The following is a 144,179-nucleotide window of genomic DNA, read 5'->3' as shown; positions in this document are numbered from 1 at the left end:
CGCTCTCTCTCTCTCTCTCTCTCTCTCTCTCTCAACGAACCCGTTACACCATTGGCTCAGTAGGTCAGACAAAACGCGCGCGTTTATTATTCTACTGCATGAGAAAGCACGTCTGCCCCCCCCCCCCCCATGGATAGAAATAGAAAATAAAAACAAGAACAAAAGGTGAACGCACAAGAAGTGAAGCCCCTAAAAGCTTGTTCAGAAATGTCTTTCAGCGACGTTAGTTGTTCTTTCACGGCAACGATGGTGCAAAAAGCAACAGCATAAACTAATATTACAAGCAAATATAATGAAGCTCTTTTGTTACATTGCATGTGGGGCTCATGTCGAAATTGCTCGCAAGGTATATATCAAATTATCGCGCAATATACCTATGCATCCCGGTCTCCAAAATGTGCCCACCACTTTTCCCATACTCGCGCAGCGATGCTATGTTTCTTGAACACAGCTGGGCGAAAAGTCAACTCCAAACGAGAGAAGACGAAGTGCTCAGGCAGGCTCACGGACGAGGAAGACAATCCCGGAGTGAGGTTTGGCACTTTTGAAAATGACATTTACCGCGATCGTAGTGCGCATGAGCTTCTGCGACTGCGCAGGCTACAACGTTGCGTTTTAACCTACCTTGACCGTGTGTGTTGTCATTCGTGACACTTTACTCGGATAGGAAAATGCGCAGGGCCCGTGTGGTGCATACAAATATTGAGGCGCCATTTTTTTAACCATTGTGCCTTCCTCGTCTCGCTTATCATGTATGGACAAGTTGCCTTTCTTGTCTAGAGTGTTGCCCCTCTGGCACCCTTTCCGAACCTCCTCAACAAAGTACTAATGGCATGAAGCTGCATCACATTTAGCGTGAACACTATAAAATGGCTCGAAACATTGAAAAAACAAGAGCGCGGCTGTACTGTCGATTGAGCTTGCATATATTTGGGTTTGGTCAATGTAAATTACGTGCGGAATAGCGTCAATCGTTCCACTATAGAGATGAACAAATTGTAGAAGTGTTTCCGTGGTTTCTGTTTGCTGTAGTTAATCACGTTGCCGCACAAGAAATGTTTCATGCACTTCGCTGGTAAACTACATTGAGGCACACAAGCTTTTACGTGCTTTCAATAGGTTGCCACCTAGTTAGGAATGGGGTGTTCCAGATAGATATTCGGCTTACGTGTGGGAGTGCGAAAACATTATAGTCCCTTCCCTAGTCTCTGTGTACCGCGTACGTAGCAGTACCCCGGAATCTCTCTGTTGCACCTTCACGTTACCAATGACGGACACACTGGGCCACACCTTTAGTCAGCCAGAACCGTGCAGCAACCATTGTTGGGGAAGCGTGACACCGGAGGCCAGGGTTCGATTCTCACCCAGGTCGAAATTTGTCAAATTTTATTTTCAAAGCCATTAATTCAATTTGTTTACAGGAATCTCCCTGAGAAATCTGACGCCAATGCGAGCGTTTTTGAGGTGATTTTACTGTTTGCGTCGTCGCCATTTTTTGGTACCATTGCTTGGTCACGCCACCGATGACGACGCTGGATTTTCGCGTAATGGGGCATATAATGATTTCACATTAATAAACGTACAATCTGGTGCGATAACGTGGAATCGGACAGCGCAGATGGCAGCACCATTATTGTCACAGAAAGTGAGGCTGTAATGGCGTTCCGTTATGACTTTCTGCGCTGACTTCCGTGCCTGTGCCTGAGCCACCCAACACCTAAGTCGGTCATCACTGGGTCGCAGAACATCACAGGATATGGGTGGGCTGTGAGCTAATTGGTTCCTCACGACATATACATGCGGAAAAAAAGAGCGAAAATGTTTAATGGTTTGTGGAGATGGAGCTTAACGGTTTCCGTCTTAGTGACAGGCTTGATATGCTGCTCAACGTGAGACGCTGAGACGGTAAGGGATCAATGAAAGGGATCTTGATAAAAAAACAAAAACAAAGCACACCCCAACTAACACATACAAGGGTGCAAAATACGCACAAATGTTATTTAAAGGCTCTCATTGGGAGTTGTATTTCTTAGGAATGCTATATAAGCGCTTTAGCGGGGTGCATCCTGGGCATTGAAACGATCCAGAATCGTACCCCTGAAATCGCGTATTATCTCGCATGCTTAAAGCGTTCCTCGAGACAGCCATTGAGTGAGGTTGTAAAGTATCCGGAAATGCAAATTAAGTTGTCCAAGTCCTCGTCAACGCCGCAGGTCGGACACAGTTGCGTTCTGGGAAACTTAAGTTTAGATAAATACGTACCGTCTCGTGTAGGCGACACACAAGCGAATGCGATATAGGCATGCTCGATCGCACCTATCGAAAACACGTGACATGTGAACGTCACAGCTGGGGCCGAAGCGATTATGCGACCTATACTGCTGCTCCGTGCACGTACGCCACAGGCCACTCCGCAAGAGCCACGCAACGGCTGACGCAAGTGCCACTAGGTCACTTCCTGAAAATGGTATCCGGGTTGGCTTGGATGAGTCACTGCGCAGTTCCAGCTGCAAGGCCGGCTGCGCGGACGTTGCCGGCTATGCAGCAAGGAGCACACCGTGGCACAGCACGGGGTTGGTTAAACTGCGTGCCATTGTGTGTGAGCGTACCCGTAGTGATGGCTTAGTGGCTCTGCTAAGCACGAGATCGCGGGATCGAATACTCGCTACGACGGCCGCATTTGGACAAGGGCGAAATGGAAAAACGCCCGTGTAATGGGTGCGAGTTATATAACCCCAGCTGGTCCAAATTAATCCGGAGTCCCTCACTACGGCGTGCCTCATAATCAGATCGTGGTTTCGGAACGTAAAAACCTCAGAATTTTATTTAATTTTGCGTCAGCAGTTCATTAAGTGATGTTGTTACAGGCGTGGCGTCCTTATGTATTGCAGTGGCACCCATGAATTGCTGGAACTCGCCCATCCTATAGGTGGCTGCTGCTAACTTCAAGTGAACGCTGCTCGTAATACAGGCAATTCACTAGCTGCGGTAGATGTGTCTGATGGCTGAGCTCTTCTGAGATTGCAGTCTTCGCTACCGGGACCTCGATTCTATATGACTGATGATGCAGCCGTAACCTATCTGCCAGTGTAAATGTGGCAGCGAGCAATGTATGAGTTGTATATGTGCTGTTGTGCAAAATATACTCGATCTCGCTAATGTGTCTATGCTTTTCTCTTAATTCTAGGTATAGAGGGCGAAATGTGCCATGGAAAGTACTTCCATGCTACAACTTAAGAGATGGAAATTCGCTGATATTGTAGAGGAAGCAAGCGTTGCACTTCATAATCACAAATGGTACCAAGTGGATGGTCCCCCGTTCTCTTACCCACTACTGCATTTCAGGGGTGAAAGAGCTCCTGAGTGCGAAAAATTGGTAGTTACCGACACTTGAATTCCGTCACGGTGCCCAAGGTCGATGTATTTATTCTTGGGGACGCCAATACATACTCTAACTGTTTTGGCTTGGCTGCCTTCAAGAAGTTTGAAGTTTTCTTGAGAGAGGCTTTGGAGGCCAGGGAGAGTATATTGACGCACGTCTTCAAAGAGCGCAATGTACAGCTGAACGATAGAGTGATCACAGCATCCGCTTGAACTGCTGGAAAGGTTCCGGAAGGCATCGGCAAACGAAGCGAACTTCTCCTTCAAACTCCGTACATGTGCCTACCAGGTGGCGCATTTGTCAAACGTTACTCCCGAGAGCCTGTGTTTTGCAGCATAAGGTATATGGCTCCTTGCAATATGTAGAAAGTAGCGACACATAGCGTTTTCTGAACGCAATGGCACAACGCTTCTCGAGCGACATTTTCTTGTCCTCGGGATAGCAGATACGGCAAGCATAGGACAACGCGTTGCGCGCACCATTCTCGAGTCACACGTTCTGTGGTTCTGATTATTCTGGAAGTACTCAGACCCTGACTCACGCAAAATCGAAGATCGCATCCCGCACTCAATACCAATAATCAATACACAAATCACAGATTGTTCTTCACGTAATGCCTTCTTTTGGTCGGGCGGCCATCATAAAATATCCTGGAGCGTAAAAAAGTATGGAATCATTTTCTCCTCGTTTGCTTGATCGCATGACCTATCGGTTGCCAGCCAGGTGTTCAAGCCATCACAGAAGGTCCTGTGAATTGATATAATGGTATATGAGCACATTATGCAGTTGGACGCATGTAGAACACTATACTATATCAGTATGAAAACATCGGAGCGCCATGCGCAACATTGAAAAAGGCACTTTTATTGTGCGTGTGTGCAAACGTACTCGTCGTCTGACGAATAATAAACAGGAAGCAGTTACCACAGGAAATGGCTTGAATGAACACTCTTTACACATTGTAATATGGCGTCAACTCCTTGTAAATGGCATAAACAAATTGTGAAGTGTATGTGTAAAAGCATCTATCAGAGGAAAACAGTGGCTCTCCTGAGCGATTGCCATGAAGTCTCCCTCACTCTCATAAACGAAGCAACTCGTGATTTAGCATTTGCCTTCAGTTCACCCCCACAGCGAGGCCGTCGCTTCAGCTTTGTGTCCAAGTGCCCGTGAAAAGGTGACGGCAGCGTTATCGGCCCCGTGCACGTAAGACGTGCCGTAACTCGTGCCTTCTGTGGTCCGCACGCGCGTGTCCGTTCTCCGTGTTTCTTTCCTGGCACCAATGCCAATGGGAGCGTGAGTGTTTTTTCGAGTAGGCCGTTCGGCCGCAAGTGCTTCCTCCGGCTTGAATGCTGCTTAGTTGCGTCTTCCTGCCCCTGTTGTTTCCCGGATGCCGACGTGCAGGAAATTCTCATACTCACGGTAGAGTATGGAAAACAATCAACTTTCCTGACAGCGGAACACTGGTGCACGCGAGAATAATGGGGTTGTTTTGGCTTCAACGCCGGATAGGTAGCATTTGTTTAGGCTAATGTACACATCGGAGAATGAGAGGGCAGCACGGTTTTCACGCTAGCCTTTTTCCTGGAAGTTAGACGACGATGCTTGTTGATTGCATGGCGCGCTTGTTTACCCGTGATTGCACAGAGCCTCTACCATAAGTAAAATATGCTACGCGCTGCATATTCGCGAAATTATTACCTCTTGTTTAGCAGCTGCGACGGAATGCGTTGTTTGTGCTCAAAACTAGCCTCGTATCCAAAGAGTATTATGGACAGCTAAAAAGCAAGGCACTAAACAACATAGGAATACACTCCTGAGTGGTTAAAGAATGAATTATCGCCAACAGAACTATGTATATAAAAAAAACAACGAAACAGAAAAGCCACAAGCACATGCATATTGGAAGCAATGTAAAACGAGCGCGTGGCTTCTGAATCTGCTTACCATGCCTAAATAATTCATATGGCGCCAAAGTACATCAAATTTATTTGATGCGAGAAAGTCATCGTAGGTTTATATTGGGACAAACGGGAACGTACACCGTGCCAATTGTTTAGCACCATTCTCAAGGAACAAAATAGGTCACACTGTACGAGAAAACAACGCAGGGCTTTCTTTTGGGGGGAGAGGGGGGAACCCAACAAATTCGTTAAAGGGTTGACTTCGCTCTTTGCATAAACAACGCCAAATGTTTGTCAAATCAGATGGCAAGAAAAGTAATATAATATACTTGAGAGCGAGCGTTATATACCGCCACGATGCTACGAAGCAGAAGATAATATTTAACTTCATTCACTTTCTGCCCGTTCAATGTTACCAAATTTGTGCCTGTAACAAATGAGGTTAGATTTATGTTTTGGTGGTTGGTGCGTACTTTCGTACGCTAAATTTTCATTTCTGGCACAATTCGCATAATTCGTGGGCCTAATTTCTGTATGCCCTTCTTCCAGCATCGTATCCTCATTATAGATGAGGACAACCCTACACTGACTTGCGCGTTCACCCTCATTTGTGGTTCACAGGCAAAAAAAAAACATTCGCTTGCTTTTTCGTTCATCATTGTTGACACGCACGCTGTTCAGGCGTAATCAGCTCTGTGCGCATGCTTTGTTTACTGTAGGACACCATGACTTCTCCGCAGAATCTTTTCGACTTCAAGAAATAGTCCTCGGTGTTTTGGGTACCGGAAGCTTAAAGTTTAACTTTCCTTGCAGTTGAACTATTTTATAGGCAACTTTGACTAGTACTTTGAGTAGCACAATAATGTATAACATAGCAATTGGTACTCGCACGCACTTGATGGCGGGGTACTTGTCTATTTTTTATTACGATTAGGATTCTTAGGATGCGTCATGACTTTACGGTGGCTATTTGTCTACCTGTGGGACTATCAGGGAGTTCACGTGAACCCGACCGAAGCAGGTCGAGTCGGCTTGTCGGCATGGAATTGGACTGTCGAGTCCATGTACACGCTAGCAAGCTGGGCTGAATGAGCGTCGAGTCGGGCTGAGTCAGCCAGACTGAATGGGATAAGTTGACCAGGCCAACCCGCTAGCAGCGTAACGGCTCAGTCCGGCCAGCGCTGAGGCTTGCGCGGAAGCACTGCGACATCGCGATTTATGCACCGGCAGCGGTAATGGTATCAGCACCAGGCAAACACAAGCACTGCGTAGTGCTACCTAATCGTAGCGATAACGCCTATGAAATAGATTTGTTGCACACGGGTGTGGGAACCGGAAGCCCACTTTGAACACATCGATGTCTCGGCTCGCGACGCTGCGTACCGTCGTTATCCGGACTCGCCAGAAGTGAGTTCTGTAAACGCGGTCAGGTCGGGCTCCGTCAGCCATATTTATAACTCGACCCGCTCGCGTGGGGTTCATGTTAGCGTAGTCTGTGTCTCTAGTCATTACCCCACAAACTACCGCCACTGGGTAGTAAATGGTCTATTGGGCTGCTGTGCTCAGAAAACAGGGTTCGAAACCAACCGCCGGACCAACTTGGGTCACTGGGTATGCGACACTGGGCATGCGCCGCTCTTCAATGAACATCTTTGACTCCAACTTATGTCCTTGGTTATGTGCCACTAGGTATATGTGCTGTTTTTCAATGAACGACGTTGTCGCCAACTGGGGCTCCTGTGTATCTGCCACAGAGTATGTACCGCTCTTCAGTGAAATTCTTTGACCCCAACTTGGATTCCCGGATATGTGCCGCTCTTCAATTAACCTCTCTGAGGGCTCTTGGGTCACTGGATATGTTCTGCTCTTCAGTACACCTCTTTGACGTCAACTGTGGTGGCAGGGCGTGCGCCACTAAGTACCACGTCGCTCTTCAATGACAAAAAAAAACGTCAATTAAAATTTATTCTGTGCTAGGCCTTCGCTGCTTCCTTGGCCCTGGCAACGAGGCGTCGTTGATGTTCCAGATCCTCGGAGAGGAGCTTGGCCTCCCACGTTTCGATGAGGTCTTCGCTTTCTTGTCTGGCACTACACCAATCTTTCGATGAAGGCCATGCGTCTGTGTCTAGATGCCATGGGCAGAGAAGTTCCTGGAATGAGGCCTCCTAGCTAGAGTAGGACCGGGGCTTGCCCCGGGATGCTGTTTCGAAAATAAACGTTTATTCCTCCTCCTCCTCGGTGTTAGACGGTATCGAACCCTCGTCATGCATATTCGAACAATCGTGTCTCAATATATATTCACACATGCGCCCCGCGCGGAATTCGTGACGGCGGTGCTAGATGACACAGCGTATCTAGCGGTAATGCTAATAGCATTAACGTCGAATTCATCGTAAGAGGGATATTGCCAGATTTATTGTTTGTTTTTACGTATTCCTTATATAGCTGTTCTGGCTTCAAAAATTCATAACCGGCAACAGAAATTCGCAGTTATGCTTGTGAATTTTTTTGTTACAGTAGCAACGATGCACTAATTCCCGCGTAGACACTTTGGCTGCTAAATGTTACACTCATGAGTATTCAAGACTCTGCGTAGCCAAGTGATTGTTCATCTTAGCGCACGCAAGTTCCCGATGATCTGATAGTGCGATTGGTGGAGTCTTGATCGAAGATTCGGTTGGAATGCTGCGCCTTTATTTCTATTATATGTTATTTCCTTACATTTACATAGCGGCGATTTAGAAGAACTGTAGTTTCCTTACATTTACATAGCCTGCAATTTAGAAGAACTTGTTGCTGGGCGAGTTGGTAGATATTAGCGAACATTGTTTAACTGCGCGAACAAACGAACCACAAAGACAGCGAGGGACAAGGACGGGCGCAAGGACGAGGACGAGGGACAAGGACTGCGCCCGTCCTTGTCCCTCGCTGTCTTTGTGGTTCGTTTGTTCGCGCAGTTAAACAATGTTCGCTAATAGCCTGTAAAATGGAGGGAGTGAGCGTGGTGGTATGCTCCCTTCAAATCCTCGCATCACGGAGAAGCCAAGTTTGACGAACCCTTATTAACCAACTGCATGGATATGCCCGCAGGTATGCTTACACACGCACTCTGTGTAACTTATAGATTGGGCAACTTCGTCCAGGCGGCACTTGCGCCTTAAAAGCGCTTCGTTGTCGGAAACATTTTACCTCAGAGATCGCACACGACGCTCCGTCGGAGGCTTGTTTACGTGGCACCTGCGCGCTCTCTATCCCGTTTATGGTGGCGCTCGCGCAATATGTTAGATGGCAACTTGTGGACTGATTGGGAAACGGCAAGGTGTAGACTACCGTGTCGTTTCCTAAAAACTGTCCAATGGAGAATACCTTTTTCGCGACAGTAACACCATCAACGGTGAGCGTCTGCTGTACCTGTCATTTACGGCATCATAAAAAATGCGGCCGTTAGATGCTGTTACAAACGCCAAGTAAGTTTCACACTTGAGCTACAAGACCATCGGCAATATTGATCTTGAGGTATAAGCCAATTTAATGCCACAAAAGCCACCCTGCTTACATATGTGTGAAACAAAGACGAGTAATGTTCCCCTATTTCGTATGGTAACTTAAAGCAGCGGAAGCCAACGTGCTTAAATATGTGTGAAACCAGAACCCCAGTACAGTTTATTTATTTCCGATGTGAATCACGCTGATAAAAATCATGGTGTGCTGAGCGCCCTTCATGTTTTGGTAGATCCGTCTATTTGTAAACTGTCGCTTTTGTGCTCATTTGACTCAGAAACATGGTCGCGGTGTTTTGTGCAACCGATTTCAGTGGCTTTGCACACACTAGTCCCACGTCTCACCACGCCCAAGTACTTTAAGACGGAAACTGCATCCCAGAAATTTCTGTTATCTGACAAAAAGTCGTTGCAGGCTTTAACAAAAAAAAAAAGAGTGTGAAGCATCTCGTACTCGTGATCTTGACTCGTTCAAAAACACTTAGCATCACTTAGTAAGTGAATGACATATTTAAAATAAAGGTAAATTATCTTTGTTTTGCCGATGGTTACGTGCAACTATTAGTGCAAAGACTGAAAAGCTCATGGCAACAGAATAAAGTAAGCGGTAAGTGATAAACTCTGTGTCATTGCAAATAGTGTAAACTATTACAGCTGTCGTTCTTGAGACACGCGGCCGCTACACTGATTCCCAGACCGCCAGTAGAAGTCACTAAAAGTTCCCGTGATATTTGCTATTTTCATTGCTGTCAAAGCACGCTCTAGCAATTACATTTCGAAAAGCTTGCATTGTGCACTTAACCACGACATTGCTTCTCATCAGCTGGTCCTGCAGCGGGCTTCTGACTGAAAGGGGCGAACGCACTGACTAAACACGCTGGTCTGTACGAAGTTTACAAAACTTTATCGCTGTATACGCAACGGCCACTCAATTTGCCACTCGACAGGGACGGAAGAAGGCCATGCGACAAGAAAAATGTGCAGTTAGACTGTGCACAGAGCTCGACGCTTGTCGCCCCCTGAAATTTGCAGAGTTTCGCGGGCTAGTCTCCGTGTTTCACGTTTTCGAGGCTGTTCTGGGCACTGAACGACACAAACAAGTTGCAGTGACGTTTCACTTCTTTAACGCGGCTTATGCGCAAGCGTATAGACGCCGCGAACATGCAGAGCACAAACATAAACGGGGCGAACGCGGCAATTCTCTTCTCCACGTCCAGGCGCCTTCTTCCTCCGGCGCTCGCTTCCGTCGTAACTTGAAACATAATCTCGCCGATTTCACAGACGGGCCATCTGCACTTACGGGTAAAAGACTTTGTATACCAAGCTTGCAAGCCATGCTTGGCCTCATGAAAGCGCAACCACCGACAGCACGCGCTCCCACGCGAACGGGCACGCGTTCGCTCCGACGGGACAGAAGGCGACCCTCGACGTTCGAATCTACCCGCTAGGAGAGCAATCGGTGCTGCTGTCGAGGGCGGAAACTTGAGGTTGCTTCGCCTTCAGAGTCTGTCGCCTACCGAATACTAAGGGTATATTGTTCAATGACTAAAAAGATGCCGCTACTGCTTCGCAGTTGTAACAGTACTACAACTGCATGCATTTTGTATGTCCGAAAGCATTACCTGACTTATAAGATGAGCTGGCCTTACGGTACAACTTTCCTTTTGGCAGAAAGTAAGCCAGTTTAATGTTATCTCCCGCATTATATATTGTCGTATATCATACAAGAACAACGTACCGCATATCCGTACGCCTCCCAATAGAGGGCAATGTTGAGACTCTTAACGCGCAGGATGTGTTTACATGCCAGTCTTTCTATTTGTATCCTGATAAGCTTCCTAATAAACATTCTCGCTATATTTGTAACCCAATAGCGTTTATATCATTTAGTATCAATTTATTAGAACGCGGTGTGGATTATGTTGTAAGCGGGGGTAGCCGATATTCTAGTTGAGATGAAGTGGAACAAATGGAGTTGAGCATGCCATGTAATGCGTAGGGCAGATAACCTGTCATCTATTGGAGTCCCGTAAGAGATGCCAACGTAAGGTAAGCACAGTAGAGGGCAGCAGAGAATTAGGTGTGGTGAAGAAATTGGAAAATATACAAGTTGGGGTCAGCTCACGCAGGAACGAGATAATTGAAGATCACTGGAAGTGGCCTTGGCCCTGCAGTGGGCATAAGATAGGCCGATGATCATGTTAAAGTTATGAAACAGAAAGACCCTTTAATTTATAGCAGCGTAAATGACATCTACAAAGATTTGACAATGCAAGGTGAGGATAGCAATCCTTTGCACATTCAGAGCTGCTTTCGTGGGGATGACAATATTCCGCTTTTCGCAATCGCGAGCTCAGTATTATCCAGAGAGAAAAAAAACTCCGGTCTGCAGCAGCTGTTGGATGACGGCGAAGGATACCTGCGTGCCTCTTCGTCGTCCACAGAAGCTTGCAGCCGTTGCAGCGCTCCTTCTGCGTGTACCCCGGGATTCCGAAACATTTCACGCCTCCCCCCCCCCCTCCTCGCGCCCTTCTCCACCACTACTTCCGCATTATTATCATTAGGCGAGCGCTCACGTGGCAGTGCGCGGTCAAGCGCATGCGTGCTGGCGCCGCAGTCGCTGCCACGCGGGACGCACATGACTTCCCGGTCGTCGCCGTCGTCTCCATCGCCGCGCGCCGCCCTTTTCGGCGTCTCCGGCCGACAGACCGGCTTGCCGGCTTTCCTTCCTTCCTTCCTGCCCCATCGCTTCCTTCCGAAGGAGCGTGCCAGCGCCCCACGAAGCACGCAGGCCGTGCGGCGCTGCGGCGGCGGCTGTGGCTGTGGCCCTCTTCTTCTTCTTTTTTTTTTTTTTTGTGCCCCTTCAGAGATACAGCCGGGCAGGCGGCCCTCGAATGCGGGGAAAACAAAAGGAGCGGACAAAAAAAAAAAAAATACGAGCAGATAGGCCGGTCGCCTTCAACCCCCTCCTCGGTGCGTTGCGAAAGCGCGTAGTATGCGGAATCGTCTATTGTGTAGTGGTGCTAGTACGAGCGCGCGCTGGGTCTCACGTGGGGGCGAGCAATGGCACCGCGTGAGCCAGAAATGGATGAAAATAGCCGGGCCCACCAGCGAGAGCCCTTTTTCTCCGGTTTGTTTCTTATTCCTTATTTGTTCCTTCGCACCCTCTAGACTGCAGGTCCTGGTAAGAAGGAGAAAAAAACGTAAAAGAAAGGGAACGTGAACAGGCCTCCACGTCTATAACGTGCCGCGGTGCGTGAAAACGCGTCCATTCGGACGAATACGAGAGTCGGCATAAATGCCGCCGCGACTCGGTGCTGGTCAGAGGTATATAGATATATATAGGTATTGTGGTCGGGGGGGCATCCCATTGGAGAAAATGAATGGGTTGCTCGTTCTCGCTCCAAGGACTCCAGCTGTCGAGGGATCAGTCGCTTCAGCCGCCGCGGCGATGCGTGCGTACGAGAGACGTGCACACGTCACAGGGCCACATGAACTGCAGTATCGGAAACGGATTATGATAATCGCAGCTTCCACTTCTGCACTTACGAGATGCACCGGGACGAGATATAAAAATGGACGAAACTGCGGCGTGTTGCCAGCTACGTCAAGGCCCGTTCATCGCAGAGGATGCCGGGCATAATCGTTCATGATTGCGCTAACATCACTCATATATAGTCTCCCAACCGGTTCATTCCTGAAGTTGAGCGCACGCTTTTGCAAGTGTGTGTGGCGAATCCGGCGTGATATTAACAGTAAACGTTTTTCTACTGGAAATAAGAAAAATTTAAGAACATATGGTAGACCTTTATTGTATGCGCGCACCAATGCACAGTCAAAACTCTATGAACATGCAATCAATATGGAAGCACTGAGTACCGTAATAGGTAGCCATCAAATGGAGTGAGAATCAACGCATCGAGTTGCGCGAACTTGCAAAGAAACGAAATATATATGAACTGAACAAAAACTATGAGGGAGTACGAAGCGCGCCATTTTGGATTCCACGAACGTGCCACGTACGTTCGCTCATCGTTCAGTTGGAGGAGACCACACGATTGAAATTATTTGTCGCAACATCTGTCTCCGTATTGACATTACATACGTAACGAATGTGCCGCTTTCATCACTGCATGTTACGCTCCCATGCAGTCACCACGGAAACTTGTCACTTTACGGTGTCTCCTCTCACCCTTCCTTTCTTCGTCGCATCGGAGTATTGCAAACGGATTACGGGTTGCCCCACGTGACACGCGCACTTATGCGCGTAGCGGCATTTCCTCAAAAACGGAGCCGTACGCATCACCTGTACCAAGTGGCAGGCACTCACGCAAGCACGATGCAATCGCTAACCCCAAGAAAAATAAGAAGAAAAAGAAAGGGGGCGGGTGTACGGAAAGGAGGAAGGAAGGAAGGATATAGAGAGCCCACCATGCGTTTCCTGGAAGAGGATGCACGCATAGCCGATTTCCTAATGAGCATCTGCGAATAGCCGCGTCGGAGTTTGAGCAAACACGAGGGAGCGCCGGTTACACGTGGCCAAGCGACCGTGTCGACTCAAAACAGTAAACGACAAAAATCGTCATATCCGCGACACGGATACAGAGAGACGCGCGCATGCATTTCCCCGATCCGTTCCGCCGTCCCTGCTTCCTTGCTGTAACTCAGTCCTCAACCTCAGCAAGAGTGTATCCGCCGTTCAGGTACTTGGCAGACCTCTCGCTCATGTGCGAGCGTATCTCCATGAACCTCTATGTCTCCTCTCCGTGTTCATTGCATTCGCGCTCCGAAAGCACGCTGGGCTGCGATGCGTTTGTCACGGTCGACGGTAGCGGCGTTCGTGTACAGTTAGCACGCGGAGAGTACGGTGCGTGCAATGAGCAGCACACGGAAACGCCGGTGTCGCCGCGGCGGCCGCTGCGCGAGTTCCACGGGGAAGAGACAAAAGCTGCCAGTGGTCTCCGTAAAGCCATACGATTGTGCACGGCCGCTTTCGCGTGCTTCACGCCCCGGGAAAGCGTGGCATCTGTGTACGCGCCAGGTGTTCGCGAGTGCAGGTCAATGCTTCGCCGCACCGAAGAGATATGCAGTGGAAGCGGGAAAATACTGCGTCACTTGGTCACGATCAGGAAGGAGAGGCGGTCTGACTGGAGAGGTGTGGCCATAGTGTTCACCGAGGTCTTTCCCTTACAGCCGAGAAGGAGGCGCTCGCTTTAAACGAGTGCAGAGAGAAAGATAAGCAGGAGGAAATGCCTATTCACATCGGTGAATGAAGAGATTAGCTCGATTAACAGCTGCAAATAAGTAGACACATTTGGGATATACTTAACGCCGTGACTCAGGAAATTGTGAGAAAGGCGTGATCAACACTTGGGGGCTTAACATTGATATGCTGTCGTATTCAATACGTATGTACTCGTTCTTAAACAGAAGAATCGTTGTAGTCCTTACTATATTCTAGCCGAGTTGTCTTCATAAGCTCTGTAACGTTTTATTCCGCTTCTTGTTCTTGCTTCTCCGCTCTTCGTTTGAACGTCAAGACTTTCGTGGGATGATGGGCAGCGATGATCAAACGCATACAGGAAGGAAGCGATGTAGCCAAATGGACACCGAATTTTTATATCTAAGCGTTTACATGTAAATAGATGACGCATAAAGCAAATGAATTACAACTAGAACAATAGAGCAAGCATTGTCTCACTCTTCGGCTGTCTCAGTGACTGTTAGAGCTGAGACTACTGTACGGTGCCTCGCTGATCGATCAGCAAATCTGAATACAGCCCTGAAACCTTTTAACGCAGACTGTACGGAGTTGCGCGATCTATCAAAATCCTGATTTCAGCCACTCTGAAATAGAAGATGTCGTCCGGGTTTAAATAGGTCAAACAGACAAAGGAAGCGGGTGGTAGGGCCGTTGGCCCGTCCCACAGATGCAATTACCAATGAGAGTCAAAAGTTTGTTAATCCACAAACCGCAGGGATGGACATACTCTTAATGTAAAGGCACCGGAACATAAAACTCTCTTCTTTCTTTCTATGACTACTTTTCCTTTCCCCTTTCCACGTAATCAGACACCGCTTCAGCGAGAAACGCTAGGCAAGAACAATTTATTGCCAGGTTATTCCAAAGCTCGACGGCGTCTCTAGCCAGCAAAGGATTCGGGAGATGGCGTCGCAACATCGGGTGCACCAGTCTCACTCGACGTTTGCTCACCGAGACAAGTAAGGACCATCGGTGGAATTCGAACTCTGTGTTTACAATACCACGTTCTCCGAATCCATTCTTCGTAAACGTACCACACCTCCCCAGCGCGCACTGTGACTCGTACCCCGACACCGCGCGGCCTTTTCCGAGCACTGAAAAATAAAAATAAAAATTCACGCAGACACTCCTTTGGGAGTTGTCTAAGTATGCGCAAGCATTGTGTCACTTGCTCATCTCCGCGTAGCTTGGTGTCATTATCAATGCTATGAAACTTGATCCGACCAGTACGAACGACAGCGCTGCCGCGACGCGAACTGCTGCGGACGGCGGCGCAAGGTGAATTGGTGACGCAAGCAAAGTACTGCAGGTGGCGGCGCAAGGTGCGCTGATGACGTTCCGATCATTACAAGCCGTTATCGCTCTTTACCACCTTATAAATCTGCGTCGAAGCATCATGAACCGTGCTTAGCCATACACTGGCGGCGGCTGCGTATGGCACGGTCGCGGGGTCCGTATCTTGAAAGCAGTCTACGACGGGCACAGTGAGCACTGACTGCTGATAGCTTCGCGCGCTGTGTTCTCGCCGTTTAGTTCGCGTTGAAGAGATACGCGCGGGCCGCTGTCTTCGATCTGCGATGTGGGCAGAGTGCGGCGAGTGCTGATAGCTTCGTGAGCGCTATGTTCCGGCTGCTTAAGCGAGAGGCAGCCCGAAGGTGAATTCGCTCGCTGCTGCAGGCGCTATCTTGAAAATGATTGTCCTACGGGACGGGCGGAAGGACGGACGGGCGGTTTTTCACGTTGGGTAGGTGTACAAATGCTTACGCCTTTAAAATCCAAGCGGTTGCCGCCGGGACACGTAGTGGAGTAGACCTGTGCCCCGTACACATAACACGTGTCCGACTCGGGACGCTTTCAAAGTATGCTAAACAAGCATGCAACCTTACAAGTTAATTAACATTTCTAAGGTAAATTCTTTTTTAAAGTGAAAAGCCTGTAATCATAGAGCACCTGTAGGTGCGTTAATAGGAAGGCCTCGCACGGGGATAACACACAACAGCGACATGTTAAAAATTGTAAATTGTGGCAAATTTTGGTAAGCCGTACCAAAAGCCACCGGCAAGGATTTTGGCACCCGGCTGGAGATCACCCGTATAGGACATGTCTGCCTTAAGTCTGCTTTCCTTGTCCTTTTCTATGTGTATATCCCGTATATATATATATCTCTCATGATAGACCCAAGTTCCGTTAAAAGAGTTCTACAGGAGCTGGGTCGGAGACGTACCGAATCGTTCTGCTTTTAAACAAGATCGAGAAGCGGTGCATATTGTCAGTTTACGTCTTGGTACATTCAAGCCTTAAAGCAGAGGGAACGTCCTGCATGTCACACGGCTGGGAAGGCCTATTGTGCCCCATGATAGAGAAAGATGAAACACTATAGAAGCTGAAATACAAATATACACCATGAAAACGAAAGAACGCGTTTCTTTTCTTTTCTGAGCCGGAATAGCCTCCTCACCATCAATTCACCCCGAAGTCGCTTTCAAATAAGTGAAAGGGACGCACTTGCACAAAGCGGCGTGAGCCAATGGCTCCGTCCTCTGTCCAGCCTCCATACGCACATGCGGGAACGGACTGTGACCAACTGTGAAAAAACAAAAGAAAATACAGAAAAGAACCCTTACGACAGCGCTCTACGGTAACGGGTTCTCAGTGTCCGTTGTGAAAAGCGAGAGGAGTGCACGCTCACACGTGAAAGAATGCCAGATACGCACAAGCAAAGACACGCAGTGGCAGTAGAATAAACGAGCACACGTACACGTAGAAAGCGGGTCACAGCGCACGCGCGACGCACTCGCGGCAGTAGAAGCCGCGGATCCGCGGGATGGCGGGACGAAAGGGGAGAGCCCGTTCTCTTGCGCCAGCGGCGGCGCCGGATCCTTCGTTTCGTTTCCTGGAGTCTCTCACGCGTGAGCTTGACTGTACCGCGGCCGGCCACTACGTCAGGGTCGCACAAAAAGCGAATCTCGACCAGGAGGGCACGAAGACCCCCACGACCGCTTGACCGGCGGAGCACTGCCCCAGCCGCTACAGATACGCGCCTGCGTGCGCTCCTTCGCGCTAACTGCGCCGTATACTCGGGTTAAGCGAGCGGGCTGTGCCGGCGTAATGGCTTCTTATGATATGCAGCCGCGGACCCCATTGCTTTATCCACCGTATAAAGACTCATCCAAATACAGTTTTGTGCAGTGTGAAGGATCACTCGAACAGACTCGGTGGAGTAGCAGAATAATGCCAATGCTCTCGTTCAATGAAACATGACTGTACCTGCTCCGGTGCGACGTTTTGGCTCAGATAAGAGCTTTCGCTTCAGCCCGGCGCACCAGAGGGCAACGAAGGAACACGGCGGTGACAAGATGTGAAACAATGAAGCGCTCGAACTAATGCCGTTAACAGTTCAATTATTCTCACTTAATTTGCGATGAGAAAAAGCACGCTTCAAAAAAGTAATAAGAAATAAGAAAAAGAAATTCAGAGCTTCTAACGCTCTCCCAATTGTTCTGCAATTTAAGCTTAATCTTTTTGTCGCTAGAATAAACACGCTGAGCGATACCAGCGGGTGCTTCTAAAACGTAGCGCACGGAACCTGCAAGTTCGTAGACCTCACCTAGACTGTGCCAGAACTTCGATAGTCTGCGTAACCTCTGATAAAAAGCCTTTTTAACATTCCCTCTAAACATTTGACCCCCCTCCCTTGGCGAGGAGCATAAACGACTATTCAGCCGGTCGTTCAGTAGTCACCAGCTCTACAATTGTATAGCCGTGGCCCTGTAGCATCCGTAGCCCTACTAGGTCTGCGTGAGTAATCAGGCTGATGCCCTTGCAGCTTTCACTGTGCTGTATGCTATTGCTGCGATGGCGAATAGTAGGCGCCTCACATGAACATGCACGTACGCGCAGGTGAAACAAAGTTGACCATGTTTGGAAAACATTTGCGATCACCCCCACCGCTTCACCGGGCAGGGATTCAGGTGGGAAAGGTCTCGGGGGCGGTGCGTGGTCATCTTGCGGTCCTGGTCAGCGTGTTTCCGCATGGGCCCTCCTCGTGCCGGCAACTATTTCGGTCGGTCGCAGCACGCCGGGGGTTGTTTGCTGGGAGCCTTCTTTCTTCCAGCGCTCACAGAAAGAGGAGGAAAAATGGCCCAGCCGGTAGGCACCTTTCTTTTCGGCACCATCAAGAGAGGGTGATAACGGCCGACAATACAATAATGGCGGCTACTACGCAGAGAATGTTCCTCATTAGAATAAGCTTCTCACCATTGTTCTTTCCGTTCGTGGACGCACCTTCCTTTATACAATGTTGTTACCCTCCACAAAGTATCGTAAAATGACATAGGAAGCGGAACTACATGTGGCAAGCGAACAGTGTACTTTTTGTGGGGATTCGCCGGTGGGTGAAGACGGAGTGCACTGTTACAGAGCCATATATATTTCGCTGTGCTGAGCTGCAGAGGCAATGTCCTATAGTTCTGCTGCTGCACACAGTTTCAGAGGTTGGATACCCATGGCGAGGAGGTAGAATCTGAAATTAGAGTGACCTGATATTTGGAGAAGGCCCTAAAAAAGCTAAAATTAATCCAGGAAGCTCCACGACAGCGTCCCTCTTAGCCACGGTGTAATTCTTGGACGCACAAGGTTTTCATGTATTGTACTGTCACTAACTAACAAAGTGATTCGGCCTTGGGAACAGGAGTGGCACTAAATAAAGCGGTTTGAATAGAGGTGTATAATTTTTCTAGGTGTATAATGTATAATTTTTCTCACTCGAACACAGGCAATTCTACTTTTGCCAACCTAACTCTCTGCTAGATGTGACACATTTTATGCTAGATTCATGGTAAAAATTTGGCTTTAGATACGTTCACGAACAGCGGCCATGCTTCCCGAAGTGCAAGTTGCTTACCAACTATAACGTCATTTGGTAAGAAATCCGAACATTCGTGCAATTGCAGTAACTCTGAATGCTGCTTCCATTATGTCCAAGTAAAACTCTTGCTTGGGCTTTGTAGAGTAGCCAATCGGACGTGATGCTGGTTAACCTCCCTGCCTTCTTCTTATCTCTTTCCCTCCCTCCTTGCTTGGGCTAGTTGGTTCATGCTTGAATGAGTGAAGACAAGGCGCAAAAGACTAGGACTGAAGAAGGACACAAACGACAGGATGCTCCTGTCGTTTGTGTCCTTCAGACCTGGTCTTTCGCGCCTTGCTTTTACTCATTCCGTTATGCCGTTGTTCCCCCGTCAAAGGTGCATATCCGAAAAACTGTGCGTAGAGTTCACCCAAATTAATATCATTCTCAAAGTTTGTCCTATCTTCAGCTGCAGCTCGTTACCTTTTCTTTTGAAAATTACAGATACGATTATTTAAGAACAGCGTGCTTGGAAAAGCCTCCTTATCTCTATCGTTATATATTTTGGGTTATGTTTGGTCAATAAACAGCAATATTTAGACCTTAGCAAGACCCTGCTAAGGTCTTGTAATAGATCGCACTATCAACAAATAAAAACATTAATTAATAAATATACAATGTTTACTTTTTGAGAGAAATCACAATCATGCCCATGACGTTCCCTGACTTAAGAAAGATGATATGCCAGTGCGACTTCGCACGCTTTGTTCTGACGCCTGAAGAGCATGAAGACATCAGTGACCAAACTTAATAGCGTTGCCGTAGGCTTAGCAAGCAGTTTCGTAGCCGTCCTTCTGACTCCTGCCTTTGCGTTATGTCTTTGAAAAGGCGACGTTGAGAGATAATCACTTAGCGTCAAAGTCAAGACAAGCTCTACTAAAAGGTTGGCAACTGCATCCCCTGGCATTTATAGTACCTCATAATATGTCAAAAACCATCGAAGCAGATATTATTTCACTGTGTTCGATTGCTGAAACGTGTTGGGTGTTGAATACTTAGGATAACTCGTATATTTGAGCTGCATTAATTCATTCAGTCTGCACGAGCAATTATTTTTATCTGACCACATGTTCTTATTTACGAAGTGAGAAAGCTGGATAGACTGCTGCTGAGGATTCAGAGGTTCAAGTCGACTCACTGAGAAGCAATGTTTTGGAGAAATATCTGTATTCAACGTCAAAACTTGCTCAATAGGGATTCAGTAGCTGCGCCATTTTAGGGTACGAGCATAAATTTTGTCATCAATTGTAAGGCATCTTAATAGACGTTGTGGTTACCCTTAATACAGCATCAATTCAATATTTCTTAGCCAACCTGGCTGCGCCTTGCTAATATCCTGGTCTTTCCCATGTCACTTTTCTATCTCTCTATCAGTATCTCTCCAGGACAATACCTGAAAAGCTGTAACTCGTTTCATATTTTCTTATGCCTAAAAAGCTTGTATGATTCAGTTTTGCTTCGAAATAGAGAAGGAAAGTCAAGTTACTCGGTGCTTCTATAAGCACGTAGCCAGCACTCTTCTGCGGGGCACGAACACGCCACACTTCCCACAGTGGACCAAATATGTTATGGAAATCGGGCTTTTTCTCGCGCGTTATACGACTGATAACGTATTTCTTATGTTCCAGTTCCTTTAGTCTGAAGTCCTCAGTAGTTTTCATATGCATTAGCCAATTATTCTAAACTTCCGTAACGTAAAATTCAATCACCCTCTCACCATACGAATGGCAACATTCTACGCATGAGTCTGTCCGTCTGCCAGTCTGCCTGTGTTTGCGGGGTTGGGGTGGGCATCGGTTGTTATTGCGACAGCAATTATATGGACACCGCAGGGGCATTTGCGCAGTCATCATGAGGTTACGTATAAAGTCCAAGCGCGATAACATCGTGGCCGGACGCCCTACGCTGTATGCATGAGTGGAAGCGTGCGAAGGTGAGCCGACGATAGTGACTCGATCCCTCGCGCGTTGAAGAGGAAGGCGGAAAGGAAGCGCGCCGTCTTCCATGGCGCGCAATGGACCGAGGGGGGGGGGGGGGGAGTTGGCGTCCTACTCCGTTGGCGGCTGCACACGGCGCGGCCGGGCGGGCTCCACCTTGAACGCGATATGCGATGGGGACAGAGTGCACCGAGTGCTGATAGCTTCGTGTGCGCTGTGTTCGTACCGCTTAGTTCGCGTTGAAGCGAGAGCCAGCACGAAGGTCTATTCGCGCGCTGCTGCTGCAGCGCTTCCTAACGCCAGTGTTTTGACAGCGAGTGTTTGCGGTAATGGAGTGATGTGTGTTCATGTTTGGTTGTGCGCGAGTGACACCACGCTTTTAATTTAATTAGTAAGCGAATGTTTACAAGTTTAGACGGCCGATAAATCTATGATCCTTGCTTTGTATAGCTGTCTAATAACTTGCTGTCGCAATCGACGCTTCGCCTTTCGCTCGAAACTGTGACTGTTTCTTTACCATGGTTGTGTAATGTCTTTTCTCGTGGGTGCGTTCATTTAATGCAGAAGCAACACAGCGGGCCCCCAAGGCGGAGCAGGTGCCACAAGCGGGATGTCTACAAATAACACGGCCGCCGATCCGGGGGACGAAGCCCGCCGGCGGGCCAAGAAGGACCGCAAACTGATCAAGAAGTTCGAGAAGGAGAAGGAGCGCATGCGCAGGGAGCTGGCCATGGAGGACGATTACGCGGATCCCATCAAGGAGTTCATGCCGCCTGAAGAAGAGGAGGACGACGACCTGCGCATGAAGGCCATCCAGGCTTTGCGGGAGTGGGTGCAGCAGCAGCCTCACTTCGTCAACTGCAGGACAGGTACGTTGCCAAGTGCCGCGACCATCGAGCGCGAGCTTTTCGGCACCGCCAGTCAATTGACCGTTGTTTCAGAACATCGGTCTTTTAGTACTTGAATTAAAATCTCAAACAGCATGGGTATTTATATGCGGCTGATAACACCACTGCGGCTACTCGCATGGCTACTGTTAGTGCGGTATCAAGATGACTGAACAATAGCACTCTAGACAGTCCCAGTTGCCATAAGTCTCTGTAGAGTGACGTCCGACACTCCCTCATTGTTGTCGTAGGACATATGGGGCCTCCTCAAAAGCAAACAGGTGTCCGCCTTAAAAGGACTTCCAACCTTGGCTTGTCCACTTTCTGAATCTAAAAAGCTGGCACGCAAGATAACAGGAAAGTAGAGGAACGCTCGTTATTACTTCATCGTTGGGAAGGCAGACTCACTGAGCGGCTACGTTAATTACTACGAATGCTTATACCGACGTGGGATGATAAAAGGAAAGCAGACAAGACAGATCCTTCATTCATTCATTCACAAAACTTTATTAGTGTCCTGAAGCCCGGTCTTTTCAGACCGAGGCGGGCCGCGTCCACGTCGGCACCGCCAGGCCGAGCCCTATGGCGTCATCGTGGACCCTCTGGACAGCCCGTAGCTGATCTTTATATGAAGAGCTTGTTATCAACTTGTGCCAGTGAAGCCATCTTTCTTCGGGGTCGGCGAGAGTCGCGGGACAGCCCGCCAGCATGTGTCTGATGTCAATGATGCCATCGCACACGTTACATCCTTGCCTTCTCTTATTTTCTCGCCTAGCGTCGTGCTCAGTGACGACTTCACCTTGTGACCATGCGCAAGGTTTCGTTTCTGCTAAACAGCTGTTCAGACAAAAAAAATTCAAAGTACATTGAATGGAAAATGCGACAGAAATGCGTCAGAACTACGTCGCACCTCCTTTGAGGTCCCGGATCCATGATTTAAACTGCGTTCACCACACTGCAAAGTGTTGCATATCTTACTATAAAGTGCTGACCGGCTTCCCGCACTTCACACACATACACATCTTTCCACTTTGACACGTACTTCTAATTCTAATGCACTAAAAAGAAAAAGGTATATGGGTTGGCTGCACCAATGTGATACTTGAACGCCATGATTTTACTATGTTTGACATAGTTCTATTGTGAAATTTCGATTTCCTGTCACACTTCAAAACCGCAGTTTCACACTAGCAAACGCTGGAATGATTTCACTAGCATTACTATAATGCTACTTAAACCAACCTAATATTATTTACAACTCTAGATCTACTCTGACAGCAACCTCGACCATTCCCTTCCGTACCAAAAGCCACAACTTACAGCGTCAAATAGCCTTGTTGATACGCACTATCATTGTTCCCACGACCATTTCAACCGCTTTGTAGGCCACTTTCTCTCTTCATTTTCCCTAGCGATTGTTGCTGATGAGAGCAATCTACCCCTGAAGCACTCTCCTATAGCTTAAGAACTGCTTTTTTGGTGAGAAACGGCATCAAAGCGACAACACCAAACTGACACACAGAGGGACAGAGAACAAACGCAGTAATCCTCCAGATTTACAATCCTTTGAATATCTGATGGCGAAATAATGCAAGGCGGAAACTATTTGTCTTGCGATAGCGCTGGTGGAGCTCGAATTGATGGCTGTGATTTTGTTCTGGGGTTACAAGTTTTTTACTTTCTCCACGTGCAGGGAGTTAATGTTTTACGATGCACACAACGTGCGCAGTAAGAAGTCCACGCTTCAGATTCACCCGCAAGGTACCGCCCATAATCTCTGAAATAAATTTTAGTTTGCCTAGGCGTAAAGCTTGACGCAACACGAATGCAATGTCAAGTGAAGTCGTTGCCCCGGCTACTCCAACCGTTGTGCAGGCCAGTCTAAAGTTAGACTTCCGCCTTGAAACGCCATTGATCTAGAGCTGTTGCCACGGGACGGTCAATGCCCTTTCATGCATGTAAGTGGGCCCTGGAACACTATTGTTCATTTTTGCCTGCTTTCCTGCCCCTCGTAATCTATCGACCACGCATTTACGTCAGCACGCTACGAATTGCGCCATTGAATGTGAAAGTCACCATTGGTGGATTTTATGGGATGTCAGAGTAAGATACGTTCGGGGCAGGCAAAATAAGAAGAAAGATTGTTCAGAATATGCACGACTGGCCAAGTGTAGAAAGGGCAGCACGAGCTTAACCAAATCTCATTGATTTCTCTCTCAATGACTGAAGGCGAACAGAAGCAGGCAGACAAAAATTTAATTCCCAAAGCGCTTCGTTGTTAAAGAATGCTTCTAATTGGTCGGTAGCTTTCCCTTACATGTTCGCTATCGCAGTTCACTCATGCTTCCTCTCACGAACCATTCTTTCGCAAGCTAAATTATTTGGCACAATGAGTCCTGGCATCGGGAAGCTGTCTATAAATGAACAACATGGGGTCGGGTGTTATAATGACAAAGCAGCTGGTGTTCTAGAATCATTCGGAATGAATGACTGTAGCCGATCACTGTGTCAAACATACGATATGTGAAGGTGGCCAATCAAGAGAAAACAGTCCTCACAAACAGGAACATTAGGGAATTCCATCCCATCCACGTCGGGTGGGCACAGAGTGTTGAAAATTCGTGCCGTGTACATAAGAGAGCTAATATCAGAAGTTGCTCCAACGTGCATCTTTGAAAACATGATGCTCCGTGCATTCTGCTCCTAATTTCTTCTTCCGTAGACGAGACAGGTTGTCATCGCGACGAGCCCCCACTCTACAGTATTTGCTACTACTTCAGCCAGTTCTTCTTCGCCGAGTGATCATCGCTCTGCTTGAACTTTAAAAGCAAAGCGCTCTAATATGGCGCAGCGTTAATCCGTTTGTTCTTGCTGTCTGAAACTTCAAAGTCTTTTTTTTACTTGCTTTTTTCTGCATGGCTACGGAGTTGTAATTCAGGCCGTATACAAGCGGCTTCCATACAAGCACGAAGGGCTGCCCAGCTGTCAAATCCAGTAATCTTGGTCAGGGTGCGGCAAAGTGGCGGCGTAGAAAGAAAAATATGAGCGCTCCTCAATGTGCGGAAGTCGCACCGTACTTCCGGCAGCCGCCTTCCAGCAAGAATAGTTTTATTCTTCTGCCTTTGTTGCAGCGTGATGTTTTAAGATCAGACTTTCGCGGCTGTCCGGGCCGTGCTTGTTTTCGAAGTAAGGCCGACACACTTAACGACACTGTAGGGCCTGATAAAAGCGAAAGAACAAGCGGTAACGCGGATATATAGTATTTGAAATTTCCACCAGGCCATTTGCCGTACTCGTTGCAGAAATCCTAGTACCTCCAGTACACTAAACAGCAGGAGGGAAAGCAGCCAGTTTGGTGGTCAGATTTTTAAATCTTTTCCTTCGCAAGCACTCCTTACCGTTGGCCGGTAGCCTCCGCTAACAATGTGTCCAGCGTAGTGATTGGGTAGTTTCCGATCATAGGAACAGTTCTAGCGTAAGGCCTTCATTCTGATAATAATTATTTAATATGGGCACAACTCTATAGGAATGCCAAGGAGTCCTCTTCCCGAATATGGACGGGGCTATACTGTAATTCATGTAATGCGTTCGAAACAATTTTGGTGAAGTATACGGTGAATAACAGCAATCGATGCATGGAATTATTCCTAATGAGGGGAAATTTACGTTCGCTGTATGTATATTTTTCCAATGAACAGACGGCTTTAGGCTCAATGCACTTCTATACTGTACACGCGCTCTCTCTAGCCTGTTGTCTTACTATTCCCTTATGTTTTATCTCCCAACCCTTTTCGCCCTTCAGAGTGGCCAACTGAATGACTGCCTGGTTAATACTACTGCCTTTTCTTATTTTAGTTCGCTTTCTTCCTCTGTCTTTGCAACTACGAATAACGCAAAGTATCAATGACTGTGCAAATTGACTTCGCGACGTTCTGTAAACACGTTCAGCTATGCTAGCGCCTAAGATTCCACCACTTTAGCCTCTCAGTTCTCAGGTTTTCTTGTCTTAAGAAATCTCTTTTCACTCCTTTCGTGTTCTTCTAAGTTCTCGTCATCGCGCTCATTATTACACCGTGCGCCTGGAGCCGGCGAATGAATATGTTTTGATGAGGAGGGCAAAAAGAGTATCCTAAAAATAAAGCATGAAATGACTCAGCCACAGCATCCAGTTCATCGCTTCTTGTAGTTATTGTAAGGTAAAGTTATAAGCGAAAGCAGTTGGCGGTTGCGTTGTATCCAAATAACCACAGCGTATACAAGCCATCACTTGCGATGCATGAAGGCGAAACGTAACGTTGTTCGAACGTATTTATCTCTCTTTTTTCCTAAGTCTGTGTGAAACACACACACTTTAGGGGCAGCGTCTGACCTTCCTTTTATGGGTAGCAAAGTTACGGCCAGGTAAACTTTTCTCCGAACACGGACACGCGTGAAAAGAAGCCAGCAGACAAAGGCAGCATGTTTCTAAGTTTGGTAGCAATACGTGTACTCAGCGGAAACAAGAAGGGGCGGCATGACTCATGCATGCTACTAAATGAAAATCACGTTTATTTCTATTCTTGTAACGCGTGCTGTCGGCCACGCGGAAAGCAGGATGCTGTCGCCGCGTACCTTTTGCTGCCATTTTCCGTTCCACCCTCTGTTTTCGTGCCGTTCCCTGGCTTAGCGGCGCAAGCTCAAAGACAGAGCACAGGAATAATTGCGGCCTCCGAAGCGCCGCCTGCTCAGCGCACTTCTTGCATAGCTCCCGCGCCCTTTCCTAACCGTAGTTTTGCTTGCTGCTATCGAAGCTCGCCATATGCTTTGCTCGGGCGTGTTTCTAGGACGGGCGGCCGTGTGACCGGTCAGGGTCAAGTGCGCACTCGACATGAAAACTGAGGGTCATCGTGGATGAAGCCTCTGCTCGTATACCCCTGCTCGTATAGCGCTCGAGTCGGCCACATGATTGCCCGTCGCCTCGTGCCTCGAATGCACGAAGCACGCGCCGTATTTGTCGTTCGGATCTACGACGAGGGCGTCGCTTGCGATCACCGAGGCAGCAAGTTTTCCCGGTCGTGAGTGGCGCGATTAATTCTTCCTCTCGGCACTAATCACATTCATCCCAACTGCCGGCATGCAGTTTTTACCACGCACAGGGGCACAGACGAGCATCTGATTGCACCTAATGCTATGTGATCAGACCGCTTTCAGTGTACTGCACCCTATAGTTGCACAGCAATTTCACACGCTAGGACGCATGTAAACTGCATGAACTTCTGTTTCATCCATTCGCCACAATAAAGCAGCGAGTTAAGAACAGACTGTAATGTCAATCTCTCAAGGCACACGCGCGAACCTACTCCCAGGCGTGCTGCAGACAACGGAAATAGGGAAAGAACGCGGGCAAGAGCAAAAGGGTCTACCAGCGATAATAAAGATGGTTGTTTTATATCCCAAACTTTCTCGAACAGCTATAATAAGCGTCGATTAATGCCCCAAGATACTTTTATGCAGCATGATTTCCTCAAGCTGTACCTGCATATCAGTACGAGTCTTTTTCGAATTCCGTCAGCACATAGGTGCTGACAGCTCATGCTTGACTTGATCTAAATGACGCCTATCGTGAACGCGTCGCAGGAAACGCAGTAAGCGTCTTTAGGCACGTTAACGCCAGGCGTCATTTAAATCAAGTCAAGCATGGGCTTCAACTTAAGTTGCATTTCTGAATACGGAGGTTAGTTGGATGTGTAGATGTCCTTCTTGGCGCTTTGATTATCGTATCGTACATTCTGAATGTTTCGAGAACGTGCAAAGAAAGTTTCGTTACTTTACGAGGGAAGCAGAGCTTTTTCTTTCTTCTTCAGGGAACGTTACCGAAAGACCTCCTTGACAATTCTAAGATTAAAGAAAAAGAGATGACATTCCTATCAAAAAGAAATGCGTAGACTTCAAGTTCTAAATCTGAATTCACAAGGCAGTTTTTTTTTTTTCTAATGTGATCAGTAATTATATGAAAACGGCCGATGGAGATAGCTTCCATACGACAATAAAAAATTGCGAAGTGGATCATTAACTCGCCAATTCGCTCCTGCTTCCTGAACAAGACATCACTGTGTAAGTCTTATTATGTTATAGAAGCATTGACTGTGCTCGCACGATTTCTCACACTTATGCTTCCTTTCTACTGTGCTTAAGCACCCGTCGTGGTTGCTTAGTGATAAAGAAACAAAAAAAAAAAAAAGCCGCGGTTGCTTAGTGGCTGTGGTGTTGGGCTGCTAAGCACGAGGTCGCAGGATCGAATACCGGCCACGGCGGCCGTATTCCGACGGGGGCGAAATGCGAAAACATCCGTGTACTTAGATTTAGGTGCACGTTAAAGAACCCCAGGTGGTCGAAATTTTCGGAGTCCCCCACTAGGGCGTGCCTCATAATCATATCGTGGTTTTGGCACCTAAATCTCTATAATATAATTATTTTTTTTAATTTAGTGCGCTTAAGTGCGGTAGCACAGAGATAATCGCCTTCATTTACTCGTATACATAGAGGCATACGTACCTGATGTAGAGCAACTGCTTCTGGCACGCGACAGCCAGTCGCGGGAAAGCACGAAGAGCTCTATGCAAGATTCCGTAATAACTGCTGTGTGTACTGGATCTTTCTATAATATTAGTACAACGTAACACAACATAACACCGAGGTTTCGAACAGTATACTGCAGCCGAAGCCATCTTCCTCTATGGTTACGTGTCAAATGCTCACGTTGGCCACAGATGCCGTGTGTAAAGCAACAATAACCTAACGTGTAGATAAAGGTAGTTTGGCGACCAGTTTCCCGCTTCTGTCTCTCCACCCTCTAGCTTGCTTTATTCCTGTCTTTGTCGGCCTTTGGGCTTACCCATCCTTTTTTCTCTGTTGTAGATGACAAATTCCTGCTCAGATTCTTGCGGGCACGCAAGTACTGCATGAGCTCTGCGCAAGAGACTTTGGACAAGTACCTTACGGTCAGAACGACGTATCCGATCTTCTTCAAATGCCCGGACATCTACGAAGAGTCCTTGCGTGATCTCTTATCGAAGGGGTAAGCTCTGTGGCGGCGAACAGCGGACTTCACATGCGCGGTGACACAAAATGCTGTTTTTCTGTTGTCGCACATTTGAAGGCAGAAATATTTCTTCATACAACGGGCAATAGCGTAGATGTCAGAAGTGTCGCGCGTAAAGGTAACTGCTTTGAAATGCGAACCACGAGCGGCTGCAGCAGGGAGCAGAAACCACAAAGGAAGAACGTCTTGTCTTTTTATAATATAAACGTTGAGTGTAAGGCCTGTACTCCGCAAAAGAGCAGCAATAGGTGTATTCGCATGCACATGTGCGCGCTTATATATTTATTCCTTCACTCATTTATTTCAACACATTCAATGCCCGCAGATGTTACAGAAGGCGGTGACGAAAGAAGAAAAAAAATACATGTCGTAAGTGGTTAGCTCGTACAATAACCTTCAACAGGAGATTTAAATGCGGAGACGTTGAGAAAGGGGAAGACGGAGGTGGGCATTTGATGCCATTCTTTCGCTGTGTTCGGGATGAATGAATCAGAAAACAAATTAGTGCGACAAAAAGGGACGTCAATTCTATAATATTACTGCGACATGGCACAGAAGTTGGCTCGCCAAGAAGTTCATCTTTCAGGTGTGGATTATGAAATACATAGTGGAACATTAATAAACTTGACATTTGCCTGCGCAAAGAGAGGCTGGGGAGCTGCAAAGGGAGTTTCATCGATGATATAGTGGAAAAAGTTTGACGAAATGAAACGCGCAGTACGGTATTGTGGCGATTCTAGTTGATTAATAAAAAATTCTTGATTTGGATTTCACAAACTCCAGGAATATTCAAGCTCAGCTATAATGTTAATTTAGGACACGATGGTGCCCTTAAAATGTTGCGTCGTAAATAACCTACATTTCGATTAGCGTTATTAACAACATAGTTAACATGAGATCGCCAAGATAGGTTAGCATTTATGTGAACTCCTAGATAATTATAATAGGTTTCTTCGTCTAGCAGCAAACCGTCACTCTTACAACAGGAGAGCTGCAGGTGGCCGATTTTCCGGATATTCTCATTACTTTACACTCTTTAGAATTAAAACTTATTTGCCATGCGTTCATCAGTTATTTGGTGGAGTTAAGGTCAGACAGAAGTGCTATAAGGTCAGTGTCAGAAGAAATTACGTAATAAACCTCGCGGTCGTCAGCATATAGCCTAATAGATGATTGAATTACGTGAGTCAGTTCGTTGATATACAATGAAAATAGAAGGACACCGAGCACAGAAAACTGTGACACACCCGAAATAACCGGACATGAAGGGGAATCAAAATCGCTAGCTCTCACAAATTGCGCTCAATTAGAAAGACGGTTTTCAATCCAGACAATACTGTTAGGATCGATGTTTAATTTGCTTAATTTGAAACTTAGCAGTGGGTGAGAGACAAGATAAAATGCTTTCTTGAAATCTAGAAATATTCGATCGATGAAACACCCAATGCCAGGAGCAGTGAATTCTTAATTATAAAAATAAATTGCTTGCGTCTCACATGAGAATTATTTATGAAATCCATGTTGTTTAGACTTAAAAGAATTCATAATACTCGAAGAAGTTACATAAACTTGAGCAGGGGGCATGTTCAGAGACTTTTTAGGGGATGCTGTTAGTGACATGGGTCTCTAGTTAAGAGAACAATGAGCAGCACCAGGTTTGAAAAGTGGAACCATGTTGCCCACATTTAAGTCACCGGGTAAATGACCAGAAACGATAGACTGTGAAAAAAGTTATGTTAATGTATTGTAACTATAGATTTCAGTCTCCTTCAGAAATTGTGAGCTAATATCGTCAGTTGCGCATGAGGAAAAGAATTTCAACTTTTTTTATTAAGTGCTAAACACAAGAATAATCTATGGGAACTGGATCTATCGGTAGGTAATTCATTACACAATACCAAGGAAGATTAGTTGTTAGGGTATGGGAAAAACATGGCGGCCATTTCATTTAATGCAGAACAACATCGCGAATGCAGGACAGGGACGCCGTTACTATTGTTCAAAGTTATTGTATTATCTCTAGAACCACTTGTAATGTCGCAACACCTTTTGGGATTTACTTTAGGCAGTGATGGAACAGTTTCCTAGAAGAAAGCAGCTTTCGCTCCAAATATAACATTTATGTTCTAGAGCAGCGATGCGGTACTTTGCCACTGCTCAGAATTTTCGATCGCTTAGCTTTCTTTTCTTTTTCGTTACTACGATCGCTACTTTTTTTTATTTACAGAAGTACTGACTCAGGCCAAACAATGTTTGCAGGGAATTATGTTTGCAAGAACGGTGATTTATTTCACTAAGTACTTAGCACACTGTGGTCAGAACCTTAGAGTTTAAAATGTATTTGCAACGATAATATACAGATAGGATTAACTCGTGTGTATTTGCCTTCTTACAGGTAAAAAAAAAATATTCCCAATAACAATGTGCATGTGGGTTCAACTCACGAGGGTCTGCCTTCTTCTTGCTCCCTTCTTCGTTTAGCTACTTCTTCCCACTCTACGAAAAGGACAGTCAGGGCCGCACAATCGTGTTTGGATTAGCAGGTAAGTGTGTCTGAGTCATATTATTCAAAGAACATTGCCTGTGTTAGCTTAAAGCTTCCCTATTCGGGCATGTACTTCGAACCATGTAACCGTTTTCTGTGATTGGTTGGAACAGTTCTACCGTGCACGGGACGTAACGAGCAGCACACAGAGACAGCGCCGTGCCGGTTGGCTCCTTGTTTCGTCCCATCGGGTAGCGCTGTTTTGTTCTGATCACGAACCAACCAGCAGGATGGTCAACCGTCGGGAAGCTTTCTTTTAAGGCTATACGTGGCGAGCATAAGCTGATTGATAGGACAGAGTGTTGCGACTCCTGCGTATAGCCTATCGTGTTTCAGATAATTGGCAACTTGTGCACCATGTAAGTGAAGCTGTAAGCTTTGCACTGCTGCATCACCTTAAGAGATGACAAATTGTTTTAACTGATGCGGTGGAACGTCCCAAAGCGACACCTTTGATAACCCAGACGGCGTAGTGCAGGATTGCCATTTTGATCGCATGAGTATGGGTGCAATAGCGTTTCTGCACTTTGCATTTTACAGAATACACGCGCAACGCGCAGACAGTCGCAACCGTGTCCTCAAGTGGAACAGCGGAACTGCTAAGCTCCGTTTTTTTTTTTTTTTCTCGTTCCTTTTCTTTTTTTGTCTTGCTTGGGTGCAGAGAATGGCTACAGATTCCCGATGTCAACGTGAAGGCTGGTTCAACGCCTGTTCCTTCATCTGTTCTGCACATAATGAGAGTACATTTGTAAGACAGTCAAAATCTACCCTCAATCAACATTGCATTTGCAAGGAACTCACCCCACGCGAAACGTTTTTTTTTTTTTTCAAATTTTCTAGGATCACAGTAAGCTTATGCTTAACGTATGCTCGTATTTCCCCTGCTCCGTGAGCACTGGACATCTTCCTACAACTTCTGAAACGTTTTCCATTTCCCATTCTATCTGAGAAACCTTTTATCGCGCTAAATGTCCAGCTCACACACAAAACAGGTACGAGGAGGTATTTCTCTGGTCTCTAACTTTGTGTTTCTACGCCTCGAAAGACGAGATCGTGTTCTGATTCGTGGCTGCTAATCCTCAAAGGATTTCAAGGAATCTCTCGTGATAGATTAGGAACCTTAGCTCTGTTGTCGTAGGATCGGCGTTCGTTTGAGGACAACCTACCGTGGTAGCTTAGTGACTATGACGTTTCGCTGGTGAGTTCGAGGTCATAGGTTCAACCTAAGCCGCGGTGGCCGCTTTTAAGACTGTTTACATGCAGAAATGCTCATGTACTTCGATTGAAGTGTACATTAAAGACCCCCAGATGATCAAAATTAATCCAGATTCCCCCAATACGGCGTGCCTGATAACAATATCATGGTTTTGGCGCGTGAAACCCCACAATTTATTATTTAATATACTAAAAAGATTTCGCGCCAAAACAACGCACTCAAGAAAGACGACGACGCCACGGGCGCTTTCTTGTGTGTGTTGTTTTGGCGCAAAATCTTTTTAGTATGCAAGATCACCAACTAGCCCAGCAGTTAACTCTTCCATATTATTTCATAAGTTTGAGGAGAATACAGGAAGCCTAACTTCCCAGTTTAAGCCGATCTGCAATACAAAAACGTGTGATGTGATGAAACGTCTGCGCTTAGTTACAGCAAGGGCGATCCGTCCACTGTGCAAGAAATCCCTTGGCTTCCAACCAGTCTTACAGGAAATGTCTCCGTGCGAAATGGATGAAATAATTTCTTTATGCTGACAACCAAACGCACTTTTTCGAACAAAAATTCTCTTTAAAAAGGAAAGAAAGTCATCACTTTAAAAATTCCACAGATCGCGCGATTTTGTGACAGTACCTAAACTGGTCGTTTCTCCTTGCGACATTGGAGGCGGTCACCGCCCAATGCAATATAGAAGTTGTTCCACACTGCTATATTTCACCGCCAATCGCACATTCTCTAAAACAAAGAGGCGTAGCAGCCTTTATTCTCGGCGCCAAATTAACTAGCGCAAAGCCACTAGTTTCGATACTTGCAAATAATTTCTACGCACGTTTTCCGCAATCGATGCCTACATTTATTTAAGGGATCACGTTCTTTCAAATTTGTTGAGCGTCATTTTATGAATTGTCGTAAGAACACGCGCTTGATATATCAAACTAAAGCCATTGAGCCATAACGATGAGTAAGAAATCATTTTGGCAAGTCAATCAAAACCTAACATAACATAACCTGACCCTGAAAGATTAAATGTGAACATTAAACCTGAACCTAAACGTTCCTTCCCTTGCAAGCTTCATCTGGCGACACTTGCTGACTTTTTGACTTCGCGCTTATGTTGTGCAGCCTGAAATCAGCAGCAGAACCCGCAATGCCGGTGGAAACTTCGTATAAATATACACAATTCAATTTGCGAATAAGCAGTACACTAATCACTGCCTCTCAAAATGCACATTTACGTCCGTTATATAGCCAAATCTTCTTCAGCAATGAATTGGGCTACCCATATCGAAGACTTGCTTGTGACAGGCACTTCCTTAGAAAAGACTGTCAAAAGCACAGTAGGTGTGGTCCGGTGTCCGGAAAGCACCTCAGGTACAACAGAAGGTACTTTCTCACTAAGTGAACAAATGCAAGAAATCCCTCTTTTAAAAACAGTGAGGCGGACTATAGTTGGTTGCTGGATCTCGCATTCAATGTTTGCCGCGCGGATTTTAAAGACATCTACACGGAGGGAAACGAGTAGACTGGACGATCTCGGGACATGGTATCAATCGTCACTTACAGCGCATACATAGACTAGGGACAAAAAAGGACGATGAAGACAGGCACTGTTTTGCGCTTGTCTTCGTCGTCGTCCTTTTTTGTCCCTCGTCTATGTATGTGCTGTAAGTGACGATTGATACCATGGAATACCAACTAGCCCGTACCTAAACTTTGCTCTGGACATGGGCTGAGTTTATCTACAGCACTGAATTATCAAACATCTACAACAAGCTTTGTCAGTGTCACGGCCACCCGATCAACAAACACGTGGCCATGCTACAGATTACGCACTGAAATTTATTTAGACGTGCATAAAATCGCCCTACGGCCCGGTGCCAGACAAAGAAACAGAAGACGAGATTCTCTACAGTTGACGAATCGTCGTTGATTGACGCAGGCGCCCTGGAGCCTCGCATCCACAAAACGATCGACATCTACCGGGCGTTCTCTATGAGCTTCGAGGCGCTGCTGGAGGACGAGGACAACCAGAAGAACGGCCTCACCTACATCCTCGACGAGAGCGGATTCAGGCTAAGTCACTTGGCGCACGTCAACCTTAGGGATGTCCAGCGAGTCATGATCAACGGCGAGGCAAGTGGTCCTCTCACTGATAGCCTTGCACAACGTTTTAAAAAACTTGGCGTGCACATATATGTGTGACACCTTGCACTCCCTTCAATAAGGGGTCCGGCGCTGGCCCTCACTTTGGGAGTGCCAAAAACAAAAGGGGGGGGGCGGGAGACGGAGGGGCGGGGGTGCGGCCCGGTCTTTACACGAGAGCGCATCCACCTCGTGGTGCCGAACTGAGTTGCATGACGGCATGTGAACGCGGAACACGGCAATGCATCTATGCCACCACCCAAACTCTATTTTTTTTTTTTTTTGATGGGTTCAAGAGGAAGCAACGAGTAGCGCGCTCTTCAGTACCGGTCGAGGCGGAGGCGGGCTGAGCGACGATGGCGAATGGCAAATAGGCGGAAAGAAATAGGTCGCCCACTTGAGCTCCTCTACATATCACTGCAACTGCCAGTTCTCGCACGAGACTGTGGGCCGCGGCACACGCCTCGGATGCAGCGACGACAGCGAAGGACATGTCAAATGACCTTTTGATCCCTTTGCGAAGGCGTCGCGCCTTTCAACATAACTGATGGACGAATAACAGGAAGTATCTGTAAGCAGTACCACATCATGTAAATGCCATGTAACGGCATAAGTATATGATGGGTCAAACGTTTATATTCGAACCCAGTGCGAGCATTCTGAAACATGGCTTTTAAGTACCCAATAGTTGCAGCGCTTCAACAGTGCGAAGAGAAATATGGAGAGAGGCTGGGGGAAAAGACTAATTTAATTGTTTTAGGCGATACAATCAATGCGGTTACCTCCAAGTCCATATATTTCGTACAAATCAGAGCGACCTTTCACTTTTCCAAATTTAGATGAGTATGAATAAAACGATAGTGGAAAAGACATCATCACGGGACCAGAATCCCACCATGCCTTTAGATATGGCGATTGTTCCCGTTAATGTCGGACAGAAACTGGTTGTACGAATCTTTCTGTTAAGTACAACTAGAATGTCACGCAATTTCGCTTTCTCTTTATTGTTCAATTGGAGTTCCGTCTTGCTTGTTCTCCTTTTCTTTATTTAAATGAATATTAGGAGATGTTGGCACCTTTATGGCGGCACCGGCTTGTCACTTAGCAAAGGAAACAAATTTGCGTAAAAAGGGAGAAAATTGATACAAAATATGGCACCAAGTAGTACACCAGATGAATAGACACTATACAGTCTCCTTTATTTTATTTTCTCACGTTGGAGCCGAGTAGTAACCGGAGCTCCTAAATGCTGCCGACATCTCCTCACATGCATTTAATTAGGAAAAAAGGAAAATCACGCATTCAGATTAGTTATGCAGGTGAACGAGCGCTATCAAGAAAACGCAGCTTCTCATCATTCAAGCATAAACTTATTTACAGCCCCAAAACACCACACGCTGTTTATGCGATTGCACGCCACCTTGGATAAAATGAAATTATTGTCCTACAAGTTTCTTGGGTAAGTACCCAATCGTTGCAGAAACAATGCCTTCTGAAGGAAATCGTTCTTGTTGCAAGAGGTGGCGATTGTCCTAATAGCAAATCATTTCCAACCACGTTGGTTCAAAAGCCACCAAACACAGAAGCGAATAGACGGCCGCTATTATGCCTATTGCTCCGCGGAGACGCACTGAAAAAATCCAGTAGTCTATTATATTTCTTTATGACACAAATATTAGAAAAAAGAGTATATTCGTTTCACACGCCACGGGTGCCTCTATTCAAAATTGAAGTGCACATTCACATCTGAAATCTTGAATATCTGCGCATCCTTCGCATATGTGCATTTCAGTTCTTTTCTACATCAGGAACCGCAACTCACTTCGTGTGTAAGTTAAACAATTAAAGATATCTTCAAAAAAGCAGTAGTGTGAGAGCACAAAGTGAAATATAAAACGAATACGTTGCCTTATAAATCTAGATGAGGACGAGTCAGTTCTATTACGAACACTAAAAATGTGTCCGCATCTTTACTTCCATCATAGATTTGCTGAACCAGAATAAGCTGGCTCATCAAGTGGCAATTGATTCCACGCAACACGTTATGGTTTCACCAAAAACATATACCATTCCGACTATCAAGCTGCGAACAGTGTTTGTGAAAAGCGGGACACGCTTGAGATATTTTGCAGAAAGGACATCTCTTTGATACCGAGCTGAAGAAACATGGATGAAAAAGAAGAAATGTTATTGTAAGTATGTGCGACTGCTGAGAAATCTCGGATCCACCATCGACAACTGGCAAAAGCACTGATCTTGTTGAAGCAATATATATTACAATGTTCCTGTGATACAAAGGTTACACGGTCAAAACACACTAATTCAAGTTTACGAACATAACCTCTAACGCTCGCGTAGCTTTTTAATTGCTACTGCATGAAAGCAAACCATCAGAATTCCTCCATTTGAGTACATCTATGTAATATCAGAATTTTTTATTTAGAACATAAGCGTGGTAATACTGATAACAAGAAAGTAGCATTCCTTTCACATGTTCATATCTGGGTAAATATGGAGCAAATTAAACACGTCAGCTTGCGATTTCATTGGTCCCCACTAACATTCTTGTCTCTGACCATAGAAAACAGGAAGCTGATGTTATTAACATAAGGAGCACCACAAAACATGCACTCGATATGGTATTGATTGTTTTAATACTCATGTGAACGTAAGGCAGCATAGCATGAAACCAGGTCTAGTACATAAACTGCATGGAAATCCACAGATACAAAGAATCTGGAGCACTAATCTTGTAGCATGAGTAAATATAAAGGCTGGCTGCAGTGTATGACGATTTCCAGTCAGACAGCGTGGACAACTACTTCACTGCTGTTTGCTTTCACTGAAGTCACCAGCAAAGAAAACAGAAAGAGTTCAAGCCGAAGTCACGACTGCTGTAGCTGATCTACTGGTAGAGCTGAACACAATCCAAATTAACAAGCTAAAATAAATCGTCACAGAAAACGTGTTAGTTGAAGCCATGTAAGCAGTAATGACTGGTACTAGCAAATGTGTTACTAGAGACAAGCATTGGTGACCTGGCGGAATTACTTATGCAACGTATAAAAGTAGAACGAGACCAACCAATGTCGTATACGTACTAACAGTACACGGCCACTGACAACAGCTGCTGTGCCACCTGCCTACGTTTGTTCCCCGCAGAAAGGCTGGCCCATGCGCCACAAAAACATCCACTGGGTGAACGTGCCGAGGTACATATCGGCCATCTACGAGCTGGCGCTGAGCATGTTCAGCAGGAAGCTGCAGAGCAGGGTAACAAGTTCACACTGCAACTCGTTGATGGCGCCAATTTCACGTGACCGAATTTCGTCGTACAGATGTTCGTCCACTTCGAGGTGTCCAGTCTGCACGACCACATAGACCCCGAGATCCTGCCCCTGGAGTTCGGAGGGACCATACCGATCAAGGAGATGGCAGGTACGAAACTCACTGTCTCTGCAGGTGGCACGAAGCCTAACATCTTTTGACAGGAGAAATGGTGAACCCGTAGGATACAGCAAAGTCCAATACTGAGTCTTTAAAGGTCAACTGCAACTAAGTTTCACTTTGACTAAATGGATAATAAATGGGTGATATAGCGCTGGCAAAATTGCTTCAGTAGCATATACAGGCTGCCCCAGCTAAATTTAGCCAAAGTTTAAATATATGCGAATGCCACGTAGCTGGGCAGAACCAAGGTAATGTTGTTTGCCGTCGCTTGGAGAAGCTCAAGCTATACATTTTTTTCATTCCGCCTAATTAGATAGTTATTCTTAGTTAATTAGTCAACTTCTCAAATATTATAGTTAGATGAAAAGCGACAATGAGAAAAACTTCCGATACAGCACCCTGTTCCTCAATACGTGCCATATAAAAGTGTTTTTCCGAGCATGAAAGAAGCCCGCAAATGCACGCAAAATTGCCACGCGACTGGCCACTCGAGGAACTCTTGGTGTATTCGCGGGCTTCTTTCACGCTCGGAAAAACAGTTCTATGTTTTTCGGGAGTTTTTCGAGTCACTCTACAACTTTCTCATTCAGGCTTTTCATCTAATTATAATGTTTGAGAGGTTTATTAAATAATTAAGGCTAACTATCTAATTAGACGGAACGGAAAAAGTAATTTGAGCATCTCCATGCGACGGCAAACAACATTACCTTGGTTCTGTCCAGCTACGTGGTATTCGCATATTTTTTAACTCTGGCTAAAGTTAACTGGGACACCCTGTATACACTACCGAAGCAATCTTGCCAGCACTTTAGGGCTGCTGGTCGTGTAGTTTATTATTATAAGCCTTCCAATAGCGCCTAAACAGACGACGTCTGTCCCTGATTACTATCGGGCATGACGCAAGTTCCAACACGTCGCCTCAGTGAATTTTCAGCGCGCTGCAGCCAACGCAGGCAAGCCTAGTCTCGGAGGTCGTGCATAAACGCCGACAAGCCGTAAAGGCAGTTTTTTTTTTATTTTTGTACTAAAGATATTCATTTCGCGAGCCTTTCATGATGCATCTACTCATATTTCTAACTCAATATTATACGCGGGCGCGGCCCTTTATTCACACTATCTGAAATTAAGCTTTATACGAAGTCCAAAATTTTGTTGTAGTTGGCCTTTAAAGTGAGAAGCACAGGTTAAGAGCTAGCAAGAGGAATTATCTTCATCAGGAAGACAAGTCCCCTTGTGACCACAAGCTCCCTAGCTAAACGTTGCGAAGCGTTGCCTCCAGCCTGAGTCAATCCTTGTTCGATCATTGTTCCTTATTCCAAGTGTCCATTTTCCTGTGAACCTCTGCCCTGTTTAGCACTCAGTCTGCGTCATGGAGCTTTATATACCAGTCGCGAGAAACCCGTTAGGAAGTAGGCCAAATTCAAGCAACTTTGTTCTTCCGTCGAACGGACGAACAAGGAAGACTGAAACGGTTTTACGCAGTAGTAAAAGCTGCAATAACTGCGATTGTGATTTTATGGCTATGCGCTTTCTCTATTGCAATAATTTTTCTTATAAAGCTACTTTTTTGCAAAACGGAGGATAATCGGCACACAGGTATAACTGAAATGCAAAAAAAATCTTGAAAAAGCGCATCTCCGATGTTTTTATTTGAAAAGATACGTTACAAAATTCACCTGGTACGATAGCCCAGATTATAATAAAAGATTATCGTAGTTCTCGGAGACTACGTCTTCTAGACCGTATATTCAAGGCGATGTAAAATCAGCCGGTATCAATGGTTACAACTGTGGGGCTGTGTTTTGAAACTATGGTTTTGCTTATATTCTGGATTACTCTGTAGGATGCTTTGCGGTGGCGCCATCGCACGCCACTTCATGACTTCTGAAGTCAGTAGGCTTGGCAAAGATGTCCCGCTCAGCATGAAATTTTTTAGGTGCAATGCATCTTAAACATGTTTACCCCCGATTTGTTTCACATCACTCGGTCGCCATACGCTGCACTGTGATATCTGTATATCTGGCACATCACTATACACGAGATAGGAATGTTTTATGTAAAAAAAAATGTCTACCATCACTGAGGATTTTTATTGTTATTGCATCGCCCTGCTAAAAACGGGTTCCGCAGTTTCATTTTTTTTCTTCTTGTCTTTAGCGAAGCGACTGTAGTAAAGTACAAATAAGCGCAGCAAACGTGTGTTTTCTGGAAAGCTGATCGCCGGAAGAGAGCCCAGTGAATGTGGGAGCTCTTTCTCGCACGTTCTATTTTCTTTTAATTGCTCGTCAAACTGGAAGTCTTACAGGGTGAATGGTCTCCTTCGATGTTTATTCATAATAACTTAATTAAATTAGTTACCTTCTTTGGCCAGAAACGCAGGAATGCGTCATTACCTATTCACTTAAACCACTCAGAGAACGAAAGGAAAAGATATATTTTTTGAAAGATCAATACCACTCAGTTCACTTAAGCTATCAGAATTATCCTTGTACAGAATAAACAGTTATGCAATATTGAAGTATTACCAAAGCATTCTTCTTTAGCCGTTTCTAGTGTTTAGTGAAAGTACGCGATTCTTATGAGAAGTATTTTAACCCTTGCATGTTTCAAAGCTTTCGATTGTAAACAACTTGGCAGCGAGCATGGTTATCCAAGTATTTGCGCACATTCTCAGCACTCGTTAAATAATGGAACGCGGGTGCTTCTCTCAGCATCCAGCCCAGCGTCTGTGCATGTTTCTGTCAAAGGTCCAAAGAATTTTGATACAGCTGCAGATTTAATAGAATGAATGGTGCACCTTAATTGCAGACATTTTCAATAGCGTCATATGAGCAGAATGGTGGTGCATATGCGATGTGTTCAAATGTGGTTTGTTGGTAAAGTTCTTATAGCTCTAGCCATCTCAGCACAGTAAAGAAACTATCATTGTAAGATTTAGGTTGCGCGGTGTGTGCATCAATATCTGTCAAATATCGCCGATGTTATACTGGGCGTTTAAGAGAACCAGCATAGTGCGCAATGTTCATTTGTTACAGCGTAAAAAGCCCATGGGACATACGTATGCAACAACCTGTCACTAGAACTCCCCGGCTATTTACGCTTTCTTTTATTTTTTTTTGTTAAGTTCACATAAATTAAGTTCAGCTCTGTGTTAAGTTCGAACCAAATTAAACAATCAGCTTAATAAGCAAAAGTTAATGTTCAATAGCCTTGCAAAGAAACAAGACTTCATGATCGCCACTCAGTCTCTAGAGTTTATGCAGGAATACGTTTATATAGCTCAATTACATACAGGGGACCTTGGCCATGAGAAGGAAACTTGGAGAATAATAAACATGAATTAGAGTGAATACAGCAGTCATTATGAAATTCTGACTGGGAGCTTACCAATGACATTGAAGAGAGAAGTGCCCAGTCATTGCATTCTACCGGTGCTAACATATGGGGCTGTAGCTTGGAGGTTAACGAAGAAGCTCGAGAACAAGTTAATGACAGCGCAAACAGCGATTGAATGAGAAATAAGCGTAACGTTGAAAGACAGGAAGACAATGGTGTGGATCAGAAAGCAAACGGGGATAGCCAATATTCTAGTTGACATTAGGAGAAAATGAACGCAGCTGGGCAGGCCGTGTAAGGCGTAGGGTCGATAACCGCTGGACCATTATAGTTACAGATATATGCCAAGGGAATGGAAGCATACTCGAGGACGCCAGAAAATTAGCTAAGGTGATGAAATTATGAAATTTGCGGGTGAAAGTTGCAATCCGCCAACGCAAAAGATCGGTAATTGGGGGTCGCCAGAAGAGGCCTTCGTCCTGCCCAGTGCACATAAAATTAGGTTCATGGGGATAATGATGATGACGATGAATCGATAAGCATACCACTGCAACATAAATAGCTCTATTAGGTCCTCAAATGACTCTGGCCATGAAAAACTGTAAGGGTAGAATCAAACAGAGCGGGTACTGTAGTGCATCCTGTACACAGTGCTTCCTTTGTATAATCTATATTAGTCTTCCTAGTCTTGGGCAAAGTCCTTAAGGCTCTTCAGCGGAGCATCAAGGTCTCGGCTCAAGTTTTCAAAGGCTTGTGAATTGTGCGACCGTCTTTAAATGTTGGAGCGCGTAGCATCGCGTTATAGCCTGAATTTCTCTCAATTTTTTCCCTCTTTAGTCACCTTCTATTCTCTTTGCCCCTTTCCCCAGCACACTGCAGCCAGCCGGTACTTACACTGGCTAACCTCCCTGTCTCTCCTCCCTTTTGTCTCTCTCTATCTGTAGTCCACATTAAACACATGTTCAGTGATACCCCTGCATCTCTTAATGCTGACCCTCTGAGTACTCACTCATCCCTTCACTTCACTTCACCCTTGGTTGCACTATTATACTCCCCTTCTCCCTCGCAAGATAAATTTTAAAAAAGCGCAGCCCATGGCTTATGCGTTATGCGTATGCCACCTTGTTCCTGATGTGACTTAGAGACCTTTTCTCTATGTCGATGCACTAATGGCGCACTGCTCTATACCCAAGCCGCCTGGATCAAGAATCTCGAGGAGAAACGGGAGCTGCTGATGTCTCTTGACCTCATGGGCGTCGACGAGAGCAAGCGGCCCAAGAAGGAGAAACGCCAGGGCTACAGCCTCATGAGGCTATGGAACAGCATCACGCGGTTAGAGGTCTACTGATCACCCACCCCGGACGGACTTGACACTGACGACACCTTCGCAGCGCCACAATTGTGCTATAGAAATGTGGACATGCGCGCCCACACTTTCTCGCTCATGTGCACACCTTCTCTTTTTTTCATGTAATTGCGATACTCTCGCCTCACTGCGGGACAGCCACTCAGCCAATGCAAGGAAACGATGCTTTTGTTGATTTAGAATAATAAACACACACAACTTTTTTTTCACTCTTCAATAGGACGGCTGTACTTTTTGAAAGCTCGACGGGGGAGCATCGGCCAGTGAACTGGTAAGTACAACGTAAAGATAATAAAACGAGAAAAAAATGGGGCGGGGTGGAGGGTGGGGGAGAGGGACCAGTGCAAGCACCATCAAGAATCCGCACACGTCTCATATCCGAGATATACATAGTTCAGTTTGCTACTACCATTTGGAGCTGCTTTCGTGAAAATGCTGTCTAGAAGAAAATCATTTGGACAACTTTGTTGAAGTGCTCTTTTACGTTAACAGCTGTCTGAGCATGCGTGGTGTTTCTGTAATGTTATTCAGTAACACTGGGGATGGTCATAGTCAGCATGCTTTCTTTACTGCTGGACCTAAAATGTTAGTGAAGAAAATTTCTACAGAAAACTATGAAGGGCAGTAGAATTAAACAAGAAAATACAACATCACGAGAGCCCGTTTGAAAAAGAAGATACGCCCCTTGAAGAATGGGACGAATTAATGCCAGCCTACGAAGTTTGGAGCTTTTTACTGAAACACTCATTGTGGCTGTTCATCTTGACGGTCACGAAAGAATCAGATTTAACGCAAATACCGACTCTACCGACTGGGCCATGAGTTCAAAGTCACGACGTCCTGATAAGGCCCATCTATTGCTCATTACTAAACATACAGCAATACTGCATGTGTCGGTTGGTCAGGTGTCCCGACAAGAAAAGGTACGTACGAAGTGTCTAATTCAAGTAGTTTAAGTTTCAAGTTAGAAATAATGAGGGCAAAGCGATCCAAAGAAATTAAAGACGAGACATCTCTTAGCTTAATTGAAGACCAGGCGAAGGAAGGGGGCAGGGAGAAGTTTCTGTTGGCGAAATTGTATGTATAGATCGACCGGAATCACCACCTAATCAGGACTGCCGTAAAGAACGAGGAACGGAAAGGAGGAGTAAATAGAATGCGAACGACGACAAGATGGCGACATTGAAGTGAGCCCATCGAGTTGGCGCTGTCGGAACGACTTCACAGTCGTTCTTGTGGAACTACAGCACAGATAACTTTTCATAATATTCTAAGACGTTTCTGTGTCAGCCAAAGAATCAGATATGGACTGTCATTCTCGAGAATATCCGAAGCGTACACGTAACTAGCAGCACACAATGTGTTGACCTTAACATGGTCCATTTTTCAACTCGGACAGTTTTTATGTCCAAAAATATGTAGAGACAGTCGATTGATTTTCAGAGTCTGATTTTCAGAAATTATTGAAAGGCATATGTGATTTCTCCTTTTGCTAGATAGTAGTCGGAAGCTAAGTTTTCTGCGAAGTAGCTCGGCAATATATGGGGAAGAAGACTTCCAGTCAACTTATAATACAAAAGATAGGCGGAAGTGTCTTATGAAGAAACTGTCGAAACAAGTGTGCATGCCAAAGCACAACATCGTCTGCTCTTTTTACTAGTAGAACTCTGCGCTGAAACATTTCTGTGGACAACCAGAACGCAGGAGATAATAATGATGTGCATATTTATGTTGTAGTCACCGCTTATTTTTGTGAGTACATGTACCTTCCCTGTATTTCATAAACGGCACTTTTGTCCACGTCTAAAAGCGTCATGATGCAACAATAAGTAAACTATATTAGCTGTGCAAACATAGCATTAAACAAATCGGGAAGATGGCAGCATTCAATGAAAAAAATGCTAGCTCTCCCGTAATCGAGAGTAGATCTGTAAGCATGAAATGGCAACCGGCAAATCAGATTGGTTGGAGATGATACTCGCCACAATCTTAAAATGGGTGTAGTGCATCTTCACAACGGCACACTCCACAACACCACGCCACACCCCACCGCATCACGCCATACTGTGCACTGGCACATACGGGCGCTGCCCAGCTAGATGAAAACCGACTGAAGGCGGCAGGACAGGCAGCGAGACACGCCAGGAAGACAGAGCGCACTGGCGAGCTAAAGAAGAAAATCACCTGAAAGAGGCGCCGCGCTGCGTGGCACCATCTCTCGAGGGGACCCAAAACCCGTGCCGCGGAACTCACGGACCGCTGGCGTTCAAACGAGCAAAGGCAACCCCGTCTCAGCGCCAAAAGATGACACTGAATTGTATGGTGCCCTGCACTTGCCTTTAGAACATCGCTCTCGGAAATCACTAACAAAACTTCAGCGTACTAGGAGTTACAGCTTGAGTGATATTGTTAACAAACATTAGGAAGAACTCGGAAGCAATATTTTCGTAACTTGTTTAGGCAACAACTGGCGTATCTAATGCGGTCCTGTACAAAGGGCGGGGGCCGGAGACTGCATTTTCTTAAGGTTTGACTGGTCGCCCGAATGATGTCGTATTGTTCTCGCAACTTGCCCGGATTAGGTTTCTGGCTTTTGGCTCAAGGTCCATTGAAGGTAGCGGGCAACGGGAGCTAAGAGCATTTCCTGTTTAAAACCCGAAGATGCAGGCATCAATACAATGACTGACGGAATATAAACCCTGCACAAAAAAATTCCAGAGATAGTATTGGAATTGGATTAGAACTACGGCGACTCTGATACCACCTGCATTCAATCTTCTGGTTCTATCCGTTCCAAGCAGCAACAGCGGTGACGCTTTCCTTTCTCAACTCTTTTGTTACCATGCTTATTCAAGTCAATGAGGGCAGCATTTCGGGCAAGTTGATAATCCCTTACTCAAATGATACTGCGCAACAAAAAACGACACGGGCATAAGAGAGGACGACACACCAAGTGCAATGCGTCACACCAAGCGCTTGGTGTGTCGTCCTCTCTTACGTCCGTGTCGTTTTTTCGTTGCGCAATATCATTTGAATTATTCAAGTCAGTCACGGGAGATCGATGATTTCGAGTGCCAATTACTGTACATTCAAACAGTTTGGCAGACATGCATCCCAAATCTAGTAGTTATCTCAAGACATGAGCTTTCGTATTTTTGTTTTATTAATTTCCTAACATATAGCCTGCCCCCCCCCCCCCCGTCCCCCGCACACCCAAAAAAAGAAAGAAACCTGCGATTGTTGTCACGACGAATCATCATCGGGTTTCGGTGACCAAAGCAACAGCGGTACAACTGGACGCCATTATATAGTCCAATTTATCAGCTATTATAGCGCCAGTGGCATTATAGCTCCACTGGCATTATTGGTACTAATGTATTATCACTGCTGTCGATATTATTAATTAGAGGTGTGTGAATACTTTACATTTCGAATACGAATCAAACAAACTATTCGATCCATATTCTATTCAAGAATTTACTATTCGAGATGATCGAATATTCGATTCTTTCCAAAATATAAGGCACAACAGCACGATCGGAGTGAAAGCTTTTCCAAATTATTCTGATGCAGTAAAGCTGCGGCGGCTACCCAGAGACAAAATGTTTATGCGCGATACGCACAATACGCACGGTATTTTTTTTTTTCATTCACTGATGATGCATGTCTCACTATTAGGCAGCCTGTATACGAATTTGTTCTCTCCATTTAGGCAAAAGATTTTATTATTTCTCTATTCGCACCATGTTTCAAGCCCTTCAAAACACTGTGTGCTGCTGTAGCAACACACTTCTCTCTTTGAGCGAACACAAATATGCGTATAACACGTGGCGTTCCGTTCCACATTTATTTTCATCGCTGTTGTAGCGAAGAACAGGAACGCTATAGTGGGCCATCCTATCCAGCACTTTCTAGTCGATCAATCTCTCCAGCGCTCCTGCTCGGGGAACGCCGCTCGTGCTGGAGTTCGTGTCCTGCTCTGACGGTGGGCCCAAATGCTGGTGACTGATAAACACCTTAACACTTTCATTGTCATGGTGCACCAGATAACTTGCAAGCTTCCCGGTTGACCGGATGTGCATTTGCGAGTGGCATTACATGAATTTAAAAATGCATCTAAATAAACCATGTTAAATATGTCGGCAAGCCTCCTTTTTATATCAAATGGACTCCCCGCAGCCTTTTTATTTCACAGTGTTTAAAAATAAAATATTCGATATTCGATTGGATATTTGCGGGTAGCCTTTCTTTGTATTTGTACATTCGTATTGAATTGGAGTCGGACATTTCTATATTACAACACCATTACAATCATTGCATTATAACGTTACAATACCATTAGCAATACTTATGTCACTGGCCTTCCACTGTAATCGTACTGACAGGGGAAAGAAAGGTGCGTAGTACACATGATAATCACTGTTCACATTGCCGAGCCACACATGGTTGGCATGGTCGACGTTGACAAATCAGATGAGCTGATTGCTTGCTACAACGTCTTGGTGAATTGTGTGAGCTGTTGGAAAGCTAGGTTATTTTCAAGTACCGTGTTGACATCGCTGTCATAAAAGAGATATTTTTCGAGAGTACCGTCAATAGAACCATGAAATACCGCTTCAGAGAAATCCATGTTTTGACCCGTTGTCATTCAGAATCATACTCATCCAGCACTTGTGGTTTGTCATCGACAATCAAGACTAGCGGAGACACGCGCCCCACCTGTTCAGATGCGAAAGAGTCGAGGCTGCAAGAAGCACTAACGCAGCGCTAGGTTAACCAAAAAAAACGAACGTTTCTATTTCTTTTTCTTGTCTATTTCTTTTGCAGCTAAAGCAGTTTATTTTTGCCTCACGACTTTGGGGAACTGTTTAACGACATTACTCCAGCACTGGAAAAGCTAGCAGTTTACCCGATGGACTTTTTTTTGATGAAGTGTTATTCTTTAATTTTTCTGCCATGCACGTATAGTATTCAGGTTTCCGTTGACATCAGTTGTTCTGCAAGTATATCTTTCTTATATGCTTTTTGTATCAACAGCTAATATGCCGGCTCTTCAATTTTTTCATAGTATTTAATAAATATTTACATTTGAATCTTCCGCGGCTGGAACAATAATTTTGGCTTGTCTAAATTTTAGTGCTGTTACATTACATGAAACTTTACCTGTGGCGACATAAAAAAAAAAATATATTTTTACGCTATTTTTTTCTGCGCATTAGGCTCTACCTATAAGCGAACAAGCAATGGGAGCGAGCCAACCTTCAACTTCATCTCAATTTTTGTTGGGCGAGTTTTTCACACAGCTTAGCGGCTGAAAGGCGCAGCCCGACGCAGCGACGGCCTATGGGCTGTGTAGGTGACTCTTTAAAGAATGGTCATTTTCGCGCAGTTAACGAATGAGCTAATCGCTGGGAAGCTTAATATTACAGTCGATATAGTAATTCCCCAAAGTCGTGAGGCAAAAATAAACTGCTTTAGCGGCAAAAGAAAGAGACAAGAAAAAGGAATAGAAACGTTCGTTTTTTTTTTTTTTGGTTAACCTATTCGTCGGTAATTTTCAAGGGTGATTGAATGGGCATCTTAGTAATATTACATCTTTGGTTAGCAGCACGACGATCTACATAGGAAGTAAGAGAAACGACAGCGAAGGGCTTTTTCAGCGCTCTTCCCGCTCAGTTTTCTTACTTCCCCCGTAAATCGTCGCGTGGCTAACCAAAGATCCATTCACAGAGGGTGAATATTTTTGACGCATTCGACTAAAACAATTTTTAACAAAAATCAATTATCCTCGCCTCCTTTATGTTCCAACAATCCATTCAACGTTATATCTCAATTCAAAAAATGTATAACATGCGCCATTTCACTCCTACAACTAGGTGAAATCCTATTAAAAGCCCGTTGTTCTAAATATAAAAAGAAAATAAAGAGAAACCGACATACAGCGCATGCAATTCGCCATTAAACGCTATTTCTTTCCTGCGCATTAAGCTCTACATGGGTAGAGCTTGATGCAAACAAGCAATGGGAGCAAGCCAACCTTCAACTTCATTTGAATTTTTGTTGGGCGACTTTCTCACAGAGCTTGGCGGCTGAAAGGCGCAGCCGGACGCAGCGGCGGCTTGTTGGCTGTGTACACGACGGCGCGTAATCGCTAGTGGTGGGAAGTAATTCAGCAGAAACCACGAATACAATTAATTACTAGCTTAGATACATTTATTCTACAGGTAGGCTATTACGTAATTTGAATAAGCAACCTGCTTTATCTAAGGGTGAAATTATTCAAAAACAAACAAAAAATTCATGAAGTTTTTGAACTAGAAAATAGAGTGGTCAGTAAAGCCGCAGGCTTGACATGCCACATCAGATGAAAATTATTTTTTAATGACATGGTACATGTTCCATGAACAAGCTTTTTAACAATAAAATATTTTTGGGGCATAAAGTGACACATCAGCCCAACGAACTGTTCTAAAAGCATTAGCATCGTTCCTGTGAAGACAGTGGCCTAGCTTGGAATATTTATAAAGAGTGATCTTGCTTGCTTGATTATTTCCTTATATTTTAGTTAGCCTAGTTCCTGTTATTTATTCAAACTAACTTTTTAAAGCGATAGCTCCTATGGGCCCAGGAAAAACATATTAAAGATCACATAATATTCAACGAGCTCAATTAAATATCGAATGACATCGGCAGAGTGGCTATGGAAAGTCAAGATGACGGAGCGGTTCAAGGCAACTTCGCCGGTGCTACAACAGTGAAGAGTACTGATCCTAGAGAGTGTGACTGCGCCAGCAGCTGCCAGGATTGGCTAACGCCCGCTTAACATTTCTTTGCGTACTGGACATAACCGGCATCCGCGCCATCTTCGCCATCACGTCGCCTTCCCAGTTAAGGTGGTAGTCCTCAATTTAATTTTCCGCTTCTACATGTATTGGTTGAGCATGTGTGTCTTTGATTAGCAGCGTACTTTGATCTTTTTTGCCGGTCATGAAAGTTCTCTGTCCCGCTGTGGGAGAGCTTCATACGCGGCCAACAGTGACATAGGCTGTTAACACTGAAGTATTAAAGGAATCTGGTATTAGTTTTCTATTTCACGCGCTCGGCTTCTTCTCAGTCTATTGGAAGGCGCTGCCGTCGTCTTGCCTTCTTCAAGAACAACCTGAGGCCTGTTAGCTAGGTAGTCTATGTATAAATCTGAGAAAAGCCGAAATAATCCAGCGGTGAGACGCCAAGGGGTTGTTTTAGTGGAGACCAGTGGGTAAGTCCGGCTAGGTTAGAGGAAGAACAGCGGAGTCTTTCCGCATCACCACATGGAGGCGCAACTTCCAAAAACGAATATGATTCACACTGCGTTTGCTTCGCGAAAGAAGACCGCTCATCGCACCTGCGAATTTTCACTCCAAGAAAGACCGCACAAAACAATCTAAGACTTACCGTGCATATTATTTCGCCAGCTATCGCATCGCTGCTTCGCGTTACGGGCGAAACAAATTGTATGTTTGTTCCTTCCTTGTTACATTTTGAATACATTCGATGTTTCTCGCGTGGTGTGGTAAAATTGCACGGAACCTCTGTCCCTTTTTTTTTTTCTTCAAAGTAACTCTCCATGTATAGCATCTGCGAACGTGTCCTTGAACTTTGTGGCAAGGCTTTTATATGCATTCCATAAGGACGAATTTGTTTTGGTAGGCTTCAACGCAGTATGTATATGTATTGCGGTAACAATATCGATCATGTGAAAAGAAAAATACTGTAAAGCGGAGGCCTCAGAAAAGCACCCGAGATTATATACAAGCGCGCTGCCCAAGCCATCCTAGGAGCTACGGGGATATCAATGCTGGAACTAGGCCGGTTCGTGAGCTGGAGTCGCCGACGCCGAAGCATGAAGGGGGTTGTGCGCATACAAGATCGCTTTTCTGCAATAGCGTACAGCCGACGCTGTACACTTCCAGCATGCGCCGGCCTCGGTGTGTCCGTAACCCATGGACCAGTCCATATTCAAGCTTTGGTGTCCCCGTAGCCTCTTTGTATCTCGGAGACGCCGCCGAACTGTACTAAGTAATAACAGGTTGTTTACACTTAGGACGTGCGTGAATTATCGCTTCTCTTCACCGCAATACAACGCGTATGCTTCACCGCATGAGATTTCTGTACTGCGGTAAAGCTATTACAAATCATGGGTAAGGTTTCGGTTGTTCCTTTTTCTTCGGCCTCATTGCAACAGCTATTTCATTCTTACAGTGAAGCTGTTCGCCTCTAGGTGGTCGGCATTATTCGTTTCCTTGTGGGCCGATGTGGGCCGATCCCGCCGGCAGCGCAGGGCAGGAGCAGTGGCTCGTATCCAAGTAAGGCAGAGGCTTCAAGCATTCAGCAAAGTTAAGCGAACAGTCCATACGTTCTTTGAATCACGTGTGAAATATACAGAACAGCATACGTTTCAATAAATAACAAGCACAAAACGAGCATCCGAACCACATAATTGGTGATACGGCGCTCCTGATAACAAAGGCGAAGCACGTAGCGCTCCCCGCATACGTTTGCAGGTAAGGATTACTGTTTCGCAAAATGCCGCGGCGACGGCAGGTCGCACTGCGCTGCTGAGCACGAGGTCGCAAGATCGAATCCCGGCGGCTGCGGCCGCATTTCGATGGGGGCGAAATGCAGAAACGCCCGTGTCCCGTGCATAACGTTAAAGATCCCCTGGTGGTCAAAATTAATCCGGAGTCCCCCACTACGGTGTGCCTCATAATCAAATTGCGGTTTTGGCACGCACAACCCCACAATTCATTCAAGAAGATTTCAATGGTTATAACAGACGACCTTAATGTTGATATGTACAGACGCAAAAGTTGTCTGGTTGGCCTAGTTTATGAGAGAGCCTTTCGGGTGTCGAAAAGGTTTTCAGGGATCTTGTACACGCAGGGCAAACAGGAGTGGTCACCGACGATGTGTTCGTTAAGGGACTTGCTGATCTTAAGACACTTAAATACGTACCATACTTCGCCAGCCACAGAGCCCTCCTGTGTGCACTTGGCAATGAACTCGAAGCAACGCAAATCTCGAAATGAAGGCTACCGATTGTAAATAAAGGTGTATTCAGCAATACGGTCTCTCGCTAAATTACTCGAATACTAATAGCACTAACGCCGACAGTCAACGTGAGAAGCGTTGAGCCGGAAACTTTTTAATGCGAAAGTACTGACCCACGTTCAATAGCGAACTGCTACATAGCGCTAAGGGTTCGCTTCCCTTATCACTATCCTTCATCTATGCACCAATTTAATACTCTCGGGAAATCGGCGACATGTTCTGCTTGTTTACAACATTTTCAACAGCATAATAAATAAAGAAAAATCAATCCATGAAAACGACAAAAAAACGTTAAAGGAGCACACGCCCACGTAATCAAGCTAATTAGATTACATCAGCACATGGCCGTGCTGTCATCTCATTATATTGACAACACCGACATGCATGGAAAAATTGCTGAAGTCCATCTTCATGCGTCAAGAAACTACCAGCGAAAGCTTAGCCACAGTAAAGAAAAAAAAAGGTATTAAAAGTCATTTTCGCGAACTATTCATGGAATGACAATCCGGAGACAGAAACCGAACAATAATAGTTTGGGCAACGATATCAAGAAATCTGGTATTTAACTGTGCACGCGCATCGAACCTTGCTTATAGCAATGTTTAGCGTGTGCTTGAACTCTTCGGACGGTGTTCTAACCATGGAGGAAGGGAAAAAGTTTCCGAGGATTACGATAATCCCTAATGCGAAATTCGAGCGCACCTCGATAGGCTTTTTCGTTTCGCGATATATTGAAGCAAAGAATTTGAGACGGAAATCACCGTACCGACTGGCATTGGGTGAGTGACGTCAGCGCCTTCACAGAGGGAGGGGCAGTATGGGAAAGCAGGCATGATGAGTGGCACCTAAGCCAACTGTAGAAGAAGACGGCGACGAACGCGCAAGCGAACAGCGAACGATTTTTCTGTTTCGCTGCAGATGTCTTTAATAGAAAACGAGGAAATATTGCCGAAAAAAATGTTCAAAAGCCATTCTTAGTCAACATAACGTGTAATGACGTACTGAAAGAGCCAGTGCCACTCATTCTATTTACTATATTTGGACAATGGTAATAAAGGTATCTAGGGTGGAAAGTAACGCTAAAGTAATCAATTAGTTTTTAGTAATCGTTCACTTACTTTCGTGGTGTTGCGATTGGTAACTGTAATCAATTACATTTTTGGCACAAGGCTGGTTTCAGGCCCTCGCCTGAAACCAGCCTTGTTCCGAAAGTTGGCGCTGTTTCTCCCGAAAGTTGGCGCGAAAAGTGGCGCGAAAGGTGGCGCGAAACCGGGCGCCCCCTCACCTGCGCCCAGTTCGGCGAGAGGCGAGGCGGCGTCAAGCAAAACGTAGTAGAGATCAGTGATTATAACCGAACAACCAGACAGTCTGACCGGTCACTCCGGTTATCGAATTCGAATAAAAGGCGAATCGAATAAAAAAATAACCGCTTTCGCCGCAAACTCTGCTTGATGTTGGTGCACTAGTAGCTATGGGCTTCTGCTACCGAACATGAGGTCCCAGGTTCGATCCCCGGCCACGGCGGCTGCATTTCTACGGGGACGAGTTGCAAGAACGCTGGTGCGCTTTGGTAAGTGTCCATTGTGAACCCCACGGGATTAAAATTAACCCGGAACCCGTTCACTCACGGCGTCTCTCATAGCCCGAGATTTGTTCTAGGTCGTTAAACCCTGCTTAATCAATTCAAAAATGCGCGGGCGGGCGTACGGTGCCGGCGCGGCTCGGCACATCGTGAAACCAAGCCCCGCCACCCGTTGTCAAACTACTCGAGAGATGGCAGCACGGCAGCCGCGTTGTTCGCATTTCGTAATATTCCTGAAGCAATGGATGGCCGAAATCTTGCAAGAAAGGAAAAATAATTGTTTTACAAAGAACGCTACTGACCATTCGGTGTTCCAATAACTCTGATCGGTTAACGCACAATCTACTGCCTCCAAGATTTTAAAACTTCGCTTCGATACTCTTTGAAGCCGTGCTAAAGCGTGGCCCTGTTTTGAAATGGACTGGCGCGAAGTAGTTCGTAGTCTCGGACGACACAAAAAGCTGCGTGGTAGCACCTGCCAACTAAAACAAGCTAAATATTTCCTAGATCTATATACATTGTTTTCGCTAACACATTTGGTAACGCAAGCCACTAGGACTGTAACAAGTACTGCAAATACTCTAGGTTTAATCCCTGCCACAAATCCAGAGCTAGCTACAGATCTGACATATCTGCCATGTATCAGTGATCATCTTCTGCTCAATTTCGTCCTTAATACGCCACGTCCGAAAACGAATACAAAAAAAACCATCTTAGATTACAAAGGGGCTAACTTTGCCGCTAATAATGATGAACTTTCTGCAGTTATTGATAATTTTATTCTTAATTTCGATACTCGCTCTGTTGGAGAAAATTGGCTACTGTTCAAAACGAAGGTACGCCAACTACCAGACAAATATATTCGTCACCTCTAACCCTCAAACATCCTGGTACAACTCATACATCAGGCGACTATCTAACAAAAAGAAACGTTTGTTCCCCGTCTTGCCAAACTTTCATTTCTATTGATAGATGGTCGACATACAAGACTGCTTCTGACACATACGGGAAAACCCTGAAACTTGCAAACAACAACTTTTAGTCTGCTACTTTACCATCTATCTTGAATACAAATGTTAAAAAGTTCTGGTGCATTATACACCCTGCACACGCCCCTTTAATTGCATTGCAAGATACCTCCGGCAACATAATCCCAAATAATCTTTGTGCTACCACACTGAATAGAACATTCATTGAAAGCTTTTCCTCGAGCACGACAGTTGATCTTCCAGATATGCCGCACCACAGATTTTCCATTATATGCCACCAATAACTATTGATGCTCCTGGAGTTGCTAAATTAATCTAGTCTTTAAAACACAATTCATTTCCGGTGTGTGATGAAATTAGTTCGAAATTCCTAAAAACTACTTGCGCTTATAGTTCAATTATACTAACAAAACTGTTCCAGCAGTCTCGATTCATCAAGCTTCCCTAATGACTGGAAAATCGGGACGGCGGTCCGACTTCACAAATCCGGTAATAAGCACTTGCCTCAAAATTATCGTCCCACTTCACTCACTAGCACATGCTACAAATTACTAGAACATATAATTTTTAAAAACATCGCCTCCTTTCTTGATGGTAACTCTATCTTTTTCTTCTGCGCAACATGGTTTCCATCACACATATTCCTGCGAAACGCAGTTACTTTTATTCACTGATAAATTACATTGCATTATTGACCAGTCATCTTGCACCAATTGCATCTTTTTAGACTTCTCGAAAGCTTTTCATATAATGTGCCATCAGTTGTTGCTTTATAAATTAAGTTATCGTAATCTTGATCCACATGTCTTTAGATGGATTCAATCTTTCCTTCTCAACCGCTTGGAACCGACCTCGGACCATATATTTAATTTATATTAATGACCTTCCGTCCACGCTATCTTCTGCCAGCCACCTCTGTGCTGACGACTGTGTAATTTTTAGAGAAATACGTAACCTCAACGACATTAACACTCTACAGACCGATCTTAATTTGGTCTCTGACTGGTGCAAAACTTGGAAAATGGAACTAAGTATTAACAAATGTAAGTTCATGCGCGTTTCTCGCTGCTGTAACACTTCCCCTTTTTATTGTCTTAATCGCATTCCTCTTGATTCCATCGCACCACATAAATATCTAGGGGCACATGTATCACGAAACATAACATGGAATGCTCGTACTGAATACGTTACCAATAACGCTAATTGCATGTTAGGGTATTTACGTCGCAACTTCTCTGCTGCTCCATCGTCCTTAAAACTCCTACTTTATAAATCACTAATACGACCTAAACTTGAATACGCGTCATCTATATGGACCCTGGGCATGAAAATCTTGTTTTTTCTCTCTAACTTATACAAAATAACGCCGTTCGCTTCATCTTTTGAAAATGCAACCGTACCGCAAGTATCACAGCCATGAAAACTAACTTTTCTGTCCCACCTTTAAAATCTCGCCGGAAAATCAGTCACCTCACTCTATTCCACAAGGTATATCATCACGTCAGGCTACACGACGATTTTATTTCACCACCGGAATACATCTCCCATCGCATTGATAATTGGCACAATGTTCGCACCAAAAAATGCAATACTAAAGCTGTTTTTCAGTCCTACCTTCCCCAGACATCTGTCGAATGGAACCGCCTCCCTCCTGATATTGCAGCCATTGAGGATAATCAACGATTTGGCGATGCACTGTGGGCCGATTCAGGGGATAATGCAGCTTGAAATGTCACCGGAGATAGTTCAAGCAAACGCCGAATATTGTGCGAATTAGGATGGTTCGATTTACCACTAACGAAAAGAGTACAAACAAACGTCGAATATAGTGCTACTTAAAGCGGCTAGATTGGTCGGTACCGGACATAGTTGGAACAAACGCCGGATATAGTGTGAATTAAGGTGGCCCGCCGCGGCAGGCGATGCACTTGAGCACGGACGAAAGCTTCAACAGAAACATGCCGTCGATGTCTTGTTGTCGTCGTCATTCCGTCGTCGTCATTTTACAGTCTCCATGACATGTGGTCATTCTTTCGTTGTCATGGTATCATCATCTTTCTGCCATATTTTCTCGGTTGCTGTCACAGCGATGTCATATCGTCGTCATCACATCGTCTTCGAGCCGTAGTCATCATACCGCCGTTATCAATTCAATGTCGTCATGCCGTTGCCGTCATTTTGTCATAGCGATATCCCATTGTCGTCATACCTTTGTCGACACGCCGTCGTAATGCCATCGTCGACGACCGTCGTCGTCATACATTTGCCGTCACGTCATAGTCGTCGTGCCTTCGTCGTCATACCACTGTAATCATTTTAACGTCGTCATCCCATGGCATCACTCCAGCATCGGTATCACGTTATCGTCACGCTGTCGTCGTCTCATCATCGTCGCCCTACCATCGTCGCCACTCCAGCGTATATTATCCTATGGTCCACCTGTAGCAGTTGTCACACCATCGTATAGCCGTTCTTTGCACACAGTTGTGTCATCTATACCTTTCTGAAATGCTTCGCATGACATAGCGTATATCAAGGGTGGTTTCTGCCTTTAATGTTCTTTATGACTGTGCATCTTCGGGATCGGCTTGCATTTTTGGTGGTGTAGCTAGGTAGCTGGTGTTACACCTCAAAATAGCATTGGGCATCAATTGCTTGGATGCTTCCCAAGAAGCAACTACCTGGCCAGCGCCCGCCCAGACTGCGACACAGCCCTGGTACAGACTGTTGACAAACTCTCCTCGAGGTGACAACGACCACCGGATTCTGCAGATGCGGTAACAGCCTTGAAGTCCAGGCTTCCCGGGTTGCTGCAAGCCGACCGTCCCGAACAGCCCACTTATTGAGAGTGGCGGTGTTGATGCAAGGGGTCAACATCAGGACTGGCTTTAAATCACGCACACAACCAATTAAAACCGGGGTGCCACAAGGCAGCATTCTACGGCCTGTATTACTTTTATATTACATCAATGACATACTCAACATCGACGAAGATTACAAATTTATAATTTATGCTAATGGTTGCACACTAGTTCTTACTGGAAGAAAGTTAGGTACTCTCGAGGCACTAGCAGCAAACACCTGTTATAAGCTTCGCGATTGGTGTAGTAAAAACAATTTAACGCTAAATGAAACAAAAACAAAATGTGTACTTTTTCGAGCCCTTGGCACATCCGTATACAGTTACCTCACCATATTACCCTAGGCCCATACAAAACTTCAGTAACCAAATCAATAAAGACGCTTGGAGTCATTTTTAATGAACATGTATCCTGGAATGAGCAAATAGATCAAATTAGCTTAAAGCTGAGACGCGTGGTTGGTGCTTTAAATCGTTGTCGATATCTTTTGCCTCTTACCATAAAGCGACTTATTTATCAAGCTCCCTTCCATGCTCACTTGAACTACTGTGCTTTAATTGGGGAAACACTACATTAACCAATTTGAATAAGCTAAATATACTTCAGAAAAGAGCTATTAGGGCAATAGAGAACACACCATACCTTGAACACACCAGCCATCTTTCTGTGAAGCATAAAATTGTTGCGGCGAACAATATATACAAATGCAGTCTGCTACAATCCTACATTAGTGCAAATAGCGGGAGGCTTGACGCATTTCTCACACTTGCAAATCTTGAACTTACTCAAAGTATTTACTTCCATCGGTATAAACCCCCACCGGAAAACTCCACTCCCACGCACTATTTACGGAACGCAAAGGCTTAGCTACACATTTCCAAGCACCCTTAACGCATATGAGCAGCAAGACATTGAAATCGAAACCCTAAACCCCACCAATGTAGTTAGCTTGTTTTTGTAACTGCGCATTCCTTAATTTGTATTGCTTTATATCATTATGTTTTCACTAAGCATGGAAGTACGATGCCAATTTGTCTTCTCTTGCTTTATTATGTGTAAAATTTATGCTATATGTACTATTTTTCGTACTGGTCTATAATAATTATTTGCTTTCACTTGTGTGTTTACCCTGTCACTTTAATTATTCACTTTTTGATTGCATAATTCTCTTTTTGCTTGTATATTTACCCTGTCATTCCTCCTACAGGGTGGACGGTGCTTAGTCAAGCTGCAGTATCCGCAGCTTTTTCGCCGTCTCCCCTTTTTCACAGATGTTTTTGTTTGGTGAAAATAAAACACTGACTGACTGACTGACTGACTGACTGACTGACTGACTGACTGACTGACTGACTGACTGACTGACTGACTGACTGACTGACTGACTGACTGACTGGACTGGACTGGACTGGACGGACGGACGGACGGACGGACGGACCGACCGACCGACCGACCGGACTGGACTGGACTGGACGGACGGCCGGCCCGACCGACCGACCGACTGACTGACTGAGTGACTGGACTGGACTGGACGGACGGACGGACGGACGGACGGACGGACGGACGGACGGACGGACGGACGGACGGACGGACGGACGGACGGACGGACCGACGGACCGACCGACCGACCGACCGACCGGCCGACCGACCGATTGACTGACTGACTGACTAATTTTGCGATGTGTTGCACATTGTCTTCACTTGCAGTCAAATTCTTTTGGTGCTTATTTTGGAAATGTATTCTTTTGTTTGCATTCGTTCAACTGAACTGGAACTTTCTTCTTGGGTGGGCTTGTTAAATTTACGAGGTATTTTAGCAATTTATCTTGTTACATTGCGTTATTTGTTCATGTGCTTTGTAACCCTGTTCCTTACGAGTTCGCTTGTGTTTTGATTAAATAAACCCCCCTTGCTTAATGTCCTTTGGGTCTCTAATATATTTTTAGATGAATAAATAAATAAACAAACAAGTCAGTACTCTTCACCCTCCCCCGATAACCTAATCTGAAAACTTTCACACTTCAAGTATCTTTCAAAGATGTATCCGAAGTTGGTAAAATTTTTTTTTCTCTCTCAACGGCTGCCGGATGTAACTTCAACACTTTTACGCGTTTCGGGAGAAAGTTTCACGGGTAGTGCCTCTGACATTTCACTACAAAATGTTGCATTTTCATTATTTTTTGTTTCGCCATGCCGTTCCTTCTTACGCACTTGTTTGTCATGGTAACTATTACTACCGATTAATAACCTGACTTGATATTGCATTGTGGTATTAGGTGTAGCACTTTCTCATAGATATATATTTTCTGCCCAAGCTTCGTTTTTGACATGCCGTCCCATTGTATGGGCTTGCTTGTCACTCTTGCTCTAAATGGGAGAGAGAGAGAGAGAGAGAGAAAGAACAAAAGGCTAACAAGACACATACCCGCTTTGCTACCCTGCTCAGTGCTTTTGGAAGTACTTTGTACTTTATACTTTATATTTATTGGAAGTATTTTATATTGTGATGTGACATTACATGACGAACGTGGCGGGCGTCTAGCTTCGTGTTTTCTTCATAATATAATAAAGCAACTTCAAAAATTGCTTATCACGGCTCCGAGCACATTTCTCGAGAAGTATTTAATTAAGTAATGTCATTTACAAACAGTGTTGGAGCGGCATAGTTACATTCTTTCGCAGCCGTCGCTGTCGTGTGGCAAGTTCATTAGGGAAGTGTGTTTGCCTGTCTGAAACTGAGTGACAGCAGTCTTGTCAACGAAAACGTTCGTGTAGAACCGAGGTCAAGCCTCATAACTCTTCATTTTGGGACCGACGCTCAACCGACAGAGTCACAAGGGCAGTGACAGAACGGACGCCCCACTTGGCATTCGAGCAACGGTATCGTGCCTCAATATACAATGAACATACGGCATTCTTGATTCTTTATTGCATGCGCTACTTCACTTCCTTGTCTGGAGCCGTGACATTCTATCTATAATATAAAAATAACTTGTTCATTTCCATGGCCGAAGGTGAAGACTGCGGGTAAAAGTCGTTTGAGAAACAAGCGACTTGACTGAAGCCCGCAGACACCTCTACAAAGCAGGCAGTGATAGCACACACATTAAGAATAAAAAGATTAAAATTAAGGCATTTTCACATGAAACAGTCACAGAACCTGAAAATTAAAAAAAAAAACCGAGATAATACTCTTTATTTATCATGCGAGCAAAGGTTGGTGAAATGTTCGCATAGTGTTCGTACAGAACTTATTTGTAACTCAATATCTGATTTATTAAATAAATTTAAAAGGGTTGGCATTGTGTATGATGTTTCTTGCATAAAATAATTTGCCCGCGCAGTAACCACCTCAAACTGTTCTGTATAAAGAGGGGCGTATGAATGTGTGTTTTTTATCGAAATTAGATATCTCGTGAAAAAACGTTAAATTTTCTTTTACCTCGCGTTTGAACGCCATACCTAACTTATATTTATAAAGATTAAACACGCGGATTAAATTTGCTTTCAAAAATAAATCTGATGCGTGGGAATTATATGGTACATTAAAAAGTGATCGAACAAACTTTTTTCGTAGTATATGTATTCTTTCAAGGTTTCTACATGTCGTGGTACCCCACACCTAAAAGTAATAGTATAATGAAGAAAAAATGAGTGTATTGTAAAAAAAGTAGCTTTATTTAGAAAGGTAATATAGCTCTGTGTCGCGCCATCTTACCAACATCGCGGTATAACTTGCCTAAAACCGATTCAATGTGCACGTCCCAAAGCATGGGATCTGCACTGCAGTACTCGCGCTCATGTATCTTTGTCACTCTATCCTTGTACCGTGATTTGCCCGTCGGTTAGTGCGTTGCGCACGGCACATCGCGCATCTCTTTCCCGGGTGGCAGCCCAAGAGGGAGAGATACATCTTATTGAGCGCAAGGCGCAACAAGGTAGCTGGAGAGACCTTCGCTTGGAAGTCTCGCTGGCATGATTCCTTAGCGCTGCGCTCGGATGTACCACTGCTGCGCTAATGAGCTCCACGAGTCGTATCGCTGCGCTGTAGAGAAATGGCTGACAGCTGGTAGCATTGTGGTTAGCAGTCTCTATTCTTGCCTTGAAACTTGAGGAGAAGCAATGTAGATCACTGACCACGTCGTCGCTAGAGAGAGGAAAAGACATACAGATTTGTTATTGCTCAGAGGTTGATGATCACGTAGCCTGAGTCCATGGCCTCCTCTCACAGCGTACTTCAGAGCGAATCTAATGCAAGCTGTTGAATATTCTTTGTACGGAAGCATGGTGACCTCAGTAGACCACATAGGGGTTGCGTGGGTGGGATATGGGATGGAAAGAAGGGAAGGATGGTATCCTAACGTGCCTTGTGAACTAAGAGTGAAAGGAAAGACGGGTGGATAGCATCTGAAACCCTTAAATATGTTTTCGCGTCCTGAACACGAGTTCGACATTCGAAAGCGTTCGGTTTTTGCATTATTGTGCATAGTATGCTCCAGGCCACGTCGTCATCGGTTGAGAAAAAAGATTCACACCTGATAAAAATGGTCGCCAGCTTAAAAGAAGTTCTGTGAAGGTATAAAATTAGGCATTTTTTCTAATGAGCAACGTTTATCACGATCAATTATTTAGATTACCACTTCAATACAAAGTAAATACATATAGTTCCCTGAAATATACTGATCTTACGTTAGGGAAATGCATTCGAGAAGTAGCGTTCTTAACGCTGAAGAAGCTCTCAGCTTGTTTATTGAAGGTTGGTCACGCAATACGTTTATGCCGTAGACTACGTGGGTACCGAAGAACCGCGCTCGCATTAAAGTATTGTTAAATTGTTCGCAAACGGCGTGTTGTTTGTGCGCAGATCTTGTGACTGTTGTGCACAGATGTGTTTGTCCTTGTTACCTTAGCTGTGTGCCGAGGACAAAAATGTTTGTAGAATTTCAGAAAGATTACAAGCAAGAAATTAGGAAAAAAAAATTGGATGATAACACAAAGGGAAGTACGCACATTGCTCGTTCAGACCCGAGCTAGCTGCCTGAAGCCAAAGACGTACAGGAGCAACAGGGTGTGTAACGTGTCTGCTGTTTAAAAATCCGGAGACGACATAGCACGTAATGGAACACCAAGATATTCACCCAGCCAGACGCGTAGGAAACGTACACTTTCGAGAAGCGTTGGCGTTCCAAGCTGACAGGAGCGTTAACCTGTCAGTGGTCGACACAAAGCAAGAGAAGTGTGCAGTATTGATGGAGAGAAAGCAGGGAAGATATGGGATGGGTTCGTCACAGGCATATAGTTAACTTTGCGAAATAGATCAGAGAAAAGGAGAGAGTCAACTTATAATATGGACACAGGTAAGAAGCTCACATAGGCTACGTGACTACACTAATCGCCATCCTATCCCGAATCAAAGGGAACGCAATTGTATATCATCATCATCCTTATCACCATCATCAGTGGGTTCGAAGAAGATCTTCGAGTTAACGCCCGGTTCTTAATAAAGAAGTTTAAGCCTCTTAAACTTCTTTTTTCGTTGATAAGCATGTACACGTATACACTGACTCCGCGCTTCAGAAAAACGAAGAAAAGAAAATCTGCCCACTTTCATGTTGAGTGATGCGCACGTGCTCATGTTGCCGCAAGTGCATCGACACCGCATTGAAAAGCACTGAATGGAAAGAAAGAACTAAAGACGAATGATGCCGTGCAACGAGTGTTTCGTTGGGAGCCTGTTTAGCCGAAACACGTCCAAAATTGGTTCGCTGCTCTGTAAACGACCGCGTTGAGTACAGTGACTGCCTTACGGCATCAGCGTTGGTGCTATGCTTTCGCGGCAACAATGCTGGAATGACTGTTAAGATGAACGATGGTAAAACCGGGTTTTAAGTTAGTATGCACCTAAATTGTTCACCGAACGTGCTCCGTACGTTGCCGAGCTCGAATTGGGCCTCCTAATTCTCCAGCACAAATTGGCGTAACTGCTCAGCAGCATAAAGAGAGTCCGCCGTTGCACACATGCGCACTATACATATCGCAGAGGTGCCTCTCTCTGCGCCCTATAAGACTTGACCTGAAAAGAGCTCACCTTCGCTTTTACTCCGATCCCTGGTGCGAAGAACATTGCTTCTCGCGAAATATATGATAAACGCGGAGCCGCCGTGCTGGCTGCGCCTTCGTTCGAGCGCGCGGAAATGCATTCTCATTTTTCTTCACGCAGCGCGGCTGCAGGGGCGCGGAAAAGAAGGCTGAACGGCCGGTGTGGAACCAACTTCGCGCGAGCATGCTATGCTCTGCAATCGATCACCCCCGTGAGCAAAGGGCGGGCGTTCCGGTGCAAGAAACACAGCGTTACTGGGTCGGTGCAAGCAGGCCACGCGCACACCTGCGCTTTGCAAGGTTTTCAGGTAGCCAGCAAAATGGGAGGCAGGTGTGCCAGGTGCCACAACTACCCGTCGGGGTGACTCACTGGCAGCGGCGTTCTGCCACTCGACCCGCCGCGGTACAGCCCAGTGGCTAAGGCGTTGCGCATCTGAGCTCGACGTCGCGGGTTCGATCCCCTGTATGCGGCGGCCGCATGTTGGTCGGGTCGAAATTCGAAAATTCTGGTCTCCCTACTATAGACGCATAGCTTCAATGTAGAGCCTGCACTTGTTTGAAGTTGGTTAACGTCTTTGACTGACTGTTCTCATTAAATCGTGCCTTCATTATTACGTATGACTCAGTATATACCAATTTTCTTTTGTCTTTATTTCTTATTTTCAATCGCAAATTTGTCATTGATAACGCCTTAGTACTTGCGATGAAATGGGATAGACGCCAACCAAAGTTTAAAACTTCAAGAGTACTTTTTAATTGGCCCCCGACAAAATAGCCAAAAAGCACCTCTTCGTCCACTTTTCCGCAACCGCAAGATTTCTTTTCCCCCGAATAAAGGTAAACGAGTAATCAATACTAAAACAAAACAGCATCTATGACCATAGCAAAGCCGCTTAGCAATATGACATGATTCGACCAGCTCTTCGCAGCTCATGACAGTCAGGTATGTATATACCCGCGGTGTTCGCAAATGCCGAATCATCGTACTCAATACTAAAAAAATTAAATTAGGGGGTTTTACGTGCCAAAACCACTTTCTGATTATGAGGCACGCCGTAGTGGAGGACTCCAAAAATTTCGAACACCTGGGGTTCTTTAACGTGCACCTAAATCTAAGTACACGGGTGTTTTCGCATTTCGCCCCCATCGAAATGCGGCCGCCGTGGCCGGGATTCGATCCGCGACCTAACACCAACAACACCATAGCCTAACACCATAGCCTAACACCATAGCCACTGAGAAACTACAGCGGGTATCGCTCTCAATACTGAAAACAGGTGAAGTTCCTTTTCGTTTTACTATTTGAAATTCCCTCGTTGATGGCAAGTGTGTACCCAGCTGAAAGCACCTCAACGTGCAAGGTCGAGCTAAGGCATCGTTGGTCTCGCTGCATACAAACTGGCGTACACTGCAGCGTTTTCTTGAACATCCACACTCTGTAGAAAAGCCTTTCTGTTTTTCTTCCTGCCATTCCTTCCCAACAGAGCAGCATTGTATTGCGGCGTTTGTAATCTTTCCTGCTCTTCTTACTTGCCTTGGCTTACTTTCCGTGGCCAGGGTGTGGCTCCGCAGCCAACAGTCATTGAAGGCGAGCCGACTTTGCGTGCATACATACCTGGCAGTTCCAATATGACAACAAAAAACACGATAGCAAGCGAGAAGGTGGGAACAATGAGCTTCGCCAAGACAATGCTCGTGCGCTGCTGATGTAGCCTGAGTGTTGCTTTTTCTTTTTCACAAGCTTTGACATCGCCAATCTCTTCCAAAGTAAACTGTAACTCTATGCGGTCTGTGTATTCAACCGCTGCGGCGCCCGCCGCGGTAGCTCTGCTGCTGTGGCGTTCAGCCGATAAGAACGAGGTCACGAGTTCGATACCTTGTCTCGGCGGCCGCAATTCGGCCGGAGCGGAATGCAAGAACGCCTGGCCTCTTAGGCCTAGGTGCATGTTAAATAGCCGCAGGCGGTCCAAATCAATCCGCAGCCCTCCACTACACAGCGCCCCCCGTGCCGCACTATTGCATTGGGAAGCTAAATCCCATAAACGTATATACCTATCGTGAGCCTCTGTGGTTTCAAAAGCCAGCAAGAACGCAACACCTTGCTTGCGAAAGAACAACAATGGATAAGGCAGCTCGTTTTTACGATTCGGTTCTTGGTCATGGGCGTTCAGTATCATTATTTCTCGCAGTTTAGAGCATCGCGCAAAGGTACCCGCTCAAGTACATCGTTTCCAAGCGTAATGCACGGTCAGCGCCACTAATGTAACGAAGTAATCAGCTACAACTTTCGTGTCGTGTCATTTGTTGTTGGCAGAAGACATCACAGCCGATTATCTTAAGTAAGTGTTCTATTCTAATAAAGTTGGCCTCGGTATGCTTGATGTGATACGTAATTTTTGTCTAATATCTTTATTGTGTCGCTGGTTTTCAGAAGTGCGGTAGTTGAATATAAGTTATATGGCTTTAATGTCCCAAAGCTGCAGTATGGCCAGAGCATCATAGTGTGCGCGATAGAGGTTCCATCAATCATGCAAGCTTTCCGCACCTCTGATCCATGAAAGCTCGGAGTCGTGGCGTTACTATGGCGCTCCCAACACCATCCTACATTTTTACTTTGTTTCTTTCTTATTTTTTCCCTTTTACATATTTTCAAGTGACGGAGTCTTTAGTGCAAAACGGCAGTGAGAGAAAGAGAGAGATACGTTTAGGTCAAACAGACATCCTTCGGTTGCTACTGTGCGAGCTTGGCATTACACATACGAACTGTCGGGTTTCGCGATATCTGACTGGCGTTAATAATATTTAGCGCTTCTCCCGTGACCTCTGATCCCTAATCCCGAAAAGTGCCCATACGTTTTTACTGACTGAAGCGGATACCCAGTATGGTCTTGTCAAGGCTTCTGGGCGGAATGCTCCCGTCTGCTATAGTGCAAACTGGATTATGCGCTATACGGTGCCACAACCAGCTATGATAGCAGGGTGCACAACAAATATCACAGAACGCTCCTTGATTTCACACACAACACTGATTTTACAGCATACATACAATGCACACCATACGTTACGCCTTCAGCGAAGTCTTGGTCGCAATAGAAAGGAGAGAGAGTAAGAGAGAGAGACCTCGCCTCCTGCCTCCTACGAAAACATTTTTGGCAAGACCATCCGACTGCCTGCTGGTTAATGAAATGACTGGGAGTTGGAATCAATCACGCTGTGCTAGTGGTTCGACAGATCAATGCATACACCACTGTCTTTTAATATACGGGCTCTCAGCCTGCCTGCCACCATGTCACAGCCCCAAGCTGTCTGACCTTATGCTATCAAGCGCAACCGAAGTGGAGCACCGAATAAGTTTATATGATATTCCTGTCACATCCTATCTTATTATTAGCTCAACGCATTTAACGATCGAACCACTCCACCGAGGACAAGCAGAGAAAACGGCGTGTTTTGCACTCATTTTGTAAATTTGCCACACGTCAATCCAAATGAACATGTAATTCTACTTACCCTGAAGGGCTTTCGACGAAAAGAAAGGAAAGAAAAGAATGCGACAAGAAACACGTTCTCACAGCATATACAAAACAAGCGCTTTATTATAAACGTTGGAATGAGCTCCAGCAGCGGCATCTCGCGTGCAAATTAAAAAACAAAAATATAACTCCTATTGAATTACGCATCAAGTGAGGCAGTGCAACTTGAAAAACAGCGAGTAACTGTAAGTCGTCACAAAACAGAAGAGTAGCGCGACAGATAAAGTTTCCGTAGGAATAAAACAAGAGTGTCGCTCAACAATATGTCTGCCACGTGTGACCGACTCACAGGAGTGGAAATATCACGCTATCCGTGAAGTGAGAAGTTAAGCGACATTAGACTTAAAAAGTATTTTTCGGTTATTCGCTCACTCAATTCTCTGGCGCTCTCTCGCGTCAAGGCCGCGAAGAAGGCGAGTGCCACAGTCTGCTATTTTGGTCTCAATAATCGCAAATTCCAGCTTCCTCAACGTCTCACGGGCGTCGAAGCTGGGATTATCGCTCTTTCCTGCCAAAATGAATCAGGCTAACCACAAACCTGCTGTTGTGGAGTGTCGTATAAACATAATGACGTCATTCTACGCGCAGCCAACGCACACCAGGGAGCTAAGCGAGCGAATGAATCTCGGTACTTACGCAAGTCTGGAAACGTAATCGTCTGTTGCAATTCGTTGTACATTGAAGTAGAACTGAGAAAAGCAGATTTCAGGTTCATAGTAAAAAAAAAACAATAAATAGGCGTAGTTAGTACAGGGATACGGTATTCATTGTACTCTTAAAATCTGGCCGTGTGCCTGCGGTGTTAAAAACATTCAGACATACAAATACCATCAATGAACACCATGAGAGCAGTTCGCGGTTCACTTATGGGTACAAAGAAGTGTTGAGTAAATCCGTGCGACCCATTTGGGCGACTTGCGATGATAAACAGAAACTGGATGCGGTTTTGCTACATCACACAATGAGCACCGCGCTCTTACAGGGCCGTGAAGCCCGACACAACACAACGAAAACAAAGAGAACTTACAAACGAGATATAGGTCACACAGCAGCGCCCGGCATGGCAGGACACTGCCCACAGACAAACTCAATGAATAATGTAGATACGCATCCACGCTGTTTATAAATATGAAACAACTTCTACAAAACAGAGGAAAGACAGGTTGTACGGTAATAAATCACGGACGAAGCTGAATACTGCGAAGAAAGCCCATGCCAATGATAATAAGCAATGCGAAATTAAAGATCAGCAGAAAAAAAAAAGGAACGCGTATTCTGAAATAAGTAGAATACAACAGCAATAGGCACACATTCTGTGGTTAGTAGAGAAGCATTCATGCACAAAATTTATCTGTAGATAATGTTTGAAATCGTTGCCCAATAGTCAGAAATCAACAGTATTGATGTATCGAAATTCTTTTCTGACGCGTCAATGTTTCTGCAGACCGGACTGCTTGCGCATATGCACCATCAGCACAAATTGAAATGCGAACATGAAAGAAGTAATCAGAAAAAACTATTACGCGTGATTACATGGAAGGGGAATCCATAGTGGCTCCATAGCAGGGTTCTAAACTTTCTTTATTCTAAAATTTACGCTTTGAAGCCCAAATTAGGTCTATCTTAAAGAGATAGATGGACACGGGCACAACAAAGCTGCGAGTGGCTTTCAAATCGTTGGCGTTCGAATTTATGTTGATGGCACATAATTTTCTAACAGACTATTTGTGTCCCCAAAGCCACTTTTCCTGTCAACTTCGTCCCGTCCTAAAATGATTGTGGACAGGGTCAGACGCTTTTTTTTAACACTGTGTAATCCTGCAGCCATCATGGTTACGGCAACACAAGTTAACTAGGCTTTGCCTTGAAAGAAAGAAACAAGAAACATGCATACAAAATTGTGACGTAGAGGTTTCATATGAAACAATGCACACACAACGTGGTCGTTTCGACATACATAATCAGCCTTCGAGTGGCATTCTTTGTACATGCGTGCGCCAAAGAAGCTTGTCAAAGCGTGGCAGTCAAGGCTCAGGCAGTTCAGTAGGAAAGCGAACACGTTCTCACAGGTAATTTTTGTGGAATAGCGAAGAGCGACACGATTGCACATACTGACGAAAACACTCCAGAACTACCTCTGTACAACCAACAGGCTGCGACATAACGTGAAATATAACGCATATCTTACCGACGAACAACCCAAAAAACAAGAACTTCTCCTATTACCGAAGTCACAACTATAGCGTTTAGTAAATAGCCTATTTTTGTAAACTCGTTATAAAACAAATACCGATAAAGTGTCTGCACAACAAGTGAACTAGATTTTCTTCCACAATTGAACTTCAAAACCATGGTATACAGCCGTGAACTAGATTTTATTCCAGAATTGAACTTCTAAACCATGGTATACCGCCATGGTTCAGTGTGGAAATGTCTGGACTACGGTAGTACTTTGCTTCCGTCATACCCGTGTCTCCCTCGTACCCGTTTTGTCCCAGTTTTCAGGGTAATGTAGGCTCTCCAAGAAAAGGAAAAATCTCATGTGCACACACCAAGGTGCGATAACATTTCGGGAAATTTATCATAACAATATGGGTTTTCAAGCCCCCCAAATTCCTTAAGGCGCTGGTGTTCTTTAAGTTACCTCGCTATTGCTGTGACTTCAGCTGTCATTGCTCAAGAACTGTCGTGAACTTCCTACTGCACTTTTGTTGCACTCCAGAAATTCATGGCAGTGCTTCTGGATGTTCGGTCTGGTTGCTTGGGCAGCATTTTTATGAGCATGTCACTGAATAAGCATTCGTCACCACTCTTCGTTCAATTGGCGTCATGTAAACTTTGCGCGAAAATGCGCCTCTACAACCAAAACTTACTCAATTCACTGTACTACCTTCCCTACCGAACACGGCACGCGGCGCCTACGGGGCGGTTATGAACGCCTGGAGTGAGGGCTGCTAGCTCGAAAAAATTGCTGAAGGCAGCAGTTAACGCTTGCCCAGGCACAAAAACGACAATCTTCCTTCAGGCAGTCAGCGAAGGCCCAAAGGCACAGTCGCCACTCCGAAGAAAGCGCTTCTAAAATCCAAACGAAGCACAATAAACATCCTGATTTGGCATACGCTGCTCAGTACCATCACCGATTTTACGTATTTCATTGCTCTGCGCAGACGTAACAGCTGGCCCAGCGTGCGTGGACGGCTGCCGTAACGTTGTTTTCGGCAAGAGCCTTGCGTGACGCAGAGCATGATACCAGGAACGCGTGCGGGAGCTTTCGAACTGTACACGTGCTGATTAAACCTACGTTGGAACGAGGGTGCGAACGTAGGCTAAATCGACACGTTCACTGCCCCGAAATCTCAACAGGACGTTCAGTGACACGCAAGGGTGCTTGGCAGATGTCAAGCCCCCTCATTTTCGTTGTCCTCTCTTCCTCCAATAGCTGAGCCTGCCTGCATAACTGTTAAAGCATGACGGGCGTGACGTCAGCCATGTTGCTGCTGAGCTGCCTCCACACGCATAAGTGGGTCAGCCAGCGCAAGCGGACTGCGGGGACCTCACAGTTCACATCAATATCGGTGGCCTTTAAAGTGGACGGGACAATAAGTTAGGAGGGTCAACGCGCTTAGTCCTTGTAGACGGGCACCTCGACGGTTCTAAAGCGTCCGTCCTTGGTGGCCTGAACGACGCGTACGCGAAGACCTTGCGGCTTGGGGCGCTGCTTGTTGATGATGGACTTCTTGAAGAACTCGGCGGGCTTGCGGCGACGCACCTTCTTGACGGTGCGCGAGGAACCTCCGGTGGCTCCGCCGGCTCCACTGCCTCCGCTGCCTCCGCTCACACTCCTTGCGACGGTGCCGCGGTTGCCTCCGTAGTTAACAGCGATCGGCGATGCTCCCTGGGAGGCCACCACAGGAGTCAGAACGGGCACGACAGCGGCGGGTCTCGCAGCCAGGCGACGGAACGATGGCTTGCGAACCACTGGAACCTGTGAAATGGAGCGTGATGGGTCGAAAGCTCGCTTTTTCATCTTTGACATCGGTTCGGCGATGCGGATCAATAGTTAGTCCCGTATTGTCAGCGAATTACCTAATATATTCGCCGGCCCCCAACCAACGAGAATATGCCGTTTATTGCGCATCTAAAAATACCCAACCTCTGGCGGAAACAGGTGCAGAATTTTAAGTAAACCCGTAAATTAAATTAAGAACACAGCAGAATGAAGAACACAAATTAAGAAAGAACAACACTGTAGTCTCTCTGAATATGAAATGCTCTTCAGCGCAGCAAGAACGAAGTCCTGGTATCAATTCGAGGTCGCGGTGGCGACATTTACATTGAGCCGAAAGTCACAGGGGCTTTGTTGTTTCACCGAAGCCGGCCAGGACAACTTCCCAGGCGTAGCCCCGCTGCAACCTTTAAAGTGCTCTAAAGTGGTTCGCCTTCTTAGCATAGTCTGCAACGCTTCCGCCAACGCGCCCAACACAATTTCTGTGTTTTGCACTGAGGAATATTGAAAATCGGAACCGGTTATTAGTACTAACGCGGGTATTTCAATGCCGGTCTACCCAGCCAATCACGCAACCGATAAGCCAACTCGCTCGGGCGGGGCACTTACCGGCAGCACGTGCAAGGCGAAATCCACCTTCAGCCAAAATAATGCTTCAACCTCAAATTCGGAGCAACGTGTCCCTAAGATCAATTTTTTTTTCATTACTGTTCTCCAGCATGCATATAGGGACGCTATACATACCTGCTGGGAGTACGCCTGCTGAATGGGGCCATGTCTCGCCGATATCTCGCCGATTGGGTAGAGAGAGTGGTGTACGGGAACCTTCCTCAGGGGCGTAGCCGCGAACGCCGGTGCAGCAGCCACGAACGCAGGCGTCGCCGCGACGGTGTCTAGGTGGTGCACCTGCGACCAGCGATCGAGAACACAATCAACATGGCTCATGTTACTTGCGTGTAGCGCCAATAACTGCCTCCACATCGCTAGTTCCTCTCGATGACTCACGGGTGGAATTTCTGATTGTTCACGACTGCCCTACATTGTTCGCTTTCGTAACTTAGTTGTCGAGAGTTGTGCGCGCTACACCGCACTTCGGTGCAGTTTCGTTCTTTTTTTCTTCGCTTTCTTGATTTATCTGTGCTTTCCTGTCTTGCTGTCACGTTTGTTTCCATCTTCTATGTTACTCCTGCACAGGGTAACCAGCTGGCCTCCCAACTTATCTCTCTCTTCCCCCTCTCCTCTACTCCGGACGAAAAGTTGTTGAGGAGTGTTAAAGTTTAAATGTATGTGTTGATACAGTTCCTCCCCCTTTTAATTATTTTTTGCGATGTTTCAGCGCAGCCAAGCTTACAACATTCGGCGACTTTCGTCGTTGCTTTCACCTGTGGCGTGTTCGCCCGTTAACGCATAGCGAAATTGGCTAGCTGAGTGTCGATGCGAGTTTATCATAAACTAATGACAAAATCATTAGATAACGAAGTAACAACAGTCGTTTTGTGCGAAACCTGTTCCACACAGCGTTTAAGTTGTAACAAAGTGAGAATTCCAAATTTCCCACAAGCAAAACTCACTACCTAAAGCAATATGGTACTAAACCCAGCAATTATAGATGCTATGCGCTACCAGAGTCCTTCCATTGGACTCTGGCGCTACTGACACTTCGAGCACGTTCTGGCAACCAATTTTACACTTGCAAACTACACCAACGGTTCGGGTGATGCCCAAAGGTCAATAAACGGAATGCCGGCTTACTTTTCCTGTCATTGATTACAGTTCCTAATAAAATGCAAGCTGAATCAACTCGCTCATTCTAAACCGCTGCCTTAAAGATCCCATTCATCACATTTGGAAAGAAAAATGTCTGGAGCTCGATGACCCTTCATAAATCAATTGATTGAATCAAGTTAACCATAACTTGCAGACTGCTTATTTTGTCTTCCATTTCAAAGCACCATGTGATTTTGGCTTACGTGCATAGTTTTGCTGCAGTGACTTTTGTTCTGCCATTCCATAGTTCCAGTGTACTGAAACAAGTACTTGAGGCCCATTTATGTTTATCTAGATGCTCAAATATGAACTTTTTTTTTTCAGCTTGCTCTACGCACCATGCACGTGGCTGATCAGTCCGTGATGGCTCTACTGATCAGTGTTACGAGCGCTGGAAACAGGACTGGATACAGGCTCGTGATTAATCTAAAACGCGTGAGTCATAGGAGGTATACTTTCAGTCTTGTTGTGCAAAACACTATATATATATATATATATATATATATATATATATATATATCTATATATATATATATATATACATACACGTCCAACAAGACTTCTGTCAGCAGAACGAACACCCGAATTTCAGAGATTTTACAATGATTTCGATATCAGTGGCAGGCACTTGGTGACAACTAAATTCAGTCGTTACAAGCATTGGTTGAGGCCAGTGTCTTAGCTACTGTTAAAGTGTTTCTCTCTCTCTCTCTCTTTCACATCGGCTGTGAAATTAGCAGAAATGAGGTATAGGCAAGAAAACTAAAGTAGTGTTCAGCACACCTACGCTATCGATCTATCCGAAGGGCTATGTGACACCGTACTGTAGCACTGCGCGAGGAGACGCACTCGTCAGACCCTACCTGTGGCTGTGGCCTGGGCGCCACCAGGCGGTAGTGGTGCGGCGCTGCGGAGGCGGCGCTAGCGACGTGAGCGGCGTGCGGCTGCTGCGACTCGATGCGCACCGAGGCGGGCGCCGAGTCCTGCGTGCCGGGCTCGTTGGTCTTGACCCAGGCACGGAAGCCCCGGTGGTCGGCCACATACTGCACCTGCCGGAACAGGCCGGCGGCGTCGCGGAACCCGTACATGCCGGTCTTCACGCCGTTGCCGGCGTCCTGCTCGTGCCTCGACTGGCGGTTGCCGTACTCGTCCTGCGTCTCGTAGCCGAACTGGTACGGCTGAGGAGCGTAGACCTGCGCGAAGGAGGGTGGGCGACAGCCGCTGTCAGCCGTGAGGTGCACAGACAGACAGACAGACAGACAGACAGACAGACAGACAGACAGACAGACAGACAGACAGACAGACAGAAAGAAAGAAAGAAAGAAAGAAAGAGAGAGAGAAAGAAAGAAAGAAAGAAAGAAAGAAAGAAAGAAAGAAAGAAAGAAAGAAAGAAAGAAAATTTGGGGTGGGCCGCTGAACAGGGGCAGGAACGTTTTGCTACATTTTTGAGGGCAAAAAAACCTAAGGGTATAAAAAGACAGAAGGAAGAGCAAGAAAGCAGTAGCCGAACGCACACGTAGAAATGCGCCCACAACACGCCTACAAGCGGTCAGCGGGGCCGGTTGATTTAGGAAATCGTAACAGCCGCGTTGACATAAACGCGACAGCAGCGTGTCGGAATCTTTATCGCATAACGGTAATTACTACGCGACAGCGTTTTCATGCGCCGCGTCCCCCATCGTCGGAAACAAACGGTAGCCTATTTGTCGGAATTTTTGGTTCGCCGTGGTCAATGGAGAAGAGCACAGAGCGGCACTCGTATCTGAATGCGATACGACAGCGTTTGTGCGCACCACGTGAGACGACTTAACCCGTCTCGAACTCCCGTCTCCTGCCTAATCAATGGGATTCGCATTCCTCAACGCAATAGCGTAGTTTATATGAATTCGATGACTTAGAAGCGCGAATTGATGCGCCAATTTTCGCATTCGTAAATGCCGCTATAAACCGCTTCGTTTTCTGATTGTGTGGCAAGCACCGCTGTGCTGTTAATGCACCTTCACGTTTTCCGTCGAGTATTTGACTGCCCGAAAAGAAGCTTTTAACGAAATTAAATAAATGTTTTCCTTTCTTTTCATTATTTTTTATTTTATGTCTAAGCAGTTTCAACGCAAGATGTTGCAGCGATGCTTCAGCTAAAGGTGTCGTCCTTGAGCCTGCCGTGCAAATGTCTGTCCAGATTAGGTACCTAGAACTTCATATATAGCATTCACAAAGCGGGTGGCTTTCCAGATTATCGACGGCAGAAAAGAGTGCCCATCTTTTTTCGCACCGCCGGAGGCAGTAACGAATTGGATATTCTGTGGCTTTCACAACGCTTCTCACAAATGGAGCTGTCAGCCATACATCTACGTTTGGCGTTCTCTACTATGCCTTTTTTTTATTAGATAAGAATAGAAGAAAACTCTGGCATTGTATGTTTACGCGTGCTTGGCCTTGAAGAATACACGATTCGGCTCATTGGTTATAGTCGAAACTCTGACTACCAATTAATTTGTCGTAGATTTCAGTATGTGGTTTTTGAATGTGTGTTGGTCTGCTGAAAGTAGTTATTCCTTCTCCCTTAATGTATAACACTGAGCACCGGAATAGGCAGTTTTCACTCGCATAGCAGATACGAAATCAAAAAATTTCCAGCTTATAACGCTGAAAACTTGCGTGCACTTGTCACATGGAGACTCGCAACCGGTGCTCAAGAAGCACGACTAGCGTCATCAAAGTTACTATTATATATTACACTGACAGGTTAGGCTGGGTTTGCCTGACAGGCTCTCTTCTCACGCTTTGAATTACGCACTTTAACCCTTAATAACGGGTTCGCTTGAAGGAAAATAAATCTTATTCTTCAACAAAGTGAAACAAATGTGTCCTTATAACCCCCTATCGCCTCCCTCCCCCCCTCATATTGCTTACCTGTCGATAGAGTATCAACGTGATGTCTCATTCCATTTCTACACTGTGGGAACCTTTTGTCTGTGTTTGGCTGAAGATTGGGAAGTGTCACCACTGCACGCTGAAGAAATGAAACTCAATTTACATGAAACTAAATGTCTTGGTTTCCAGCGAGTGCCCCTTTGTATAATGGTCTTTACAGATGATGAAGACATACATTCTCGTACGTCGTTGTGTGGTGCCTATATTGTATATAATTGCGTTTACTAACTTACCTGCAGGCTCTCAGTTCTATATACAAGGCGGCTGCGTTTATGCCGTACGTGAGTCATGCTTTAATAGTATGAAAAACGAGCATTGTGTGGGAATCGCTTTCGTGTTTTGAGGGACTCCTCACGGCATTGCGGCAACGACTCATATTCGCGTCTGTCAGAACCTATGAGGGCACTGCGCATGATCCAACGTCCCCGCCTCGTTGCAGGCCGCGATATCACGTCCCTTACGCGAGCGAAGGCTATATCGATTGCGTCATTAGAGAAGGAGGAGATACAGAGAAAGGCGCTCTTCGGATTACAGTAGTTTGCCGAGATCGCAACTTCTCGAGCGACGCGATTCACCTTGAAGTATAGGGCCGGCGTTCCCATGTTGCGTTTTGGCAACGCTCGGTGCTCGCGGTGTTACGAAATGCAGGCGGTCCCGACCGCCCTCTCGCATTGGCTCGTGCAGTCTCGATCGGTGGCATTAAGAAGCGGATTGTTTGATTCAAGCAGCGGGGAGACCTGACCAAACTTCTAACGGCGGACAGTTGAAGTACGTCGACGAAGAGCCGGCCATCTCGACGCGCGCGCGGCGCAGCTGCACCGTGCGTCAACACGCCAGAGAAGGCGGCCAGATGCGGGACATACGCGTCCTCGCAAGTTGTCCGCGCCGTCGCCGAGCCGCAAACAAATAAAATGGAGTCCGCATCGTCCGACGGGCCGTACATACAAGAGCGCACGGCCGATTCCGAGAGCCGGCGTCAGGCATGCAGACGCCGAAAGACGTCGTGTCGGCTCCGGTATATATGCTCGATAAACAATAGGGCAGCGCCGCGGACTCGATGCGTGTCGTTTTGTACGGGGAGGCGCGCGGAGCGTTGCCTTGGCGTGACGCTCGAGACAATCCGCGCACCGTCGCTCACGCACGAACTCCGCGTATAAGTGTACATCACTGCGACGCACGCTACAACGCTGTACGAGCCGCGCATATTATGTGTGCGCACGCTCGGCACACTGTGCACAGAGATTCGTGCATGCAGTGTATGGCGACCTCGAATCGATAGATCCGCGACACGAAGTGGTTATTATTTCCTTTTGTGTTTGCCTCTCGCGGTTACCTTTCTCCGATTTATAAAGCGAGTTCGGGCTGGCAGGGAGCGTTGTCTGGCAATCATATTCTGGGCCGTAATGGCGGCTGCTTGTGAGGTGACATTGTATATTCCGCCCGAAACGAGTTCAAGAAATCTGATATGCGTTCGGGCAACGTACGGGCGATCCCGTAAGTCGACGACTATCCTGCGTGCGGAGGGCCGCGCTGCAGACCACGCGGAACTGACCCTTTTAATTATCGGGGAAATGTGGCCGATGAAGTGTTATATCTCTGCCGAAGGCGCTTAGCATGCATGCATGTACGCGTGGTCAGCTTCAACACGTGCAGAGCGATGGTTTTCCTCGTTTTCGCGGCCTACGCCTCGCGACTGCAGGTGAAAAAGACACTAATTCTACAGGCGCGCGTTTTTTCTCTCCTCTTTCTTTCTCTCTGCTTTTCCCTCCCTTCGCGTGAGATTAACCGTGATAGTTGCGTTTCAGCTGGAGTAAACTGAAGAGGCTTTTTAATGGAAGCTGCAGCCAGTCTCGTCTGCCATGCAGACACCTCACACGCCACTATCAGATGGCAGAAGTGACAACAAGAAAACTGGTGTTCTCACACCGATAACGCTGGGCCTCCGAAGTAAAGATATGATAACAGCAAAGCTCCAATGCAATAAACGTAGCTGCGCATTCGTTCAACCAGATGCATCGTGTCTTTTTTTTTTTTTTTACATTACTCTACAGGTATAGGCTGTGGCATCAGCAAAGCGTGGCTTCAAGTATCTCTACGCGTACGTTGAAATCTCCAGCTGGGGTTGAGGTTCCGCTACAGTCGTAAAGGTAAGAGGATAGCCTACCTTGCGACTGAAGGTCACTGATTTTTTCGCGCGGCTTCTAATGCTGCAACGTATCCGACCACGTGCACTTTGAAAGCGCTCGCAGTGTCGTTCTTACTGCTGTTGAATGTATAATGGAAGAGCAACTAGCGATCGGGTTATGTGCTTAACGTTATATGGCCGTCAAGAGATAAGATCGTAACTTGCGAAGATGTATAGCGCGGAATGCTGACATCCACGCGTGCAGCGCAAGCGCGAAATGCAAGTGTTGGCAAAGGTATAGTTGCGCCGAAGGTGACGCCATATATGGTAATCTCACGCAAATAACTTGTTTTTTGCGAGACCTAATTCCCACAATGGCATGGTATTTAAAATACTCGTCAGCCATTGCCTCCGGGACATAAATCAATACGAACCAGTGACTGAAAAGAAAATACACATCGTTGAAGGTCGATCTCTGCTGTGCGAAATGTTTTCTTTGATTCCCCTTTTCATGCAAGTGTGTACAGACTGATGCGGCGACTGCTTTTATGCCCGGGGACATTGAAGCGGTGACTGTAACAACTTTGGCTTCAGTGTTATGGTAATGCTGAAGTGCATTATTGTAGTTATTTTTATTGCTCCTAGTTCCGCGTGTTCACTTTACCTTATATACGTTTAAACATAAACCTTATGATTTGATTTGGTTTGCTCGCTTCATAATTTTAACCCCTTTTCTTTTTGTATTCTTTTATTCTAAATTCACCGGTGCCCAAATATATTTTTCTTTATGTTTTGATTCGGCCCTGTACTTTCTATTATACTACAATAGAAAGCTACAAAATAAATACTGCGCAAAAATTGCCTTGACTTGTCTATTCACCGTCACAATGACATGCACGTGTAATGAAACATAAAGAAATTAATATATTGTGAGGTTTAACGTCCGCGAAATAGCCCATTGGGTTGTTCCAGGTTGACTTTGACCACCTTTGGCTTTGTAAGGTGGACCGAAATATGGTACGTGAATGCATTTGCATTCCGCCCACATCGGAATGTTGCCGCCATGGCAGGGATCGAGGTGCCGATCTCAGCCTCAGCTGCGTAACGTTATTTATAGTCATCGAGCTACTTCGCAGGGTCAGCGTCTAAAGACACCTTGTGATCCAATGGTGGATGTTTTCGCATACGTTCTGTTCAAACAGCGGTAAAGGAGCACGATGTTGAGTACAGGAGGATTTAGGCTTGCTTAATTTGCCGGCATTTGTTCCGTCCGAGTAGCGGCGACTCAGGTATGAGATCACATGGTTATGCGCCGCGTCGCCAGGTTTAAGGACAAACGCCGCTCGGGGCACATTGCTCTATCTGTCTTTATTTCAGCGGCATGGACTTCACACGGTAGTTATTACTTCTCTCTCTCCCTCTCTCTCTCTCTGTTACTTATTTTTATTTTTTGTCGGATTCGCGTCCCAATGCCTATTCTCCGGCGTAATTCCCTGTGTGCCAAAGAGCACAGAATAATTAAACTGTCTCGTAACTGCACAGAGAGTTAGGAGGGTGGGAGAACCCGTAACGGAGGGCCGCCCCGGATTAATTTTAACACGTGGAGTTCTTTGGCCTGCACCCAAAGCACGGTACACGAGCGTTAACGCTCTGTCGGAATGCGACCACCGCGTTCGGATACCGAACCTCGTGAGCAGCACCAGAACGTTGTAGTCACCGTGTGAACCACCGCGCAAGGTGAACTACAGATTGAACAGTAAGGTATACAGCGAGCCAAAATGAATGAATTGATCGCTACGGGCATCGTCTAACAAGTTGGCTCGTTTCCCAGCAGTGTCGTTATTCTCTGTCATCAGTTTTGTCACTTGTCCTCGCACTCGACCTTGACAGTTCAGCTGCCCCGCGCGCAGCGTTCCATTTCTCGCGAGCGCACGTCACAGCATGGCGGTGGTGGCGGTCGCCGACTGTGTGTGACCGTCTGTCTACTCGGCACCCATTTGCCTTCTCACCCTTTCGCCGACGGGCTAACAGACAGACCTGAGTGCACAGCACTCATTAGATTGTCAGCGCCGGCGCAAAGGGTGGGAAATAGCGTTCGTGATAATAATTATGCGCGCTAGCAGGGCTGAGCAGCATAGCTGCAGCGAGCGAGAAACGCCTGCCAGGACACGCGGCTGGCCCCACGAACTCTCAATCGTACACGCCGCTCGATACGGATACGAGTGCAGCGTCCAGAAGAAAGACCTTCGAGCCAGAGGTTCATATATTAGTGCGTACGGCCGCCGGCCGTGTCCAAAGGGTACGCTTTCCGCTCGCCACTTGTCGTTCGGCGCGGTGGAACGGTTGGGCGTGGTTCTCTGAATGTGTGGACCTGCGGGAACGAACGGCCGTTTCTAATGCATACCTGCGAAACGCGCAGGTCGCTCAATTTTTCTCGGGGAAAGAAAGCGAGGCCCTGCACTGCAATGCCAAGTACGGTGAGCGCCGAGGCGTTCACGCACCACTAAAGGAGACACGGCCGGGGCGATACCTAGCTGGCAGATTCCAGGGCTTCTTTATGAGCGTACGCAGAGGCAATTTGCGCTATAGAGATAGAAACTACCAATTAGCTCGGGTACAAAGGAACGCAGTCGGCTGGCGATCAAGGATTAGCGTCTGAAACAACAAAGCAGTAAAAGAAATAATCCACCTTTCGTATAGTATCCTACTTTCCGGCAGGAATTGTTCTTAAGGGAAGCCATTCTTCTCGAGAAATGCGATAGAACCTTACTGCAAACATTTCGTTGTTCCTTAATTTCGTCTCTCGACCTTTAGTGCCGGTTATGTTACCATCCAGACCTAAATGTATGTGCGTGTGGTATTTGTGATGTCTGTTAAAACGCCAGTCAAAGACAGTTAGTTAAAGATTCAGCAATTACAAGCCCTGTGGCTTGACCACGGATGCTTCGATCGTATATATTTCGAAGTAAAAATTCGTTGCTCTTGGCCTGTGGAGGCATTCACATGAACCTAACAAGACCTCACCGAGCTTGACTGCCCGACTGAAATTTGCCTCTCGCAATTGCCTAAACGAGCGAGACGACCTACCCGCTCAAAGTCAAGCCTAGCCGCCCAGTCAAATTGTATCTAAACGCGGTATAGTTCAGAGCGACTTGGTGCAACAGCAACCACGGACAGGACCCCCAGCTCGTAGGAGCTGCTGTCTCGCCTGCGGAAGGAAACAAAGCCAGTTATCGCCTCGAAGCCGGCTGCTGCTCGAAATCGGCCCACCAGCTGGTCTGCAAAGAACGAATTTATATACGCGCGATCCTGTCAGGCTCTATCAACCTGACCCGCTGGAGCGGCGTTCATATCAACCAGCATATTGTAGATACTCGAACGCGACTATCACAGGTGCTGTTGGTGCAGTGAACAGACTCCAGAGAACGCAACTTGAGCTACACTCAAGACTTATGTTTGTTATGAGTATTCAAAAATGAAAAGAACAGGCGCATTTCTCTGCAGACCCTGTTTCCTTGGGTCTGCTTAAGCGTCGACCGCAGTGCGTTTCCAGGCACTGAAAGTGGGCTCGCATGTCTACGTTAACTAATAATAATAAAAAAGTGTCCAAAGCAATGCCTTCACCGTCGCCTTTGCCGATATAGTCGCTGCATTACGTTTCCTGCTTGAAGGGAAAAAAAATAAAAATAAAAAAAGAACATGCAAAGAATCGTACCCTGGAATCGGCCAACAATTACTCGTATGCACTGTTTCCACTCACTGGCCTGATTCGAGTGCGCAGAACGAGAATTAATCGATGCAATCAGCGTCGGAAACGGGCCCGGCCGGCTCAGTGGACAGGCGTTTTACTGGTAGCGATGACCCAGCCGATATGCTCGCGGCAAGGTCTTTCTGTGTTTCAAGAACACGCCGCCGGCACACACGCTGCAAGCCCGCAGGAAAAGGGACACCCACCCAGTGGGGTGTCCACACGGCGAGACCTAATCAGCGACAATTAAATCTCGAAAGGGCAACCATTGTGTTCGAGGCTCGTTAGGCGAGTATGCAAACTTGAGTGTCCGCGGTGCTCAAGAGACCGTGCGCGTAGGTTAAACACATGTGTCAAAAGCTCGCACATTTGTAGGCGCAAAAATAAAGGCCGAGACCAATGATACCCTGTGAAATGTGCGCACAGAGACGTAAATGGGACGGTGTGCAAGGTCAGCGCTGGGGAGTGAGATTAACGGTATGACCACTAACCAAGTCACAGCCGTCATAATCGCCCTTGTCATTCCGTTCTCGAAGTTCACTAAACCGGGAGCGACCTACTAAAAGACATGCGGGGCGCGTGGGCGTTCGAATGATTCGGAGCGCCGGCGATTGATTGCGCACGATATTGGCGTTGAGTAGGTGCATTATTAACACTAGCAGAGATGTGGCGTCGAAAAATAAAAAGAAGAGTGAAACGCGATGTCAGGCCTCGCTGCGAGGACTCCTACAAGAGTGTGTAGTAACATATGCGACATTGTAACCCATTCCTTCGGTTGCGAATTTTCGTTTCTCCGCTTGCCTTCTTTTTTTTTTTTGCATTTCTCCCTTAAATTCTACTTTGACGGATGAGCATTGTTTATTGATCTTGAATCAGACAGGTTGTGAAATCATTGTTAGTTTGACCATGCCGCGACAGGAGCGCAGGAGCGACATGAATGAAAACCAGAGCCACATTCTGCATCCAAACTAGTGACACACTATCAGGTATGAGTTTCCTTATTTATTTATTTATTTATTTATTTATTTATTTATTTATTTATTTATTTATTTATTTATTTATTTATTTATTTATTAAGGCGATTTTGCCAAATTACAGGCTGTGACGGTGCATACTCTACGCAATGTTCCTTCTCCACTGCACCTCCCCCCCCCCCCCCCCGCTTTTTCTTTTATGCTCATTTACCATGTGCAGTGACATATTATGCTGCTACAAGTGCAATTTCATTTTACTTGTGTTGTTTCTTAGTGCTTCTTTTTTTCCGAGACTGTTTAGCCATATAGAAGAACATTGTTTTTCGAAAGACGGCAGCACTATTGAGTACAGTATATAAATAAAGTCGCTTTAAGTATCACTTATTCGAAAATGACATTACTTTGACGTTACCTTTCAAGTATGACTGGGCTTTGTAACGACTTATCGTAGCGGTGAGCAATTCTTTCAATAAAGTGTTGTCATGACGTAATTCGCTATACGTTACTTATATATTCAAGGCCTAATGAACGTTGAGTACGCGGATCATTAACCGAAACAAGTTTAAACCTTCTTTTATACCCGTTTTGTAGTTCCTACCATGTCTTCTGAGCAACTTGACAGGCGCTACCGAATATAATCATTTCAATAGCAAAACGTGCAAATGTTTCCTGCCATTCACAGCGTTCTCTTGTTGCTCCTTTCAAATCGCAATGTCTTCTGGTACTTGTACCTCCACTGAAAACTGACGAAATTCTCACCTTCCAGTGTTCCCGCTTTCTTCTTTTATATATATATATATAGGAAAGCTATTATATTGAAGACGCGACTCATGTTCTAAAAAGTGCCTTCGCACACCTGCATAGAAATATTTGCCTAGTCACTAAGGAAAGATTTGCCTAGTCCGCATCAAGAAGCAAAAAAAAAAAAAAAGAAAAGGAAAAAAGAAAAAAACATGACAGAGCAAATTCTCACCTCTTGTTCATCGTAGCCGGCTCTGGCTGAGGCAGCCAGTGCGCACGCCAGAAGAGCCACCTGCAGAACGAGAGAACAGGAAAGAAAGGTTAAAACAGGGAACACATCAACATTTGTTGAAACCACGGATCTACAGAGGCTAACGAGCCCTTCTCAAATCATCATCAGCCACAAATGTAATTCATGATCATGCAAAACTTATCCTCATCAGTCGCAGAAAAAAAGCAGTAATCACAAGAGTAATACTAATGGATGAAGTCCAGCCGTACACGACGGAAGCACGTACGGTGTCGCCTTGTCAAGCCGCTTCGCACGTAAAAAGCGCGTCTGGGATCGACACTACGAATGGGTTCGTACGGTCGCATCGCATCACCGGTTTATACCTCGTTAACCTCGACAACCTCGACAAGGGCAACCTCGTTGACTTCACGGCCTTTCCTTTCTCTATGCCTGCCTTTCTCTTCTTTCTTTTTTTTTCACAAATTCCATAACTTACAGGAAGTGACCTCCCACCTGAACATCCCTATTAACTTTACCTATGCTTACCTTGCGAACGTCTTCCCTATGAGAATACACTATAAACACTTGCGACTCTCAGCCAGTACATTCATTAACTACACCTTGAAGCCATCCGCGCTGAGATGTTTAAAGACGCTTTAGAAAGCTTCTGTTATACGGAAGTCATTTTTCCTGTGGTTTCTCCACATAATGCCGGAAGGCTTCCACGTACGTTCTTGTGACGAGTTTTCGTGCCCTGTGAGAGTTACGTCGTGTATGTGCGACAATTCCGAGTCCTAAAGGGCAATATCATTTTTCTTCATTTTACTTTCTTCATTTTACTTCATTTTACCCTTAGTTCGCACCAACTATGGTAAGCAGTCATTAAACTTTTGAGCTTTATCTCTGTGAAGCACATTACCATTCCCTTTAAAATTGTTCAAAGCGCACAGATTTCGTACATAACTTAAGCATTTTCTTTTAGCTTCCTCCGACTTTCCAGTTTGAGTGTAGTATGAGTTGTATTATTAAGTTTCACTTTGTTTCCATATTTGTCTCCCTCGTTTTTTTCTTTTACGTTTTTTTCTTCTTAACCTATTATTGTAGTTTCACCTTTTGTTGACTAATCCGAAGCCTTGTTATTTTTTAATACATTCATCTGCTGCTTTTCTCTTCATTTATGCCTTGTCTCCTAAAACCTTTATTATCATAAATTTTACATGTTGCCATTGTTGTTTGTATTATTAATTCTAGTCATCATGCACAGGAGGTCCCATTTCAGTTTCTAACTACAGGACCTCCTTCTGTATATACTTATGCTGTAATTATCCCCCTTTTTGTCATGAATAAAACTGATTCTGATTCTGATTCTGATTATACATATCTTACATTCTAAAATCAGTATTTCCTTTCTTTTCGTTTCAATGTCTTATTAGTTATACACGTATTTATTTCATTTTTTTACGCAGCTCCTGACTGATTTTATTGATTTTTTTCTGCAAGGTTTTTTTCTTGCAGTAAATAAAGAGTCGAACCCAATGCGACGTGCATTATGCAGTGGGCAATGGCAGTGTGCACAGGTCCCTCTTCTGCGCCTTATTTCCTAGCGCCGAATTATTCAATTACCTTAGGTCCTCAACTATATTGTCGACCTAATTCAGACCGCTACATTCACTACACAAGGATGTTTTGTAATTCACTCGCTGAAATCCATATAGTAAAGTTTCTTCGAACCGCGAGTCCATTTGTTAAAGCGTAGCAGGTATAAGGAACGGGAACGTGAAACATTACGGACACGGACAATAAAATAGGCTCCAAAATAAGGCGACAACAAAAGGAGCAGTTGAGAGCGAAGTATAGACGGACAGAAAGAGAACGAGGATAACAATTGCTCACAATCGAAGGGCCTTCGATCACGAGATCGCGTCCGAGGGCACGACGCCCAAGCTTTGATGAACGCAATGCTTTCCTAACCCCGTATAGTCTATTGTCACTGCCCGCCGCGTACGCCCTCCACTTTTGAAGGTAACGGCTTGAACGAGCAGACGGATTTGTTCTTCTATAGGCCGCATATTCTCTGAAACGCAGCGGCACGCACGCGTATGCACCGTACCCTGGCCTTTCGTGACTTGATCTATGGGGGCCGGCTTTACGTCATTCAATGAGATTGATCCTTGTCTCATCCAAGAGGTTGCCGATATACACGCAACGTCCAGACACTAGTCGCTTTATGTGGGATATTCGGGATTGGGTGCAAAGTACTTGACTAGACGTGTTGAGGTAGCAAAACTCAGGGCTCGAAGTATGCTAAAGCTCAGTACATTAGAAATTAGACCAAACGAAAGAAAAATAATAATTTTTTATTCGTCGCCCTTTCGCCATTAGCGATAAAGGCGTCGTTTGACCAATTGCTATTGGTCAAACGTTTACGGGCTGCGCCCCCTTCTCTTGTATGTCACGCGACGTCACAAAACCGCGAAAACTCACCGCACCAAAGTGACGTGACCGCGTTAAAGGTGCATTAATATGCCGAACAAAACTTAAATTTTCAAGAGCCGGAGACTGCCCCATTGCAAAAGGAATAGAAGATGGCTGTCGGCCGATCACTGTGCCCCCAACTACTCGGAGCTGCGGGGGAGCACGGATTTATTTGCGAATAACAAAACTTTTTTGCGTTGCCGTATAACGTTATCGAGCCCTTTCGGCACGTATACGACATTGCTCTGCCAACTCTTCTTTGCTCACAGGATACGTTTTGGCGCATTATCGACCTTCCGTTGCATGCCGCCGCGATTTTTGACCAGCCACCGCAAGCTAAGAAGGAAAGGCGGACCAATTGCAGACGCCGGCACCTCCCTCTTGATCCGGTTATCTATTTTCAGTGCGCTGACTAGGCCCTAGCGAAACCCCCTCCAGTTGAGTGCTTTCCTCGCCTGTTGTCAGCCAATTAGATAAGAAGAACCACTCATTGTAGGCAATGTTATTCGTTTTGAAAGCAAACAAAAGCGACCTCCTATAAACGAGGAGAGCGTTTGATTGGGCTGTTCAGTCAACGCTACGGGACACCACCCGATGCTTGCGTCGGCGGTTACGGAAATTTGACGTCAGGAGATTGGAATAAAAAGATATTGGAATAGTTTTATGTTATATGGCCCCTGTATACATGAACGTGCATAAAATGTGGTTCCTTCCATTCTGGTGTTGTGGTTGAGAAGGAGGAGAAAATGAAGAGAGAAGGCAGGAATGTTAACCACTGACGTGCAAGTAGGCGGATCATCCTTGCAGAATCTGTCCTAGACAGCCAGATTCATAGGCCGTGGTATTCTACATGAGCGAAACGAGAAGTTTTATTGGCACGGCACATTCATCGTCGATAATACCACAGTGACTTCGTAGCCACAGAAAAAATTATTTCATGTGCTTTCTCAGTCCAATGACGCATGGCCTCTGTAATTTCGAACACCAACTGTCCATGCCAACCACGTCTTAAGACTGACTGTGAACACCGCAGTCGCGGTAAATGGACCACTTGTGTGTTCGTTCGTTATTAAGAAAGTGTGGTACGACTAGAAGTGCTGCGAGTTCTGCTGCCGTCCACGTTGTCAAGTGAGACGTTTTCAACTCGACAGCCGTGGCCTTTGCTCCAATGACGACAGATGGGGTAGAGCTGTTCGGCAGGACGAAGTCTTCGGTGTATATGTGTGTGATTCCCGCACTTTTCATATAACATGAGTAAAGTAAGCTGTTTAAGAGCCAGCGGCGTCATATCTTTATCTTTCCGGACGCCAGGTATTGTCAGGTTGAACTTTGGCTGACTGAGGCACCAAGGGGGAGTCGAAGGTCTCGCGGCAGATGTAAAGCAAGGCATTCTGGCCTCACGACGTGCGGATACCTTTCAGTATAGAACGAGGCACGTGGTCTCTCTGGAGGAAGAGAGGCTAGATGGTGGGGCGAGAACACACGTAAATAACGATCTCAGTTAACGCAAACCTTTGTGAAAACATGCTCCCGCTAAGCTTCACCAGAGTTTGTAAATTTCATATCAAGCCCTAAAATATTTAAGAATAAATTTAAGCACATGAGCTCACGCTGACCTTCTTTCACTCACTGAGGCACCCAGCTTAGAGGTTCAGCTGCTCAGCTAATACAGCATGGAACAAGAATCCCGCTACGAAAGTGACGTCTGCCCTCGAAACAACATCAATCTTGCTTGGAAGTCAAGAGCGGATTGCTACCGGCTTGTCTGCAAACGTTAAACCTGCTTTGCAGGGCGTAGGTTGTCACCGTCACGTTGTCGCATCAACGACGCTCTATCGCACGAGCTGTCACACAGGTTCCGTCTGTCCAAGCAGCGCCGCGTAGGACGCGCCCGTCAGAACGGGCGAGTGAACGACAAGCCGCGTGGGCTACTGTCACTCGCGTTGACATACAGGCGTGCATGCACTGTACAGCTGGACACAAGCGCACTCGGGCACACAATCCTGCTCGCTTAAAGGCTGAGCAGTCTGCTTCAGCCTCCGCATCGGGGAACGGCCGTGTATAGGCGACGTGACAGAAGCGCAAACAAGTACATAAACGAGTGGTCGCGCGGTAGCAACTCCCGCGTCGGTGCCCTTGCAATGTATATGCGAAGACACATTCTCAGGGGCTACGACGTCCAACAAAACACCTCCAGCGCTCGGTAAAGGCGTTGCTTTGGCTGTGTCCCGCGTTGACCGCTGAAGCAAAGAATGGTGACACGTTCTGATCGGACGCGACCGTCTCGCGCCACATCTCTGTTATTCTATGTCAAACCACAAGGTGTCTATATACGTCCAACGTACAGATTTGGCATCTCCTCGTGTGACTCGACTTTGTCATTGGCCCAGAATTCCATACGCTACTCCTCTCGACCGTCTTGGGTGAAACATTTTTCGTGTCCGCCGCCATGGATTTACTCTACCACTTTTATCAGCCACAACCGAGTCGTCGAGGCACATGTGTAAGTGACAAAATTAAGAAAGCATGACGTTTGTCACACCTAAACTTGTCTTTGCGATCGCACTTGTCTCCTTCACAATGATGTACAAAGCCCCTCTTCGTGTTACGTAGTTGACGACTTGTCCCCACGGTTTTCACACACGCGGCAGCCAATCTTTGATTGTAAACCTAACTCTATTCCTTCCGCATGTAAACTGTATCTGAAATACTGCAACCATACTGCCTCACCTTCATTACTCCCAACTATTTCCAGCCAGACGCACATTTCGTCACATCTTCAAATCAATGAGCTTTCGACGTCTTTATGGTAAAAGCTACGCGTTTAACTATAATCATTTCACCCTAACTTTATTGAAGACTATAACTGTCTACGAGAAGTAATTGTCAGTCCGAGTCAAGCTACAAAGTTTAGGGAGCTGACAATTCCATATTTTTGTTACTGGCTGTGTCTAATATCATTTCTGTAAGTTCACTTCCTCATTCCGCAATTTTTCATTCTACTTCTATGGAAAACGACTGTCGAAACGCTGCTGTCGCTGGTATTAGCTTATTTATTGCTCTACGCTTCAAACAATTTTCTTTCGCTGGTCGTTACATAATTTGAACTTTTTTGTTACTTTTATTCTAGAAACAAACCAGCTTGTTACCCCAATGTTTTCTCTTTTTTTTTTTCGTTTCATATCCCTGCGCCTTTATGCTGAAGGAGCGGTACACAATTTTATGTATCCTTTCCGATTACGGGATGACAGAACCCCTAGCAATGAGTAGGCTGTGCTTTTTATTCCAAATGATTTTGCACATTTTGTCAGGTGAAAACATTGTCGTCGATATTCTCCTAAAGTTATTAATTTTAGTCTTCTTTTATTATCTTATGGCACTAGTTTCTCGGTTCCGGTGACATTTAGTCCACTTCTTTGTGCTACGGACATGGGCTAAGCAAGGTGAGAAGAAAAGATCACGGAAGAAAATGTTTCAAGTCGAAATACTTCAATATACAGAATCTTCGTTAATGCGACTAAGGAAAAAGAAAGGGAGGGGGGAGGGTTGTATTGGAATGAGCAGTGAAATATACGAAGCGCATAAATATAGCAAGAAGGAAAGACACGGTAAAAGTACACAGTGGACGAGGATCGATTATATCCTATGCCTTTCGCATATATCTTCATATTACACATTATAACTACTGCAGCTTCAGATTTCACGCATCGCACTTTTGTCTAATTTGTGATTTTCTGAAGTCAAGAGCAAACGAACGAAGGCAGTGAAACGGTTGCTGAAAGTCGTAAAATCCTGTACTGATATGCAAATAAACTGCAATGCTAGCGGCTACACGACAACTCGATAGCAGGTCGTTCCACTCCGTTATGGCCTCCCTGAGAGGCGTGCGGTGCGGCGCAGCCATAGCATTGACTTCCTATCGCGGAATGCCTCGTGTGCAGCCTGTCGGAACGGTGTATACGTCCGTGCTGCAGACATTGCGCATTTCGTTCAAACATTTCGCCTTCTTCTTGTCGCGTTGTCTGTAGCCAATCGCGATGTTAAATCACGCTGCGTTTCGCGGAAGGAATGAAGACGTCGCGTGTGGCATTCACATGTGTATAGCGCTACACGAGGGCAACGAAGGGGGCACAACTGAAAAGAGCCAGGCACCACTCTATGTCTTCGCCTTTCCTTATGAGTTAAGCATCGTATGCGCATTCACAACGAATCGTCTGAGCCTGCCACACCTGTCGACGGTTCTGTGCTGTTGCAGAGCGCGATAAGCGATTATCGGCAGCGCCAGATTAATTTCGACCACCCAGAGTCCTTCAGCGGGTACGATCGATCTCGACCTGCGTAGACACTCCACCAGCATCGGAACGCGGCCGCCACGGCTGAGAAACGAGCTGCCGACGCCTTGCTCGGCAAGTGGACGCCATAATCACCCGTTGAGAAACCTCGGCGCTCGAGGATAAAGGCAGCGAAATGATAGTGTGTTCACTCAATTAACGCGGGCGAACGCTAGATAGTGTTGTGCTTATTTATAATGCCGGTACGCCCCGACTCAGTCGTGCGACGAATGAGACTAGGTTGCACGCCTTTGGGAAAGACAGTGTACGACCGCGTGGCAAGCTGTGAATGCGTTGCGATGATACTGCAGCAGGTACCATTCTCTTCACGTACAAGGACACTTTAAAGGAATCCTGAAGTACTTTCCACCAGTGCTGCGCGCTTTTCTGTCTCTCGTCACTGAATGTGCACTGCATAACGCAGAGGTACGTCAGGTCTGTGCTTTCTAAACAATACAAGGTTTACTATGCTTGAGCCCTGGCGTCATGCGGGAAGGGCAGCGGTACATATGCATTTAAACGGAGGACGTGGACGATGCTTAACACAATCGTCTTTCCTTCCCAAAGCTCGGGCTTCTGTGGGAACGTGTCCCTTCCTACGGGTGACGTCACATTTGAGGTTCGGTGATTTTCCCGTAATTTTTTAGGCCGTTTCTCCAATGCGGCAGTTGCAACTTTCGCGATTTCATTTGCCATCAACGAGCCTTCGAGCATGCTCGGTATACGAGGTAGCCACCCAACAGCAGCCGCCGTCGTCGCCGACACGGGTGGAACAGAAGCAACGAAATTTCGCGGAGGTATGAACGCCACCAATGGAGGAGCTATGAAGTTGTTGGTTAAAGTTAACTTCCCCGAATGAAAGGAAAGGAGTGAAAAAAGCCTCTATAAGCGGTTAAAAAGAGGCACCGTTATTATTCCTACGGCTGCTGGTCGAACCTGCTTATAGAGAGAGCAGCAATTCTGTCTCAACACTGTTTCACGAAGCAGATGTGGATGTAGCTGCCTTACTGAGACACACGTTCATCCCTGAAGGCAGGCGCACACGACAGATATTCAAAACTGTTTGATCTCAATCCATCAGACAGAACGCCTAACATGCATGCTGTTTACTATACTCAACAAACTAAAATTCTGGCGGGTTCCTTTTTTTACATTTCATTCCACTTGTTCTCGATCAACAAAGCAATCCATTTCGGCGTAGATGAAGCAGCTGACAAGCGACACTTTACCCTGTCGTACGCTGGCACTAAACGTCGGAAACAAAATCGAGCAACGCTGCAATCTCGCACGTAGTGTCAACAAGCGTGCTACTTCCGCCTGCACAGATGCATAGCCCACCCAGGCTTGCACGCGAACAAGTGGAGCGATATCTTAACGGTGCGCACCAGTTGTGAAACCGGTTACTATTTCTGAGACCTGCAATAAAAACACGCCGAGCAGTTAAGGAACCGCGAGACTGTACTATTGAAATTGGTCGTGTAGAGCAGCTCGACAACCGTAAGTATCGGACTATTTGCTCAAAACAATGCAGGTTGTTCACCTTAGCTGATCATTTTCGTTTATATTCGCTTATTTAGCTTACTAGTTATATCCAAGACCGATTTCTGCTATTACTGTCTCACTCAAACTACTTCGTCAGTTGCCTTATTAAGGATTGAGAACTATCAAATCGTTGTTCATGTTATTTTTTCTCTTCTTCTTCCTTTCTTTTCTTCACTTCCGCCGAAGTATGGACGGTCAGCATTAGAGCTCACCTAAATATTGTTTGCTTAGGACTACAGATGGCACCTGAACAAGAGCTGATTCCTAAAAGAATGGAGGGGAATGAACAAGTTGAGAAATGGACCGAATTGCAAGTTTACCGTATATAAAGCACTTAACAGAGCAGCAGCATTACGCCTATAAATACGCGAGAATAAAGTAAAAGGACGTCTTTCTCAAAATTTCGTCTGCATGTTCGAGCCGCGTTGGATGACACCGTTTAAGAACACACCATTCCGGACTCAATTCGCGGCGCTTCCGTAAGGAAAGTATATCGCGCGGAGAGCGGTTTACTGTGTTTACCGCGGAAGGCCTTGCGGCGGCGCTCCGGCTGTAGTTGTGCTCTAAGCAGGCAGGCAGGAAGACCTCCGTGAGAGTTGACGTGTTTGCGTTTGCCCGAAGAGCAAATGCACGCGGTTCTTATCTCGTCAACCTAGATGTCCGACGGAGACGCCAGCTTGTCTGATGCATCGCTTCACGCGCCCCGCCACATCCTTGCAGTGCTACACGTTGACCGGCGGAGCGCATACGACGGCGCCCTTCCTCCGCGGGCCCCCCCTACCCTATACCCGGCAGCCCCAATAAACTATCAGTCAAGCGTTTCATTGGAAATGTTTGGCGAGTGTGCTGGTGTATTTATAGCTTCGCGAAACAGCAGTGCGGTCGCTTCGCGGCACATCTGCGTAAGCGTGGCGGCCCATGCCACGTCGGGCTGCCCACGCTTGAACAGAGGCGTAATTTAAATCATAGGGTGTTACGCGACAAAACCACAATCTGGTTATGAAGCACGCTATAGCGGGGAACTCGGTAATAAATTGGTCCACCTGGGCTTCTTAAACCTGCACCTAACTCGAAGCACAGGGGTGCTTTCGCATTTCGCCCCGATCGAGATGCGGCCGACGTGGCCGGGATACAGGGATGTGTAATTCTTAATCAATTTTTTTTTTCACTTGAAAGTGAAAGGAAACCAGAGTTACGTGCATCCCATCAATGCACAATGAAAATGCTCTGGTAAACGATAGTGACGGTACGCGTAATCAACACGCGGCAAAGCTTTAGATCGCTCAGGTGGCTCGGTCACATGCAAAAAATATATGTTGGACATCACTTGATTGATTGATTGATTGATTGATTGATTGATTGATTGATTGATTGATTGATTGATTGATTGATTGATTGATTGATTGATTGATTGATTGATTGATTGATTGCTAATTTTGCAGCCTCATGACAAAAAGAAGGTGCTCGATGGGTGAATAATTATCTGAGACGAAATAGACCAATTGCAGTCTTACTGTGGTTATTTGTACATACAACTTCAGATTAATCGCGAAACGAACCAAAAATCTGAAAACTGCCTGACCTTCTTTCTTATCTTTTTTTCTTCTTTTTGCAAGGAGAAACGGCAGAATTTGAGGCTTAGTAGTTTCTTGGCTTAATAATATCATTTATACTCAATTAAAACACGGCAACGCACTGTTAGCTGAAAAAATCCTAACGCACATGACGCCGCATTCTTAATCCTCTTGCGATGGCTCCTTTCTTTTTTTTTTTTGTCTGTGTGTGTGAGTGCGTGTATGTGTGTGTGCGCGCGCGCGCATCTGCTGCTTATTTCTTGACACCAATGAATTGCGTTTCATTGTCGTAAACTGCTCGTTATGGAATCGATAACATTATGAGCAGAACTCGCGCCACTAATGAAGTGCAATTCCTCCCGTTGCTCAACGCGTTGCTCGCACAGGTCTTGCAGCAAGCTGTAAAGCCAGCTACTCCAACAGTCCCACTGTACTCTATAGCTGCATGTGTATTTCAACATTACAGGTGGTGGAGGGAGAAGCTGAGGCCCCGGAGAAAGACCAGGATGCTTCAACAAAAAAAAATAAAAGAAGAAAAAACAGGAACATAGTCGAAGCAAGATGTAATGCGCGCGACATCTCGTCGAACGCAAGTGTTGCTGCTGCTGTCCTTTGTTAGAAAAAGAAAAGAAAGTGTTACGCCTAATAGCCTGCGCATTTTCTCCGCCTCTATCTACAGGACATCGTTGACGCTCGATGGCTTCGTCCCGCTTCGTCCTTAGCAGAAGGACGAAGTGGCAACTGTCAACATCAAACCCAGCCTCGTCGAAATTGCTGTATAACAAGGCGCTGATGAAACGCTGAGCACGGCGCACTCAGAGACGAAAAAGAGGCCTTGCCATGGGGGGAGTACTGGTGGTGCGAAATTTATTGCAAGCTGGCACCTAATCTCTCGCCCATACCATACATACGCTACGAAATGTGCAAGCCGCATTTCTCTGACTCGCTGCGAGGACGAGCAGTCGGTCTGGTTGTGCACGGTTTGACACCAGTATGAGGGCGCACCACGCCGTTAGCCCACTTGGTGAAACCTGCACTACTCAGCCGGTGCCCATTCCCAATTTCAATCAAAACGAGTGTGCTTTTACGAAGTAGCCCATATTATCAACGTTGCTCACTTTAATGGGACGTAGGAGTACATGAAACGTACGTACAGTCGAGTGTAAAAAGCTAGAGACCACGGCATTTGCATATATATATATATATATATATATATATATATATATTTGGTTTATTCGAGAACAGCCGTGCAACGTGAAATTGTATAAAAGCATGGCGCTGGTCAAGCAGACGCACCTGGGCAGTATACTTGATTTCAGCCTTTATGCCTTGGCTGAGCTGAAAAATAGAAATCTAGCGGAAACTCTGGTCTTTGATCTTTTGTACTCGACTGCACATGCATAGGGTGTGCGCGTAACCTGACGCTGAATTAAAGGGGGAAATATGAGCGTGATGGGATCACCGTCGTCTTTGTCATTACGTCTCTAAAGGCAGTGCTCCTAATTTTTCTTCTAGCTTATTAAATATATAACTGCTCGTTTTCGAAGTCTCTGTTGTCTATAGATAGTTGTTCACGTGACGTCATGGAAGCAGCTTCTAATTGTATTAGTACCCGAATACAGCGGCCACGATGACATCAGTGCACCATATTATCACGCGCACATTGTTTTTCTCTTTAAAGGGTAACTGGTTTTCGTCGGATTATCACTGTTATCAGTGTCACCTCTTTTTTTATTTATATGTCGCTTGGCGTAAGACGCATCCTGTTTTCTGCCATGCTGTCATGCTGCCACGCTTTTTTGTTTACGCACCTGTCGACGTGCCGGTATAGCCCAGGATGGCGGCCACAATAACGTAAATGCAAACCAGCTATATATTCGAAGGGTGTCGACAATCCACATTAATATCACCTATTCCACGCAATCAATCCCAATAGCATATGCTGCCAGACGTTCAGAGCAGTCAGCACCTGACGTAGGTATAAATAAGCAGAAGCAATAGATTAGAAGTTTCATAAACATTTTCCTGAAACACTACGCACGTATACAAGCGCACTATCCATTCTTTCTCCGGCCCGTCGGTCGCGAACAGCTGTCTTCCGCAATGGGTTAAAAGTTAAAAGACGACCGAGCAACCCCGTAGCGGGCGGCTGGCCCAAGCTTTCAACGAGGCGAATCTACAGAACGTCAATTCGCGGGCGTAATTGACTTCTATCTGCGTGCGCGTTCGGCCCGCGAAGGCGACGGCGAGCGATGTTCTCCCGCGAAAAAAGGCCGCGCGGAGGAAGAAAGAACCCGAAAGCTCGTTCAAGGGGTGCAAGGCGAGGCTCACAAAGCGTGGAGGGCGCACGCGCCCGGGCACGCGCGAACGTCCGCGTTTGTCAATCAAGCGGCGGCCACGGCTGCACCCGCCAGCGCTACACGCTCAGCGTCGACGAGGAAGGTCGCGCTTCGCTTTCGCCCCAGGAATCTAGGCCGTGCCGACCCGGCGGGCCTGCGAATACCGCCATAGCGAATACGGCCCGCAGTATAGCCGCAGGTATTAGGGCCCCAAGGCAAGCCATGTAAGTAGTCGCGCACGAAACCGTCACATCTCATCGGGCATTCAGTTATGCTAACTGAGTTTACTTGTCTCGCTGTGGGCCTCAGCCTGGCTTTCTACGCAAGTGTGCGGGACAGCTGCTACGGCTCGCTTGCGCGAGAGCCTTAATAGAGTTGCCTTCTGCGTATCCGCCCAGATCTCGCGTCAAACTACCATTGGCTCGGCGTGCGCTATGCTATATAAGTGAACCGGAAGACAGCGTAGATGTATGAAGGCGCGCCTTTAGGTTCCCTGTGTCTTACACGCGCGTACATGTCCCACCATTGGGACATAGTGCATTACGCCACGTCTTTGCGCTCCGAACGAGCGAAGTTCTGAAAAACAAAGAATCGAAGGTGAATGAAAGGTAATGGCCCCTTCCGCGGTGGAGCGCGGTTTGTGCAGCGTACAATTTACTTACGCAACGCGAGCGGTGAGAAATACGTGGAGGTTAGAAACGTCATATATACGTGATAGCTGGGAAAGTGAGCAAAACGACAACGGTTGGCCGCGAAAAAAGTGCGCATAGTGATCTAAGACCGAAGTTTGTGCCGCTCACTTATTTGCATCGTTTTCAATCCTGCCAGAACGCGAGGTGTTACGGCAGCTCCAATCTTCCAATATTTCTTTTTTTCACAACATCTCTAGGTCCCTCCTCATCACCTCCGATTTAAAGGTGATGTGGTGGTGGAAACACATTTTACGTCGTTCGTTTTCACTCAAGCGCGAAGCTGCTCGCGTATGTTAAGGCATGTGTGTATGTTACGGGCATGCTACGGGCACTTCGAAATGGTGGTTTCTTTTTCTCCTTCTTCGTCTTTTTTTTTTCTTTTTCCCCAGCGTTCTTCTTACCTCGCCTCCGATTCTCGAGATGGTCGTCACAGCTAAGCAAGGAAATGCCACGACGAATCTCTCCGTGAATCGTGCGCAACCGTTTTCTCGACGCAGGCGCGGAAGCGCACGCCCTCCATTTTTCGCATCACGCCGCGATTTTGTGTGCCCCGGTGCGGAACTTGCATGGCCGATGACCAGGCATGTCGTTTCCCACCGCGAGCGCTCGGCGTTGGCTTCCGCTTGTCCGTCCGTCGGCCTAGACTTCCAGGAAACGCTATGCACCTCTTCATTCTTGCTACGCATCGTTCGTAATGTTGGATACCGAAAAGAAAAGAACTCCGTTATACGCGGTGAGCGCGTTTATATCCTGACGCGGGATCCTCAGGCCGTCACGAAGTAGGTTGAGCTCGAGATCTCGCAGTGCAATATTGCTCGTTTCTCGATTTTCTTTCTCTCGCGGCGTCTTCACGAACGCTAGCATGCACGGATATGCATGTAGTACGCCTTCATCGTTCGTTATCCAACGCCTGTACACGTCTCGGGGCACTCACCAAGTTTGCTCTGGATGATCCCACGCGTCTTTACGGACAACAGCGCTTTTCGTGTCGTCAACCTTTTGTGATACCAATTGCTGTTTGTGCATCACATTCGACGTCTGCCTGCTCAGCCATCGGTAATTTATTAGAGTAGGGTAGCCAACCAGACGCATTTCTGGTTAACATTCTCTCTTTATTTCCCCCTCCTCCTCCCTCCATTAATGTAAATATTACTTCAATGAAGCTAAAGATTTTTCCTTTGCAGTAGTGTTATATAGGATAGCATTTGTACGCATTTTTCGGGCCAACTACGCTTTCACGACTGTTATTTCGTCCTCAGGTTTGTCCATTCCAGTCTGCTTGGAAATTACTTTCACCGGAAAGGCCAAGAATGCTACAGACTTCAAATTTGCCATAACAGCCTACAGCGCTTCTCAAGAGTCGGGGTTATTACAGCGCCCCCATGACACAGCAATACCGTGTGTCCCAGCTAACGTTAGCCAGGCTGTACAGTAAAAAAAAAAGATAGAAAACACGGTCCAATATAAAATTATAAAACCTACGGTTTTTGGTTGTCAGAGGTCTGACGACCGAACACCATACTTTTTACACTTCTTTCTTGCGCCATGTTTCGTAAATCCTTCTTTTTCGTTGACTATAACGTTAGCTGGGACATCCTATATACTAATCGGCTGCTTATGTCTTCTTACGATAAAATGTCACTGTTATCTTTATACACTCATTTTCAGGGCACCAGGATTGGAAATATTCACCCTGATCATCATCATGATAATATTAACAATACTGTCATGTTCCTTCCTTTAAGCACCCCTGACCTCCGCGATCATCATCATCACAAGATTTATTCCCATAATCCCCCCCACCCCCTACCGATTTCCTTGGAAATGCCACAGCTCCGGAGCAGTGCCTGAAAACCCCGAGCACAATTGGTCAAACAAAATGCCGATATCTATACCGCTCGCCACGCGCTGCTCCTGCATGCATACGGCAAACAACGAGTCCGAGCTACCGGGCGTGACGCCCAGACGCAAGAATCAACACAGTTAAGGAGCGCACGCGCCTGCACGAGCGCGCGCGCGGTGAGTTCATTCGCGTTGCCCCGACGTCGTCGCCAGCGCTCGCTCGCACACGCTTCGCGCACGGGTGTTGCGCGTGGGCGTTCTCACGTCCGGCGCGCGTTCCACTTGTGCGCCGCGCGGCGTGAGCGGCAGGCAGGCAGTGGGCGCGACCGATCGCTAGATCTCGATCGCGTTCGGCGTTGGGTCAAGCACGCGTTCCTATACTCCGCCCTTCTTTCGCACCAAACTCGCACTTTTTCAACCACCGCGCTCGCTTCTTTCGGCCGCGTACACCACGTAGTCGAAGCTCGACTTTCAGGTCCTCGTCTACGATCGGGTGCGAGTGTTGCTCTGAGTCACGCCTGGCCAATCTTTCAAGCGTATGCTGTCGTGTCCTCTACAGAGATATCCCGGCATAGTCTCTCTTTCACCGAAAGATGAGGACATATTTCGAGCCGATAGCGCGGCCGCACGCTTCAGCTGGGAGAAACATGTGCTAGAGGCTGCAGAAGAACGCTGTTCAAACGGGTTGTAACAGACGCGTTCTACGTTGGAAGGGCTGGAAGCGAAAACGGCGTAAGCCGTTTGTCTTTCCCCTAATCTCAGAGATAAGGCAATCGGATGCCTACGTATGGAAGAAGAGCTACTTTGTTTCCCTTGATCGATTTTGAATGCGCCGCTTTCACAGGCAAATGTTACGTAACCTCTCCATGCACTATGTCTTCATACACTCGGTACACGTTTCTTTTGACTGTCAGACTAGACCTTTGTTAGACAGCTCGGTTGTTAGCCCTGGAGTCGCATGTATGATATATCTCTCTGTGGTCCGCGTTCGGCTTCCACTCTTCTCCTGTTTTCACTCGCATCGTTGTTTACACCACGTCGTTCACAAATCCTATAGGTTCGGTGTAAAAGACGCATGACGTAAGAGATGCTTCATATCGATGGAAGTCTTCCACGGGAGAATAAAGTTGTCTCCATAGAGGCAGCTGCGTCGCGTATGTAGGTGGAGGCCGGATCATTCACGGTCCCGCGTTCTCCGATGCTGCAGCGAAATCGCAATACTCTAGGCCTACACGCTCACAGCGTGCGGCCACGCTGCCTGCTACGCAATGAAGGACACGGGTGAATCTGGGCCTCTCGCCGCAGCTTGCGAGGGCGCGCGTTTCTGCTCGAATCGATGTATGCGTGAGGGATTAAACAGAAATGCAAACAGGTTCGAGTACAGATAGCGCTCTAAAAAGGCAAACAAAATGAAAGAGAGACGGCGACGAATTGTTTTGGAGCAATCGAACATGAAGCTCGTGAAATCGCCACATTCAGTGCATGTGCGCGTTTCCTGAGCACATCAACGTTGAATTCAGGACATCTAATGCGTATAAACAGATTTAGCTTGGGGTTCAGCTGGAGATATTGAAAGCACGGGCTTCATACTACTCCACTGTACTTATATGTGGAGTAAGGCGCTATGTGGCACGGAATTCACGAAAGACAGAAATGCTGATTAACGTGCAAAAATGAGAAAGAGAAAACACCGAATGGTGGATGACGTGATCTCGCATTTGAGCGAGAAGCTGAAAAAAATATACTAAAAAATAATTAAAGTTAGAACGCATACAAACTCAGTACTAAACTAAAGAATAACTAATAAAAGTAACAAAAAATTTTAAACGCATATTCCCAGCCAGTACATTGAAGAAAAGTTGCACGAAACAAAAAAAAAAAATAATGCGCATCTCCCATAATGCTCGCTCTCTTTGCAATGTCTGAAGAAAGCCACGGTCAAAGGATGAAAGGGAGTCCTCAACTTTCCGTGTTTGTTTGTTCTCTTTCGGTGACAAAAGTGCGCGGAACTGCATGGTTAGAACCATAGTTCAGAGAACAATAGCTTTTCTTTTCCGGTCTTCTACATAGTAAAACCGACCTTTCTAGTGAAGGTTGCGGTGCCCGAAGAATATTGTTCGTAGTTAACAAGTCTGATGAAAGTAGAGAAGTGCGGGTGGAGACGACCGGGCTAAACACTGCTGCCTGCCATATACTTATGAACCGAGAAGGAAATTCCATAATGGCATGCCATTTAAACACCTCATAGTTACTGCAGACGACAAAGAACCAGAAACAACAAAACACGGCGCCTGACATTTCACGCGTTGAGAAGAATGGTCACTGTAATGAGTCCTTCTGAAACAGCAATCACGGTAGACGAAAATGTTCATATTAAGTCCCGCATTAAGAAGTCATGGTTTCATTTTTTTTTCGACTCAATTTTATAACATTTCGTAGCTCACAGGAGCCTGACGCCCAACGCTTCCGAAACCTGTAAGATGGGCTACTGCCAGCGTTCCAATCAACTGGGTCAACCAAGTTTTTAAATATCTGGGCTGTTATTACTCCGCGCGTTCCGTCTATGCTTCGCTGAGCGCCAACAGCGGTCGCCCACGTGAGCATGCACCTGAGGCTCCTCGCGAAGGGTTGCAAATAAAGAACCCGGAAAGAACAACAAAAATAAAAAACGACCTAAAACAACGCATTAGCAGCCGTATGTCACAGTGTGTTTATTTATAAGGGTTAAAATCTGTTTCATTCAATACTGGTCCTATACAGACAACAGTTGCGCACAATTGCGGTAAAAAGACATCGAACTACTATATCCAAGTGCGAACGAAGCCACTGCGAGGAGTCTCTCTCGCCTCCACAGCGTTGACTGCTATGTATTAAACGGAGTATATAATGGTCCCGCAAGGATTTCCAACTTAAATTCTTAACTGACGCTGGAATATTCGCAGCAATCACTCGAGTCCGCATTATCCTTCACGAAATTAATCGTTAGAAACTCTTGAGAATGGTCCCGCTCGCTCTACCATACATGTGTTCGCTGAAGATTTCGCACTTAATCACATGCTTGACCTTTTGGCTTTTCATCAGTATGCACACGAGGTATACTCAGTTTCTGCCATGTCTGACGTCGATATAATCTCTTTTCGGCCTCTGGAGATCGTTTCGAAATCCTCTTCCGGTTGCTATATACTCACCGAAGGTCCAGGTGAACTCATAACAGCTGATATTGTGAATGTGCATATGTATACGCGTGCATGTTAAACGGAGGAAGACGGGCTTGACAGTGCCGGAAACAGCAGGGCAGGTGCTCGCTGCGAGATCTCGTAGCAGTTGATGCCATAAAATTTTACAAAATGTGGGATGGCGCCAGGTGTCATCTGCACATACTATGAGTTAGTACGTGCCACAAATTCGCCACGACGATAAACAGTGCGGCTTATCACGAGACCCGGATAAACGCAATGCTTATGAGCAGCGTTGAAGGAAACATTTGCAACTCTATAGGCTTCTGTCACTAGCCTGGACGTTCGCCTGTCGGCTGCACGTAGCCAGCCAAAACCTGTTGATAGCGTCTTTTGTTCTGTTTATGTTAACCGGCACAACACACGCTAGGTATTACACTCAGAAAGCTGCTGCATTATGTTTCCAAGATGGGAGCTTCTCAGAACGCTTGTTCGAATGTCAGTGAAGGACGACCGGCAAGGGAAGGCTTCCTTACCGCAAGCCAACTTTCGAACTACGGCACACCCGAAGGATGCACGCGCAAGCAGTTTCCCTTTGATGTCCTTTTGACGTGCGAGGAAGGAAGAGGTGCAGTAAATGGGATGCCTCGGAGAAATTAAACGAGCGGGACTGGCTTGCATGCTCTCGGGTAGCTCGGTGATGAAGTCTGTAGGAGCGATGTCTAAAAGGAACTGCGAGTTCTTGTGCTGTCAAAGCGGAGTGTTCCTTGAAGTGTCAAGACCCTATGCGTATAAAAAGACAGCAGGTGAACCTTGAACTCACCCTCATGGTTGATGTGTGGGCACAGAAGGCATTTCTCATGAGCGGCTCACCTTCTGAGGTTGTACAAGCTCCATTTCATCTTTTTTTGTGTGTGTGAATGATTGGTACTGGTACAATCACAGCTTCGAGTGTAACTTCGTTGATGGGGCGCGTGCAAAAGGCTGCACAGCAAAATTAAAATGCGCCGACTAGTGTTATATTATATGAAGATGTGACGCACCACCACATCTGCTTTTTCGGTTATAGCATGGCCTGTGTTTCTTGGTAAGTAGAGCTCGAAGGTCGCCGTTTGCGTACGCAGCTAGTAGCATTCTTTACAGGTAAGACATCCGGCGATTGTCAGTCGAACTATTGCAGTCGCGTGCAGAAGGCACATTCGTGAGGCCGTGCATCTTACAACATCCCACTATTTTCTGTATCGACTGGAGTAAGCATCTTGTGAAAATCATGAGAGAGCCGGAAATCTAGAGGCGAGAGGCCGAGTTCGCGATGCCTCCCATGTGTAAGTGCTCTTTGCCATTGGCCCTCCGCCTTCGCTAAATATACGCACCGCATTATGATTGCCTGGCATTTACTCGTGCGAACAATATTCGCATAAAAGCTTTTTTTTTATTAATACAGGCCTACGTTTACGTATTGTGCGGAAGACAAATTCAATTCAACAAGCTAGGAGGAAGACACTTGATTGGTTTACAATGACAAATACCAGTTTTGGGTTAAGGCTGCCAAGATGACCTCTCACTGAAGGCATGCTGTATTTCGCTCGGAACTAAACTGAGCACATTACTTTTCCTCCTCTGCAAATGCCATCTTACGTGTTGCAATATGGTATCATGTCACTAAAGCCTAACTTTAATTAACATTACTACCACATCAAAGTTACAAAGCATCCCGTATCTGCCGCTTCCGCTGTAGTCCTTATATGCAAGCTTTAGGAGGTAACTGCAACCAAACTGCGTCAATTTCAGAGCCACTACAGAGATTACTATCGACATCACTCACTCAATGTCCACGCTCCTTGCGGAAGACAATAACGTCGACCACTGAATCACTCGTCGATCTGCAAACCCTGCTCGGAGCAGCGCACACACGGGGTTGTTAGCCGCGCACGCATGCATTCAATCAAGTCGTACGCACGCTGCGCGACACGGCGCCATGTTTTGCATTCTGCGTGCTCGTTCTGCGGGCAAGGCAGCTCCGAAAGCGCGCAGCAATCGGCGCGCCGAAGCTCAACCGCTCTTTTGTTATACTGCCGCTGTTATACGACGCGATGGCGCAACGTCGGCGGAAGCCAAGCGACCGATCGGTCGACGCCGCTCTCCGAGACGACGAGGAGCGCCGCCCATTTGCGTGGCGCTCATTAGTGACCGCTCGTGGGCTTAAACGCACACTCCAGCACGCGATACACGTGCACTGGTGCATGCCCAGCGACCCGGCGGTACCCCTCTGAGACAGCGGAGTCGCCGAACGCGAATCTGACCCCTCGCCTCAATGAGGCACATGCGTCAATGCCGAAGTTCAGCATGCACGTGAGCCTACGTCCGGCAGCACTTCCTTGCATTCGAACGACCTCGCAATCATTATGTGATTTAGGGACAAGTTAAGTGCGCTAGGAGGCAGAAAACCAGTTCTCCACTGCTTGCCGACAATAATCAGGTGCGGTCTTACTAACTCCCAGAGAAGCCCTGAAAGGTACGTGAGCCAACCCGACACAGTTTAAGCTTCCATTAACAGCTCTGCGACGGTTTTTTTAACAAAGCTCGCTTTAATTTCTTGAAGATGTCGCACGTTTCTTCTTAGGAACTTACTAGGCAGGAAGCTGACAGCCGAACCGCTAAAAAAGAAACTCAGGCTTGCCCCCTCAGGCTTTCCAGCATACATCAGGGGCTCGGTTAATTACCTGTTCGCCCAGCTCTAGTGCATTGCACGAAACTAGGAAGACGCTAAAGACATGAAACATGTTGCACGGAACTAGGAGTTCAGTCGCGTGCCCCAAGTCCACCACACACACGCAGACACACACACACACACGCACACACACACACACACACACACACACACACACACACACACACACACACACACACACACACACACACACACACACACACACACACACACACACACACACACACTCGCATGCACGCACACACACAGCTAGCAGAGTTATACGTACGCGCTGTACACATACCCGGATGTATAGATAAAAGCGAGGAGGTATATAGGTGTCGCTTGTCGGCTGACGATCGCGCGGCCGGTTTCCTGCTCAGGTTGCATGAGGTTCCCTGGATGCCGTGTGGCGCGCGCAGTCTGGCAACTGTTTACGCGGGGCGCGCTGCCCCGCGCGCAGATCGGTGGGTACACAGACACATTGAAGAGATATCAAACAAAAGACCGCCGCGACGGCATCTGTGTTTCGCGGTCAGCGCACAAAGGAGCGGCGTGGCTGCTTCGTCTTCTTTTCGTTCGCGGTGCGCGTTGACTCGCGAGCTGATTTGCTGAGAGGAATGCGCGGCGGACCTACTTCTTCGGCGACCTTTCCGCGCTGCTTCGAAGGTGAAACGAACCGCGGAGAGAGTGTGAAACGAACCGAAGGTCCGCGTGTTCACCGACGCTTGCCCACGCGCAGCCGTGATTTGGGTGCAAACAGACGGGCGCGAACACGTCCGTTCCGCACACAGCGTCCGTGAGGCCAAACTTTCACGCGATGTTTCGGGCGTCACGATAGAGGTTAGTGGCGCTGGTGCGCTGGGTTCTTGAGAGAAGACGCGTGCGATCAATTGTGACGAAATTTCGTGGAAGAGCGCGCGAGTTTGGTGTGTTTGATCGGCGTCTATATAGGCGGTTCGTGGGGCTTTCTTGACATTTTACTGAAGTTGTACAGATGAGCAACTGAATCCCTGGTCTTCGCTTGCTTTGAAAAAGAAGTAGACGAAAATCAAGAGTTCGACGAGAACTCGTCTGGTCGAAATTGCTAATAGTCAAGGGTAAAACGGACGCCGACAGGAAACATTAAAAGAAAAGGGGGAAAAACGACATTTTGGCTCCCATACGAAGGCCTTGCTCCCAATGAAAGCAAACGAACGGGAGAAGATGATTATGTTTGTGTGAATAAATGGCGCAAATAGTGGGCATAAACGGAAGGAAGGCTGCTGTAGGTAAGGTTCAGCGTGGTATCAGTAGTTTTGATTAGTAATGATTAGAGATGCAAACGCGAGGTTAGGTTACTTTCAGTGACTTGCACATACACCCTAGCCCATTCAGTATCATGTCCTTCTGTTACAGAATGCTCGGCAAGAGCGTTAAAAGAAACTTTTTGTTTTTTGACATATGATAGTGTTCCTTGATGCGCCTTCGATAACTGCCCGTCTCGCCGATGTAGACGTAACTACAGTCTGTACAAGGAATATTGTACACAACACCTGGGTACCTTTCTTTCGAAAGCTTGTTTTTGACATTTTCAAGCACGGTTTTCAGCTTTTTCGCTGGCGCACATGCAACGTGCACATAAAAAAACACACGGGCTAAGGCCTCGCTAGTATCGGAAGCATCGCAACACGTTTACGAGGGGCAAACGGGGCGGAGGAAGCACTATAGGAGGGCGGGATAGGTGGTGCTGCTCTGAAACCACAAAGGGAGCATGTTTTATTAGAATGTGAAGTCATCCGCCCAGCGGCCCCCCACTGGCCTCCTTGAAGCCCTTGGGTTCAGCGAGAGCAGGGGAAAAGTTAACATGTCCGCAGTAGAGATTAGTAAGAAGCGATTGGAAGATTGGTGGAAGAAAAGTAGGGAAAAGACAGAAAGCGGAGACGTACAAAAGCAAAGTTCGCAATAGGCGGTCAGAAAATTTGGTTGTGGGAGTTCATATTGGTATTTTTTTACGTCTTTTTTAATCTAGGTAGGACATCAGGCAGTATAATAGCAAGAGCTTGGTGGCGCAACCCACCACCCCGTTCCAAAGGGGACGCTCATAACATCCATCCATCCAATGAAGTAGGATATTTGTTACGAGAAAGTTCAAGATGAATGGCTTCCAAATCTTTTTCTAAGTCTTTAGGAGAACTGCAGGTTTGTTGAGGACGCTGCATGAGCGATGCGGCCACGGAACATTTGTGGCAAACAGGATGAATTGACACGAAGTTCAAGTAGCCTCCCGTGTGCGTAGGCTTTCGGACCACATTGAAACAAAAGTTATGTTCCTTCACTTTGCATCATAACCTCCAGAAAAGGCAACCGACGATCCTCCTCCAATTCGACCGTAAAATTTATAGCGTGTTCTGTTGAGCTTAAATGCGACGAAAAAAGCATCCGGGGCATCTTTCTTTGTCAGACAAAAGCAGTCGTAGACATATCTAAGAAATATCCTTGGTTACGGCAAGAACGTCGCTAGACCCGGCATTCTACTGCTTCCATCGTTAGGTTTGCAGCGGTGACCGACAGGGAGGCACCCATCGGTGTTCCCTGAAGTTGCTCGTAGAAGCATCCTTGGAAAACGAAATAAACATTTTCAAGGCATAACTGCAAAAGCTTGCACAGGTCCGTAACCTCGAACGGTGTCCTCTCGGACAGTGAAGGGTCATTTTGGAGGGCAGCAGTACACACGTGAACAGCGATGTCGATCGGCACGCAAGTAAACAGGGACGTCACGTCGAACGATACCATACGGTCGTCATCGTCAAGCCTATAAAGATCGCGTACTTCTTTGATGAAGTCGCTCGAGTTACCCACATTCCTTTCGCCACAGTCCACAAGTGTCGATAGGACGCTCTTCAAGTAATTAGAAAGGCTGTGAAGACGAGACCTTCTGTAATCCACAATTGGCCGCATTGGTACAGCAGGCTTGTGTATTTTGGGTAGGCCATATAAAGCAGATGCGGAGCCGTTGTGGCAAAAGAATCTGTAGTAAAGGTGCTTATGCCTACGATGGACGCAACGAAACACATTCGTAAGTCGTTTTTGGAAGTCTTCCTGTACTTTGCTGGTCAGGCCCTTGTTAAGGCGAGAACAGGTGCTCTCCTGCAGCAAGGACGGAATCCTGTCGGCGTAATCACTCCAATCGAGAAGCACTGTGGCGTTGCCTTTATCGGCTTGGAGAATGACTGTGTATGTGTGCGTGCATGTGTGTGTATCTGTGTGCGCGAGCGAGCATGCGCGCGTGCGCGTGTATACAGTGACAAACATAAATTTGAAAAAAAAAATACTTCTAAGAATGAGCAATATTAATGGCGTACCAACAACCAACATACAATTACGAACGAGACCGAGGCCCGAATCTGCATTCTTCACAAAAAGCAGGAACAGAGTAGGGAAGAAAAACACACGCTGAATTAATGTACAGGAAAAAAGTAGCATAGGGCTGCGTGAAGCGGGGAACACGAATCGTTATGGATATTTTGGGAAATATTTTTTTTTTTTGGCTCCTGGTGACCGTGAACTGGGGGAGTCCATAAGAGCGCCTCCTGGCTTCCTCGCACAGGGCGTCACGCAAAAGATGTAGCGGCTTCCACATATACGCGAGAAGATACGAGTATCCTCGAAAGCACGTAGCATCGGTATGGTTCGGGCCCACACACACACACACGTGCCTTGAAGCACCTCCGAGCGAAGCGCGACGGCAGCCGCGCGTGTTACACTTCCGTGTGCTCCGCACGCTTGTTTTTAGCATCATCGCTTTGTGCTTCGGTTCTCAAGTGTACGATGAAGACTGGCGGTGCATTCAACGTGGAGGCGGCGCCACTTTGAGACTCCAAAAAGCATCGTGCGTGAAAGTCAAGGGGGCAAGGTCTTATGCGAGCGGTGTTGAGGCAATTTTACGGCCTAGCGTTGTACAGTGTGACACGTATGTCTGTCACCTTGGCCTTGAAAGACTGATGTCTTCTTCTCGGCCCAGCGGAGCGTGAAATGTGGGGTTTGCTAAAATCTCAAGAACGAGGGCACAGCCCACGATTCGTGCAACGACGTTTTCTTCTTTGATTTATTTCCGAGGATAAAAAGGAACATTACTTTCATGATAAGAAATACCCAGAAGGAAGATGCGTAGTCACTGAAATGACCGTTTAGCCTATAGCTAGTATTTGATTTGATTTGTAATATGTCCTTATTTTATAGTGACTTCACACTGGCTTTAATTATTAGAGGTGATGACATAGTCGGTCTTAGCCGTAGACAAAGTCTGTGAACTTAGCCCATGGGAGGGAAATGTATTCCTGTTCGCTGTAGCCAGGTCGAATCCAACCACTCATTGATGTGTGCTGAATTTATCGAGGTTACGTGGTCCTATGATTCTCGCGGTTCGTACGTGCATGACGTACGAACAAATGACACCTGATAAGCTTTCAGTGAAACATAAAGGTAAGCGACTACGGAGGAAAATACATGGGAGTTACCCGAAATTATGTGTTCACTGATAGACGATGGTATGAAAACAAACAAAAAGAAAACGGCTTGCAGTCCAGGAAAATACACATGCTGTGCACTGAAGTTTTATACACCATTAATAAGCCGTTCTAGTCTTTGGAATTGTATGTACACACGGTTCTCGGCGAAATTGACTCTGCCTGAGTTTGCAAAAAAAAGAAAAGCGTTGAATCTATTGTATCCATCTCGCTGACAACGCATTTGGTGCAAAGAGATAATCGGCGGCTCTTATATTTGCGGCAGTAAATGCTCTCACGTACGGCCGCTCTACACGATCGCACCGGCAGTCTCCGCTCAGCAAGACATTCCTATAGCATCAAGACTACATCGTCCGCGTGAGGCGGCTACGTGAAATACTTACGACAAGCTCTGTATTCTGGCAGGTGACCTTCCTTTTGCATAATCCGTAGTGGCATTACATTTCGAGGTTGTGCTTGCGCGACCAATTCAGCCATTCGTTATAATATCTTGGTTCCGCAACATGTCTAACCTTTAAAACGTTGAAATGCTGCAACACATAAAGCTAAAATGTAGTTCCGAAATAAACGGTTCAGAGCGTGACAAACGCGATCGCGGTCAGGAGACCAACTCACTGAGTCGTCGCGCTAACGAGCGCGTCGTAGAAAGAGAGAAAGAGAAAAAGAAAGTAAGGAAGGCGAGCAAGAGGCATCATAACGTGCTATACGTACACGCTCGAACGAGCACGCTGCACTGTACTCTTATATACAATGCAGGGAACATTGAATTGCCGTGTGTGACAACGCACGGCAAAACGAAGTGAATTGGAACCTGATGTGGCAAAAACGTTTAAAGGAACTACTGCGCTTAGAAGCGCGGAAGTTCGGGCGAGCTTGTGCCTAATGTGCCCACCGCTGCTGGTGGTCGGCATGCGCGATATCTAATGGCGTACGCTTCTCTTTGTTTTGTTGCACATCAGACAGCCAAAAGTATAGGATGGGTGGGTGTCGGGAGAATGCGCAGACGGAGGCGAGAAGTCGGCATTTTCCGCCAAAAGGGCGCTCCGTTAGGCAACGATGGTATGAGCCACGGAGACGAGAGAAAGCGTTTATTTTTAGGACGGAGCGCGAGGAGGCGGCAGCTCCGTGTGAGGTCTGTGCTGAGGATGCCGCATTCACGCGATCGCGCGACGTGAGGCTAAAGAAGTGCCTCCGAAAGCCGGTAACCACGGTCGCTCGTCGTGCCAGTGCATGGCGTCGGGGAAGGCGCGGTGATACTGTAGAAGCATTCAAGACGTTGCAAAACTACAAGGGGGTGTGTATGCGATGCCGTCAGTCGTGCAGACGTCGTCACTTGTTGCACGACCTAAAAATGGAACAGTTTCCAGGAAGTTTGGCGGGACCCGCCCGACTTTTGAAGAGCAACTTAACGCGAGCCTCTACAGTGCGTCGACTGATTGTGATTGCACACCTTCTAGCGAAAAGCAGAAACGATGTAGAGTCGTCGTGACACGTGAGCCGAGCAGTTTGTGATGCTTTGAACAATGCTGTATAAATTATGTATTGCGGCACTTCAGCAGAACAGTTTGTGGCGCTTTCAGCAATGTTGCACACATATCAGGCAGATTTCATCAGAAGCTTTTCGGGGCCGTTAGCCTGTGCTATTAACATGAAATATCTTGACTCTCTTGACGAAAGTGTATACAGTGTTCACAGTTATCATGTCATTTACAGATCATTGCATTATTCTAGTGCAGCCGTACGTGGCTATTAAAGAATGTGCGCGAGAAAAGTGGTCAGCAGCATCAATGTAAGGAACGAGAGCCGATGTTCTCGCAAACTAAATGAACCTTATCTCGCACGAAGGCCGTCAGGACATGCAAACCCGGGCGCCAGAATCGTGTTTGCAGTGCGTATCGCGTCACCGGAAATGCATAGACGTGGCAAAGAAAATCAAGGGGGTAGTCGTCACTGGACGCAACATACCTTACCTAAAAAGTCTTGAAGTTGTGGTAAAAAAAGGGGGGAAGCAGAAAGGGCGTATGCGCTATTTCGCAGGTCACAAACTATTGATTTGCTATTTGTGCGCATTGATCAGTCTCTGGCTCTTTCTTTCTACGGTTTGACGTGTCGGAATACCACAGAGAATCAGCATTTGCTAAAAGCTTCTTAAAATTTGGTTTCCCGCTTGGTCGTTTAAAATATGTTACATGGAAGATGCCGGTAAATGAATTCAGTAAAAAGAAAACAGCCCACGGCCTCTTATTTCGCAAACACCCTGCACGGACTGCTATACCGTGAGACACCTTTAGCCGCCACTCTCCGAGCTGCATAAGGCCTATGGCGCCCATTATACCGAACACACGCCTTATATACGATGGCCTTGAGGACGCGTTACTTCCTCGATATGTCCGTTCTTTTTTCTGAAGACGTCTTGCATTACCTTTATCTGTCGCCTTGTAAATCTGACACTTCAGATAACCTCGAATGTGCCCGTTTTGTTCGCGTATATATCACATTTAATACGTCAACTATTTTATATTGAGTAACACACCAGCTGTACGAACGGAGAGACAAACAAACCTCTCCATTGCTCATGTAACCACTTTCATATTCTTTCCACGTTCTTTGATCTCTCTGTCAATGCGAATGAGTGGTGGCCTTTCTTTTCCCGTACACATCCAACGGTTCCACATCGTCTTCCTTTGCTTATGACTAAGTCATCGCTCCTATCGCTAGTATTTAGTGCAATGATAAATCAGCCGTCACCTCGCACCTACTTTCTATCGCCGGCATACCTCTTAATCCTCAAGCGTGCGTCGCGCCCGCCGCAAGCAGTAGTAAGAACGCCCGTATATAAACTTAAACTGCATTAACTTATATAGCTTGGTTATCGTACCTTACGGTTTAGCGCCTTAAGTGGTTTGTTTGCTGTATCTAAATATACCCAGACGGCATTCTCGCGACGCGGGTATGGATGGGTTCAAAGCCCGAATTCCGAATGTCAAAAAAAAAAAAGCAAACGGAGCGAAAGGCATCGTCTAAACGTCGCTGGTCCTTCGACGTTGGTCGTGAATGCAGTCAACGTCTTTGTAGGTCGCGTCTGAGCCGCGTCGTCTGTCACGAGGCAACGGGATATACGAGCGCAAATGCCGCTGCACTTCATCCAGTTCGCAAAGCTTTCCGTGTTTCTTGGTCCTATGCAGTGTATGTGTACGAGTATGCCACCAGTGAGCGTGGCCAAACGGCATGGGGAAAACTTTTCCAGTCAGGCTCAAGTGAATGAAAAAAAAGTGCAGTTTTTTTTTTTCAATACTGTTGGCCAGACCATGCGTGGACTATTTCGTCCTCACGAAGCTCTGCGAGAGGTTAAGTTTTGCTCCGATTTGGAGCAAGGTGAACGTACAATACGCCTTCGTAAAAGACTGGCTCGTCGTCTTTGCTCCTCATTTAACTCATTAAACATAGAAAAAAAAGAACGATATATTTCGCTGCACACACAGTGGCCGATACCGCTGGACGTGCAAAGGATATGCGTGTGTATAAAATTCTAGAGAAAGGAGCACGACGTACGTTGCTTCTGCGCAGTATATTTACTTTATTAATTAAGCATTCAGGAGCGAGAACACCGAGCAGTGAACGAACCTTTGGATTGCAGATGTACTTCATGTTTCATAACCTAGCTGTTTGTCGAATGGACTGATTAATTACGTCAGAGAAAGTTTTTTTTATACTGAATGAAGTGAACGTAACGTGTATAGCTGTCTCTTGCTTGGGCCTGTGCGTTCTGGCAGTGGAATGCATAGCTTCTTCGCATTTCTAGAGCTTGCGCCTAGTCCACTCGCTCACTCAACTCGACAACACTCACTCACTCACTCACTAAATTGTTTCTAGTCTTTAAAGTACGCCATATAAAATACAAATATCTTCTAATTATGTGATCTTGGTCATAATAAAACGGTTTACAAACGCGCCGTTTCATCACACACACACACACACACACACACACACACACACACACACACACACACACACACACACACACACACACACACACACACACACACACACACACACACACACACACACACACACACACACACACACACGCACGCACGCACGCACGCACGCACGCACACGCACACACACACACACACACACACACACGCACGCACGCACGCACGCACGCACGCACGCACACACGCACACACACACACGCACGCACGCACGCACGCAAACACGCACGCACACACGCACGCACACACGCACACACACACACACACGCACACACACACACGCACGCACGCACGCATACACGTCTTCGTGTTAATTGCTAGCCGCGTTTTCTTATCGCCTCGTCGACGAAGACTGCGAAACGTTATATTCTCGAGCGTCAGAAGCAAGCAGCAACGAACACAACTCGTGTTGCGCCTGGCGCTTGCGTGCTGTCGAGCGCAAAGGCCGCGCACGCACACTGGCCAAGACTTCGCGGCTCGATCGCCAATCGACAAAGTCAGGGCTGCCGAAGGCGCCCACATGCTGGGGTCCTCCCTCCCCATCTCATCGGGCAGCGACCTATTTCGGTAGCTTCAGTTTCTATCCAGTTCTCTTATCTCGAGGAAAGAAAAAAAATAATAACCTGCTCTATAAGACGCTCGCGTGGTGGGGGAATCCAAGCGCCATCGCATCCTCTTTGGCTACCCCTGGTGGACATCGATTTCAACAGCACGCCGCTATCACTTTCACTGTTCACTTTGATATAGTGAGGCGCTACGCTACCAGAACACTGCGTTTCGAGATATATATATATATATATATATATATATATATATATATATATATATATATATATATATATATATATATATATAAATTATGGGGTTTAACGTGCCAAAACCACTTTCTGATTATGAGGCACGCCGCAAATAGCAATTGGGGTCATGCTGTCGGTTGTAACAGAAGCCGGCTGGGAAAACTAAATATTTATAAAGCAAGCAGTTCTGACTCCGTTGCACGTATAGCATGTTGCCCAGGCGCTTTCAATGGAATAGGCCGAATATCAGGGCTACCTACAAGCATGAAAAAAAAAAGAACACTTCTCCTCATTAAGCTAACGTGAAAGTTCTACCCATTTTACTCTCATCACTCCCATACGTCAGCCTGAATACAAGCATTAGAGAAAGAGGAGTGGCAAGGGAAAGGATATAAGGCGCCATAACTTCGCAGATAAGTCGCGACACCAGCTTTTCTACAGATGGCCGATATATTGACCCGATAACTCGTACACCTAACGGTAACTACCCGGGAGGTCTGATCAAGTTGCAAACATCAATATTGCTCTGCCGCCTGGAAGCCTTTGATTCCAGCAGTCCAGCTGCACTCAAACACGCGAGCGAACGACATTCTCAAGTTCTCATACAAGATAAGAAGCGCATTAAAGCAAAGCTAATTAACGAGTCGAGATGGAAGCAGGCGCTAAGGACAGACAGTTACAAGGAAAGGGTCAACTCTGTTTTTTTGCCGCTTTACGGGCCCTGCCCGGTGGTTTTTTTCCACAGCTTAGGCTTGCTTTGTTTTTGGTTCGCGCACGTTTCCACGCTGTGCGTAGGACCGCCAAAGAACTGATAATAAAAAAATAATTAAGCAACGCAGTATATAGAATCGGCTCACGTGTATATAGCGCTGGCTATATACAGTCAAGGATGTCAGACAAACCACGCCCGCCGCAGGCCACGCCAACAGGGCGTAGCCTTGAAGCGGCGTCGTGTCCGGTGAGTGCGATTCGGACCACAGCCTCAGGGGCCAATACACTGGTCTGCCATGCACGCCAGTACATCAGCGGCTGTGTTCAGTAGGCTTGAGCGCGGAAAATACCGTTAGTCTCGGAGGTCACAGTATTTTTCTCTGGGTTCAAAGGAATCCCTCCTTGGCTGAAACCAAATCCTGGAATTCACGAAAAAAAAAAGAATATAATACATGAAACGCGGAGAGGTTAACGAGAGTACTTATCTGGTTGGATGCTCTATATGCACTGGATGGAAAGAGAAGGATTAGAAGAAAACGAGAAGTAAGAAGAAGAAGCTATGAAAAGGATCTGTCCGCACGAGGAATTCCTCAATGGAGATCCTCAATGTTTAGGCGAACGCTAAGACAGCAGATGACGTCATTTCTGGTCGCCGTTGTTAGGCTGAGTCACCATAGCAGCTGTGGAAAACAGGCTGTGTTCTTGCTCACCCTGCGTTCTGCGCGATTTTCTACTCCTTCATTATTCATAGTAACGTTCTGAATAAATGAATCGTCAGAGTACGCAAGTAACATGTGAGCACCTTCCCAGCAGTAAACTCAACACAGATAAAATGTATTTCTTTGGTTGTGACGGAACCTGTAAGCCCGTCGCATCGATGAACATAGTCGGAAGGGAAAACTAAATTTAGTCATGCTCTACAGCTACAGGGCGTTTCCGCATAGAAGGTTTTATTACAGACGCTATACAGAAGGTGCTTTCGGAGCGAGAGCTCTTCGCTTTCAGCCTTCGTCCAAAGAATGACAACTGAAGCGTTATTTATCTCCCGTACGGAAAGCTTCAGTGAATGCTATTACTCAAGAGTTCCTCAAACCTCACCTGTACCAGCTTTATATTTTTATTATTATTATTATTATTTGAGACTGAAACATTCGTCTACCTTCATGACTTAAGTCATCACCATACAAAACTCGTGGTAGCTAAGTCTCTAGGCGACAAAAGCCTGTCTTTTTTATGTGAAACGTAACGAAAGCCTCCGGCAATAGCACAGCCATGACAACGAACCAGATATCGCATCGTCTCATCGCCTGTAACAAAACTCAAGTCGCCCTGCCCATCTGAAACAAACCCAAAGGTCGTCTCGCCATTTGTTTGGGGCCGCAGAAGAGCCCTAGCGTATACATGGGGAGAAGAAAAGCACATTGCCTGTCACCGATTGAGCGCACGCGCGAGTGCTTCAAGGACGAGTTCCGAGTGACGTAAAGGACGTTTAAGTGCGGGTCCTTGCCCTACAAATGCAAAATTTCGCGTGGCCCGCAACAAAAGCGACGGTCCTTGTGATCACGAACCCCACGCACTTACCCACCGTTCGAGAAGCTCCGCCTCCTTACTCAACACCCAGTTGTCGTCTAAGGACGCTTCTCACTGCCGCCGGTTTCGACACGGCGTTCGCATCTGCGCGCTTCTCGTGCGCTCGAGCGAAATGGGTCCAACGTCATCACCGTTCAGCGTAAGGGTGCAGTTACACTGCTCGAACACAGCTTGTGCTGCTGCTCGGTTGTGACCTAATGAAATCGGTACCCGATGGCAGTGAAATAAAGACATCAAAATATAGCCTTTCGTTTTATCCTTCGTTACCTTATTTAATCCGAAGCATCCCTTAGCTACATCGCCAAGTTATTCCCACCGTCGGCTATCGGGGTAGTCTAAGCCGCCTTTTTAACGAGTGAAGGCGCCGCAATTAATCAAGAGCCCTCCATTATGGCATAGTCAGCTTCCTGCGAGCTCATATTTGCGACGGTAAAGAGTTACAAGTCGGCGCGTTCTCACACAAAGGCTTTATTTTGTCGATACGCCACGCGCTGCGGGTCACGACCGCACTGTGGCCTTGTCTCTGAGCGTATCTCCCGCGCTGGTCACGAAACTGGACCACCGCCGGCTGCTTCGCGTGGAGACCCCGGCTACCGAGCCAGCGTAACGAGGAACTCGTGCGGCGATCAATAATATAGTCCGCAAACCTCGCATTTATCACGCGCTGACATGCTCGTGCGGTAGGACGGATCAGCTGTAAGGATATCATCGTTAATTGCCCGGGTGGTTCGAGGTGGAAAAGCTGTAATGATGACGTTGCATGTCAGGGACCGCCTTTCCCCTGGTCATTAATAATTCACAGGCCGTGCAACATGAACGAACGTTCTCCAGGCACTGTCATGTTCGAGTAGTTGGTTTTCATTCTCAATTAAACCGTGGGTGTACCAATTTCGCAACCTCTTTCACCTGAGCTCAGCGGATTATAAGGGCACTCATTTGACCCTTCAATGCGACTTCGACTACCGTCCGGTCTATCTCGATGCACAGCAACTTAACTGTGTCACTTGTATTTGCGCGTCGCTTTGACATACGTCCGCTGTTTTCGCATCGGCATGATGAACATAGTGCCACTTTTTTTTATTGCGACAAGACCATAGTATACATGGTCAGCTGCTTCTGTTCGTTTGTTGATGGCCTAGAGACTTTTCATGCTGCTTTAAGACGACTTTAATCGGAAGAAAAGATTTTACGGCCATGGACTCTACATCATCCACAAAAGAAATGCCACCGGAACACGGCTACACATTTCAAGAAACGCCGGGATATGCGACCGTCTTTGAATCCTTGGTCAATGCTGTTGTGCGTGCGTGTGCGCGCCCTCACTTCGTATGCACTTCTATTCTTTTTTCTTTTCCTTCGCTCTTCCCCGTCCTTTAACGCAGGGTGTCAAACAAGGCGCAATCTATAGTTGACCCCTCTGTCTTTCCCTCTCCTTCTTTCACTTTCAATGTCACCTGAACTTTTAAAAATGGGCAACTATCCTAACAATATGTTTTGACACTATGAATTGCTCATGCACTTCTAGACCGCATTGCCTTCTTACGGACCTTAGTTCAGCTATTTTAACGTGTATACGGCTGTACAACGTGTATGCAGACTGTCTCAACTAACTTTAGCCAGAGTTTAAAAAATATGTGAATGCTGCGTAGCTGGACAGAGAAGCAAGTTAATGGTGTTTGCCGTCGCTCGGAGGTACTCAGATTATTATTTTTCATTCCGCCTGATTATATAGTTAGTCTTAATTAATCAATCAACTTCTGATATGTTATATTTAGATTAAAAGTCTCAAACAGAAAATTGTACAGCGACATGAAAAACTCCCGATGCAGCTTTATGTTGCTCAATACGTGCTACATAAAAGTGTTTTTTCCGAGTGTGAAAGAAGCCCGCAAAGGTACGCAAAATTGCCGCGCGACTGACCGCTCGAGGCGCTTTGCATGTATTCGCCAACTCATTTCACGCTTGGAAGAACACTTTTACGTAGCACGTATTGAGTAACAGAAAGCTGTATAGGGATATTGTGATGTTGCTCTACAGTTTTCTCAATGACACTTTTCATCTAATTATAATATTTGAGAAGTTGATTAACCAATTAGGGCTATTTCAGTAATTAGGTAGAATGAAGAGGATAATCTGGGTATATCCAAGCGACGGCAAACAACATTACCTTGGTTCTGTGCAGCTACTTGGCATTCACATATATTTAAACTCTGGCTAAACTTAGCTGGGACACCCTGTATATGCTACTGAAGCAATTTTGCCAGCGCTGTATCACCCATTTTTTATCCATTTAGTCAAAGTAAACGTTATCAAATATATCGAACATGACCCAACCCTTATCAACCCTTATAGCCCCTTATCAACCTGCATGTCCAGCGAAGCTGTTGCAAAACCGCCACTACAATTCCTGAAGAGGGTACGCAATGCTTTATTGATTGTTCGGATGCTTGTTTTGACCTTGTTTTTTATTGAAACGTACGCTGTTATGTGGGTTGTATAGGTGATTTCAATGAATGTATGCACTGTTCGCTTTACTTTGCTTAACGCTTGTATGATGTATAACGCTTGTAGCCTCTGCCTTACGTGGGTATGAGTCATTGCATTCGTCTTACGTGATGGACGGACAAATTTCTCGTGGGATAGGCAGAGAAGTTCTTACGCAATTGAAAAGTATATTTTTTCTTTAATCACGGGGCTTATTGAGATTTTGGCGCATGTCGTTTGCAGAAAGTCTGTAGAAGTAATGGGCCTCGCACCCACACGCTGTCTTAGACAACATATAGAGACAATCGTATTGTCGCAACGCAGCAAAACTGGAGACAGGATTGCAGTGCGACAAAGACCATCTCTATATTTTTGGAGATTGTTTGCTTGTTTGTTTGCCTCCGAGAGTGGATCATACCCGGTAATGGGGATTGGCCAAGAATCGCGTTATTTAATAAAAATATTATACGAGTCCGAAAAGCAGCACTGTTGAAAAATGTCGAATAGCTCAAAAAAAGAAAAGTGAAGTCAGATAAAACTGAGAAATTTAGCAAGAAAGTCGTCCTGATTCAATTGTGTACCTCACAATAGGTGCACCAACATCCCTATGACAATGTAACAGAGAATAGGCTTCCAAAGATAAAATATCTGGAATCGTTATGTTCATGCGCCAACCTCGTCTTCTTCGGAATGACGGTAGGCACTGTCCACGTTACTCGTTTCGTTATCCTTGGCAGTCTAGCTTTAAGATGTTACAGTATTCGCGGAAGAACATCTGTAGGCTTTCCGTAGACTCTACGTAGCCTGCGCCATTAAAGTGGCATTCAACAGTGAAAAGAGAGAGAGAGAGAGAGAGAGAGAAAGGCAAAGGAAAGACAGGGAGGTCAACCAGATATTATCTACGGTTGGCTACCTTGTACTGGGGGATGGGCAAGGGGATGCAATAGGTGAGAAAGAAAGAAGGATAAAAAAAGGAAAAGGAACAGTGAAGACAGCATAAGATTCCTATACACTGCATACCAAAAAAAAAAGAACTTTGTCTTTTTCAGAAACACTATGCTAAGGAGTATATATATCTCACGCGCTTAATGAGACGATCAACCACGTCAAGGCTTCTCTTTCCTCATCATGTGAAGAGAGTTATCGAGAGCCTTCCCAAACATATACACGTTTAGGCCAAGACTCTTCCGCTTCCTGCTTTTTCCCCACTGTTATGCGAAAGCGGTGTTCCTCGAATAGCCACGCCAGGAGCACTACACTGCCAGTGTTGCCACAATAACGCAACGAACAAAGGCAGCAGAAGCCCGCGAAAACAAAGCGAGCGGTAGCCACCTTTCTGTTGCCCGCCGACGGGCAACGAGATGCTTTCAGCTACGAAGACTCTGTTACTGCCGGACGCCGCAGGCACCGTCGCTGCTCCTAAGAAGGTGAGCGCGAGGCACCGGTTACAAAACTCGGTCGGCGCGCATTCTTCGCGAGAAGAACAATGCCGGGCTTACGAAAAGCATAAGGCAAGGTCCCGAGCACACGGCGCTTTCGCACCTCTGTGTTTGTGGCGTGTCCATTCTACGTGCCCCGCAGCTATTTTATTATTTCTTAATTTTCTTGCGCCGTTTCTCCGATCCCGTCTGTGCATCAGCTGCCAGCTTCCGCAGGTAATGCTGGCGTCTTCGACTATTCGAAGAATGCAAGAGAGATACAAGAAATTGACCGGTTTGACCACCACAGCTATAATAGAATGTGTTAACGCCAGGTGCGGAAAGTGAGGCAAGGTCCACGCCTACAACGCGTGAGAAGAAAACCAGGCGTCCTGACAGCTCAAGCATCTGCAAGGTTCCGGCGCCTGCGAACGCAATTTGTTTTCGCGGCTCCCACGCTCTGCATGCTTCCCGCGTCAACAGGCATGACAGAAGTGCACCCGTTTTTTTTTTTTTAACTTTATTTCGTTTTCACGCCTTAGCTACTCGCTTCTCTCCGCCACGGCTGTATACACTCACTGCCTCCTCTGCACTGCCTCAAGCGAACACACTGCTCGGGGGTTCTCACGTATGGAACTTGCTCAGTTTGTCGCCAGTCGTGCGTATAGGAAAAGCACGGCACGGTATACAGGTGCATACGAGCGTGTGTATACCCGCACAACAACGCCGCAGCGGAGATACAACGTCCTTGCCGAACGGCAACATTTGCGCAGTCGGTGAATTCCTTGCTCCGTGCGTGCGCGGAAGGCTAAGGCGGCGCCATATCGCCACTAATCTCGATCGTGCGAGCCGCGGAAACGCACGTACATGCAGCAAGATTTGAGCAGCGGTCGTGTACGTGGTGGCAGCTCGTAAGCACCCAGTCCGTGAGCACGCGCGCGCGCGTGCGCCTTTGCGCGCGAGCCTTATCGAGATAAAACATCCAATGCAACGGCAAATATCTGCTTGCTCGCGCGCGCACGAGAACGATCGTGTGGGTCGGCCGGCCGGCCCGCGCGCTTGCGCTGCCACTCTGCGGTCTTGTCACAGCGGCCAGGCCCGCCGCGTTTCCCCGCGTTTCTGCATGCGGCAACAGCTGAAGGCGAGAGAGAGAAAGAGAATACCCGGAGCTATACGCTGCGCGCTCCATTACAGCGACCGCAGCCCGAGGGTAGCGCACAAGCGCGAGCTGCTCACAAGCACGCAAGCGCTCCATCTCGTTGCGGGCACATTAGACGTCAAGGCGTCGGCGCTGCACCGATATATTAAGAAAAGAAAAAAAAGGGGGCAGAGAAACGTGTCGGTTTCCACGGCGAAAAGTGTCGGCGCCGGAGGGCGAGCTAGCGCGTATACGGTATGCACGCATTGCTCGAGAACAAGTAAATAAAGATCGAACCTTCGTTACACGCTTGCCTTAATTTTGTTGTTTTCTTTATGCGACTTGGTCGAACGGCCCGTGCTTTTACGTTATTACGTGAATGCTGATCAATGCGCACGCAGATCGAGCGTGAGGTAATAAGGCCGGACTTTGTAAAGGGAGAAAAAAAAACGAAGAGACGTACAAATATACATCCATAGTGAGTGAAATTTTTGCAATAGTTGACGGAAATTACGCGGAAGGGGTTGGAGGAGGAGGGTAGGAATTAAAGGAGAGCGGCGAGCATGCCGTGCCGCGTCGCATAGCCGGACGCGAGATCGCTGCGTTTCTGTAATTGCTCAGCAGCTAACACCGTGCAGCCGCTATGTACGTGCCTATAAGGTGGGCAGCTGCGACGGCTACGCTGAAGGATAATTCGTCGGAATAATTGGCGCGCCCCATATAATCTTCGCGGTGTATATAGATGACGATAAGGCTTTAGTTCGGTGAAAGGCGGCGTATGCTGCGCAGGATAAAGGCCCAAATCGATAATATTATATGAAGTGAACCTGCCGGCGGATCTTTCGGCACCTCGGATTTTGTTCTTTATTACCGACTCGAGGAGAAACGAGGTAAGGTGCATGTTGACGAAACTGTGGTTTCGTTATCTATATCGCAGGGAGGCCGACTTCCGGATCACACATAGCCGCCGTCAAGCAGTTATTTCTCGTGAGACGCCTCTTACCCTCCTCGCCTTCGTCTCCCGTCGTTCAGGGATGTCTAGAATTTCAGCTCTATACTCAGAATCGACATAACCCGCCGAGGTAGATCGATACGTGGCTATGGTGTTGCGCTGGTGAACTTTGAGGGTGTGAGTTCGACCCCGGCCGCGGTGGCGACATTTCGATGCGGGCGAAATGTAAAAATGCTCGAAGGCTTACATTCAGATGCACGTTAAAGAACTCCAGGTGATCAAGGTGAATCCGGACTCCCCCACTACAGCGTGCGTCATAATCACATCTTGGTTGTTGTAGTAGATGGTATAGATACATTCGCAAATAATGACGTTACATTTTGTCAAAAAAAAAAAAAAGTCTCGCCAACATCGTACTTATAGGCTAGAAAATGCGGCCGCTTCACGTCGAGAACGAGTTTATGGCGGCAAGCGCAGCGCGGTACAGGAGGAGGAAAGAAAGAGAGAAGGTAGGGACGTTAACCAGAAATGCGCCTGCTTGGCTACCCAACACTGGGGGACAGGAAAGGGGGAATAGATAGGCTGTGAGAAGACAACTGGTGGCAGAAACTTTCATTCAAGACGTGTTCAGTGGGGAGCGAGATACTGCAGCTTATCTGAACCTGCGTAGTCAGACGAGAAATGTAAATCGCGCACGTCTAGGACACCTTTACTTTGTCTGCCAATTAAGTTCACTTACCACGTCGCATATGTGGCGGTATTTTCGATGCTTCAATGTAACATCTAACCAGCGCCTTGAAGATCGCGCTTTTCCCCACTTCTATTTCTTTGTCAGGCCAGCTTTCGTACGACAGAGATCGGCAAAAGAAGAGGCCCCGAAGTTCATTACTCCAAACCCCGCTAACGATAACGCTTTCGAGTTAATCTCCAGTAAACATCACGTCGTATCCGCTGTAACGCAGAAGTCAAGGCAAAATAAGAATGAGGGAGCCCTTTATGGAGCGCGAGATCATACCTAATAAAGAAGCTCGTGCGGAACCATGGAGTGACCCTGACCAACGCGTTGATTCACACCATGCGAAAAAATAGAAGGAAGTTTCAGCTCATAAGCCAGCATTTCGGCAAGGGCGCTTGTTTTCGTTGGGGCAACAGCCGTTTTCCTCGGCAGGTGCTACACTGTATACAGACATAAATATTTCGAACAACGCATACCGAACCACGCAGGCCCTCCATGTGGCGCAAGGAAATTAGTGAACTAATTGAATTTCTCAAGGTAAAATATGTAGAGAAATCGTAAAGTACGACTTACACACCAGCTACAGATGTGACAGCCTCGGATTGTAATTTGAATATACAAGAAAGCATACCCCTGTTACGCGAAAACTAAAAGAGAACACAAATTTCTTTTCCAGCGTTTCTTCCAGTCATAGAGCCACCATGGCCTCCAGATGTGCACGCGCAAGTCTCGGAGGCTATAAAGCGGCGCGCCCGGTTCTTTGCAACATTTCCAGATGGCGCTCGCCTCCGCCGCATCCCGGCCCACGCAAGAGGCCGCGCCGCCAGCGTTTCCCGGCAAACGTTACGGTTACATAAGCTGCAGTTGGCGGGAAGCGTGAGAAGCACTCAGGGATCTTTTAACGCTATCGCGTTCCACTCTTAAAGGCGAAGCTTAAACCTCCTCTAAATTTTTAGACAAGCGTTCGGCATCCCGTTTGCGCAATCGCAAGACATTCCTGTGAACAGTGGTGAACTGCTGCAAACAATAACCTATGTGCTTAGTCGGGCAGGCCCGCCACGGTTGCGTAACGTAGCTTTGTGGTTGCGCTGCTGAGCACGAGGAAGAGTGGGTTCAAGTCTCGTCGGCAGCATTCTTGCGGAAGCAGAATGCAAGAATGCTCGTGTACCGGTGTAATAAATGAGCATTAAAAAAACCCCCGGGAGGTCTAAAAAAGTTTGATACCCTTCATTACCTTATAATCAAATGGGCTGTTTCGTTACGTTGAGTTCTACAATTTAATTATGTTTTCTTTCTTCTTTTTTATTTGTTTCTATTTCTGTTCTTTCTTTTTTTTTCGTCAAGTGGGGAGAGTGCATATAGTAACTGGAGTGGCATTAGATGGCAGCGTGCCGTGTTCCATATGCGTCTTCACGTGACTTGCTGCTGTCACCGAGAGATGTACACCTGCTTTACTGCGTGGTATCTACTATCTATACAGCGCAGGAATATCTCCTTCAGGAAACGCTCAACCAATCTCCTTCTTCAGCTTTACGCTATCGCGAATAGCAGTAAGCACGCCCGTATGCACCACTCGTGCACCGGCTGGGCGGTGCTGAACGTCGGTCTCGATAACAGCGCTCGGCGGACGGGCACAGGCCTTGTCCCACAGCCGGGGCGACTCCCGTTCTCGGCTCAGCCTTCCTGGGCAAAATTTCGTGACCCGTTTAATACGAAACGTGGGTGGCGCGTCACGGTTGTGTGCCGATCCGGCGCTCACGGTCTGACGGCCGTCGAGGACAGACAAGTTTTCAGAACAGAAAAAGACAAAAGACATATGGTTTCTGGCCAAGCTGACTCATCACTGGTGCTTTAAAAGTGGCTGGAAAATACAACGCGGTGCAGCTTACTCATTAAATTGTGTCGGGCCGCTGTGGTTCAATCACAAAACATGAAAAAATTGCTATTGACCTTGCCCGTACTTTATTTTCCCCTCTCGGTACGTGAATGCCACTTTGTCTTGCTAACCACTGTGCTCACCGCTTTTAAAACAAAGCTTTCTTTGTCTATACTTTCTAGGTTTTGGAGTGGTCTGTTGAGTCAGTCAATATCTCGGCGAACATGTTTGGGGAGCTAACATATTCGAGCTACCTTGAAGCTAACATATTCAAGCTACCAAGCTAACTTCTCGATGAAAATGAGGGTGGGGGGATAACTTTACTAGTACTATTTTTTTTAATTAGGTCTGGAAGAATTATACAGAACTATATATTTGCCGAACAATCGCAGTGGTTTTGAATCCCTCGTTTACTGCTCTACTAATTAAGTGCCAAAACCGACTCGTATTGTTATTTGGGAAATTGCGTAAAGATGCGTGGCCGCCGGTCCCGTACAACCTCGTAGAGCGCCGGACGCTACGCTTCTTGACGTACTGCGCCACCGCGGAAGGTTAAAAAAAGAAAACCACGTAAGCACAGCAGAGACGTGGCTACGCCATACGGCTCGACTGATAACTGTTGAAGCGTCATTCAATACAAACGGAATCATTCTCAACTTCCGGCGGCGTTTTCTCTACTTCCTTTTCAAATAAAAAGATGTTGATCCATAAATGGTTTCACAAACAAAGGTTAAATTTGTTAATTTTCGCTTTTCCTTCCTGTTTGGTGATTGCCTCGGCTCTCTCTCTTAGTAGATCGCGTAATTTTTGAACTCCTTGCGACTCAATTTGCGGGAAAAGTGCTGTACAATTACAGAAAAACCAGACGAAACATTCATATTGCTTGTAGGTTAAACGATTATTGCAGGGTTTGATGACGGACGCTGTTTCGCATAATCTTACTTTCTACATTTCGAACCCATATCATGGGTATATGGTTTTGAGGAACTGCCAGCGTCGCGGCGAGCCGTCACTCGAGGAAGTAATGAGGCAAAAGGAAAAGTTAAACGCACCTAGCGTTATCTCAGGCCACAACTCGTTCCACGAGCATACAGACCAGCTTACTACGAACTGAATCCCTTTCCTCGTCCCCCGATGAGTCTAAATAAAGAAGGTTCAACTAGCGAAGCAACAGCGATGCGCGTGACCGTTGCAGTAGATGGTGGCAACTGAACGTATCTCGAGTTAATCGCGCGGGCTCCAAATCGACGAAAAAACTGGCCATCACAACCCAGGAGATGCCGATAACTACCGCAATCCAAGAGAGCGACAGAAGGGGAGGAAAGACAGGGAGGTTAGCCAGTTGAGTCCCAAAGGAGTGAAAGAGTGAAAGATGAAAGAGTGAAAAGAGTGAAATGTTGACCTCCGTATAGCTGTCAAGTCTCAAGCTTGATTTAGCGGCGCTTTAGGAATGTGTGTGAGGAGTGATGGCGTGGGGTAGGGGGAGGGGGAGGTATGCCACGTAAATTCGGGCGGGGGGGGGGCACCCCAGCCCCCCCCCCGGATACGTGCCTAGCTACCCTACACTTGGGGAGGGGAAAGGGAAATAATAAATAAGACGGAAAGAGAAGGCGGGGGGGGCACCCCAGCCTCTCCCCTCCCCCCCCGGATACGTGCCTAGCTACCCTACACTTGGGGAGGGGAAAGGGAAATAATAAATAAGACGGAAAGAGAAGAAAAATAATGAAGAGTCAGTCATTCACAGAGTCAGTCGCAGAGGAATGTCCACTGTCACAAGCGCTTCGCATGCAGCCTTCCGCATGCAAGAATGCATAGGCCATGGTCCCAAAATCTTTTCTTGCGAGAGCATTCTATTATCTAATAGGCTGAGTTAAGCTCGTAGAGAACGTCATTGAGCGTCAAAGGATGCGAAATGGCATAAAAGGCGCTCTAGAGTCTCATCGCACCCACACTAATTGCATGCCGCACTGTTGGTCATTCCTATTAGGAAAAAATTGGAAGTTGTGAATGCGACGCCCAACCACACGCGACACAGTAAAGTTGTTTCGCGGCGGGAGGGTCAAGGTGGCGGGTGAAGTCGCAAGTTGGAGTCGAGAGAGTGCAAGCGTGTGTTGGTGGAACCCGCTGAATTTCATCGTAGAAGTGTGATGTGGCGAGGAAGTGACTGAAGCTGCCGCGCAGCATCCGTTCTTGGGATGGGTATAGACACCAGCTGATGTTTTTGATGAGCCAAGCGAGCAGTTTCGAAATATACATCGTTTCTTATCAAAAAAAGAAATTAATTTTGTGGTCTTACGTGTCAGAACTATGGCATGATTATGAAGCAAGCGATAGTGGGGGACTCCGGATTAATTTTGACCATCTGGAGTTTTTTAACCTGCAACTAAATCTAAGTACACGGGAGAGTTTTCCCGTTTCGCCGACATCAAGATGCAGCCGCCGGGGCCTGGAATCGAACTCTCGACATCATGCTTAACGGCGCAACGCCATAGCAGCTAAACCTAAGCGGCAGGTACTTTCCATATTCAATAACACGAAAAGACACACGAATATGTCCAAGCCCAAACGAGACAAGTACGATGAGAAAAAATTCGCGAACGAGATTGATAAAGGGACAATCAATCAAATTAAAGCTTCTGACGAGTGATTTCAACAGAAAAGCAGCTCGTCGCCGCGCCAAATACCGTATCACCATGGATTCGGAAAGAAAGAGATCGGAGCTACAGCTTTACCTCATTTGCGGTCTGGTTGACGGAGAATTTGCCCGAAGCAGCGAAAGATTACTATCGATTTCTCTGGCCCCCACTCTAGGGCGCGGCGGAAAACAACGCGTACACCGCGTTGCCACGCGAAGTCTACAAATTACTGCGGCAGATACTACAACGTGCTCACAATATTCATTTTCTATGCCTCTCGCTTATCGCTCGTCGTCACCCGCTCACGTTGAAAAACGTGTTATCGTGGCTTTGCGCAAACGGGAAACCCGCCCACTTTTCCGCGATAAACGAATGGGCGACGACGACCATGGTGGCCACCCGTTTCGAAAGAACCGCTGAAGCGTCGACGGGCGCACTTCGCTGCAACGAAGCCTCACGCGCGCAAACCACCAATTATCGGAGCGCAGCACACGTCTCACGTCCGCCTGTCAAGTTTAATGAAGATAAAGCGCGCCAAGGTGGGCGAACCCCTTTCGGTCCGTTCGTTTCCGGGTTACCGGGACGAAGAAGGTTATGCGCCAATATACGCCTCGCTCCAGAATGCCAGCCACGAAGCATGTGCGGCAACATGTTGCAACACACGCGGCGTATACACTGCAGTATCGCGCGAAGCGTGGTTCGCCCATGTGTGTTCGGTTGTTTAGCACGTTCCTTTTGGCTGTAAAGCGAACCAAATACGAGGGCGGCTCTCTTCTATCTACTTGATTGAAGACAGTCCTTACGACGGCAATAAAAAAAAAATAATAACCGCGCTTGTCCGTTCTACTTCGCGTTGTTTTCCAACCGATTATGCCACGCCCTGAGACAAGGCTTCCTTGCTTCCCTGGCGAACCGCGCACAGCTGTGTGGCAGCGTGGAGCAACGTGAGAGAACTGCAAATGGCAAAGAGCTCGTGACAGGTCCGCGGCGCGCCTGACTGCTGCTACAAAAATGCCACAGTTTCACAAAGTCCAGATCCGGAGCGAAACCTTCGCTCCTATACGTATCCGCTTAAGATCCTTCTCCATGGCACGCAACGAATCGCGTGAGGCTTTCTATGCAAAAGGCATTTCGCATGCCGCTTCCTAGGAGCAATATAAGATACAAAGCGGCGAAGGAATGAACGAAGGCCACCACTCCGTGGCGTGCAAACAGTGCCAGTGCTTGGAGATCGTCCGAGAACTCACGCAATTGCGATGCCGGCGTAATGAATAGCCAAAACCACGCCGCACGCGCGGTTGCCATCCTTGAAGGCGGATAATGACGCCCGATTTGAATGCAGCGCTCCCAAATGGCGGGCTTGATGCCGCGTTCCAGCTTCCCCTTCCGTCCGTCGACACATAATACGTCGCCGCATTTAGATCTCCATTCACATCTGCTTTGTCTCTGGTCTCTTCGGATTTTCCCCCGAAAAGCTGGCGGTGCGAGCCAAAGAAAGAGAGAAGGAAAGAAAGAAAGCTTCCTACTTTTAGTCGCCGTCCGGTATAGAGCTCCGACACCTGCTGAAAAAGAAGACAGAAAGAAAAGCAGTAGGCCGTGCGGTCCAAGCGCCGCGGAAACCTCATCGACCATTCAAGAAAAGGGGCGTTGGCCGCCAGCCCGCGCTTTGGGACGTAAGTGGCTGTGAACAATGGTCACTCGTCGATCAGCTGCCTAGGGCCCAGCCGGCTGCAGCTACACACTTGGCGCGTTAACGGGGCGAGCGAGCGCACACCCAGCGGCGTGTAGCCACGAGGGGCTTGCGAGTATACGTACGACGCAGCGTGAGGCCGCTTTTGGCTGCGGGGTGAGCCGCGCGTCTCGCTTCCCGTTCCAGCCGGAGCGCGCGGTGGCAGCCCCCTTGCAACGCCGTTGTTGTTACGAGGTCGCGAGACCTTGGTGTCGGCCGCAGGCGACGGCGTCTTGCGGTCTGCGGCACGTCCTTTGGAGGTCGTCGATGGCGGGGCGCGATCGACTTCCGCGCGCGCGCCTCCGCCGTGGAGAGAGGCGAGCATGCTCGCCGCTGCTGCTGCTGCTGCCACAGGCGTTGCCCCTACGTGCTCACCACTGCCGTTGCACGCTGAGCAGCTGCTTTAATTGCTGTGCCTCTCGTCGTGTTTCTAGCGTGTGCGGTCGGTGGAACGCGCGCCCGTCTGTATCGTATACCTCGACACTGCTCGGAGCGGCGTGATGGAAAGGGAGAATGCAAGAACTGCCCTTCAGCAATTTGCCAACGAGAAAGCTCGCGTTTGGAAGGTCCCAAGCGATTCCTCTTACGCGGATGGGAAAGCAATAGACAAAGCACTTCAACAACGGCCGGCGAGAAAGTTTAACGGTGGAAGGTCCCGAAGGCTGCTTAGGTGGTGTACGAGAAAGGGGAACCCGAGTAATGAGGAGCTTGGCGTCGACCAATTTCCGGCGCGATCGGTCTTTTTCTTTTTTCTTCCACGAAACAGTTCCAGCTGTCCTTAATGTACTACGTCGAACAAAACAAAAACCAAAACCCCAATAATCTCTGGTGTTCGCCGGCACTATTCCATCGGCACGTAGCGCTGCCATGTACCTTGCAGTGTAGGTGGCGTAAAAGCACGGGTGGCGCTATCGGTGCCTTGCAGGCACTGGCAGACAGTGTTGGCACCTTTCGGAAGGGCAGCAGCAGTGTTGGCGAGTTGGACGTTGTGGATACAACCTCGCTGATATAAATGCTAGAAATTAACAGGTACGTATCCTCTATAGCGCTGTGCAATTACTTCCCGTGCGTGAGTCTTGCGTAAGCTTTTGAGGCAACCGCAGAAACCCGAGACCCTGGAGACATTCTGTCTGTCGCCGATGTTAAAATGCGAAAACCTAGATGTGCATTTAGCGCACTGTGATCTATCTCGCGCGCGCGCAATTTCAGAACCGCTAGCAATGACACAACTTCATTTAGAACTCAACTATACAGCAATGAAAAATGCTATACTTTGGCGCTCCGAGAAAGTAGTAGTAGTAGTATAAACTTTTATTTAAAAAAAAATCACATTCAGGTCCAGTGGGTGGGCTGTGCAGATAACTTGACCAACTTGTCGTTCGACCAACTTGACTTTGCGAGTACACTGTTATCGTAAGTAGGGGCAACAAGAATGTTTACCTTAAGTCGTTGCTGCACCATTACCGTGAATTCTTCGCAATGCCTTTATTGACTTACTGCTCAGTGCCGAATGACAGCCGACGGTCAGAAGTAAGTTTTGGTTTCAGTTTAGTTTACTACACATAATTGTGCTTGCAAAATGTGGATTGTGCATGCAGAGGAAGGTCCCAGAGTCAACAGACTGCAAAGGGGACCTCCCGTTTAACATTGTTTGGTCACATACAGTTGCTGTGTATTGAATACACATCAGCTATAAGTAATTAAAAGAAGGAAAAAAAACAATTAAGATACGACTAAAGCCATTAGCCAACATGACAATATTGTTTTTATCAACACATAACTGTTATTTTCAACAATACATCGAGTGCAAAACTTTACGGAGGTTTAATTTATGTTTGTAAAAGTCAAGTGGTAGTCCTTCACATCAGTAGGTGTTGAATTCCATAGTAACGTGTCTGAACATTTGGTAATAAATTTTCCATAATTATTGGTATATTTTGGTAATAAGTAGCTCTTGTTAGAAGCGAATCGAATGGACCTTCAGTGAAGAACCAACTGGCTGTCAGTAATTATTGGGAAAGGGAGGTTCGCGCTCACAGATTTATGCACAAGTATTCCAAACGAATTTCTTTAGCCTCTTACAGAAAAAATAAAGGCACCGTGAGAACTGAGCAAAGGAGATGCGTCTGATGTGTAAATGCTACGTTTGATAATGCGAACTGCCTGATTTTGGGTGAGATAATTCAGACAGCGTAACATGCATCGTAAATCAAACGAAACAGGAGATGCAACACTAGCACACATTTTTCAGAGATTACGCGATCGTTCCGCATAAACTTACACATACGAAATGTTATTGCGAGCTTTCTATCATTTACACGGCTGCGAACTTCAAAGCGGATTTATTAAAGGCCGCAAAGTAACGTACTTATTTTTAATCCCCTTCTAATCCAAATGGAATGGAAGATCTCTCACTGAGAACGATGCCTTAGAACGACGGCCTCACACATCGCAGGAGCTGAAGGACGCTGCTGCAGCTTCTGAAGCCAAGCGGATTTACGCAGCGAGCATCTGAGAGACAGTTAGGTCACCTGCGTCTCCAGAACATCTGAACTATGTCCTCACTCCCCCTCAAAAGGCCAGGATGGTTGTCATTTCAGAATTAAAATGTGATTACAGGCGTGCCTAGATATTTGATACACGGGTAACACGAAGACGTCTAACTGCGAAAGAGGGAGAGAGAATGCAGAGCTATAGAGTTGAGCGTTCGGATACACCATGCGAATTGAAAGAAAGTGTGTACAAAAGCTTGAAGTCCGGCGTTCGATACCTGGATGCGGCGGCCGCATCATCATCACCATCATAATGTCATCCTGTGTTTATGTCCACTGCACCCAGGACGAAGGCCTCTACCAGCGATCTCGAATTCGTGTCTTGGTAAAGCACCGCAGTTGGTCGAGCTTAGTGTGAAACCCTCTTCTATACGCCGCACATAATAAATGGGGTGTTGCTTCCGCACGTTGCAATGTGTCAACCGTCATAAACTTCTGTCTGTCAACCGTCTTTACAAGTACGCATTATTTAGTCCGGGCACTGCCCACGCTGTGCCCTCGGCGTTAAGCCATTAATGCGCGATCACGATCCTTACATTTTGCCTTTTTGCCCCCTGTGTTGGTGATCGCATCGTGAACTGACCCGCAAGCACGTCTGCAAACTCACTTGCAACCGTCTAGCAAGCAATAAGGTGGCTTTTTCTGTCATCACGTCATGTCATTGGGACAAGAAATAAACTTAAATGAACTGAAAACAACCATCGAGTGGATTCTGCTCAAACACCCAAAGAAGATAAAGAGAAGGAGAACACCAGGAAGGTATATAGGTGGACCAGATTGGTGTCCAGTGTGGTACACTCTACACGCGAGATACGTACCGTGGGATGGCATAGAAAAAGCAACAACGGGACAGGGTGAACAGTGCGCGCACTCGTAATGATACAAGCAAAACTAGAGCCGGTTGCTGTATAGCACTCAAAAGCCGCAGTAGAAATCTCTCTTTCTCTCCTTTCTTTTCTTTCTTTTCCTTTTTATTTCGCAGCGCCAGCGAAATGTGCCCACGGCACTTGAATTCTTACCCATGAAAACGGCCTATAATTGCTCCAGTCGAAGATATAGTGCCCGTAATTACAACAATGCGACCCGTGCATGGACGTCCCTGCTGGCCAATGGCTCATTCCGTGCTCGGCCCGAGTCTCCCGTCAAGAAGCACTCGCGACGCAGTGACATGATATCGCGGGGCGAGAGGACTCTGATTGACCTGCGAGCCCTACCGCTCTTCTTTGCTACGGCTGGTGGCAACGCTTCGCACATACCAACGTGCGACTGTCCGATCTACGGCAGGATCCGTGCAAGAGAGCGCTGCATCGACACGGTTTCTTTGTCTGCTTCGGTTCTCGTGTCGTCGGTCCGGCGGCCCCTGATTGCAACTGAGACGCGCCGTGGCCCCGTTCCGATTCGTTCAAGTTCCAATATCCAGTGCACCTCGAGAAAATTTTAGAGCGAAACATTAATTCCAGAACCACAGAAGCTGCGCGCGCCCGTCGTGCGAAATCGGCTGAATTCGGGAGCGCGACTGAAGGCGTGAATGAAATTTCAGTAAGCACTAAATTGAGGAAATCGAGAAAATTACTGCCGATTTCATCTAAGCACAACGTCAAGTTCTTTGCACGAAGCGTCCATCCCGTTTAGGAACACAAGGAGAAAACCTACTGACCGTGATGGGTACACTTCAAGATTATTAACCATAGATCTGCGTTTATATTGATATCACGGAGCGCGAGACGGTCGGTGTAACGAGCGCCGGCGTAAATTGTCTTATATTAAATAAGCAAAACTCTAGAGGCGTGCAGAAACGTCCGTTCAACAGCATAGCGCGTCGTCAGGAATATCAAGAAGTTGCACGGAGAGTGGGGCACGCTTTTACGTATACCAAAGCCTCTGCTACGCGTCACCAATCGAAAGCACGAGGCGGACCTGCTCGACCAATCAAATGGTGCGGGCCGCTGGTGTCGCAAAAGTAAACGCAATCAATTTCCGTCAGCCCGTCGACAGCCAAATTGCCCAAGCAATATACTTCAGTTGACAACGCCCGCGAGATTGTCCAAGTTCTCCACTCGTATACGAACGGAACCAATTGTACGCGTGACAAGCAGTCAGATTCGTCACGCTTATCGCAGCCTTCAGCATTTCTGTACCGCTTCGATCTCCATTCGGCGAACAAATCGCGAACATCTCTCCTGGCGCACGTATAAGTACATGCGCAGTGGCCTTTAGAGTCCCCGACCCTCTATCGCGAATTCCTCGCAGAGCGATTCACTTATCGGAGCGCAGTTTTACTGCCCGTCTTTTTAAAGAAGCCGCGACGGCCCCCGAACAGAAAGAAAGTTCAAAACATCGGACACTTCCCAAATAGCCTGAGCGAGCACGGTTTTTTTGTTTTCTTTCCTTTTTTTTTACGCGTAGCACGGGTATACACATGCCACTTCCGCATGGTGAATGCGACGGCCGCAACGCGCTTCTTTCGTTTAACTACCCTCCTTTCCCTCTCTCACTCGCCTCTCTCTTCGACATTTATTGCTGCCGTGACAGGCACACACGAACGCTCGCGTTGATACCCGTTCTCCGTCGCCACACGCTTCGCGTGCTGTGCAGCGTATGTACGCCAACATCGGGGAATCACACGTCTAGAGGGGTTTAGGTATGCGGCTCTTATTCATTATACGGTTAACCGCGTTTTCACATCGCTCTTTTTTTCTGTCTCTTTCTTGACAGTTTGTTTGTTTGTTTTTCGCTTTCGTGTGACTTCAAGCTTGACGGGCAGAAATTTAGGGCCACTGCGTCGCGCTTGAAGAACAGCTGAAAAAAAAAAAATGAAACGCTGTGGAGCGAAAGCGAAACTCGTACCGTGTAGAAGTGGCACCGAAGCTGTACATCTGCGCAGCCCTACTAGTTGAGCGAGAATAAAAAATTGTAAAAAAAAGAACGAGTAAACTAGCCGAAACGTGCGTTTAACCCAGTAGTGCTACAGTGCTCGTTTTCTTCTTCTATTTTTTTTTTTTGTCGTTGCATACCATGCTGCTACTATAGACAGAGACTGTCGCAGGCGTCGCGAAAGCCACGTTTTCGCTTTAACAGCTGCTTTCGTTTTTGCCGCGATGCATTAAACGTGCCTTAATGGGCTCGCTGCCACCCCGAGGAGTTTCGGAGCGCATGACAGGCGCGGGAACTGGGAAAGAAGAGAGAGAGAGAGAGAGAGAGAGAGAGAGAGAGAGAGAGAGAGAGGCACGCAAGCGAGCAAGTTCGCAGAGGATGAAAAAATGATGGAGAGAAAGCAGTCTCCCTTCGTTTTATCTTCTTTTATTAATAATTAAACTAAGCACAAGGAAAATAAGGAGGCCGCCAGACGGGTACGACGCATTGAAGAAGGAAGAAATGTGCGGGAAGTGGATGCGGTCATTAAGTCTCGGAAGCTGAGTTATTGGACCGCTTCGCGAAACAGGAATTTTATCGCCTCGGTCTGAACGAAGTTAGCAACACCTTCGGAATACGCTGCACTGGCGAAAGCGTCTATGCAGTGCATAATGCTATCCCGTTGGCCCGTCGACATATTCGGGAGACGTCTCTCAAAACGAGATGAGATTGCAATATTAAAGTTCTTTTTTTTTTCCTGTTGTTGTTTTGCGGTGTACGGAAACACTAATAACTTGGAGAGCAAGCACGGACAAGTCGTCTATTATACGCATCATTAAGAAAGGGAGTTTTCATATTTTTTAAAGATGAATGTAACTTTTGTTATAACAGATGTGCAGTTAATGTAGTAATCCCGATATGAAAAAGGGCTGCAGCTGCGATCACCTGAATATGGATGAATCTGAGTTAGTCACGCGTTATTTTATTTCTGCTGTGACATCAAACTGGACAAGTTTGTTGAAATCTCTTGTTACGATTAATTCAACGCTGTCTACTGGTTTCTATCTCAGTCCATGTCCTAAAATCAAGTTATTTGATTTTCATTCGCAAATATATTTTTCCCTATTGCAAAAGATATAGTGATAGTGTAGCATATGGAGTAGAACTATGAGTTTTCGGCTCCATCTCCAATCGGGCATGATTTTTTTTTTTTTTCGTATGTGATAGAAATAAAAAAAATGACATTCGCGTAAAAAGTACGTCTCGTACATCGACATAAGGGATTATTTCACCTTACTAACAGGTGCGCCTTCCTCTTCATTCTTTTTTTCGTTATCTCCTTCGTATTCTTTTTCTATCTCTCTTTTTTTCTATTTCCCTTCTCTTCAAGCGGGTGGGCATGGTGTCACTTTTAGTATACACTTGTGAGCCCGCTTGTCTCTCTTTTTGTGTGTTTTTATATTGTTACGTAGGAAGCCGCAGACGAAAAGCTATATACAAGTGTATTTACAGGGAAATAGGCCGCACTTGGCCGAGAGGCAACAACCCGCGCTAGCCTCCAATCGTCGTCGTCGTCTTCTCACCGCTCGCCTCTTCGTCATGGGAAGTACTGTTCCGTAGCAATATGTTTACTCGGATAATCATAATCATCATCACCAATAAACATGAAGTTTAAGGAAGATATACTACAAAAGGAAATCTGCTATCGTCAAAAGTTATTTCAGCAATTTTTTACGAGCGTTCAGATTGTCATCTACATGTTACGCGTATTGCACACTAGATTTGGCTCGCAGAAAACGCCCAGTTCTGATTCTGCGTCTAACCGAATTTTACAAACGGCACTATGGGCGTCGCAAGCTGAAATAATCGCTTATACGCGAAGAAGCTTTCTGTCTTCCTTTGTGCATCTTTCGACGAAATATGACAGAACAAGCAGCATCGATTACGTATTGCGGGCTATAATTTTGAAGGTACATACATGTAATAAACACAATATTATTTCTCTGGCAGGAGGATATTGTAAAGCAAGGATCATTGATCGAGACCTCGTAAACGCAAGGGTGCAAGCTTCTAAACTGGACGTTTAGCTCCTGCTAGCGATCACTAGCTTTGAAAAACGTTGTTTCAATTAGTATTAAAGAAGATAGCGAGGCCGGCATTATAAAACATTTGAAAACATGAGAAATACTTAACTCTAGTCGTTATGGGTTGACTAGATACCGTCCTATCGCCGACTATGGGCTGTAATAACCACAGCATATTCCTTTTTTCCCCTTGTTTCTTTTCTGCAGGATCGCGCAATATTAAGCAAGGTGGAATCAACGTGTGACGCGAAGTAAGTGGCCTTAGTTGTAGTTCAGTGAGGGGTTATACTGTTATTCTGTGTTTGTACTTCCGTACTCTATTACACTTTACATACCCTCTGCAAGCACTGTGCGTGCGCATTCACGCACGTATATTTAGAACATTCTTCATGCCACCTTAGCTTATCTTTTTTTGACCACTGAACAATTTATCGTTTGTGAATATGCCGGCGATACGGTAGTTATCAAAGGTCTCAATGTCCTCCCAATCAGTCGACCACTCGTGCTTGGCTGATGTAACTAACCATGCGAAAGTGACACGAGGGAGTTTACGCAGCCTTGCTTGACATGGTTTGCATGGCTTTCAATGAGCGTGTTATTTAATTTTGTAATATCAGAAATTGTATGAATATATACAGTACTCGACATTTTATTTTCTTTATTATATTTTTCCCGGGAAAGTCTAGACAGTCACCGTCATGTAAGAAGCTACGGGGGCTTCCTTTGAATACATGGTAATTAAATAGACATAACACCATCCTCCCATGCTCGGTGCCTATACACTTTACAAAGAACGCGTGCCCTTGAAATTTCGCTGTAGCCTGTCAGTTTGCATTGGCAGGCGTACGGCCCTGGGTCAGTTTCTATATTACACCGTCGCAGAAGCTGCACGGTATACCGTGCTGCTTGGTATACAAAGCGTCAGCAACTCTGGCTCATGCGAACATGTGCGTTCGCTCACCACCTTTGCTCACGTCATGAGTTCGTATCGAGAGCAAGGGCGCCAGCTAAGCTAGTGGGATTACTACAGCTGCTAGGCGCGTCAGTAACACGTGGATCTGACACTGTTGAATACTGTCGATGTGACAGACTTGTAGCCCTTCAAACAGCACGTAGAAATTTACGCCGCATGCAACTCGATAGCTAAATAGCTTACTGCTGAATATATTGCACACTACCTATAGTCATTTACACAGAGTAGAAGGATATCTACCGCCTTTATGGCTTCGCACCTTTCGGCCTAGAGGCACCCATGAGACACAAGGTTTCCAAGCTTGCACCAGCACGTTCCTCATCACCGAGAACTAATTATTAGCCCTGTTTGAGCAAGAGCATGCACTTTATTATAACCATTAGGTTGCGATACATGATCGGAAATTATAAGGTTTCGCTTCTCGACTTCTTCGGCTAGGTTCTTTGTAGGCGAATGAGGGTATGGTTAATCACCCTGGAAAGGGTCAAGCGCTGTAATTATGAGCGCACCATCAGACGTAACGTCAAAAGCTTAATGCGGCTCTCGCTCCTCCACAAGACTGTAATCTATCGAGGCAGTCTTGCAGGTCTGCCAAGATGGAGCGTTATGCAGAAGTGAGTGCCATAATTCACACGGTCTACACAGACTACACGTGATAGCAAGTGTGAAATCATACCACGAAGTGGTTCCTTTCATTATGCACAGCGGCATGATAACGTTATACTAGTATGTTTTTACTCGGGTTCACCGAAATACGGCCTTTGCCGTTGTGCAGTTCAAGTTCCGCTCCATAAGAGAACATTTCATAGTTGTAGTGGAAAGAGATGGTGAGGAAATGCTTTGGGGCGAAACAAAAGGAATATAAATGAGTCCCACAATGTTGGTCTGCTTGCTATATGAACTGCATGTGCGCTAGGGTAGCTGAGAGAGTCGTTCTTGTTACTGTGGAACCATTTAGTGCATTCCCGGTAGTTCCGTTTTTCTGTTTGCTAGATCTCGTCTTCGATGTCTCGATGTAATGAACGCTTACACACTCGTATATTCTATTAAGATTTCATACGTCGTGTTCCGGGATGGCCCCGCACTCTGCATTGCATTTTAGACATTGTGATAGGGTGAGGGAGGGGAGAAGGGGGGGGCGGAGCGCACGAAGGACAGCTCCTCGTTGAACTTTTGTGATTACAATAAGACCGTAGTACATCTTCTTGCCTACAGTCATCCTTTTGACACAATTTGCGTGTTGCTTTAAGCCGACTGGATGGCACAGCCTTCACGAAAGAAAATATATCGGAACCATGGACTCGGCCGTCATCCGCGAAGAAAGCCACCAGAGCACTGCTGCACTATTTAAAGAAGACTGGGTCGTGCGACCACCTTTGATTGCACGGTGAACGCTGTTCGTACGCAAGCATCACTTCTTATCCAATTTTTTCCCTTCTTTCTCCCCCCTTTCTTTTCTCTGTTCTTCCCGCATACCACGCCGCCAGTGCAGGGTAACAAAAGGGGTGGTCAACCTCCCCTGCCTTTTCTTTTTCTTTCTCTATCTCGCTCTCGCTGGACGTCGTTGTAACGTAAATATGACGGTGGGAAGAATAACTACGGAGTTTCCGAAGCAAACATAGTGCATTCAGCCGGCGTCGTGGTCTCTTGCTTCCGAGCGGCATGGCTATACGGAAGGATTCACATCGACATGGCATATCGTAGCCACCGCCGCGAAAATAAGCGCCGACGGTATGGCATACAACTTCCATCGTCGATCTGAGCCACTAGCTATCGCACCCAGCACGCACGAAACCCGGAAAGACGTCATCACCGATAGCAATAACAACGACAACGCATCAAAGAGAGCGTATCAATCAAGTAGACTTTCAGCATAATTAGACGACTTTTGAAAAAAAAAACAAGAAGATAAGTTATTTTCGAGCAAGAACTTTTCATTCGTTTAAAAGTTCCTGGGGATTCGTGTTTTTCCTGCTCTTTCACGCGCGTTCGTACTCCATGCGCTAACATAGAAAAATCGTGTTTAGATGTCGCCCGGTGCATTCCCTTCGTCGGTCGGTATCATATGGTCTCCAATGCCGCGTTTCTTTAGAGTACGTTGTTGCAACTGGCACACTGTACGTGATTTGCAGTTCAACAAAGCGAGTTTAGATACTCTACGCCGCTTTCTTCAATAATAATCTTAGGCTTGTCTCTCAAAAATTGTTTGCTTTTCAATACCTCTGTGAGAAAAGTAGATCGATTTGACACGAGCTTATATTGTTTTGTCATGCAGAAAAACTTCCACTCTTTCGCGTTTTTGAAAAATAAGAAAGCGCGAGTGAACATGTTATGTGAATATAGATTGCGCTCCTAGAACAAAAAAAAAGTCTCTTACTCGCATACGAAGTCGTTTATGAGGTTACGTAAACGTGGAAAAATAGGCTACCGAAAGAACCCACTGTAGTACTGAGAACAATAAGCCAATGCGGTTAAGAACCATAATATAAGACAAAATTCATTGTCGCCATGCCCAACACATGTCAATTTTACGTTAACGACAGAAGTGAAAGAAATGCGTGCTTCAATATTATTTGATTTATGAAATGAACAATGGCAGGAACGAAAGAGATAACTCGCTTCAGAGAAAGGCAATGAAGGAATGTTCGGCATAAACCGCGAGAATGACTACTACTGCGGGAGATGTTGTGGTCGGTACTAGAAAAATCTATATTTTCCCATTGCCGAATTCATCCCACAACTGATACATCGAAGAAAATGGAGCCGGGGCTCACCTGAAGCAGCTTCATCCCGGCGATCGTGGTTTCGCGTGCGAAGCGAAGCAAACCAAAACACAGCAAGAAGAAGCGTCTGGCGAGAACCTATCGACGTTCACACACGGAAAACACTCTCCGGTCGACGGCGCCGAGCGGCGCTTTCAAATCACCGGCTGCAGCGGCGCGAGGTCCGAGCAGTAAATGGCAGTCGGCGTCGACGCGAGCGAATCGCTTCGCTCTATGCCAACGAGTCGACGACGGTCGGTCGAGTCGTGTCGTGTCGAGGGGTAGCACCCTTTAGGAGCCCGCAAGGATCGATCTGCTGCTTCGCGAGAGGACTGCGCCGGCTGCTCTGGACGCGGAGTGCTTTTTGTCGCGCCGGCTGCGTCTGGCGGGGAAGAGTTTCTCGCCTTTCCTTTGCTTTTGCTTTCTTACACACCGAGGCTGCGGGCAAAGCGCTCTCGCACTTGCACTTGCCCAACGAGGCCGCACGGCTACCTCCTCCCTCCGCCCCTCTCTCGCTCACCTCGCCGCCGAACGCTCTCGCTACATCGCTGCGCTGGCCGCCATGCATTCGGCACAGAAGCCACGCGCGCCGCAAAAGCCGCCGCTTTCTCCGTGAGGGTCGCCTTCTCTGCTGAACTCGGAGGTTCCCCCTCTCTTTCTCTCACTGCTTGCGTGCGCGCCATGCGAGTCAAGCTCACTGTACTGCCTGCTTTAACAACACCTCCCTCCCCCGCCCCCCTTTATCCTCACGCCATCCAGCACGTAACCCCTGCATTTAACTGGTCCCCTTGAGTTTCTGCGTCGTGTAACGTTTGCAATACTCGGAGATGCCAGCGAACGAGTAAGCAAGCGGCGGTGTTTCCTGCAGATCCGTCGTGCCTGGTGGTGCGGCCTCGCGCGGCCGTTCCGTAATCCTCTCGCAGTTCGCTCCACCAAAGGCGGCGATTCGGATTCGCTTGCGTTACTCGTGATGAGCAGCATACTGTCACCTCCTCTCCCACGAACGTCGACAGATTCTTTCTTCGACCCTCCACCTCTTCCCATCTACCATCCCCAATTCATTCTTTTATTACTTTTTTTTTCCTGAGTTGCCAGCGCTTTTGTATTGAAATGATTCGCAGTCATTGAAAAGAGAAAAGGAGCGTGAAGCCTGGCGCGGTAGAGAAGGGCCACTGGTGGAGAGGTGTAATTTGGCCGCGAGCATTAAGCGCCAATGAGGCAAATCTTCTCTCTCTCTCGCTCTCCCTTTCCGCTGGCCTAATGATGGCAGACGTTCAGTAGGTGTCATGCGCAGTTCATTATGAGCATCGCTTAATGCTCAGAGATAGATGGCCGCCGTGCTGCCGTGGAGTGAAGGGCAGCCGCTTCCCAAGACCACCCGCAGTATGGAGACGTGATTTGGCCGACCTGGCCACAGCAGCGTGACCTACAAATTTAACTTTGTCCGCGCAAACGTTGCAAGCATTGCGCTTGATTTGAATACACGCAGATAGTTTAGACACGTTTGAATGCGCTACATTAAGTGTGCATTTTACGTGCTTCCTTCCTTTTATTTTTGGTTGTTTTTTAGCTATTGCAAACAGACGTCACATGCTTTCTTACATAACTCAGCGCGGCAAGAGAGCGTGTAAGCCTTATGAGGCGCGAATAAGTAAATACGGCCAAGCCAATACAGCTATTACAATAAGGGAGCATGGACGTAGTTGTTTTTATCATTTGCAAGTATACAAATTACAAATACAAATAACTACACCGGGAAAATTGTTAGGTGGAACGGTATAGACGCTAAATAGAAAAAAAAAACAGAAACAAGAAACGAAAAATATTTTTGCTCCATGTCAGGGTTCTGCCACCAGCCGCTGAAAACTATAACTGAGAAAATATTACTTGCAGACTGTGCTTACCTTTGTAACAAGAGAACGGTTTCTGCAAAAGCAGGAAATGCAAAGTCCCTTGCAGACACTAGCTGAACCTAGAGTCGCTAAAGAAATAAATAAATTGACTGTGCAGCCCGAAATTATTCAGAATCGGTGTCAAAAGTGACGTCGGAACGAGCAGATGACGCTCGCTGCAGCAATTTACGAGGCTGCGATGATTACTCGACGAAAAAAAAAGTTTTTGATGGACAATAGGAGAATTAAAAAAGGAAAGTGGGGAGGGGAGGAAGGGAGTGTGATGATCATGCGAGTAGATACGGTATGTACATCATGTACAAGCAACAACAGATACGATCGCCACGTTCTCCTGCGCGCATCGTCGTACGTGTACGCAGGGAAGAGTGTGTGTGCGCAGGAAAGACAAAACAAAATGCATGTTTGAGGATATCGCGGCCGCTGATTTCAGCTGTGATGTATGTATGCTTCAAATACCATTCTGTGAAGTGCAAGCAAAGCTGTATGGATAACTGTTCTATTGTCAGAAAACACGAAGTGCTGGAGCTATTGTTATTTTTTTGTTTAGCTTCTATGCAAGAACTTCTTATTGTAGCTTTAGCGGCTTTGAACGAGTGAGGAGGTATTTTGGAGTTTTAGGCTGTGAAGTAGTGAGTAGTTTTTTTCGTATGTTCGATGCAACCAAGTGTGGTTTGAATCAAACAAATAATAAGGTTCAATGTCCAGAAGCTCATGAGCCAGCTAAGAGAAACGCCGCAGTGAAGTCTTTGTCTTGCTATACTGAAGCACTGCAAAGGGAACGGAAACCACAGAGAACCATGCTCCACAAAACTTCGTCAGTGTACCGTAAAGGTGCTATTTTTTAATAAGAATAATGAGTCATTTGCACCAGTGTACACTGTATATCACGCTGGAGACGATTTGTAATGACAATTTGACTTTCCTACAGGCTCCTCGCATTTTCTGTGGCGACAAAGGCAGTGGTATAGTTTTTACGAACGAAAGGCCTGTACAAAAGCGGCTGTGGTCTGAATTGGTGTTCGTAGTGCTACAAGTGCTACTGTGCTTTGATAGTCTGCGGGGATAGTAATAAGCTGTGGTTGTGTGACTGTGCTCCATTTCTCTCTCTCTCTCTCTCTCTCTCTCTCTCTCTCTACTAGCTTAACTGTTTAGCTCAAGGTCCCCGTTCCACAATGTAGGGCAGCAAACTGGATTTTTCCTTCCGGTTAACCTGGCTTTCCTCGGTGCTCTACCTGTATCTGTCTCTTGTTCTTTTAACCGCTTCTTCTTTTGCACTAGGAAACTGTTAGTATGTGTCAAAGAAGAGTGCGAATAAAGACTTGGTCACGTTAAAAATATTTCATTTTTCTTTTCTGTTTCGCCCAAATGTGAAGCATTGACCACGGCTGTTATCGCGTTAATTACGAGAAGTGAGCAACACTTACAGTGCTTCACAAAAGTGTCCAAGTGCATAGATTCTCGGAGGCGTGCAGATAATATGTAAATACCTGTTCATCTGAAACCGGGTTTCCTACTCATTCTGCCCATCATATGTGGCAGAGTTTCGAAGTGGTCCTGTGCAGAACCTCAGAGAAAGGAGCACCCTTGCTGTGCAAGGCCACCCGACAATCCACTCGAACAGTATTTTGCAGGTTGCGGTGTACCCACTAGCTTAGGTTGCTCCGGACGATTCTATATAAAATTTTCCTTTGAGTAAGAGCGACAAACGCGTAGGGTATTCAGCACTGTCAAGTCATTTCTTTTTCCGCATTACTTTTTAGAGTATTTGTGCTAAGGTATTATTATTATTATTATTATTATTATTATTAGTAGTAGTAGTAGTAGTAGTAGTAGTAGTAGTAGTAGTAGTAGTAGTAGTAGTAGTAGTAGTAGTAGTAGTAGTAGTAGTAGTAGTATTTGATTGGAAAACATGTATACACATGGCAGGAAAGGGAAAGCGAGGAGTAGGCTGGCAACTGCCACAGGAAGGGGCACGCCTGCCTACTCTTCAGAAAGGAGGAGACAGAAACATAGAAATGGAAACCAAAGAAATAAAACAGGATATTTTTTTTTGTACCTAGGTGTCGAACAAAGTAACAGTATCTTGGAGATATAACTATGGACACTGCAATGGACGAAACCGCGCATGCGGGCAGAAAGTACCTAAGAAGGCATAACAAACGTCTCTGTAGTAAATGAAACACTTACGATTACATTGACCT

At 46.5% G+C, this 144,179-nt stretch overlaps 2 protein-coding genes across 3 annotated transcripts in view; one reads left to right on the top strand and one right to left on the bottom strand.

Moving 5' to 3' along the window:
- Nucleotides 1-43,129, top strand: part of LOC142572636 (clavesin-2-like) — a 51,399-nt gene extending 8,270 nt beyond the window's left edge. For both annotated transcript variants that reach the window (XM_075681889.1, XM_075681888.1), the window contains exons 2-8: nucleotides 21,457-21,761; nucleotides 28,677-28,836; nucleotides 31,342-31,403; nucleotides 34,558-34,751; nucleotides 37,923-38,033; nucleotides 38,099-38,198; nucleotides 42,740-43,129. In XM_075681889.1, coding sequence (XP_075538004.1) covers nucleotides 21,503-21,761; nucleotides 28,677-28,836; nucleotides 31,342-31,403; nucleotides 34,558-34,751; nucleotides 37,923-38,033; nucleotides 38,099-38,198; nucleotides 42,740-42,894 — 1,041 coding nt within the window. In that variant the 5' untranslated portion in view covers nucleotides 21,457-21,502 and the 3' untranslated portion in view covers nucleotides 42,895-43,129. The remainder of the gene's footprint in view (nucleotides 1-21,456; nucleotides 21,762-28,676; nucleotides 28,837-31,341; nucleotides 31,404-34,557; nucleotides 34,752-37,922; nucleotides 38,034-38,098; nucleotides 38,199-42,739) is intronic.
- A 26,303-nt stretch (nucleotides 43,130-69,432) lies between these two features.
- LOC142572635 (uncharacterized) lies at nucleotides 69,433-140,406 on the bottom strand. Its single transcript, XM_075681887.1, has 5 exons — nucleotides 140,078-140,406; nucleotides 83,591-83,650; nucleotides 73,700-74,029; nucleotides 71,814-71,975; nucleotides 69,433-71,048 (listed from the first exon to the last, which is right to left on the bottom strand). The coding sequence occupies exons 1-5, from the start codon at nucleotides 140,090-140,092 to the stop codon at nucleotides 70,686-70,688; spliced, it is 930 nt and encodes a 309-aa protein (XP_075538002.1). The 5' UTR covers nucleotides 140,093-140,406; the 3' UTR covers nucleotides 69,433-70,685.
- Between the last annotated feature and the right edge of the window lie 3,773 nt (nucleotides 140,407-144,179).

This window comes from Dermacentor variabilis, chromosome 2 (assembly GCF_050947875.1).
Source record: "Dermacentor variabilis isolate Ectoservices chromosome 2, ASM5094787v1, whole genome shotgun sequence".
Classification (NCBI taxonomy): domain Eukaryota; kingdom Metazoa; phylum Arthropoda; class Arachnida; order Ixodida; family Ixodidae; genus Dermacentor; species Dermacentor variabilis.
This window is presented reverse-complemented; position numbering and strand designations above follow the sequence as displayed.

What these genes read in the sequence shown, in the direction of transcription:
- LOC142572635 (XM_075681887.1), bottom strand. An exon ending in CCGGCTACGATGAACAAGAG is followed by an intron (nt 74,030 to 83,590) that starts GTGAGAATTTGC and finishes TCCTTCGCGCAG; the next exon opens with GTCTACGCTCCTCAGCCGTA. An exon ending in AGCAGGCGTACTCCCAGCAG is followed by an intron (nt 71,049 to 71,813) that starts GTATGTATAGCG and finishes TCCATTTCACAG; the next exon opens with GTTCCAGTGGTTCGCAAGCC.